We start from the raw sequence: 144,179 nt of genomic DNA, 5'->3' as shown, positions 1-144,179 counted from the left end.
TTGGTGAGAGTTCATCATAATTCCCTGAACCTTACCCTAAATATACTCTACTCCTGTGACCTTCTTTCTATGCTACCTCTACTCCATCCCACTCACACACTTTCTATTGCTGTTCTAGTATCAACAATCCAATTTATACTTCTAATCTATCTATTATCTTCTAACTCCATCAACCATTCTGGTGACTTCTAAACACATTATACACCATTCCTTTTCCCTCCATCACTCCTTTGTTGAGATATTTATATCCCAGTGCTCAAATCATTGTGCCTGACACATAGTAAGGATATAATGCTTTTTTAAAAAAATTAATCAATTCATTAATTAGTATCTACTCTGTCATCTATGTTCTTAGAGAACTGACTAATTAAACAGAAGGTAAAGTGATTTACTCATGGTTACATAGCCAATATATGTTAAATATACTTGAAACCATCTCTTTGACTAATAGGAAGGAAGGAAGGAAGGAAGGAAGGAAGGAAGGAAGGAAGGAAGGAAGGAAGGAAGCAAGGAAGAAAGGAAGAAAGGAAGGAAAGAAGGAAAGAAGGAAAAAAGGAAGGAAGGAAGGAAGGAAGGAAGGAAGGAAGAAAGGAACGAAGGAAAGAGGGAGGGAGGGAGAGAGGGAGGGAAGAATTAGAGATAAAACCATTGCATGTATCTCAAGTGCAAGTAAGGCTTATTTCAGCCAAAGTTGAGTTATAACAAGGGAATTTTTAATTCAATTAAAACTAGTTGGCAGTTAGGAGAATATATGAATAAGTTGCTAGAGGACCACAAGTTAAGAAGCCTGTGATAAAGACAAAAGATTCTAGTGAGGGGTTACTATGCCCATGAAAAAAAAAAAAAAAACCCTGGGGCAGCTTTGTGGTTCAGTGGATAGAGAACCAGGCAAGGAGACAAGAGAAGATGGTTTCAAATCTGACTTCAGACACTTCCTACCTGTGTGACCCTGGGTATGTCACTTAACCCAAATTGCCTAGCCCTTGCAACTCTTCTGTCTTGGAGATGATACTTAGTATTTAGTCTATGATGGACAGTAAGGGTTAAAATAAAGACAGGAAAAGCCCTGATTATTCCACTTTAGAGAACTTATAACTTAAATTTACTGTAGTAGAGCTAGAATAAATACACTAATTCATGCTGCCTTTCTCCTCACAAAACTGCTTTTTTGTTGGTTTTTTTTTAAGGTGCATATATAGTTCAAATTAGACTTACTTATTACTTTACTCTTCCCAATTTATAACATTGTCTCTTGGCAAGTTATTCAAGAGCCTCAGAAAATCTTGTGTCTCTACATATTTTATTTTATCTTCTCTTGCTTCTGTTAGAATAAAAAATGAAAAAGTAAAAATCTGGTTTGGTAAAAGGCATCTTATAATTGAAAACTTCTCCAAAGTGGCATAATATGAACTAGTAGGGCTTCCTTCCTCCTTCCTTCCCATCTTCCTTTCCTTCCTTCTTCCTTCTTTTTTTCCTTCTTTCTCCTTTCTTTTCTTTCTTTCTTTTTCAACTTATAACTGAAGTTTTAACTTTTTTGCAGTATTAAGAATGGCAGAGGATGAAAATTTTTGGGAAAGGTGTTATTAACCCTTCCTTTCATTTATCATAGAGAAGTTTGACTTGCCTGATCATGTATAGAGATCTGAATCTAATTAATTATCAAATTGAAATAAGTTTTACCCAAGATGAATTACAAAACCTTAAAAATGCTTGAGTGTGCACAAGAATTAGAAATAGGTAGAGAGATCAACAACTCTCTGGTTTAAGGGAAAAGAACTGAAAAATATGTATATAAACAACAAAGTTACAAAACTACTTTAGGTAAAAGGGAAAGTATGCTAAGCAGTAACTTGAATGAGAGGTGGTATGAGTTATAAGAAATATAAGAACAATTGGTAGTACAGAAAACCGAATGGAGGATCAAAGCTAGAAGATAAACATAAGAGTCAGAATGGGTTGAAAAGTGATTCTGAAATAGCATAAAATGGACTTGAAATTCAATTATAAGTGAAAAAGGGAAACCAAAAGGTGCAGGGGAGTAGAAAAGTGCTCCAGTAAACATGAGACAAAAAAAGAAATTTTAAGAGCCTACTTAGGTACACACCAAGTGGAAAAATAGCTAGAAGGTCTCCACTTACACAGTGACCAAGAAAACATTCTGCTTTTCACATCAGCTACAGAAGATTCCATCGAGAGCTGTCACACAGAAATTGGTAAGAAAGAAGAACAACTCAGTCTGCAGAAGTGGTGAGATGTGTTTAAATGAGCAAATAGATCTTCTTGTATTTAAAGAATAGCAAGGCACCCAAGTATTGGGATTGTCATCAACATGACCTAGAGAAGTACTCATTATAAATATGAAGTTGCCTAGATTAAAAAAGAAAGACAAACTCATCCAATGCTAAGAACCCTTATTGAATTCAGAATGAACCTGTATTAAATTGAGGCATCAAATGTCCTTGAACTTAATAAGTATTTAATATCTAAATGTGCTAAGTAGAGTTCAATAGAACTCAATTCAATAGCATTTATTAAGCAGTAAGAACTAAGCAGATACAAGGACAAATGAGAATAGTACCCTCCTCAGGGGAATTTATTTTCCAAAGCTAGTGTAGACAAAAGCAGAGCAAGCAAAAACAAAGTAATTTGAGTGGAAAGACAAAACATAGAAAGATCTGAAAATGTGGAACTTGAATAGAGCTTTATGAAATAAGTCCAGAAATATGCATTCATATTGTAAAGGACAATAAATGCCAAACAAAGGAATTTGGGTCTCATCCTAGAGGTAATGGGGAGTCACTGATACTTCTTGAGCAGAGGAGTGACAGGGTCTAACCTGTGCTTTAGAGACAAAAACTGAGTAAGTGTATAAATTAGAAGATAAACTAGAAAGAGGAGACACTGGATAGATACAGGGAAACAATTTAAGACATCATTGAAGTAGTCAAGACAACAGGTTATGAAAGACTGAACTAAGGTGGTGAGAAGTAGAATTGATAAGATTTGTCAACTAGTTAGAGGGCATGAGGAAGTCTGAGGAGTTTATGACAATTCTGAGAATAAGAACCTGGGTGGCTATAAATATGACATTACAATTAATGGTAATAGTAAGGTTAGGAAGAGCAGTATATTTTGAGCAAAAGAAAACAAGTTCTGCTTTAGACTAGAATAGTTTGAAATGACCATTTGACATCCAGCTGGTGATGTCTAGTGGGTAACTAAAGATGCTTAGGTAAGAAAAATGTATGAGTCATAGTAACCCATAAACAAACAATATGATTCTCCTTTCTCTTTTGCAAGTTCTACTTTTCATAGAGTCTTAAAGTCCTCCATACTTAAAACATCTGCAGTTTAGACTCCCTAAGAAGAAATCCAAACTTGGGGTAAGCCCCTTAACAAATAATAACTTGTGTTTTCCACAGAAATGGATGCAAATACAGGATTCACCACATCATCCCTTGGTTTGTATACCCCTAAGAAAAAAATAAATTTAGGAATACTAAGCAAGTAGCATGCAGTATTCCAATGAGTTCCTCTTTTGTGTCACAGAGAAAATGAAAAAAAAAACAACTCACAACAACCCATGAGCTATGCATTAAGACATATAAAGTAATCCTATTACCTCATTAAAAAAAAAAAAATAAGTCCTCCACAATGACTGAAACTGTGTTTTGAAGCACTATCCACCTCCTTGCTCTTTCCAAGGGAAAACAAATTGAAGTCTGTCTCCAAATTGTGTTAAGTTTCTATGAATTAGGAAGAAATTGGAGGGAAGGAAGTAATAGGAAGCTGGTTTCAGTATCTAATTGAAATAGGTGGATTATATGGATGGTAAGATATGCATAAGTGCTGTATCAGGTTTGGATACACCACTGAGAAGGTAGGCCTGAAAGGCAGCTTGTAGGCCCAACAGGCTATCTGACTAGTTGACAAATGGTAAAAACATTAAATTGAGGTTTGTTAATATTCACATAAAGAGGAAAGGAGGACCAGGAACAAAGGAATCCCTAAGCTTTAAATTCTGGATACTCCACCCACTTTTCTAAGGGCTTCCTGATAAGCCATCTTCAAAGATCTGGCTGACTGTCACTATACTATCTACAAACCACACACTATTTAGCTATTCTGACTTAACTAGTCCTCCAAATTAATGGTAGACAAGTTTAAAGTTCATCAAAATATACCTTGAACTCTTAGTGAATTCACCCTCTAAGGCCTAAGGCCAAGATGGCTTCAGGTCTTTCCCTACAGATAGACTTTACTCAGTATTGACAGTTCTCTCTCTGCAGTCAGGAAACACTCAGGACACAGGATCTCACACAGGAACTCAGGTAGATGGAAATGTGGAGACAGAGATTGACAGGACCACCCACCAGAATATCAGGATCTCAGGATAGCTGGATAGTAGGAAAGCAGGAACCTTCAGCTCCCAAGGAACAGGAAGGTCAACTCCCACTAGGCTAAGGACAGATCAATAAACAGGAAGTTATCTCTCTGATCTCCCTGAAAGAAGGAATCCACAGCCCTCAACTACCTCAGTGTGTCTGGCTAGAATAACCCTTTTAGTTCCTTGCATGTGGCCAGGTCCCTATTTCCTTCCTTCCTTCTTCTTTCTTCCTTCCTTCCTTCCTTCTTTCCTTCCTTCCTTCCTTCCTTCTTTCCTTCCTTCCTTCTTCCTCCCTTCCTCCTTTTCTCCCTTTCTCTCTTTCTTTCTCTCTTTATATTTAATATAATTGAACATGAGAGCTTCAGAGAAAAATCAGAGATTTCCTGTTAAGTATAGTGAAAGGCTAAAATTTCAAGCAGCCAAACTGACATTCACAATCCTATGTTTTTATTTTGGTTGTTTTTTGTAATTTCTGAAGGGTGCTGCATTTTTAACTAGAGGAGGCCTTAAAAACCTTCTAATACCACCTCTTAGTTTTCTCTGAGACCCAGAGAGGAGTATTACTTGATCAGGGTCACACTGGTAAAGAGCTTGACATTTGAACATAGGACTTTCAAGAATAAATCCATTGTTCTTTCCATTACCTTTGTGCTACCTCCACCACTTTCTTTGAATCTTATGGTTTGTCAAGCAAAACTAAAGAAAATAATTTTGTGCTTAATAGCTCGTTACATATTATTGTAGCATGACATATGAATGTAATTGTCTAAGCATGCAAGAAATCACCTTTATAGCATATAATTCAGAAACTAGCAAATGAATTAGCCAAACCAATATTCTAAAATTAGTTTGATCTCAATAAATAACTACTTAAGAGTCAAGTAACGTTATTGGCAGAAGGGAAAAAGGAGGTTTCCTGCAACATAGGACATTTGTTTCATTATCTAATTATTGAAAAAAATGATGGTGATCATTGAAACCTATTCTATCTTGTTTGTATTTCTCTCTCACTAAGCTGTCCCTCTCCTTTTTGGTCATACTTGTCCTTGAATAACAAAACGTCCTGACTCATAAATAGAACAACAAGTATTTACTATCAGTCTATTTTGACCCATATATTGTGCTAAATTCAGGAATTCTCAAATGGATCTGTGACACCATAGATATGTGTTCTGCATCCAAAGTTCAGACTACGTCATTCAAAACTGAGCATCTTTTGTGACTCATTCATATTCTCCAATGTATTTAAAATAGGGGCTTATGCCACCATGCAAAGGACTTCCTTTTATGCATTACCAATATTATGTAGTAAGAGAGCATCACCTTTGTGATCTTCTATCATCCTTTGTCTTTTGAATTAAAGACATTTTTGGATTGAAGTCACTTAGTGTGTTAGTGTAATAATACATTAATTTATTTGGAAGAGTTTTCTCAAGTTTTTCATAGAGTTTTTCTACCTCTTCACCCCAAGCAACCTACATGTTGATATCTGAGGTATAACTTTTTAATGGTTATTTTTCAAATATATATGATTGATATTGCAATATAAAATAACCAGAGTTCCTATGGAATGGTTTCTTGATGTTTTAAGTTATTATTTTATATTTTTCCATATCTTTCATCATTACAATTTTAATAATCCTTTTCTGATATTTTGTGATACATGTTCTCTCCTTTCCTACCTCTCCTCCTCCCTCCCTGACATAAGAGCTAATATGATATGTTATACATGTGCTATAATGTAATATATAATTCCATGTTCATCATATTGTGAAAGAAAATATTGCTTCTATAAGAAAAAAATCCATGAAGGCTATAAAGTGAAAAACAGCATTCCTAATCAGTATTCAGACTCCATCAGTTCTTTCTAGGGTGGATAAATTTTTTCATGATGAGTCTCTTGGAGTTCTCTTGAGTCCTTGTATTGATGACAATAGTTAAGCCATTAATAGTTGATCATTTAACATTATTGAAGTTATTGTGCATGATGTTCTCCTGTTTCTGTTCAATTCACTTTGCATCACTTCATAATAAAACTTTTTTCAGATTTTTTTCAGAATTTTTGTTAGTTATTTCTTATGACACAATAGTATTCCATTACAATCATATAAGATAACTTGTAGAGGCATTCCTCAATTAATGAACATCTCTATTTCCAATTCTTTGACACCACACAAAGAGCTGCTATAAATATTTTTGTACAAATAGGTCCTTTTTTCTTTTTTTTGGGGGGGGTGGGGGGTGATACAGACTCAGTAGTGTGTTGTTGGGTCAAAGGGTATGAACAGTTTTATAGCCCTTTGGGTATGGTTCCAAATTACTCTCCGTAATGGTTGTTTCAGTTCACAGATCCACTAATAATGTATTAGTATCTCAATGTTTCTATATCTCTTACAACTTTTATCATTTTCCTTTTTTCATATTAACCAATCTGGCAGGTATGAGATGGTATTTCAGAGTTGTTTTAATTCTCATTTCTTTAATTAATAGTGATTTGGGACATTTTTCATATGAACATAGATAGTTTTTTATCTAAGGACTGCATGTTCATTTTTTACCATTTACTTTTGGGGAAATTAATTTTCTTCAGAGTTCCTACTTTCAAGAAGACTATATTGTATTATACGAGTCATTATTATCTTGATTCATCCTACTTATTCTCACAAAATATTTTTCAAATGCCCCTGGGAGGTATTGTAATTTTGATTCTTCCAAGATTGTTGTTTTATTATTTGAAGCTTTTTTTTATTATTCTACTATATATTATTGAATCCATCTTTATTATTTAAATCATATATGATTCTCTTGATATATTGGAAATTTGAGACTAACTTTTTTTTTTAGATTAGAAAACCTCTGAAACATTCTACCAAATATATTTACCCATTCAATCAACATCTATTGAGACTGATATTCTCATTTAAATGAATAGAATTAATTTAATTTATTCCTCTCAAACCAATCCCTAGTGACAGGGAAGTAGAGATTATCATGTTCATCTTTGTATACTTAGCAGATTAACATTTTTAAATATACTGCTTTCAGGGGAAGTTAGGTGGCTCAGTGAATTGAGAGCAAGGTCTAGGGATGGGAGATCTGTAAGTCCCTTAACCCCCATTGTCTAGCTTCTACCACTCTTTTTCCTTGGAACATGTAGGATAAAGGTTTTTTTTTAATTATTATTATCTCTTTCATTATGTCATTTCTCTTCTCAAAATTCTTTGCTTTTTATTTTAAGGGTTTTAAAAACATTGCCATCCCTTGAAAGCTGGGTTTTATAAGGTGGCAACAAAAAAAAAAGGAAACTGGGTACATTATTATTTCCAACGGAGAAGGACAAATTGAAGAAGATGTGTTTTTAAAGAAATCAGAGGTCAATCAAGAAATCATAATCAAGAAATTGGGTAAATAAAGCAAATATACTTTCATAGACCATAGAAATTGTTAATGACTAAGAATGCAAAAAAAAAAGGGGGCTGAATTTAAGTTTTAATGACCATTATATAAAGAAGTTCTTAAGTTTTTCTGTTGTATGGACCTCTTTTTCAGAATAATATTTTAATGCATAAAATACATATGATTACAAAATAAACCAATTATGTTGAAACTCCGTTATTAAAATATTTTAAAACAAGTTCACAGAGCCCTAGTTTAAGTGCTCTTCCCACCTTGCTGAGAACCAATATGAATTGGCCTAGATATAAAAATGTGCTTCTAATCATAATTGCAAATTATAGTGGATAGTTGAGTAATTAATTCAGGTTTAGGGAATAGAAATAGAAAAAATTTACTCATATCAGGATCTATTCAATTAATATGCATACTCCTCTCAAGGCAGAACTGGTTGATCACCATGTTAATTCATGTACATTCTTTCTTCCTTGCCTCCATTCACCAGGTTATCCACCTCCTTTTCCTTTCCATACAAGACCTGCAGATGCTTCAAGGCACAGCTCAAGTCCCTTTTTTCATGATGCCTTCCCAGGATAGTCCATTTCTCAGTGATCATTTTTTCTTCAAAACTTTCACAGCATTTGTGCAACTAGTCTGCATAATTGGTTGTTATTCAGTCTTTTTCAGTATTGTCTGGCTCTTTGTAACCTTGTTTTGAGTTTTCTTGGCAAAGATACTGCAATTCTTTGCCATTTTCTTCTCCAGATCATTTTACAGATAAGAAAACTGAGGCAAGCAGGGATAAGTAACTTGTCACAGATCACATACAAACTGTCTGAGGCCAGACTTGAATTGAGGAAAATAAGTCTTCCTGACTTCAGGCCTGGGACTCTTTTTTTTTATTCACTGTGCCAGTCACCTGTCCGCACATAATTAGCACCATATCACTAAATTTAACAACTTAGTTGTGAGGAAAGTATGTTTATCCAGTTATATAATAAATTTTATTCAAACTCAATCTTTAGCAATATAATTCCAAACTGAGAAGAGAAAAACCACTGCTCTACAATCAAACCAAACCAGTTTACTTATTAACTTATTTAATATTCACATCTTATTAAGTTTAGTTATTTTGATTTCTCAAATCAAACTAGAAGTGAGTGGGTTAATTGTTGAATTGGACATGATGATAACAAAAATGTCAATTCATATCCCGACAGTGAGAAAGGAAAAAGAAAATTGAAAAAGCACACACCACCCTGTGTTAAATCATAGTACCATATAAGGGAAATCATAATGATGACTTTAATTCATCAAGAAAAAAGGTAATTATGTTCCAGTTTCTTTGTTTAAGAAATCAGGCTGTAATCTACTTAATAAAGGCTTCTGTTTAAAAAGTATTTAATTTGTAAAAGTTGGTGCTTAAAAGTTCAATTTACATTTCATCTTGCTCTAATACATGGGAACTTATAATTGTGTTAATATTGGTCTTTTTTCTATTAACAAAGATTCCAACATATATAGATTGATAGATATCTAGTCCTAGATACTAAGACAGAAAGACAGACACACAGACAGGGAAAGAGAGAGATACAGAGAGAGAGGGAAGGAGGGAGGGACAGAGAGAGAGAGACAGAAACAGAGACAGACAGATTCAGAGAGGAGAGAGAGAGAGAATGAGAGAGAGAGAGAGAGAGAGAGAGAGAGAGAGAGAGAGAGAGAGAGCGAGAGAGAGAGAGAGAGAGAGAGAGAGAGAGAGAGAGATGGAGAGGTAGAGATAGAGGGAGCGAGAGATACAGAGAGACAGAGACAGAGAGAGACAGAAACAGAGAGACAGAGAAAGAGAGAGATAGGGATAGAGATAGACAGACGGAGAGAAACAGGTAGAGACAAATAATTCATTTCTACCTTCATATTTCTCATTTATGACCTCATCTCTTTATTCACACAGCTATAAGGAATTAAATTTTATGGTTGGACTAAATATATGACAATTCTAAATTAATATTGTGGTTGCTGATTTTGAAATTAATATAGCCCAAGTAAAAAATGAGTTTTAGTGGCTTTTGTTTCCAGAAAGTGTGGAGAGAGTGAAAGTAGAGAAATAAAAAGAGGGTAGAGAAGATGTCTAGCCAATCAGGTCTTGTTAACCCTCCTTGGAAGGCCTGGTGTTCCATCTACATGGTTTCCTCCAAGAGGGGAAGGCCTCTCTCGAACTAATCTCTCCAGAAGCCAGGAAAGGAAGGTCAGCTACTCACTCACCCAAGAAACAATCTACAAGCCAAGATCCAAGTCCAGAGACACCTCCAAGAGGCAGGTCACCAGGCGAAATTCCAAGCTGAAGATTCAATCCAAAGATGACTTGAAGACTCAAGCTGAAGACAGCTATCTAGCCAAAGAAGGTCAGAACGTTTAGAGTCCTTTTTGTTCCTTCCCCTCTTCAAATGGGACAATCACAGCCTCCAAATTGCCTAGCACTACCCAGGGGGCAGTGTCTGTGAAATTCACACCTCTCATCCTCTGAAGGTGTCAATTCTTATGGAAAGGATTTACAATTTCCTGACTGATTGAGTTTCTGAGGGTGGAACTCTCTAAGTGGCTTGTGAACTCTCCCACCCCAAGTAGGGGTGTTCAAACTTTGGTTGATTAATTCAAAAATAGGCAAGGGGAAAGTCAATCCCATCTTCACACATTCAACATTCATATGTTTTCATACCATTTAGACTATTACAATTATCTTCTAAATGGCTTCCCTGTATAATTTCTCTCACATTCTAGTTTATCCTCCACCCTACTGCAAAAGTGATATTCCTAATATCCAGGTTTGACCATATAAATAGATTCCTTGAAGACAAAGAATATGAACATTTGAATTTTTTCTGTAGTAATTAAACAAGTTCATATTTCTATTACTGACCTTCTAAGTCATCTTCAAATGGAAAATTTTCAGTCATCCTTTTCTGGGTTGTGTCACTCCCGAATTCATTTTGAAGTTTAACTTCAAATTTGGAAGAGTTTAGATAAATCTCTGCCTTTTATCTACCATCTTGTCTCAATCTGTTCTATCTTCCATTTCATAAATTGGAAATCTACCTGAATTATAATATTTTTGTGGCACACATATGATCACATCATTCCTTTACTTAAAAATTTCTGTTGAAAATCCCTCAGCCAGGTATATATGGCCCTTGACCTTCTAACTCCTACCTACTTTGTTTAGGCTTATTTCATGCTATAACCCATCACAAATTCCAGATTCCAGACAAATTGACTATTGTTTGCCAAATTTAATACCTCATGTTCCTGTATTTTTATTATTTTCCTCCATGCCTGGCATATACAATCTCCTTATTTTTACTTCTTAAAATCTTTTACTTAAAGGCTTATCTCAGGAGGCAATTTCTCCATGAAGCCTTCCCCAATCCTAACAGTTAGCATTTTTCTCCATTCTTTCATTATACTTGTTTATGTATATCAAACTTCTCCACTTCCCATCTCACAATAAAATATAAGCTACTTGAGAATAAGGATTAATTTCATTTTATCTTTATATCCCCAATACTGGCACACAGACTATGCCTTGAGAATGGTAGTGGGTGCTTAATATATATATTTTTTTGAATTTGTTAAATAGTAGATGCAATACAACCATTGCATCACCTGTATTATATTCATTATTTGTTCTTGGGGGCCCTTCATATGTGCAAGTCATACCTGACCAATAATTATATCTAAATCTATACAATATATGGTTAATCTCTACTGGAAGATTTTTAATATCATATTAGAATTCTATAAATCTGTGATCTTCTTTTATTTCACTTACATATAAGTGAAAATATAGAGATAATCTCATAAGATGCATTTCAAAATGTAAAAGAATTTAATAAAGTAAATGACAGTTAGTTGATTGTGATTTGTAGTGCATTTATTTTATAAGTTCAAGTAATTCTCAATCCAGACAGGCTTTAAAATATGATAGGGGAGAATATGATAGGAGAAATGTTTTATTATTCTTTCTTCCAATCTTTTTACTTAATAAACTTTTAATTAAAATTGAGAGCAATAAAAAGATACATGGTGGGCATAAATATAAGCAAAATACAAAATATTTCCAATGATGACATGCACAAAAAATGGCATAATGTAAACTGGAAACATATAAACATATAAATGGAAAAAGAAAAAGGATGCTTGGATAGCAAGAGTGAGGGATTTCCAGTGGTTAGTCCAAGAACTGCACTGGTAGCCTTGCAAAATATCTAAAGATATGCCTTCAGAGTATCTTCTCTAATGAATTTATAGAATGGGGATGAGATTTCCCAGAATGAAAAGGTGTGAATGAATCTCTGTTTAAACTTATCTTCAGTTAAGTACATGAAAAAGTCTTTCAGCATGTACTATTACAAAAGATAAATGTGGACTTGATAGTAGTACAGGTAAATGGACACAGAGCTGGTTGAATGGTGATATAAGAAGAGTAGTCATTAATACATTTATGTCAATTTAGATGAAGATTTCCAATGATTTTTTTCCTTGACTCTGTGATGTTTTCTTATTGATTTAATGACTTGGAAGAATGCATAAATGATATACGTATATCGGATTTACAGAAGGCAGAGAAATAAGAGATGGCAGAGTCAATGTTCCAAAAAGTTCCCACAAGCTGAGACAATGAGGCAAAAGCAAGGGGCAATGTGTAATAAGGAACATGAAGTCTTAAATTTGTATTTTACATATTAGTGGTATAATGTATGTGAGGGAAGAAGTGCATAGGAAGGCAAAGCTATGGAAAATTTTATACTACTTAATAAAAGCACAGGGTCCAAGAGAATGATGGATTATACCATCTATCCTTATTCTTCCCTAATCATACCAAATCTCATGCCCTGTACTTCATTCTGGACACTAACTACATTTAGGGAAGTGCATTTTCAAAGCAGAACACCTGACCATAAAATGGAAGTCATGGTGGTAAAATTAGGGAACAAGAAGTGGTTTAAAGGACTTGATGTGTTTACCATGGAACAGGGAAGACATAGAGGGAATGATAGCTTATGATTATTTGATAGGTCATAATGGAGGAAAATATATATTCTAAATTTAATATTAGGGGGTAGAAACATAGGTGGAGGTTGTAGAGATGCATAATTGATTTTAATGTAAAGGACTGCTTTTTTTAAATGAGAGCTACTCCAAAATACAACAGGCTACCTTGATAGACAGAAGCTTCTTTCTCATTAAAAGATTTTGAGCAGAAGCTGAATGATTACTAGGTATGGGTTAAGTAGAAAAAAATATTCTCAGTCACTAGTTGGGGTAAATGGGCTTTCATATCTCTTCTAGGTCTCAGACTCTGTGATTCTAAGCCTGCATCTCAGAAAGTTTTTATTACTCCCTTGAAAAGTTACTTTTCTGTGTGTTGGTAAGTTACTTTCTCAATTATTGAAGCATAATAGCATTTGAGATAAAATGCTTCTCTGGATTAGTCTGACACCTGGTAATTTGAGGGGCTTTATCTATATTTATCTTTGACTAGAACATGTTGTCTTTCTGCCCTCATTTATAAAAAATGCTTTTATTTTTGTTCCATTCATTTGTATAATCTGTGGCTTAGTTTCATCTTAAATGCTGATAATTGGTACATAGAGGCAATCATTTAACTTGGCATTAAACTTGCATTTAAGAAAGCAAAATGATGTGATGGGGTGAAGGAGGAGTGGAAGGTTCTTTGTGGCCTTAAATGTCTTTGTGAAAGAAAATCCAAAGTTAATAAAAGTCATTTATATGGTAAAAAAAAAACGATCATTCACAAATTATTCTGGAAAGTGAAGGGACTGAAATTAGAATTCTTTTATACATTTATGTAGTCATATTTTTTTACTTTAAAATAGTAAAAATTATATGAATATACATTAACATATATTATATAATTCTATAGGATTATGCTTTATTTGTTGGTTGAATCCTGATCACTGTCCCTATTTCACAACAAAATGTGAATTCAGTCTATGTATCATAGCTATAGTCTATTTCACCCTAATGTTTTTGAGCAAGTAAACATTTGGTGCCTGCATTCTTCATTAGGGTATGTTAGCGCATATAAATTGATGATAAGAAATGATGATTAGTCTGAAGAACCAAAAAAGGAAACAAAAGTACAACTTTTATAAAGACAAAATTCTGTATTCTGTGCACAAGGACTTTTTTTCGTCCTTAGTTAAGCTTCTTTATAGTTTGACCACATTAGAATTTATTCTGTGAACTGTTTTTCAAACTCTGCTTTGCTCTATCAAATTCCTTTACTTCAGTCCTCTCTGGGTGCAATTTAGTTACATTCCACCATCAAATTGGATTTTGGATATAAGCCCCAAACTGCCCATATTTTATAAGGGTGCAATACAAAGTACAACAAAGGAAAATCTTGAAATTGACTTTCTTCAGCTTAATCATATATAAAGCTATGATATCACAGAATCTCAGGTTTTGAAAGGACCTCAAAAGCCAATAAAACCCATAAATGAGCAAAAATCCTCTATGCAACTTCCTCATAATGTGATCATTTAGTCTTAGTTTGAATACATCTAAAGATGGGGAGCTCACTAGCTTTCAAGGTAGTTCTTTAGGACAGTTCAAACTATTAAAGTAGTTCTTTCTTATTTTGAGCCCAAATGTGATTCTTTGCAATTTCTACCCTAAAGTTACTCAAAATAATAAAATGCTCAAAATCATAAAATCACAATACTTCAAAATTTAAAGACACTATAATGGCCATTTATTCCAAAACTTCTGAAAAATTGTTCTCACTGCTTTATATTTGAGAAGCAGTTATTTCTCCTTTGCTTGAAAACTATAAATGGGAGGTAACTAACTACCTCCAGAGTCCATTCCACCTTAGTATAGGTATACTTTTTAAACTATTTTCATTGAAACCCTTTGCTCAAAAGGCCAACAACCTGGGACTCTCTCATCATTGGTAAAGAATAATTACTCAATTCCCCATTCCTGTGTGAGAAAAAGGGATAGGAAAGAGATGAGGACTTCAAAAGAGGTGAGTAAATCAATGCAACCAAGATTAGAAGGGAAGAAACAAACTAGGGGGAAATTTATAATAAATTTCTCTGATAAATATCTATTTTCACAAATGTATAAAGAACTAAGTCAAATTTATAAGAAACAAGCCATTCCCTACTTGACAAATGGGTAAGATATATGAAGACAGTTTTTAGAGGAAGAGATCAAAGCTATCAATAAGCATATGAAAAAATGCTCTAAATCCTCCTGATTAGAGAAATGCAAATCAAAATAACTCTGAGATACCACCTTAGACCTAACAGACTGGCCAATATAACAATAAAGGAAAATTATAAATATTGGAGGGGATGTGGCAAAATTGGGTTGTGAGTTGATCAACCATTCTGGAAGGCAATTTGGAATTATATTCAAAGGGCTTTCAAAAAATGCATACCTCTTGATCCACTAATACCATGACTAGGTCTGTATCATGAAGAAATAAAAAAATGTGGATGGGCCTATTTATACAAAAATATTTATAGCTTCACTTTTTGTGGTGGCAAAAAAATGGAAACTGAAGATATGTCCCTCGACTGGGGAATGGCTGAATAAATTCTGGTATATAATAGTGATGGAATATTATTGTGTTATAAGGATTGATGAATTGGTTGATTTCTTTAAGAACTGGGAAGACCTATATGAACTGATGTGGAGTGAAATAAGCAGAACCAAAAGAACATTACACACAACAATGGGAACACTGTAGGATGATCAAATGTAATTTGCTTCTAACAGCAATATAATGATCCAGGACAATTCTGAGAGACTTATGAAAAGGAGTACCATGCACCTCCAGAGAAAGAATTGTTGGAGTAGAAATGCAGAAGAAAACATTTGATTTATCATCTGTTTATTTGAGTATATGATTTGGGGTTTGGTCTTATAAAATTACTCTCTTTCAAAAATGAATAATATGGAAACACGTCTTGAGTGATAATATGGGTATAAACCAGTAGAACTTCATGTCAACTCCAGGAGGTCGGGAAGAGGGGAGGGAGGGAGACAACATGAATTATATATAACCTTGGGAAACGTGTGTAAATTTGTCACTGGAATAAAATAATGGGAAAAAAAGAGATGAGTAAATCCAACCTCTCTTCAGGTTCATAAAGGGAGAAAAATTCTGGGAAGAGACAGACACATAAAACTAAAACGTCAATCATGTTCCTTTTTCCAGATTTCTACATTAGAGACTCAAAGATTATTGCTGGATTGCTGTCTGAGAATTGGTGTGGGAAAGAGGCTGGGTGATGGATTCTTATAATAGGAACCATCCTTGCCCTATAAAAATGAACCTTGGAAATGACTCCCCTTTGTTGTATAGGACCCTTCTTTTTCCTATACTTTCCTTTCTTTGGAATTTTAGCAAGGTAGAAGAAAAATAACACCCTCCTCCCATTCTAACACCACCATACACATACACACACCTTCATGGGCAGAAATGGGAGAAGCACATGGCAAATGTGATATTTAACAAAGGTAGAGGGATAATGTCCTTCTAACCTACTTTCCTCTGCTTTGTTTCCTTCTTTGAACACAGGTCAGAAAGTAGCAATCCTGAGGATGGATTTTTCTACCTTTGTCATTTACCTTGTGGTTAATACTGAGTGGTGATGTATTATATCAGTTTCTAAGCAACATAAGATTTCTATAATTATAGGACAAAGAGAAGACAACCATCAGAAATCAGTCTGCAACTTGGGGACTGTTAGGATAGGATTTTTGATAAGGGAAACACAATTGCAAATTGCAAACCTTTCCATCCTTTATCACAGGACTAAAATCACGCAATAAAAGAGTCAAAAGGTTTTGACTGTGTCAATTCTTAACAGTTGTTTGCAAAGAGCAACCCAAATGTAAATATAAAAAATAATTTCCTCAGTTTCCCAAAGGACCTTTACTTTTGAGATAGAGTACAATTAATGTAACAGATTATTTGAAAGCTTTATGTTTAATATTTGTTTATGCATGCCTGTGAGCACTTTGCATCTTATGTGGTTTCTGTAGTAGAAATAAAAAGTTATGCCATTCAATATATATTTTATACTGAATACCTTTGTGGCAAGGAAGGCTATTACCACATGTGGGGGAAACCCTAGACATAAATCATATGTAAGCTTTGATTTAGAAATTTACGCAGAATTTTACTCTCGGGACAGAAGAGAGGGAGGCAGACCCCATTGGGTTATGCAACCCCTAGTATGGCTCTTGATCAATGTGAACTCAGAGAACTCTTATTGGGGGAGAAGGGAAAGGCATTGGGTCATTCTATGACATTAGCAAATATATCTTCAGTATCTACTTTGTTCAGAACATTATTTTATGTTTCATTGAAATTAAAATTGGGAAGAACAGTTATACAAGGTTATTATAATAATACCATTGAGAGGCAATGGTAGTCTATATTTAGGCCATGAAAGTAGGATTAACAAGGTCCAGATAGATGAAAGAGGAATCAAAAGAATCAGTTGACACGTTTGAATACACAACCAAGAACAAAAAGTTGTCAAAAGTCTAAAATAATGGCAGTAATAAATTCACTTTTATATTTTAAAAAATCAGTGAATTAAGGCATTCTTATCATGAAATATTCCCTCCAGCATCCTTTTTCTCAGTGATAAATTCTTGGAAACTACATTTAATGAGGGATCCCAAGCCTGACTGCCTTCCCTTTTGGGACCTCTTGCTGATTTTTGGGGGTCTTTAAAATTATGTACTCAGAGTGGGTCTTTCCCTCAAATACTTTTCAACTCCCTTTTGCCTGCTGCCAATTATAATTTAAATTTCTCAAGAGCAAGGATTATCTTTGTCTTTATTCACATTTATAATCCCATCCTTCAGAACAATGCCATACTAGACACATGATTTTGAGACCAGAATTGAGTTTAGGAAGATGTCTTTCTGACTCCAAGACCAACACTCTATCCACTGGACCATCTAGCAGTCCACTTATTCAGTTTAGGAATTCCTTAAAGGAAGGACTGTTGCTGAAGAGTCCCAAAGGGGACTCACAATTTCCCAAAGAGAACTCAAAGGAGATTCACAAACTTGAGGTCTCTTACTTACCACTTACCTCCTTTTCTCTGCTCCTCATGCAGGGCAGGGCATTCATCACCCTCAGAAAGGAAAGAGTCCCAAATCAATGGACTATGGGACAAGGGTACACAAACTTTGAAGACAGAATTTGAATGTAGTTCCTCTGACTCCAGAACTAGCACACTTTACTCTGAATCAGTGCCTTCCTAATAATAATAAGGAAAATATTTTCAACCACTCACCAATTTGCTCCTATCATCTGAAAATCATGAATTTTGAGCTAGTTAGTGAAAAATGAAAAGGCTGGTGACTTTTGCCCTACTTACTTCCAGTAAAAAAATCACAGCTGGGCTTTTTTCTGATCTCTCTACAAAAGAAAGATTAGACTTAAAATAAAAACATAGAACATTAGAAGCAAAGAATTATAGTGATAGAGAGGCAAAATATGGCTTCATTTAAAAAAAGACCTTGTCAAGGCCTGAGCTGATTTGAGAGGGGAATGGAGAGCTTTCAAGGTGATGGACTATCTTTCATTAAAGTTATTTAAGAAGAGATGATACAAGTATATATTGTGCATATTATTGTACACTGGGCTTCTTCTTCTTACATAGAGTTGGGTTAGATGATGTCCAAGGTCTCTTCCCACTTGTGGTTCCATGACCTTGGGATTCTATAATTTATTTTAAGCCAACTCAAATTTCAAAATTTCATATCAAAGTAATATGAAAAGGTTGAGTTTTGATCTATTACTCCCTCGTTCTTGTTTTCCTGTATTCCCCCTGTCTTCTGAAACCATCTTAACCAGTTTGTACTTGTTTAAAACTGCCTTCTAGGTCATAGTTCTACTTTAACATCTACAGAAAAAAAAAAAAGTATGGATTAGCTGTCTATGATGGACAGAGCACAGGGCTAGGCACTTAATTAGGAACAGAGACAAAGCAAGACAGGCTCTTTGTCTTCAGTGCTCACCACAGCAGAGCTTTCATAATTGCTCAGGAAGTTAATAAGGGGTAACGGTAGCTCTCCAGCTGAAGGGAGTTCAATAGAAGCTTGAGCCCTGCTGTGCACAGTCTGGCTTTAAAACTCACTTGTATTAATAGAGTGGAAAGTGTAGCAAATTGGAGCCTTCTTTGGTTAGTTCAAACCCATGACATACCAGGTATTGAACCCTTGATTCTTATAACTTGTACTTTGCCTCGGACTTGGTGGTGCCCTTGGTTTTGACATAGCCTCCTCCTCTAGGAGCACCACTTTGCCTCAAGCCCATTCAAATCCGGAAACTGACAAAGTGAATCTTGACTATTGTGACTTACTGATGACACTGAGCTTGCAGTCCAGTGTCTCCAATGAGGAATCTATCTCATGCCATGAAACTAGATTCTGACCTCATTCACATAGACTCCAGCCCTAGGTCACATGTCTCTGACAACCCTGATTTCTTAGCTTCTTTAACTTCTTAAAATGGTCACCGGTGTGATTCTGAGGGTTTGAGGGCCCTGTGCAGAATCAGCACAATATCCTGGAAAAGAATGATTCTGCCTGCCGAAGCCTGTGTTTTCAAGGAAATCTTCCCTTTTTTCTTTGATTACATACACATACACACACACACACACACACACACACACACACACACATATATATATATATATATATATATATATATATATATATATATATATAGAGAGAGAGAGAGAGAGAGAGAGAGAGAGAGAGAGAGAGAGAGAGACAGGGAGAGAAAAAGAGAGACAGAGACAGAGAGACAGATAGACAGAGACAGAAAGAGACAGAGAGACAGAGACAGAAAAAGAGAGACAGAGACAGAGAGGGACAGGGAGAGATACATAGACAGAGAAACAGAGGGACAGAGAGACAGACAGACAAACAGACAGTCAGACAGACAGACCCAGAGGCACAGAGAGAGAGAGAGAGGGAGAGAAAGAGAGGGGGGAGAGAGAGAAACACACACAGACAGAGGGGGGTAGAAAGACAGACAGACAGACAGAGAGGGACAGAGACAGAGACGGAGAGACAGAGACACACAGAGAGAGAGAGAGAGAGAGAGAGAGAGAGAGAGAGAGAGAGAGAGAGAGAGAGAGAGAGAGAGAGACTATCACAGATATACTCAAACTAGGAAAAGTAAGTTTGTTACTTCTCTGCTTATTTCAACATATGCAGTAGGAACCTTTGCAAGAAAATCACATTTTAGTAAAGGACATCAATAAGCTGGAATGTATCTAAATAAGAATAACCACAGGACAGAATAAGGCTTATGAAACCATAATATCAATCACTGACATTTAAATAAGCAGCTAGATGAACCAGTGGTTAGACTGCTGGACTTGTCATGAAGTCTACTGTCTCTCCTGCCTCAGAAGTGTATTAGCTGTGAAACTAATAATTTTCCTTCTCTCAGCTTCAATTTCCTCACCTTTAAAACAGGATTAGTATTAATACCTACCTTAGATGCTTGTTGTGAGAATCAAAGGAAATAGTCATTAATAACCGTTAACATTTTTATAGTGCTTACTAAGTGCCAGGCATTGTGCTAAATCCTTTATAACTATCATCCCATTTAATCATCACAACCCTGAGAGGTAGGAATTATTATTCTCTCTATTTCACAAATTAGGAAACTGAGATAGAGGTTAGTGACTTGCTCAGGGTCAGACAATTAGAATGTCTGAGATATTATTTGAAGGTTTTTGCCGACCTTAGAAAGCTATTCACATCCTAGTCATTATTCTTATATAACATATAAGGTTTCCAAGTCACACAAAAGGTCTAATTTCCTAAGTAACCTTCCTAACAAGTAAGTACAATGAAAATGATTCCCAGCTTTTAGATGAAAAGAAAATTGATGTTCAGGGAGATTGTGATAACTCCTGGTCATGTAAGGAGTATATGTCAAAGTTGGAATTTCATTCTAGATCTCTCTTCATTTCAGATCTGGTGCTAGGTATGTTTTAATGTACTACCTCCCTGAAACATGATAAAATTGGTTAAAGGAAGTGGGGATGTTTATCCTGAAGAATACAGTATTTAGGGTGGACATCAAAGCTGTATTCTTATATTTAGAGGGACACCATATAGAATAAGAATTACATTTTTCTGACTGGACCCAAATAACAAGTCTGGGAGACATGGGTAGGAGTGAAGCAGTCTTAGAGTAAATATATGTCAAAAACTTCTTAATACTTCAAGATGCATAAATGTACACTGGCCTGCCCTGGGAAGTAGCACATTCCCAAGTTGTTAAGCAAAGGCTGGCTCAACATGTTTCAGAAATATGATAGATGTGTCTGGAAAATAATGGCAACATCATAGAATTTGGAGTAAGGGAATCTGTGTTCAAATTCTCCCCCTCACACTTACTAGTTAGCTATGAGACATCAGGAAAAAGAATTCACCTTAGTAAAGCCTTCATATTTTCATCTGTAAGTGGAGATAATATTGTATTCAGAGGCTCAAAGGGTTAATATGAAGATCAAAAGTAATAGTATACATAAAGCACTTTAAAAATCACAAAGTGCCTCATGTGTCAAGTATTATTAAATATGATGGTTATTATAATAACAGCTAGAATTTATAGAAGGTTTTATAGTTTGTGAAGTACTTTATGTGTTAGCTCTTTTGAGTTGATATTTAATAATAGCCCATCTTCTGATGTGAGTTGGTATAGGTAATTCTAATTCTGAAATTTAAGGATTGTAGCGTCCTATGCATTTTCATCCAACCTGCCATCCGTCTGATCCATGAGGTTAAGCTGGCTTTAGGAATTCAAACAACAAGAACCTCTGGATACTTGAGCAGTCTGAAAGGAAGTTTTTCTAGTTTCTCTAAAAATAATGTGATTCTTTATATCGGGACCTTTTTTTAAATATAGAACAGTCATTCTTGGAATTACATTCTCACCTCCCCTTCAAAATTTAACCTTCCTTTATAACAAATAAATAAATATTCCAGCAAACATTCAATCATCATTCTGATGATATACACAACATTCTGCTTTAGAAGTCCCATGCCTCCATATTGTGACAAAGATGCTATGCAAGGGGGTTAGGTTCAAGTAGGATAAGGAATGTAAAACACTATGAAAAACTTAAAGTGCCGGTAAAATCCAATTTGTTATTCTTATTCTTATTATTATTAGCATGTTAGTCTAGCAGTCTGGTAATAATTTCATTCCAGAAAATATCTATTATATATATAATATTTAATACATAAATGTGCATAATAAATAATTATATTTCTGGGAATTGTCATAACTATATATTTACTACCAATTTATATGTATATATAATTATATATAAATTTTACTTTGTTTTAGGTATTGTCTACATTATTATTTTGATTGGCTCATTGTACTTACCAGGTTATATGAACATTCCTGTGTTTATCTAAATTCTCTATATTAATCCTTCCTTACTGCACAGTTATATGAGGAACTAGCATCTAAGCATATCAGGCATTTATATTTTTAGATAGATAGCAATGATTTCATATATGTGTGTGTATACATAAATATACCCATATTATGTATATATATACATATAACTATATGTATATATGTATACATCTGTGTATATAGAGAGTCTGCTAAGTGGTATAATGAATAGAGTACTAGCCTGGAGTCAGAAAGATCTGAGTTCAAATCTGGTTTCAACACTTAGTTATGTGACCTTGGGTAGGTCACTTTACCCCTAATAGCTTCAGTTCTTCATCTGTAAAATGGGGACATACTGGAGAAGAAAAAGGCAAAGCCCTCCAGTATATTTCAGTATCTTTGCCAAGAAAACCCCATGGACTGGGTCATAAGGAATTGGACAGGACTAAATAACAACAAATACATACATACACACACATACTTTTAAGTTTATCTGCACTAGTAACACTTTCTTAAATCTAGACAATTAAGAAAATTATAAATCAACTTCTAATTTGTATAATTGTCAATTTTCAAGGTATAAATGGCTGTGCTGAAAATTAAACTATTCCAAGTAAGCCAGCTAGTCCTGATTCCAGCACACCCCTCATGGCATGTATATAAGGACCAATCCCATGCAAAGGAAGTAGGGCGAGTGGTCCCACCCTACGGGATTGGTCCTTTCAAGACCAATCCCATGCCAGGAAGTAGGGGGGTGAGGGACCCCTGGGGCATGCTGGGAGATGCAACCCCTCAACCACAATATGTTTTAAAACCCACATCTATTAATGGCTTTTAAAATTTGTTTTGTGTTAGTTATTGTCTATATTATTCTTTTGATTTGGCTTATTTTACTCACCAGTTTATATGAACATTTTTGTTTCTTTGAATTCTTCCCATTCATCCTTTCTTACTGAACAATTACATGAGGAACTAGCACTTAAGTACATCAGGCTTTTATGTTGCTACTCCAGCCAGACCTCAGCTGAGAACATTTCAAATTTGAATCATTGAGTGATTTTTTTTAACCCCCTGCAATCTTTCTACAGAGAAAGCACTTGAGAAAGTAATGCAGCACAGAGAATGGGTACTTAGCTTTAAGACTTGGTTAAAAGGGTACTTTGGACAGGACCAATTTTCAAGAGAACTGTTTCCCTAGAATAGCATTATAGATTTATCATTTTGCTTTACTCTGAGCAGGCTTGTAAGCTGAAAGAGAATTCTTGCCTTATTTTAGTATTTGTTAGCAGTTGGAAAATGTCACCATTAGGAAACAGAATCAATAAAGTTCCTGGTTACTGTCCTAAGTATTAATGGAGTTTTTATGGAAATAGTTGGCAGAAATGTATCCTTCTAGCTTGTTGAACAGAGTCGTGGTTCCTTTTGCTCTGATATCTGATATAGCATGGTTTAACTCTTCTCTACAAAACATCCTGGACTTTAGAGGTGGATGGGGCCTAAGATTTCATCTCAAATGAATTTTCCTAACCCAAAAAAAGATAGCATCTGGGGATTCACAGGATTCCTATAGAAGCATATGGCAGAAGCAGACATGTGCTCACATTCACCCTGGGGAATAAGGAGTAGGCTAATTCCTGCAGCTGAATCACCTCACCTATGAAAAGTTTGTGGGTTTTTTTTTAATTTTCCAGATAATGTGATTAAAAATATGGACCTTTTGACAGAAAAGAGAATTCTATTTCTTCATTCAGTGCCACTCTTAGAATTCAAGTTTGATAATCCTAGAATCTGCCTTTGTAGAAAGAGATTGAAAATGTCCTAGAGAGAGGTAGTTTTGGGGTGGCAGGGGAATGCCTCAATTTTAGGCATTTGCAGACACGTCCTTCTGTGAAAAGGAACATTACTGAAGTGTGGGGCTCCTTGGAATAAAAGAAAAGATTACAGTCTACATGGTTAGTATAACAGGATATCAGAATAATCATGCAAAGATTTTACAGATCTGGTATTTGCTACTCCATACTTTCCCACCTCAGCTTTTATGCTGTTATTCAGATAATGCTGATGTGAGCAAGAAAGATTCAAATGGTATTTCTCTTCCAACGTACCCAAGCCCTTAGGATAACATCTTAGGAGTGAAGACTTTTCTTTGGAAAGTAAAAATAGGGGCTCACCAGAACATAAGGATCTTTTGTTGCTATAGTTAAGCGATCCAGAATGTGCTTATTATCTGAGGGAATTCTCATGAAGAATGGCAGGAAAATTATGGAAATGGTCATAAAAGACCCCATGGCAGAGGCCAACTATCAACCAGAAAAAGCATTGCCCTACCGGGAGCACCACTTTTAATTTCTATCAGAGAGGTGTGTATTTTTCTGTTCACTTTTTTCTGAACCTGCTTAGGGGTTCCAAAATGCCCTTGGAACACTATATGCAGTTTTACTGTCTTGATGTATGTTGGAACCCTTCACATCTGCTCTTTTTGGGATATAAAATAAGGCTGTCTTCTTCGTATATTGCTACCTCTAGTGTTTATATGGGAACTAGAGACCCTCTTATTCATGTGCTGAAAAATAAACACAAAGCTAAAGCTAAACTATACTTGGATATGTTCTAAAGTAAAATTCAATTTGAGTCAATGAGCCAAAAAGAAAAAAAAAGATGTTCTTAGGCTTACTTCTCAGGGAATAGATCCAGTCCAAATGAACCCAAACTCTTGGGGAAGTCTGGATTATGGGTTACATTTAAGTTTGGCCATAAGACCCATGAATTATACCTGAAATAAATCCTAAAAGTAGGGGAAATTGATAAGAACCTCATTCTCTACATAAGGACATAAAGATTCTTTTTTCTGTTTCTATAACAATGATACTGTCTTCAGGGTACCTCTTTCATGCTGGGCTTGCATTCCAGATATTAGCACTTCTGGTTCAGCAATGTTCACAATTCCAAAGAAACTGTATACCCTACAGAACACACCCCAGCAAGATATGTGGTTGGCCTTGACCATTAGTTTATTTTACTGCCATTAGCTATGTTCCTTCATCTTGCTATGGATGCAAGCAATCTCTTGCATCAAAACATTTCCTCCCAATAAATTTGACTTCAGGTACATAAGTTTTGTGCATATATTCTCTATCTTAAACATCTTTTAGTATGGTCACTGAATTACCACACACACAAGAAAAATTAACCCACTTGGAGAAGCTGTGTTGCTATGTACAGGGGAAGAACAATAAGAGCACCAAATGTCAAATTTCTCCAGTGAAATTGATAAAAATACAGAGCAACCTCTTTTACGGGATGATATCCTTCCACCTGCACCTTGATTGTTGGAGTAATACAAAACAGTATGTTAAGGGTAAAGGATGAAGCTCCATCAAGCTCTGTCCTCCATATAACCATAGAAAACAAGGTATTGAAGGGTAGGAGTATGAGCCTTCCTCACCCATTTCGACTGATATAGATACAGAATCAACCAATCAATCAATTAATCAATTAAGGAGTTTTCTAATATCTCCATACCAAATTAAAAAAAAAAAACACATTTGTTCCTTAATATGTTTGAAAGGATTACAGGGAATTAGCCATCGGATGAAAGGCAAATGATAACACACAGGAAATATGACTATTTAAAACAACTTACTAGGTTCTTGGGCATATTTTTCTGTTGTTGTTCAGCCTTGTTATACTCTTTCATGGTCCCATTTGAGATGTTTCTCGACAAAGATATGTTAATGGCTTGCCATGTCCTTCACCAGTTCATTTTACAAAAGAACTAAGGCAAACGGGATGAAGTGACTTGCCCAGGGTCACGTGGCTAATAAGTGTCTTAGGCTGGATTTGAACTGAAGAATATGAGCCTTTTCTGATTCCAGCCCCATTTGCTCTATTCACACTGCTACCTGGATGGCTCCCTAGGGCATGCATATAAATCAGATCAGCACAAGAATTGACAGTGTGAAAAACTTATAATTCAGGATTTGTAAGTTTTGCACTTGGAGTTAAAAGTTGAAGAAGCATGGGAGTGAGAGGGAATCAGTCCTAAAGAGAAGGAGGAAGAAATCATCTTTTCTATCTACCTCTACAGACCATGGCATCAGAAATATTATATCCAAAAATTACGTGAGGAGGATTCCACAAAGGGGGTAAAAGTTTCTAGGCCAGTGATGGTGAACCTTTTAGAAATGGAGTGCCATGCCCCATCATCACCTCCCCAGATGAGAGTTGTGCTGTCCCCCAAATGAGATCACACACTGTGCTCCCCCTTACCCCACGCAGGGAGGGAGGAATTACTCCCATTGGCTTGCTGGTGGAGGGGATGGGGAGGGTGGTCAAGTGCCCACAGAGATTTTTCTGTATGCCATCTTTGGCTCCTGTACCATAGGTCAACCATCACTATTCTACGCCTTAATTATAGGAAAAATGAGTTACTCATTGGCACCTGTGTATCCTATACATATATCTTAAGTTAGAGTCCACTCTTTCCTTCTATCTTATGTGTATTTATGGGAGAGTATACCCTAAGCTTTAGGACAGAATATTTATACCAACTTTTATTCTGAGAAAAATTGTGCTGAAAGGTAATTAAGCATATTGTGGTATTGTAAATGGGAAGCACTTTGGTGATGGACAAGTACCTTCACCAATGATATTGGGGAAAGTTATCTAAGATTGCTAATAGAATTTGTAATTAATTAAAATTAAATTATCAGACTGCTAATAGGTTTAATAACTTTATTACCTCAAAGTAGTAATAGTAATGAGAGGGGAAGGTAGGAAAGAGGTAGAGAGTTACTTAGCTCACTATTCTTTTGGCCGCCATGATGGATTGAAGATCACTACCAACAAGACTCATTCATTTTCCTAGCTCCAGCCAGAAGACCCTAGAAGACCTCCTGGTCTCTGCTTATAAGCTGTTTTCTCCACCCACTCACTCTCACATGTCACATCTCAGGAACCAATCATAGTTTCTTAATTTGCCTGGACTGCCCCAGATGGGACAGTGCCTGTGGAATCAACTTCCTGTCTCCTTGGTTCTTTGGTTCTCTAACTTCCTTTCTCTGAGGGCATGTCTATATCTGAATTACTCAGTGGTTTTTTTACCTCCAGGTCACTGATTGATGACATCAATAAAGTGGCACAAGAAAGAGAAAATTCTCTTCCATGTGGAGATTGAATTTAGCTATCTCCTGATTCTAACAATGAAGGTACTTACCTCTTCCTTTATTGGGAAGATTGAATTGTAATCCACAATCCATTTTTAGATTTTAATCCCCAAAAGGTGGTAACTCAGTATTTGAAGTATATCTACCCATTTTAACTACAAAAAGGTGTTAAGTAACCCAAAAGGTATAATCTAACCAAAGAAGGTGTGAACTAAAGAGTGGGCAGTCCTGGAGAGGAGTATCTGCTGTTATTGGTAGACATGAAATTTAGGGGAGGTGACACAAGAGAAAAAGATCTTTAAAAAGAGGACAAAAGAAAACATATCCAAGGATGGCCATCAGCCCTTGGCTATAGCAAAATTAAGTTCACCTGGAAGTCTAGGCGAAGCCCCAGAGATGGTGTTACATTAGAGTATTCATTTTTAGGTTGTCTAGAAATATGAATCCACTGTTATGATTTAATATGTAACCTTTATCTAGGGACCTAGTTTATATACTCCCAGGGACACACTTGGGTCCCTTGAAGTGATAACAATAATAACAAAAAAAGTAGTATTCATATAGAACTTTAATGTTTGCAAAGCAGTTGACATATTATCATCTTACTGGAAACTTACAACAATCTCATGAGTAGGCACTATTGTAATCAGACAGTAAAGTGGGTGGAGTAGTTGACCTGGAATTGGGAAGACCTGAGTTCAGTCATTTCTTCACTGTGTCACTCTAAGTTAGTCTTTTAACCTTTCTCAGCCTTGATTTTTTCATCAATTAAATGGAGATAATATTATCTACCTTTCAAAACATGTAAAGCTCAAAATGAAATATGTGTATAGAGTTTCACAAACAAAATACACTATGTAAATGCTCTTATGATGATGTCCATTTTTACATATGAGGAAACTGAGGCATAGAGATGTTAAGTGACTCATCCAGGATCATACAATTCAATAAACAACTGAGGTAAGATTCAAACTCACATCTTCCTGACTTCAATTCCAGAGCTCAATCCACTTTGCCACCTGAGGGTAATTCTATTTTATGTTACAATATTTCCTACAGACTATGATGGAGAGTAATTATATAAGGAATTTAAAAATACTCTCCAAACAAAGTCAACTTATCCTATAGAATAATACAGCAAAGAAACGCAGATGAGTGAATCCAGACTGAGAGGAGAGTACTGACTTACTATTTGCATGTTTCCACAATGAAGCAGCATTAGTGACACAGATCATCTAATCAAGCATTTAATTTCTCTTTGCTGCTTGGAAAATGCTTTTCATTTAAATTCACCTCCTAGGTGTTCTATGTCAGGCAATTACTCTACGGAAAGGTTTTCAAAGTCTAAGAAAATTAAATAGGTGGTTCTTAAAGCAACACTGCCTCTAAAGCATAATTGCGGTTAAAAAGTAACAAACCTGAAAGTACAAATTGGGTTTTCTTCTTCCCTCAATACAGAGCTGCAACTTTCATTAATGCTAATATGAGTTCCGAGTGCATACTGAAAGAAAACCAGAGGCCCATGCCCACAGTAATTGCCCTCATGATCTAGAAAATGAATACACATGGCCAAGTAAATCATATTAGGTTTGCTGAAAATTAAACTCTCTTTTGCTTAGTTATGTATTTAGTTTATTGCGTTTTTATAGCCCGAAGCTCAATTACTTGAGCCTCTGATGTGAAAAATAGAGCTAGATTATACCTAGAAAATTGTAGGAAGGGAAATCTATGGGGCCATAGATAGTAGGGCCAGGAGTAATGATGATGGAATTAAGGCCATCCAAGGTCATCTCATTTGAATACCCTCCCTCCAAGATTCAACCTGAACAGGAAAGATCAGGGCCTGTGTTGGTCTTGAAGCCTAAACAGAAGAGATTTCATAACATCCTCTTCTCAGAATTGTAGAACACTTTGGCAAATTAATTTTTTTCAGCCCCATCTATTCACTTCCAGCTTCAGGCAAAACTAGGGCACTTCTAGCACCTAAGCACCTAACATGGTGCCTTGGACTTTGTATAGGCTTACTACCCAACTTGTTGGAGAAATTGCTCATTTTCTATAGAATTCAGCTTTCTTTAACATGGGAATCCCCACTGCCACCAACTAATGAAGAATAGATTCCTCCATGCTTTCCTGATGGACTTCATGAGATGATGTGGCTAAAAAACTTTTATCTGTTGGGTAATCTTTCTCAATCTGGTTCAATCTGATAAAGACTTCACTTTGTTAGTAACACCTCTGAGATCACAACATCTCTTGAGTACTCTTAGAAGGGTTTTGTCTTATATTGCATGATAGAGAGGGCATACAAATAATACATAAAAGAAACATAAGAGTTGACTGGTATCATTGCCAAACTGAGAATACAACTACAATTAAACAGAAGTCAAAGAAAATAATACCTAATACTCTGTCTTTAACCAGAATCTCTAGAACCATACTTCTATACAATGAAAAGACATCAAAGAATTTTAGACTATAGTGGAGGCTCCATATGCTTTTATTATTAAAATCTCCCAGATTTTTTTTATTACAAACAACCAATCAACATGAAATCTTTGAGTTCCTACTCTGTGCCAATGCTTTGTATAAAAAGACACTGAATGTATCAATCCTTACTCCCCATATTATCTCAAGGGAGATAACATATGCACGCTTTATTATTCACAAACTACATATAGATTGGAATCTGGATGAAAATCTATGAGAATAAGAGGGAATTTTCCCAAATTAGGTTTGGATCAGGTCTGATGTAGAAAAATAGAGAGAAGGTTCATGTCTCACACAGATAAAGACAGAGAAGGTACACACATGTCCCTGGAAAAGACTTTGGAATGTCAGGAAAGCCACTGATACTATTGTCAAGGTTCACAATATAGGAACCATTATAATTACTTCTTTTTTTTTTGAAGAAGTATAATTTAATTTTTTTATTTTTTATTGATTAATTAAGAAAATTTTTCCATGGTTACACAATTCATGTTCTTTCCCTCCCTTCTTCCTATCTCCCCATAGCCAACAAGCAATTCCACTGGGTTTTACATGTGTCATTGATTAAGAACTATTTCCATATTATTGATAATTGCACTAGGGTGATCTTTAAGCGTCTATATCCCCAATCATATCACTATTGAACCATGTAATCAAGCAGTTCTTTTTCTTCTGTGTTTCTACTACCACAGTTCTTCCTCTGGATGTGGATAGCATTCTTTCTCATAAGTCCCTCAGAATTGTCCTGGATCATTGCATTGCTGCTACTAGAGAAGTCATTACAATAGACTATGCTGCAGTGTATCCATCTCTGTGATTATAATTACTTCTCCACTGACCTCACCACTTCCAGATTGTGCCCTCTCTGATCTATCCTTCATCAAACTGATAAAATGGTCTTCATAAGGTTCAAAAATGAGATATCATATGCCCTTACTCAGAAAACTTCATTTATTCCCTATTACATTAAGGATAAAATAGAAATTCTTCAGCCTGGTATTTAAACACTCTATAATCTCAATGATAAACCATTTCTTTCTCCAGCTCATTTTAAATATGAAGAAACTGAGGCAAACAAGTTTAAGTGACCTGCCTGGGGTCTTCTAAGTGTTCAAGGCCAGATTTGAACTCAGAAAGATGCCACTACTGCCAAGAAGGCTTTTGGCAGCTAGGATAAAGTTTTAGAACTGGAATCAGAAAGATTCATTTTCCTCAGTTCAGACCTGGTTCAAATTCTCTCTAGCTGAGCAAACCACTTAACCCTATTTACCTCATTTTCCTCATCTGTACAATGAGCTAGAGAAGAAAATGGCAAACCACCCAAGTATCTTATCCAAGAAAACCCTAAATTGGGCCGTGCAGAGTCAGACATAACTGAAATGACTGAATAAACTACTACGGACCTTTCATTCAGAACATTTTTCATTCTATAGAAAAACACCAGACTGGATTTTTCAGAGGCAGTATTACACAGAAAAAGTCAGAAAAAAATTTCTCTTCATATATTCCATGTTCAAGCAAATTTTGACTCTCACAAACTCAGTGCTCTATTTACTGACTCAAAGTGTTTGCCTGTCATCCTTTTTATCTAATACCCATCATCATCTCTGCTTCTCAGAATATTCCCAGGCTCAGGAGGGCACTGACTCCTCTCTGAAGCCTTCCTTGACTTCTATGTTATCATTGCTTTTGTCCTCCTAAAGTAATCTGCCACTTATTTGCTTACACACATGTTATTCAGCAGAATGTAAGTCCCTCAAGAGTGAGAGTTCTTTTCTTTTTGATTTTGAATCTACCAACTGAGGTTTAAATTCCTTCATCTGTCACAATGTGTTGCTGTCATACCTTTTCACACTTATATTATTCCTTTCCACAAACACCGATTCAGCCAAACTAAGTAATTCTTCATTCTTCAGGACACCTGCTGCTTTCTCTGATGTTAGTACCTTAGAGTATGATATCCCTCACATCAGGAAGGTCTCTCCTCCTTTTGCCTTTGTGAAAATCTATCAATTTTTAAAATACGGCAAAAAAAAATCACCTCTTCCAGGAAGACTTCTCTAATTCCCTGTTGTCAAAATGATTTCCTACTTCTTGGGGTAGAACGGTAGAACATTGTAAACATTGTTTGTTCTCATATAATACCGAATATTATCCATTGAGACCTTCAGTGTCTTGAGGACAAGAATCATGCTATTTTTAGATCTCCTTTAGTGATGAACAAAGCATTTTATATACACTAAATGCTTAAATATATATTATGTCTGTTGTTTTCTATGATCCTGGATAAAGTGTTAGGAGAGAATAAGTATTTAAATGTTTTCTATTATGGCCCACGTACCCTGCTAAGCATTTCTACAAATATCATTTCATTGGATCTTCATAATAACCATGAGAAATATGGAGTATTATTATCTCCATTTTATAATTGAGGAAACTGAGATTAAGTGACTTGTCCAGAGTCACACAGACAAGAAGTGTGTTCGTTCCAATATGGATTCGATACTTTTTAACCCATTCCACTGTGGCAGCACATGCTCCTAATCAAGTATCTATTTCTAGAGGGGATATTATTTGCAACAGAAGCAGTATGATGTAGCACTATTGCCTCTGGGATAAAAACAAAACCAAACAAAATCTGGGTTTGAATCTCACTTCTGATATTTAGGGGATCTGAGATTATACACAGCTCAGTTAACCTCTTAAGTCTCAGTTTCCTCATTTGTAAGGTAAAGTCCAAAACTTTTATTACTTTCCCCAGGGGGATGTGAGGAAAAGATTTCATGCGCCTCCAAGCCCAAAGGAGGGAGTTAGTGTTATACTGTAAGGCAGACAGCAAGCTCTGATTGTAGAATAAAAACTGGATGAGTCAATTTTGTGAGGGATGGTGAGGGGCAAGAATCACTATGTAGGAATGGAAACTTTCAGGACAACTATTTGATAATTAAAACAAGTCAGTGAGTGATCTTGAAAAAAAGTGTTAAGGATCTTGATGAATCAATAAACTTCAGAAGGTGATGAATAATGAGAGATGCTCTGATTCCTTACTAATGTGTCAGGAGGTATCTCTCAGCATTTCTCCTATGTATTCCATGCCTTCATCAACTTATGTCAGAAATGGTGGGCATACAGGATGGAAAGGAGCTTAGGTCTGGAGTTCAATAGACTCAGGTCTTAAGTCTAGCTCTGCCACTGACGGCATGACCTCAGAAAAGTCACTTCCAAGAATATGAGACATTCCCCAAGGGATAAAGGGTCAGAAGATATAAACAGACATTATTTAGATGAAGAAATCAAAGCCACATATAATTATATAAACAAATGTTCTACATCATTATTAAGTAGAGAAATGCAAATTCAAACAACTCTGATATATTATCTCTTACTTATCAGATTGGCTAAAATTGGATAAAGAACAAAATGACAAGTGTTGGAGGGGATGTAGAAAAATGGAAACACTAATACATTGTTGGTGGAACTGTGAACTGATTTTGGAGAGTAATCTAGAATCATATGTAAAGAGTTATAAAATTGCATATACCTTTTGACCCAGCCATATCATTATTACATTTATTTCCTGAGTATATCAGGGGAAAAGGAAAATAATCTATATGATCTAATAATTATAGCAGCTTTCTTTTTGGTGACAAAGAACTAGAAATTAAAGGAATGCACATGAATTAGGGAGTGACTAAACAAATTGTGGCATACAATAATGATAGAATACTACTGGGCTGCAAGAAATTATGAGCAAATTAATTAAAAAAAACATGGAGGGGAAAGCTAGGTGGCTCAGTGGATGGAAAACCATCTCTGAAGACAGAATGTCCAGATTTCAAATCTGACCTCAAACACGTCCCAGCTGTGTGACCTTGAGCAATCCGCTTAACTTGCATTGCCTGGCCTATACTTCTCTTCTGCCTTGGAAGAAATACACAGTATTAATTCTAAGATGGAAGGTAGAGATTTAAAATAAAAACATGGAAAGGCCAACATAAAATTTGAAGAGTGAAATGAGATATACCATACATACAACATTACCTACAACAACAGAAATATTGGTTGAAGAATGACTTGTATACGTTCACCTGCAGAGAAAGAACTGATAAATAGAAATGAGTAAATTTTTCTATACAAATATCTTTTTGTTAAATGATATGTTGCCTAATGGGGAGGGGGAGGGAGGGAGAGAAAGAGGGGGTTACTGGGTATTTTAATGTAACAAACAAATAAATACATTTAAATTTATTTTTTAAAAGAAAAGTTACTTTCTATACCTTTTTATCCCTCTGCATTTTCAGATAACAGTTAAATTGGATATCTCTAAAGGTATAATGGTAAACAAAGGGATACAGGGATGAAAACTTCACATTAAGGTGTTTTAATTCTCCCATGGAAAAAAACACATGAACACAGATAAGGAAACAAGGGACGGGTGGGGGGGAAAAACAGGGGGGGGTTAAGGAATAAAAAGGAACAGAAGGGTAATTTTTAAAGTTAGTTTACTATTTATTTCTTAAATTTCTTAAGGCCTGAAGGGTCATTCTAAGTATATTATACTATTGCTTATACATAAAATGACAAGCTTTTTCTTTAGTCCTATGTGATCTTTCATTACCCTGAACTACCAAAGCCTCCTATGCTTTTCTGATTGTATGTTGGCATTTTCCCTCATGTCATGGTTATTAATATATACATCGCATCATCCCATTCATCTCTAAGTTCTTGAAGGACAAGCTTTGTGCCTTATTCTTTTTTCAGTGTCTTCCAGCATTTAGCCCAGGACCTTGTACATGGGAAATAAAAAATATTTATTGCCGTAAAAATGAAATAAATGTTTTTCTTAATCTGTTGCTCCTTTTTTCTCTATTTAAAGAACCCCATCTACTGGAGAATCAGCCAAATGTACACCCAAATTCTCAGTATAACTTTCTGTATCCACATGTCTGAAGCACGAACCTTAAAAACCTGCTTTTCCCTGGGATGACCTAAGGTATGCCACTGCCTGACCATACGGTTTGTTCAGGTAATTTCTTATACTTAGAATACCCTTATTATTTATTCTGGGAGCAATTTACTTTATTGACAATAGTCTTAGACCAGTGATGGCAAACCTTTGTGAGACCAGAGACTTGAGTGCCCAAACTGCAACTCTCCCACAGCATGTGAGCCTCCTGCCTTACCCAGACAGGGGAGGGAGGAAGAGCTCCTAATAGACTACTGGACAGAGGGGTGGGTGTTGTCAGAAATGTCCTCAGGTACTCATGGAGAGGGGGAGATGAGCAGTCCCCTTCTGGTAGGTCCCAGCACACATTCCATAGGTTCACCAACACAGTACTAGACTAACAGACATAGGGAATGTAATATATCTGGATTTCAGCAATGAACTTGGCAAAGCCTTTCATACTGTCACTGTGTGCACATTGGAGAGATTGTGATCTAGGTGATAATAGATTGAGTGAAGAACTGGTTGAATTAAACATTAAAATAATCATTAATGGGGAACTAGAATCTTGGAAAGAGTTCTGGGAAATAATGCCTTTAGTCCTTATGATGTACAAAATGATGTATAAGTTGCTTTAATGAGTAACGTGAATAAAAGCACAAGTATAAGCATGATTATGAAATATGCACATGATATGAAATGATGAGCAAAAGCTAATGCATTAGTTAAAAGAATCAGGATTCAAAAGGATTTTTTAACAATACTAAAAGTAAATTGGAAATAAAGGAGGAGAAAGTAGAAACAAAGGCAGAAAAGCACTTCCAGATTTCATAATTATATCATAAAGCAATAATCTAGAAATATTTAGCAATGGCTAAAAAAATAGAAAAGTAAATTAATGGAATTGAATAGAAAACTAATAATCAGGAACAATTGAACTCAATTATCCAGTGTTTGATAAATCCAAGAATGTAGACTACTTTGAGGAGAATTTCCTATATGACAAGAACTAGGGAAAAAAATTGGTAGAATGAAAGAGATAAACAGAGAGACAGAGACAGAGAGTCAGTGAGAGACAGAAACAGAGACAGAGATTTAAAATAGTTTCTTATCCCATATAAAAAAAATTTTCTAAATTCATATGAATATTAAAAGTAACATTTTTAATGGAGGACTATGGATCTTTCGTAACTATGAAAAACTATATCTATCTAAGCAAAATTCATATTTCAGAGACTAATGTCATATTTGTAAGTTATAGTCAGAGATTGAATATGATTACCATTCAAAAGACAGGTTTTGAGAATAGTTTCTTGGTCTTCTGTTAATTTCCCAATTTTTTTAGATTCATTCGATAATGTCCCATTCTCCATTACTTGAATTTATAATGTTTATGTAAATCTTTTAAATTTGTTTATTTAAAATTATCCATTTTGTCTTTTGTGATTACTTCTATTTTTCATTTTCTAACATATTCTTTACTTAGCTATATGGGAATATGTGTGTATATATTGCAATAGATGAATATAATTTTCCCACATATGAAAGCTACATAATTCTTCATTTAAAGAAAAATTATTTTTAATATTCATTTCAATTTGAAATGTGTTCAATATGTATTTTCATAATTATGTTTCAAAATAATTGGTTTCATTTAAAATCACTTGTATTTTATTTTATTCATTTAAAAACTCTTGCCCTTTTGGAATGCATACACCTTGACAGCAGAGATCCCACTTTTATCTTTTTATCTCTAAAATTTATCATATTGCTTGATACTTAGTAAGCACTTAAAATATATTTTATTCATTCATTCACTTACTAATTAGAATAAAGAACAAAAGATATGAACAATTTACCAAAGAAATTTGAATTATTAAAATTGCATAAAATTACATATGTATATATATCACCAATAAAATTCTGCAAGAAGATAGTAAGAAATAACCCATTTAAATAACCATAGATAGAAAAACACATAATAGTATATCTGCCACATCAAATCCAGAAATTACATGGATATAATTATAAAAACATAAATATAAACATAAAAATAATTATAATACATAAATATGAAACAAAACATAATTCAGATTTTAATACTTGGGAAAGTATTACACATAAGTGGGCAAATCCAATGTAATTAAAATTATAATCCTATGTAAATTAACACTTATTCAAAGACCTCCCAATTAATGTAACTATTCATTTGAAAACAAAAGGTCAAGAATATGAAAGCAACTAATAAAAAATATAAAGGAAGTCTAGTGTTATGAGATTTTAACTTATTTTAAAAGGTAATTATCATAACTATCTGGTCCTGGCTAAGAAAAATAGATTAGTGAGACAGAACAGACATACAAAAACATTAGTAAAATATCCTAGTAACCTTGTGTTTGACAAAAGTAAGGATCCAAATTTTGGGTATAAAATTCATTATCTGGTATAAACAATTGTTGGGAAAACTGGAAAGAAGTCTGGTAGAAACTAGATATAGACCAATATTTCATATGATTTACCAAGATAAGGTCAAAATGGATACATAACCCAATCATAAAGTGCGATATCATAAGAAAATTACATCAGGGAACATTTTACCTATCAAATTTACTGACAAAAGATTTTATGATTTAATAAGAAACAGAAATCTTTGTAAGATGTAAGATGGCTAATTTTAAATGCATTCAATTTTAAAGGTTTTGCACAAACAAAACTAATGGTAGCCAAGAATAGAAGGAAAGCAGTAAGCTGGGAAAAAATTAGACAGTTTCTTGAAAAGTCTCATATTTAAAATATATAAAGAACTTTGTCAAATTTTAAGAATATGAACCATTCTCTACATAGAATATATGCAGTTATATAAATGCATATATTTAAGTATGCATTTATCTTGGACTTGCAAACAATTTTCATTCCTACATTGATCTCTGTTTTTAATATGAAAGCTAGCAAATGGTTATTATGTTTTACCTCCAATATACCTGACTAGGAAACACCTTTCAAAGATGTCAGATTATCAAAAAAAAATTTAAAAGACTAATAATCTTTTGGTTTTGTGGCATAGGCCATTAATTGGGTGTGGTTTTTTTATGAGCATAGATTCTAGGAAGTGTTTTGTATTAGTCAGGAAATATCATCTTTGATAAAATACATTTTTGAGTCTTCACTGTTTTCATCTTACTGAAGATAAAGACACATAGAAACTATCTTTTCAGGAATGAAAAATAAATCTTTTCTATCTTTTCTGAGAAAAAAAAACATAGATGGCAAAATTATCCAATAGGTTGAACTACTACTTTAGGGGAGGAAAGGTTTAGGTTTGGATTCGTAAATTAATATGAATTTGGTTGTTTGTTTTTGGTTGATTTTAAGATTAACATATCTCTTACCTAAATGTCACAGTTGGAAAGCATGATATACCAAGCTAGAAATAGAGAGATTTGAAATAGGTAAAAAACTATGTATTTATTTCAGTCTTGTTAGTAGTGAGCATCTTTTCACCTGGTTTATAGAAGACTTCTTTATTCTTTATAAAGTTTTATTTTTTATGAGTTGCTGAAAAGAGTAAAGAAACTAAAATCGTGGGTCCCTCTTTCTGAATCTGTCCTTGTGTCAAGTTGTTCCTAGTAACATTCATATTTTTTATGGTCATCATTCAGAAATAGATAGTGGGAAACAATTTGTTTCCTTAGATTTTATAAAAACTGTAAGAGGTTTACTAATTTCATGAGAATTTTCAAAACAGATAACTCAATAAAGAAGTATTTGAATTTTGAACCATGATTCAAATAACAGTAAAGTAGAAACTAAACTTTCTTAAAATAGCACAGATTATAAATTCCATGTACATCATCTATTGAAGAAATGCTGTTCTGAAAGAATATATTAGCATGCAAAGACTCACATATTGCCAACAGAAAAACCAACAACTCAAAGTTACCTTCCCAGAAATTGGCTATTTTTATTTTTAATTTAAAAAAAAGTAAAATTTGTTTCCTTAGACCTTAGTAAAGATTTATGTACATAAAATAGATCCCCCCCTTAAAATTGCTTGGCAATTATCTTCTTTTTTATTTTGATTTGGTGAAATTGTTGTCCAAATAGTTTTGATTTTATTTTTTTATTTGAATTGATTTATTCAGTCAATTTAGAACATTATGCCTTGTTTACAACAATCATATTATTTCCTTCCCTCCCCTCCACCCACCCTTCCTGCAGCCAATGTGCAATTTCATTGGGTATTACTTGTGTCCTTATCAGAACCTATTTCCATGTTGTTGTTCGCACTAGGATGTTCATTTAGAGTATACCTCCCTAGCCTAGGATTCTTTAAGTAGACCATCATGTCATCTGCAAAGAGTGATAGCTTGGTCTCCTCATTGCCAATTTTAATAACTTCAATTTCTTTTTCTTCTCTAATCGCTACAGCTAGTGTTTCTAGTACAATGTTAAATAATAGAGGTGATAATGGGCATACTTGTTTCACTCCTGATCTTATTGGGAAGGCTTCTAATTTATTCCCATTGCAGATGATGTTTGCTGATCATAATTGTGACTCTTGCTTTCTTGTAATCAGTTGATGCCCAATAGATTTGGCTCCGTCATCTTACTTTCACCCTATGTGTCTCCATCTTCCCCATGTGTGTTTCTTGTAGATAGCATACGTTAGGGTTTGGTATTCTAATCCACTCTGCTATTCACTTGTTTTTAATGGGTGAGGTCATTCCATTTACATCCAAAGTTATGATTACCAGCTGTGTATTTCCCAGCATTTTTATTTCTACTCCTAGTTCTGCCTTTTCTTCCTTCACTATTTCCTTCTAAACCAATGTTTATTTTTAATCAGTCCCCCTAGTTCCCACCCTTATTTTACTTCCTTTTCTATCCCCTCCCTTCTTACCCCCCCATTATTTTCTTTGCAGTCTTTTTAAAACATCCTATACAGTTGTCACTGTTCCCTCTAAGTGTAATTCTTCTAGCTGCCCAGCTGATAATAACAATTTTTAAGAGTTACCAATGACCTCTTTTCTTATAGGGATACATACCATTTTAACTTATTGATTCTCTTAATTTTTTTTGTTTTTCTTTTTCCATCTTTTTTAATTACCTTTTGATGATTCTCTTGAGTTCTGTGCTTGGGCATCAAATTTTCTGTTCAGGTCTGGTCTTTTCTTTACAAATGCTTGGAATTCTTCTATTTTGTTGAATGACCACACTTTCCCCTGCAAGAATATAGTCAGTTTTGCTGGGTAGTTGATTCTTGGTTGTAGACTTAGTTCCCTTGCTTTCCAGAATATCATATCCCATGCCTTTAGGTCCTTCAGGGTAGATGCAGTCAAATCCTTTGTTATCCCCACTGTAGCTCCATGGTATCTGAATGACTTCTTCTTAGCTGCTTGTAATATTTTTTCCTTGGTCTGATAGTTCTTGAACTTGGCTATAACATTCCTGAGTGTTGTCAGTTGAGACTGAGTACAGGAGGTAATCTGTGGATTCTTTCAATCTCTACTTTTGCCTCATGTTTTACAATATCTGGGTAGTTTTCTTGGATAATTTCCTATAGTTTATTGTACAGGCTTTTTTTTTCTTTTGTAATGGTCTTCTAGTAGACCAATGATTCTTAAGTTGCCTCTCCTGGAACGATTTTCTAAATCTTCTGTTTTGTGAATGAGATGTTCATATTTTCCTCAATTTTTTCATTCTTTTGGTTTTGTTTTATAGTGTCCTGCTGCCTTGTGAGGTCACTTAATTCTAGTTGTTTTATTCTGGTTCTTAAAGACTGGGTTTCATCCCTGGCTTTTTGGTCATCCTTCTCCTTCTGGTCTGATTTTCTTTGGAGGTCATTTTTCATTCTCTTTACTTCATCTCTCATCGCCTTTGCTTTGTTTTCAAGCTGGTTGATTTTGGCTTTCAAGACACTATTTTCTGTTTTCAGATGACTTATCTGAGTTTTTATGTTATTTTCCCAATTGTCTTCAGCTTCCCTTAATTGTGTTTTGAATTGCATTTTGAGTTCTTCCAAAGCCTGTATCAATTTCACTGAAATTTCTGTTTTATTGCTTAATGTTCCCTCCTCCTCTGTTCCATTTGCTCATTGTTCATTGCCTGGATAGAAGTTATTGGTTGTAATTTCTTTTTTTCTTTTTCTGTTGTTTGCTCGTATTTTTCCCTTCTTTGCTCTCTGCAGTTATCTGTGCTCTTGCTCCTCTCATTATTTTTTGTTTTGTGGTTTTCTGTCAGTCTCCCCTTTTGAAGCTTTGTTAGGAGATCTCTCAGTGCAGTTTGTGGGGGAGGGTTGTTGGAGCTTGAGCTTCCTTGTCTTCTGAAGACTTTTGATGGGATTAAGTTCAGCTCCTTTGGGCTGGATGTGCCCTGAGGCCAAAAACTGCTGGAAGGCTGGAGCAATATAGAGGGTTTCTGCCGCTGTGACCAGGCTGCCTGCTCTGTGTTCCTTCTCCAGCTCCTTCCCCACTGCCCGTGTTTGACACTCTGAGTCTGGCACAATCTGCCTGCAAGGTACTCCCCTCCAGACTAGGGCCTTGCCCATCCAGACACCCAGAGGTTCCTGATGCTGCTGGAGGCTTAGTGTTATAGGTGGGGGAGGGATCCTGGAACCTCCCTTCTTCCTTCCCCTTAAACCCAAGTGTTCACAAATTCTGGCTTTGGGGGGGGGGGGCGTACCTTTTGAATTGAGTCCAGCAGGAGGGTTCCTTGGCTCTCTCTTTTTGTTAGGTTTGATTTTCAGTCCTCTAGGTGCATTTAGCTTGTAATTGGTAAGGAAGGGTTTTCAGAGGTCTGAACTTTTGCTGTCTCTATGCCTCCATCTTAACTCCACCTCCTAATTTTGTTTTTATTACAACTAAATTAAGGAAAGAAAACAAAATGCTCTAATTAGATTTAGTATGTGGTAATCTTGAGGCAACTATTATTTTTATATAGATGGATAAGTATTTTTATAAATAAAATTGTGATTTAATTTCTTTTGAACATCATAGGCATACTTTTTTTTTAGATCTAATTTTAGAGTTTAAGGAGTTAATTTGGTATAGTAAATTTTACTCATGTGCCTATTATTTTTATAATATATAGAAGGTGAAAGTATGTATTTGGAATGTGTACTTTATAATAATTTGATCAATGAAGATGATTTACTCATTGATATATAGTCAAAAGATAAACAGGGAGGTTTTTTATTTTAATTAAAAAAACTTACCTTCCATCTTGGAATCAATACTATGTATTGGTTCCAAGGCAGAAGAGTGGTAAGTGCTAGGCAACGGGGAGGTGGGGTTAAGTGATTTGTCCAAGGTGACATAGCTAGGAAGTGTCTGAGGCCAGATTTGAACCTAGGTCCTCCCATCTCTAGGCCTGGCTCTCAATCCACTGAGCTACCCAGCTGAGGGAGGTTTCTTTTTTGTTATGAAGAAATTAAAGCTACTTATGACTTTATGATAAAAATGATCTAAATCATTATTGATTAGTAAAATACAATTCAACACAACTCATGGATGTCATTTCATACCTATCAAATTGACTTAAATGATAAAAGGACGAAAAGAGAAATGTTGGAGGGGATGTGAAAAATGAGGGCTCTAATAACCTGTCAGTTAAATTGTAAACTGATCAGCCATTTGGGAGGGCAATTTGGAATTATATCCAAAGAGTTATAAAACCAGGCAAATCTTTTACTAACAAACCCTTATCATCCATCTTTAATCAATACTGTGTATTGATTCCAAGGCAGAAGACCAGTAAGAGCTGGACAATTGGGGTTGTGATTTGCCCAGGGTCATGCAGCAAGGGAAGTCAGATGTCAGATTTGAACCCAGAACCTCCCATCTCTAAGACAGGCTCTCAATCCATAGAGCCACCTAGCTGTCCTCTTTGTATATCTTTTGCCCCAGTGATAACACAATTAGTTCTTTTTTTCTAAGACAATCAGGAGAAAAGGAAAATAATCTATATGTTCTAAAATATTTATAGAAGCTCTCTTTGTGGTGGCAAAGAAAATGAATTGAAGAGATATTCATTAGTTGGAGAATGACTAAACAAATTGTGGCATAGGATTTTGATGGAATACTACTGTGCTATAAGAAATGACAAACAGCTTAATCTTTTCAAAACATGGAAAGTTTACATGAAGTTATAAAGAGTGAAAAAAAGCAACAAGAAAAACCAAGAACATGATCTCCAGCAACAGAAACATCGTTTGAAGAATGACTTCTGTAATGTCCAACTTCAGAGAAATGATCAACAGTAAGAAGAAAGATACCCATACATGTACATATACATATACATTTTTTCAAATGATACCTTTTTTGATGGGAGTAGAGGAGAAAGGGAGCTACCTGGATATTTTTAAACATTATTTTATTTGGTCATTTTCATACGTTGTTCATTGGAAACAGATCATTTTCTTTCCCCATCCCCACCCCACCACCACCCTTTCCCTAGCTGTCAGGCAATTCGTCTGGGTATCACTTGTCCTTGCTCTGAACCCATTTCCTTGTTGTTGGTATTTGCATTAGGGTGCTCATTTAGCTTCTCTCCTCCATCATGTACCCTCAACCTCTGTAGTCAAGCAGTTGGTTTTCCTAGGTGTTTTTACTTCCTCAGTTTGTCCTCTGCATGAGGAGAGTTTTGTTTTGTTTTGTTTTTTCTCGTAGATCGCTGCAGGTTGTTCAGGGACATTACAAAGCCATTACTGGAGAAGTCCATTACGTTCCCTTGTACCATAATGTGTCAGTCTCTGTGTACAATGTTCTGCTGGTTCTGCTCCTCTTGCTCTGCATCACTTCCTGGAGGTTGTTCCAGTCTCCATGGAATTCCTCCACTTTATTATTCCTTTTAGCACAATAGTATTCCATCACCAACATATACCACAATTTGTTCAGCCATTCTCCATTTGATGGACATCCCCTCGTTTTCCAGTTTTTGGCCACCACAAAGAGTGCAGCTATGAATATTCTTGTACAAGTCTTTTTTTCCTTATTATCTCTTTGGGGTACAAACCCAGCAGTGCTATGGCTAGATCAAAGGGCAGACAGTCTTTTATCACCCTTTGCGCATAGTTCGAAATTGCCCTCCAGAATGGTTGGATCAATTCACAACTTCATGTGTGGGATGAGCTAACATAATAAAAATGACTATCCTACCCAAACATATCTATCTATTTAGTGCCATACCCATTGAACTACCAAAAAAACTATTTTACTGAATTAGAGAAAACCATAACAAAGTTCATTTGGAAGAATAAAGGATCAAGGATATCTAGGGAAATAATGAAAAAAAAATACAAAGGAAGGTGGCCTTGCAGACCCAGATCTCAAACTATATTACAAAGCAGCAGTCATCAAAACAACTTGGTACTGGCTAAGAGACAGAAAGGAGGATCAGTGGAATAGACTTGGGGTAAATGACCTCAGTAAGACAGTCTTTGACAAAACCAAAGACCCCAGCTTTTCATACAAAAATCCAGTATTTGATAAAAACTGCTGGGAAAATTGGAAGACAGTGTGGGAGAGATTAGGTTTGGATCAACACCTCACACCCTACACCAAGATAAACTCAGAATGGGCAAATGACTTGAATATAAAGAAGGAAACTATAAGTAAATTAGGTGAACACAGAATAGTATACATGTCAGACCTTTGGGAAGGGAAAGATTGTAAAACCAAGCAAGACTTAGAAAGAGTCACAAAATGCAAAATAAATAATTTTGACTACATCAAATTAAAAAGGTTTTGTACAAACAAAACCAATGTAACTAAAATTAGAAGGAAAGCAACAAATTGGGAAACAATCTTCATAACAAAAACCTCTGACAAATTCTAATTACTCAAATCTATAAAGAGCTAAACCAGTTGTACAAAAAATCAAGCCATTCTCCAATTGAAAAATGGGCAAGGGACATGAATAGGCAGTTTTCAGTTAAAGAAATCGAGACTATTAATAAGCACATGAAAAAGTGTTCTAAATCTCTTATAATCAGAGAGATGTAAATCAAAACAACTCTGAGGTATCACCTAACACCTAGCAGATTGTTCAACATGACAGCAAAGGAAAATGATGAATGCTGGAGGGGATGTGGCAAAGTAGGGACATTAATACCTGGATATTTTAATGTAACATGTAGATAAATAAATATATTTGAATTTTAAAAGACATGTAAATAAAAACATCTGGAACTTTACTTTACAATAGATGAAAACAGTCAAAGATAAAGGAAGTGTGAAAACACAGGCACACTAGTCTATTGTGCTGTATTGCTTACTAAAATGTCGAAAGCTCTTGGCAGAATGAGAGAGAGAGAGAAAGACAGAGAGACAAAGACAGAGAGACAAAGAGAAGAGACAGAAAGACAGAGACAGACAGAGAGAAATAAACAGACATGCTAGACATGAACTACAAGAAGATAACAAGAAAAATAAATATTTTACATGCACCAAAATCATCATATCAATAGTTTCAAATAATTTAAATCAAAGTAAGTACCCACTGATTGGAAAATGGATAAGTAAAGTGCAATACGTGAATACAATGAAATATTACTATTTTTTGAGAAAATGAATATGAATAATTCAGAAAAACAGAAGTAGAACTGATGCAGAGTAAAGTAAGTAAAAACAGGAAAATAATATAAGCAATAATTCTTGCAATGTAAACAGAAAGGACAACAAAAAAATACAAACTGAAAACTGCATGTTGTGTAATGAAAATGACCAAGTTTGACTAGAGAGAAATGCTGAAAAAATATATCTCCTTCCCTTCATTTCAGGGTAAGTGGCTATGCAGGTGCGATATCATACATTTTCATATATCATCTGACATCCATTAGTATTTCTGAACTGCTTTTTAAAAAAATCCTTTTGAGTATTTGTTATTAGAGATAGTTTGCTGGATAGAAGAATAGGTATATATTCAGAAATGATTGTGATATATAAAAATGTCTTCCATAAAATGAGAAATACTTAAACAGATTTGATGTATTAATATAACAAATTCTGTGTAAATACAATGTCCAAGAAGGCTTGCCTTAGAGAAGAGCTGAGAAAATATACTTCTGTGGATCATAGGTAATGAAAATGGCTTAAATAGCAAATTCAAATGATGTGCTGGTTGGTGTTATTGAACTACTTTTTAAATGTTATTTACTCTTTGTTATAAAACCTCACTTTCTGAATCAGAGGAGAAAGATGTAATCAGCAATGGAAATGATATAAAACAAAAGATAACAGTTAAAAAACAAGTTTTTTTTAAAAAAGATAATCTGTGAATAGAGATTCTTCTTAATAATCAGCCACTAGACTCAATTAATTCTTAAGAAAAGCATCTTCTCAAGCATAGCAAAAACAGCAATTAAAAAGTATTTCCCTTGAACCTAAGAGACAATGTTCCCAACAATACACCAGAGAGTCTCAGTAGGGATGGGAGAGAAGACGAAGAGAAAAATGGACACAAAATTCAGTAATGGGAAGACAGAGGGATGTGGAACAAAATATGTCCAAGGAAATTCAAACTTCAAGAGACAGCTCAGTGCTTAGAGGGCAGAGCATCTCAACTGCATTGGCCAAGCTAGTTCTTTCAAGGACACAGTTTCTCAGCCTAATGAGTCTTAACTGAATTGACACTTCACTGGACTTAGCTACTATATTTTTTCCATTTTATTTTCCTCATTAGCATGTGGGATCCTGAGGATAGAGATGTTTCTATACATCTCTTTATATGCCTAGCACTTACCACAATGTCTGGCACAAAGTAACTTCTTAATAATAAATATTTGTTGAGTTTCTCACAGAATGACAAATGTTGAAATATAGATTATATGATAATATATAGAGAAGGAAAGAGAATATGGATTGCAAAATATTAAATGAACAATAAGAAATTGTATTCGTATATAATCTGGAAAAAATAAATATTTGTTGATGGCAAACTTTGCATCTGAAAAGATACCCCTAAGCATCACAGTGTCTCTGAAATTTTGTTTCTCTTCTCCTTAGCTTTGCAATATAAAAATACACTCGAACTCTGGACTTCAATCCCCAGAAGCCCTTGCTACACTTCACCAGAATGCTTTGAATTCTCACATGGGCCAAGATCGAGAAGGGATTTAAGCTGATTGCAAAGGCTTTTAGGTCTCTCTTTTGGACTTCTGTTTTGGAGCAGACATGGATCTTTCCATAATGTAGGTGAGGTCTTTTCTAGGCCTCTCTGGCCTAGGCAGGTGTTTCTTATTCTGTGTTTTCTTTAATCCTTAATCTTCAATAAACTTCTAAAAATATAATACTCCTTGCAGAGAGAAACTAATTTCTACCTGCCTCAGTCTCCCCTAAATTTTAGTCTTTACAGTTGGCGACCTAATGGGAGAAAAAACTCTCAATCTTCTGATTTCTTTTCTTATCTTTAGTTCAGCTTTAATAGCTAGTGCCTAGAATTTTTTTTTAAGCCACATTTCTCTGGTCAAGGTTTTTTTTTTTTTTTAATTAACCCTTACAAAGCTGCTGCTCATTCCAGCCACTAGATAGCTCACAGGCTCTGGACCTGTTGTGTTTGCTGCCCATCCCACCTGGCTCGGCCAGTTGCTTCCTGCCTGCAGCCCTGGTCGTCCTCACCTGGTACTCTGGCTCCCAGCCCTGCCCACCCTGGCGACCCAATTGGGCTCTGGCTCCTGCTCCTGGCCTCTCACCTGGTGACCTCTCTCCCAGCCCTGCCTGCCTGTTTCTGTGCCCCAGACCCACGAGCGCGACCCCAGCTGGCTCATCACCCAGATCCTAGGAGCAGATCAACCAGCTGGTAACAAACAAACTAGGATATTGACCACATGGAGTATCAGAGCAGGGGAGAGAGAGAAAAGGGAGGAAAAGAAACAGACTTTTCAAACAGAAACTTAAAAAGCAATGGACTATTTAAAAAGATACCTTTTGACTGTTCTGGCAATTTCACTGATTTCACTTGCGTGCCAGAAGAAAGATTCAGCCCAAAGATTCAACTTTGAAGGGGAAAATGGGTGGCTCAGGGAACTGATAGCCAGGCCTAAAGACATGTGGTCCTGGGTTAAAATCTGGCCTCAGATACTTCATGGCCATGTGGCCCTGGATGAGTCCCGTCAACCCCATTACCTAGCCCTTACCACTCTGCCTTCAGACAATAGACATTTAAATGGATAATTAAAAACAAACAAACAAACAAACAAAACCCAAGGAACTTTAAAGACTGTAGGTTATATATTCTAAGACATTTCAGACTCCAATGGTTACACAAATCTTTGTATTCTATTGCATTTTTCCTGATTTTTTTGTTTAAGGTTTAACTTTGTGATTTTAAGTTCATATATTCTGTTATACTGTTCATTTAATGTACTGAGTTTTAAAAATTCTGTTGTTTTTCCCCTATAACTGTGCTGAACAAATATTATTGGAATTAAGCCCATATGAAAAAAAAAACAACCTTTCTATTTTGACTTTGTAAATTGACACATAGAGGATTGATGGACTTCAGGACTCATTATAATTGTATAACAACCTTGGAAAATTTAATGTGCTAAATATCTCAAATGATTTTAAGGGTTTTTTAAATATGCTTTTTGTAATTTTTTTTAACAATCTCTACTTATTTTTGCCTGCATCCTACCGCGAGGAAAGGCCCATAGCTGAAGTGAAATACAATTATAACCCCCAACCTTTCCGCATTTTGAAATATGTAAATGGAAGTTGGGGCAGTTAATCTCAGGGCATTTGTACCCCTAAAAGGCCTCCAAAAAGGAGCATCCCTTTATTTATTCTCTTCATCTCACTATTTTACTTCAACCAGAATGATATATAGATTTCTTGATTATGTTCTTAACCCAAGATGAGTTTTACTTTGTTTTAAAAATATGTTTGTTTACCAAGGTTGAAAGATTGCTACGTTTGTAAAAACTTGTGACAAATATCCATCAATTCATAGGTTTTAAAAATGTCATACAACAACTTATGTGAAATATGAAAGTGTGTTTGTTTGTTATTGCAATTAACTGGCCTATTGAGAATTTTGGGGACTTTGATACTACATATTTGTACTACTATTCTTTAAAAATGAAAAATATACCTTGCTCAATTCATTTGCCTTGTACTTACAGTGGAGCATGGCCAGATATTAAGAGGAAATGGATCTCATTTTTGGTGAGAAAGCCTTGTATTCTATATTTTCTTAGCTGACACAGAGTGCCAATGATTATAAGCTACATTTTTGAATTTTTTAAAGCTCTTTTATTATCATATTTTTCTTGCATGTGCAGTATACTATTTGTTTTTTTTTTATTTTTTCTCTCTTTTTATATTTGAAGCACATCACTAGCATTAAGATTTTCTTTAACTTTTTCACTTTTCAGTACTATAAGTTTAAGATACATTTGCCAATGCATGCCCTAAAAAGCTTGTGACTATAAAAATGATGCCACTGATTATTTAAAAAATTATGGGACTTTGCTTAATGAATCTATCTGATTCCAGGACAAGATATACACACAAGAGCCCTTGCACAGAGCCAAAGAAAAGCCAATCAAGGATGGATTGATGCACTTCCAGGCCAATACAAAGGTCATGAACCTAGTGTGAAGATTCTAGGTTACTGTGTTTAACATGTTGTTAAGACATAGGCTTTCCTTGTGTCCACACTCACTCTGAAAATACTCACAGACGAGTATCCCCAAAACCTTGGCTCATATAATCTGGTCCCTTCCTTTTCTGCCTCTCATAGTGTGGTACCTTTCTGTAGTCCTGGCTACTGACTGGGTAAATGCATCATTGCTTAGATCATTTTGATTGGGCCCGGATTCAAGGACCTGTTATAGATTTATTTTTCTTTTACTTGGAATTTTTACACATAAGACTTTGCTAGTCTATATTTTCATCCAGAAATTTTTTCTTTTTATTTGGATTTTTCTGATATCTTTTTAACTTCTCTTACCACTTGATTCATATACCTCACTCAGCCATGCATCCCTAAGTGATCCTGTATTTGTCAATCACCCTCTTAACGGGGGAATGTAAAAAATATTATTATTTTAATTTGCAAAGTTTAAATTCCTTTTGAGAAGAATTTTAGGTAAAGAAGATGCTACCTCTCTGAATCCAGAAACTGAACTGTTGGAGAAGCCACCATGAAAAAGCCTCCAAACCAGACAGCTGCACAAAAATTGAACTTTGGGTGTGGTTGATTGAACATTTATTTGTATGTATACTTTCATGCCAAAGGGGACTGCCCCCTAACTGGCTTTTTGTCAATGCATCTAGCAGTTATTGGGTTTTTTTTCTCTTATCCTCAAATTACTGTAATGTTTAAGTTGATTATGTGTTCATGATCCTTTTTGGGGAAACTTGTCTCCCCAATAACAATCACACGGAGGAATATAAAAATAACCTCGAACTCTGGAATTCAATCCCCAGAAGCCCTTGCTCCACTTCTCCAGAATGCTTTGAATTCTCACGTGGGCCGAAATCGAGAAGGGATTTAAGCTGATTGCAAAGGCGTTTGGGTCTCTCTTTTGGACTTCCATTTTGGAGCAGACGTGGCTATTTCCATAATGTAGGTGAGGTCTTGTCTAGGCCTCTCTGGCCTAGGCATGTGTTTCTTATTCTGTATTTTCTTTAATCCTTAATCTTCAATAAACCTCTAAAAATATAATACTCCTTGCAGAGAGAAACTAATTTCTACCTGCCTCAGTCTCCCCTAAATTTTAATCTTTACAGCAGAAAGCTCTCTAAGGCATACTATTAGAAAATCAGTAAAATTAAATCAATTTCATTGAAAAAATAAAATATTTCTTAGAGATTTCAGTAACCAGAATCCTTAAAAATTCCCCTTTTCTATCCAATTTTGCCCAGAATTTGTAAGGTGATATGTTTCCATAAGGTATGCTTCATAGGTAGCAAGACAGCACAGCAGAAGGAGTGCCAGTCCTGAAATATGAAAGACATTTTCCTGAGTTCAAATCTGGCATCAAACACTTACTGGCTATATGAACTTAGGTAAACATTTAACCTGTTTATCTCAATTTATTGATCCATAAAATGAGTTGGAGAAGGAAAAAGCAAGCCACTCAATTATCTTTGTCAATAAAATCCCAAAAATGAGGTCAAGAAGAGTTTACATAACTGAAAAAAAAAACCTGAACAGAAGTACCCTTTGCTGTATTTTTTTCTGAATATGGAAAGACAAAATAACTAGAGTTCATTAGAGTATGATAAATACAAGTTATATGTCTTAAAATGTGTAATAAAATTTACTTCTATTGGGAAAAATATTTTTTCTGAAACTTGATAGGACAAGTAAATGCTACTTACATTCATCCAGTATCCTCTCCCCTATAAAAATGCATCACATAGAAATATGTATACAAATAATGATATAATTGATGATGCTGTAGTCTCAATACATTAGACTTGCCTTGGGGAATTAATAGTCTTCCCCAGAAAAAACTATTTAAACAGTAATAATCCTAAAAAAAGCAGGCAACTAAGTGGCTCACTGAGCCTGGAGTCACAAAAACCTGAGTTCAAATCCAGCCTCAGATACTTAACTTGTTATGTGACAATAACCAATCATTTATCTTCTATTTGCTTTAATGAACTGAAGAAGTAAATAGAAAACCACTCCAGTTTTGGCTTTTTCCTGACAGTAAGATCAAAGACAAGAAATGAATTATGTGCCAATTGTAGGGTTCTGACTCATAAATTTACATGGGAGAAGATTCTAAAATAAGATATAGGATCTAGACAGGACCAGTTTCCAAAAAGGGTGAGGGTAGATATGCCAATCAGGCAGATGATTCATACAAAGTTAATATTTCAAGAAAAGCTGGATTAAATGAAAAGGATTTTTGGACTACCAGAAGGTGAGTGACCACCATTCATGTGAGTCATCTGTTTTTGATAAGCCATTTCAGAATATCCTTTTCCATGTTTTGTCTAGCCTTCCTCCAAAATCCTGAATCACGGATTTGATTGTGTGTATACAAGTAACTTTTGAACCCCTGCAATAATGCTATTCTATAGTCCTTTAGTTGTGCAAATAAGAAAGAACACCAGAAAAAAAGGTTAAAGATATCTTGACATATATCATCTTTATTATTAATTAAAAAATCTCTCACTATGACTAAACTAAAATGTTTATGCTATTGATAGTTTATTTAAGCCAGATTAAAATAAATCAAGAATCACAGAATCTCAGAATTTCAGATAAAAGTGGCTTTAGTAGCCACTTAATTCAAACAATAACTAAATGAGAATATCATCTAAAAGATGACCATTAGAGTAATTTAGCCTTTATTTGAAAAACTCTAAGGAGTCCATGGTTTTTCAAAGCAGCTCAGTCTCTTTTTGGATTGCTCTAAGTCAAGGGTTCTTAACTCAGGTTTTTGTTTTTGAATATTGTTAAAAACTGCATTTCTATAGAATTTGATTCCTTTATAATATGATACATTTTATTTTATGCACCTAAAATATTATTCTTAGAAGGGATCCATAGACTTCATCAGACTGCCAAAGTAGTTCGTGACACATCAAATTCTCTAAGGACCCCACATGCACACTTAGCTCAAGTCTAAATCTACCTCTGCAACTTTAACTCTTCAACTCATTATTCTGAATTCTGCCCTCAGAGTCCAAGGAAAACAGCTATTATCCCTCATATGCCCAAATACTTTTAAATTATTATTAAAAAACACTTACCATGTTCCAACATGGATTTAACTTCTCTAGATGAAAGATCTCCAATTCTTGCCATCAATTTTTTTAATAGGGTGTTACCAATGGCCTCCATCAGGCAACATGATAAAGCAATGATGTAGGAGTCAAATGCATCCTCTGTTACTTACATAGCCAAGAAACCATGCTGAAATAAATTAATATACCAAGACTTCAATTTCTTCTATAACATAAGAATAGCTAATATTTACATAGCACTTTGAGATTTACAAAGTACTTTAACAAATATCTCATTTGATCATTACAACAAACCAGGGAAGTAGGTATTATCCCCATTTTTCATATAGGGAAATTCAGGCAGGCAGAGGCTAAATAACTTGTTCAGAATCACATTACTAGTAAAGTATATGAGACTGGATTTGAACACAGGTCCTCCTGATTACAAATCCAAAACCTGGAGTGGGATAGGGGGCAGGATCATTGATCCAGATAACTGTTAAAGTCTCTTTCAGCTCTAATTCAACTAAATGGCACAATAGATTGATAGATCTCTGAACTTCAAATCAGGAAGTTCTACTTTCAAATCTAACCTCAGATACTTATTAGCTGTGTTGTTCAAATAAATATGAGCACCAAGGAAAAGGTTGAAGATAACAACATAAATCATCGATATTACTTAAGGGGGGGGGGGACCTTGCTTTGACAACTAAAATGTTCATGCACAAATGACTTATTTTCTGTCTGCTTCAGTTCCCTCATATGTAAGATGGGGACAATTAATAGTACCTGCCTCTTAGGGCTGTTGTAAGGATAGAACGTTATATTTGTAAAGGATTTTGCAAACAAAAAATCTCTATATGAATTCTAGCTCTTATTAAATCTATAATACAGTGGTTCTAGGATTATCTTAACTCTACTACTCTGGATGCTCTCCTGCTTGCCAATAGCTTTCTAACAATGTAGTAGTAAGTTGATACTGTAGATTTGTGGGTAATCAGGGACAGAACACAGTGGTAGTCTGCATTCTCCCTGACTCTATGTTCTGAGCTACACCTAATGCAGTCTAACAAGGCATAGATTTTATTGGCAAATATGAGGTTCAGAACTCTATCCACTAAGCCACCTACCTTCTGTGAAGATATGATTAACTCTCTCTTGCCCATTTTGCTATTTAATTATCAGAAGCAAATACACCCCACTTATTCTTAATTATGGGGAGGTCTGTGACCCATGTGTGCTATAGTGAGTGATGAATCAGAATTGACTCACTGCCCCCTGGGCAGTCCTAAGCAAAGTTATAGTTGCAATTGTTCCACATAAAGTGGAAGAAGGCACAGGAAGTGACACAAAGGAAGGGTCTTTAAAAGTGGCAAGAACTTCCTGTGACCACCTCTTTCACCTTGGAACTTGACCTTGAAGGAGCTCTGACATGGCGCCTCAGACTGTTCTTTGATTTTCCATTAGAATTACCATGTGAGTTGGTGAAAAAGACTGACTCCTTTTCCTGGCTTTCATGGAGGTACTAGCCTCTGGAGAGGTCGTTCCTCTTGGAGGAGCCCTCATGGCTAAAATCCTTGTTTAATTTACCTGTGGGCCCTCTTTGCTGGGGCCTCTGGAACTCTGCCTGGTTCAGACCCAGCCAGAGTATTTATCTACCATCTCTCATTTATTTACTTTCACTCTTTCCCTCTATTTTATAAATAAATTTCTAAAATGTCATTCTGACTTGAGATATATTAATTTTGGCGACCACATACATATATTTAGTCCAACCATAATTTTAACCCTTATACTTCCTGACATATATGGAAATGTCCCAGGAGGACCAGCACCTCTGCTGTGAGGGCTTCCAAAGCCCTATTCAGGGCTGCTCATCCACCTTTAGTGTCTACTTTCACCCAACTTTCACCTATGACTCTATGAAGCTAGAGCATGTGCAATAGCCTCACCCCAATAAAAACCATCTTGGCAAGGGTGCTAAAACAGGTTGAGGAAAACCAATGAGCCTCAAAACCATTGGTGACAAAGATATCTACCCAAAACATGGGAAGATTTCCACCAGAGGAATGGACAGATGATAAGAGTTGGTTCAACTGGTCATGACGGCATATAAAACAGACACTGTGGAGTACTCAGAGCTTGGTCATATATCAAAGATGCCACTGTACCATGGACCATCCTTAATCATTCCCACACTTGTCTTGCACTGGGATTTGAAGACTCTGGAAATGAGAGTGAGGCTGACAACTTTGTGTGACTCTGCCTTGCTTAAATCCAATTCACATGTAAATCATGGTCCCCCCAAATGAGGGATAAAAACATTGGTTGATAGAAAGAACTGTTGGTTTACACTAATCTTGTAATCCACAAGACTCCCATGTCTTTTTCATAGTAATTACCATTGGGTGACACTTCTCTCATGACCTTATACTTCATCATTTTTATATGTATCTACCATATTTTTTCCTGAAATACTTTCTGGTTCCTATTTAAACCCAATCAGAGGATTCACTCACCACAATTTCCCATTTGTGTGCTGAATTTTCACATGGAAACAAATGGCTAGTTACTTTTGATTTATTCCAATACTCTTTTTCTTTATCCTTAAAAACACATTTAAATATATCAACTGCCTAATATTACTTTAGAAACATCTTGCTTCTGATAAATTATTTTTTAAATGCCATAACAAATCTTATGCTGGATGATTATTCTGATCTGTCTTCCTATTTTCATGCTCTTGTCATGAGTGCCATTGATGACTGCCTAAAGAAACTAGATGTAGATAGGAACAAGGGAAGGAACATATGCCTACAGGCAAAGGTAGAAATTAGTATGCGCAGCCAACAATGATGACTCCTTGAATATTTAAAGTCAATTTTCCCTTTCTCTCTTTTCTTCCATCACAGAACAATTGAATTATTCACTGTTAAAATAATGATCATTGATTTTCTGAAGAATCCAAGTGGAAAAAAGGTAACAATATCAACTAGTATGCTCTTTGCATAACCAGCTTCTTATTAATGAACTTAATTGTTTTTTCACACTTTTTTAAATAACATGAAGAGCATAAAAACATTATTATTAAGTTGATTTGCAATCAGCTCCCTATAAATCTGGGTCATAAAATAATTATTCACATAAATCAAGGAAGAAATGCATAATCCATATCTGTATTAAATTGCTATTTTAAGACAATTTCTTATTTTAATACAAACTGAATAACTAGTAAGCATTGTAGAAAAAGCCTTATTTGTTTCTTTTGTAAAATTTCCTTTTTTATGCACATATAGATCTGTTCTTGGCAAATGTGCCACTTCAGGGAAAGTATTTTAACCTTTCTAGGTATCTGTTCCTCATTTTTAAAATGAGGGTATTAGATTACATGATTTTTAAGGTCATTCAAATTCTAACTCTGATCTTATAACCCTAATTCTGTACTCAGATTCTGAAATGTGGTAGAGAAAAGCCAGACCATAATGAAAGAGCCAATTATTAAATTATCACTGTAAGCACATACTCATTGGAAATTAACAAATGCTACAACTCAGGATTTGATTTACTATTTTGTTGATTTTTAGACAAATAAATGAAGAGAAAACATCAATAATTCAGATTAAAATTAAAAATGTGCCATTCACAACCCCAATTGAATGAGCTGATTATTAAACCTTTACCAGCACATCAATAAATACATATGTAAAAGAGCAAATAAAATGATAAATTATATAGGTTGCTTTACAAAGGATATATCCAAGGAGAAATAGTATAGAAATAAAAATGTACTTGGTACCTCAAAGCTCCCTACTTTTATTTATTTTTTTTATTTCTAACTCTTCCCTTTTAGTAATATCTAATTACCATCATATTTCCTGAAGTTAGCATTTGTAATGTTTCATAATGTCCATTTTCCATTTATTTTTGTCTTATCTAGGCTTGTCTCATATTCTTAACATTGAACCATAGTATCATATTATTTAGAGATGAGAGAAATGTTAGAAATTATCTATTAATTTGACAAAGAATAAGACTGTAGCCCATAAGGGGGAAATGACTTATGTAAAGTCATAAAGTTGGAAGCAAAATTAGAGTTCAGATCACCTCATAAAGTGCTTCAGAAAAAATGTAGAAAAATGTACTTGCTTAAATTCATTGCAGAGGAATGGGAATACAAATGTGACATATATTGTTAAACATGCTTAAATGAATCTGTTATAAAAATAAAGCCTGAAAAAATAAAGTTTAATTTTTAAAGAACCCTTAAATAAGGAGGTAGTAGATTATTTTGCATTATTGTCTCCTCTTCCTTTCTTCCCTTAACATAGAATCTCAGAGTTGGATCTGTTTGTTGTTTAGTCCAAACTTTACCCAAATTAGAATCATACCTAACACAACCTCAATAAATGATCATATAATTTCTGCTGGAAAATCACCTGAGGTGAAGTGATTTTCCTTAAACTCATATCTGATCCATGTGACTTTTCTCTTTAGTGGATTCTAATATTTCCATATTGCCTTTGATATAAAGTATACACTCCTTAACTTTTAAAATTCTCAACAACCTGGTCTTCCCCAGTCTAACCAGCTTCATTATAGTTTGCAACCCCTTTTTCCTTCTTTAATCAAACCACTGTCCTCCACTCCATTCTTCATGTACAGCACAGAACAGCACTTTATCTCTTACTTCTATTCCTTTGTACTGCCCAAAAACTGTAGCAGAGATACCCTCTCTCAATTCTAATTCATAGATCCTTTTGTTTTCTCTAAGAAAAAACAGTTCCAGTCCCTTCAACTGATCCATAAGTAGCATAATCTCATAGTTTTCTACTTTCCTTGTCTTCCTGCTCTGAATACTCCCAAATTTAGCATTATCTTTTCTGAAAGAACTTTCAAAACTAAATAGTTCATATTTTTGTCAGCCAGCACAGAATATGAGAGCTAAATTCTCTCCCATCACATTAATTATTTGAATGCTTAATGAGCTTGCAGTCCATTAAAACTGCCATAGAATTTTCAGATAAACTGCTTTCTAGTCAGCCCCTCTCCACCTTCTACTTAGGAAGTTAATATTTGAGGTGCAGATATGACTGCCTTATAAAATATAATCTTAAATTGGAAAACGAGGGGATGCTCTTCAATTAGGGAGTGGCTGAACAAATTGTGGTATCTGTTGGTGATGGAATAATATTGTACTGAAAGGAATAATGAACTGGAAGAATTTCATGTGAACTGGAATGACCTCCAGGAATTAATGCAGTGAGAGGAGCAGAACCAGGAGAACATCATACACAGCACCTGATATACTGTGGTATAATTAAATGTAATGGACTTCTCTACTAGCAGCAATGCAATGATCTAGGACAATTCTGAAGGATCTATGTGAAAGAACACTATCCACACCCAGAGAAATAACTGTGGGAGTAAAAACACAGAAGAAAAACAACTGCTTGATCACATAGTTCAATGGGGATATGATTAGCGATATAGACTCTAAACAATCACCCTAGTGCAAATATCAATATTATAGAAATATGTCTTGATCAATAACACAATTAAAACCCAGTGGAATTGCGCATTAACTACAGGGAGGGGGGAAGGGGAGAAAAAGAACATGAATCATGAAACCATGGGAAAATATTCAAAATTAATTAATTAAATAAAGATTTTCAATTAAAAAATAAAGGATAATCTTTTTAAATTCAATTGAATGTTTAGACCTGTTGAAATCTTTTATATTTGAACTCTCAATCTATATATTAATGTATCTCCTTGGTTTCACATCAGCTGAAACTTCCACTAAAAATACCATCTCTGACTATATATGTTCATGCTATTCCTAAATAATAATAAAATGATTTAACATTGATAAAAATGGTTAAGCACCAAAAGTCTATAGACACTTCAATACAGAAGAGACACCTCTTTCCAAGTTGATATGAAACTAGTAATAATGATTCCACTGAACTATCCTTTCAACCACTTCCAAATCTACATGATCATACTACTATGCTTGTTTATCTCTACCTGGTCAACAAGAATCACAGGGGAGAGTGTCAAATCTACTGTGAAAATTAATTAGACTTTGACTAGACCCAACTCGTGATTTCACTGATATTAGGTACTCCCTTTATCAATGCATCTTGGCACATACTATGGAATTCATGGTCTTAGAGAATTACTTAGGGATGTTGAAATGTGAAGCTATTTTTCTAGTCAGTATATGCCAGAGGAACTCATTCTTCCTGATTCTGAGATGGATCCCCTCTATATTTTAAGCAATTTTGTTAAGACCATAAATTCCACAGTAGGTAGCAGGACTTCCTGATATCAGTGAAATCACAATTTGGGTATAGATAGACAAACAGAGAGAAAAATAATTGTAGAAATACTCATAAGCATTGAAGGTATAGATGCAGATGTAGATGTAGTATCAGATGTAAATATAGGGAAGAAATAAAGATATAGACATGGAGACTGAAATATGTATATGTAGAGATGGTTACACACATATATGTGTATAACTATAGTAATGATTTTTTATATTTTTCTCCTTTAGCATGTATTTCATTTAAAAAAGATGTCCTGTTCTCTTCTGAATTTGATTTTAGATATTCTTCAGATGTTCTTTTAGGTACAGGACATGATTGAAGCTGTTACTCATTGATTAAAGAATACTGAAAGCATCATAAACATTTATTAAGTATTTACCATGTGCAGACCCTGTGAAATTCTCACTAACCATCCCTTAGATGGTTAGATGCTAGAATATTGCCAGAAACTTAAGTCAAGTTCCTTGACCTTTACTTTACAAACTTCATTCTCCCTTTTTAAAAACAAAATAGGAGCATTTATACTAACTTGATCCTACAGCAACTTTTCCTTGCTCTATGATCTTTCAAAGATCATTGACAGGACTTTAGCTACATTAACAATTTTGTTTACCAACCTTTGATGTTGCTTTTCTGGCTGAATGATTTAACTCTTTATGGACAACTAGGAAGTTTCTTTCTATTTCCCTATTTTAGATTTTAGATATTCTTCAGATGTTCCCTATTCATCTTCAGTTTAAAATTAATATTAGCCATTTTTGCTTTTTTTTTTAAAGTGAAGACCATTTACTTTGACAGAGAAAACTGAGGGAGCAAATTCAGTCTTTTCTCCATCACCCATTAACACTGTCCAAACTACCCCAAGAAGTTAAACTATCCTTCCTTTTGTTTTTCTTTTCCCTAATATAGAGATAAGGGACTAGAGCTGTCATATCATTGGTAGAGTAAACTCTGGAATAGGAACTCCCTCTACAAATGCAGATTGGTACCCCTCTAAAACTTAAAAAATTTTTTTAAACATTGACTAAGGCACTCAAAATTTTAGTGATTTTTCACCTGATATGTGTCAGAGGGAATACACAAAGATTGGTCTTCTGATAAAAGTCTAGCTCTTTATTCACTAGGCCATTAAAACTCTCAATCTAACAGATCTATGAAATTCCATATTTATTGTACATAGCTTTTTTCTCTAACTTATTCTTAGCTTTAATGACTTTAATGTTATTCTTCTGGTAATATGCTCTGCTTTTCTCTTAAGCTTGTTCCTACTCTTTAGATACATCTTCTGGTTATGACTCTTTAAAATCTAAAATCACTTCATTTCCCTTCCATCTCCTTTGGTCCTTTGGGATATATCTGCATGATTACCTTTTAAAACATAAGCCCATACCAGTTCTTTCTTCAATTCCTTAATGACACTTGGGCTAGTTGAGACTAGAGAACTATAATCATCTCCTCACAGTATGCAAATACTGAGTTATCATTAGGCCTTTACATGTTGTATGGACTTATTGAATCGTCTTTAAATTTCTAGTTTACATTTCAAAGAGTCTATTCATCTCTAATTTCTTCATGAAGAATATTTGAAAATTCTACTTTTTGAAAGATTATCTTTTTTTCATACAAACAAAGTCAGATTCAAATAATCAGAAATATATTAATTGTTCATGGGAAGGCCAATAAAGATGAATAGTCCTCACAAGGTTCAGGAAGGAAGGAGGTTTACATCCACTCATGCTGTCCACCAGTGTGAAAGGGAACACTCATTCAACCTCTCCTTAAAGATGATCCAAGGCTCTGGCAGTTCCAAAGTTGGTTTCCTTCATGGGGACACTTCCACACAGCCTCTCTGTCTGCATCCCAGATTGAGAGTGCCTGTTGTCAGTTCCCCAACTGCCTTAAAATGCTAACCCAGCCAGCTCTGTGGAATCTTGGTTTTGCAGCATCCCATGATGCTAGCTTGCCCTGCAAAATGCCTTTGTTACATATTCCTTTCATTGTTTCCATTACAAAGATCACATAAACCTTATCAATCTGCATAATGTTTATCCAAATTTGTCCTCAAATTTTCCACAGAAGACCCATCCAACACATGATTGGTCTCTCCTTTAAAAAAAAATCATTCATCACTTGGGTTAATTGTATATTGTATAATTAGAATTTGCTCCCCAGAAATTCTCTTTCCCAGCTTTCCATGTTCCTTCTCACATTATGTGCTAATGTAGGGAAGATATAAATTTTGTGTAGTTCTGCCATCTCTCTCTCTTTTCCCCTGATTATGGCTGGGAAAGTGGGTTTTACTCAGGCTCGTACTTTTGTTCTTTTATTTCTTCTACTTCAAGTAATTGTTAATAAATCTTATAAAATAGAATACTTTGAGTTATTGGATATTAATTTTAATTTTACAATATTGTTCCTTATTCTTAGTATATGATAGGCCTGCCTGTGACATTACGAGTGTTAAGTGCTTAATAAATATTTATTGACTGAATGATTAATACTTTCCAATTAAACATACTGCTATGAGACAGTGGCATCTTCTATGTCACTTTATATGCACAAGTCAGCATTGGTAATGCCAATTAGTCTACTTATATTCAACATGTATAAATTATAATACAAGAAATGGAAAAGGATTTTAAAACTAACATTTAAAATGTGATAAATTATCCCATTAAAGTAAGGCATTGTGCTGTAAAGTTTTAATCAAAAACTAAGAAATACCATTCTAAGTCAGATGTATGGTCTACATAATGATAAATTATTCCTCATTTAGGGAAGAACAGGGACCATAAAATATTCCTTTAATATAATCTATAGAAACCAGATGAATCTACCTTCACCAATTTATCTAATTTTTTTATCTAAATAATTTCTGTAATAACCCCCCAGAACCTCTTTAAGCAATGAATTCCACATATATGCTAGTGCTATATCAAGTAGGACTTCCTAGGAGCAGCTGGGTGGCTCAGTGAATTGAGAGCCAGGTCCACAGATAGGAGGTCCTGGGTTCAACTTTGGCCTCAGACACTTCCTTGCTATGTAACCCTGGGCAAGTTACTTGACGCCCATTACTAGCCCTTATCACCCTTCTGCCTTGGAACCAATACATAGTACTGATTCTAAGACAGAAGTTACGGGTTTAAAAAAATAAAGTAGGGCTTCCCTTTTGATTCCCTAACATGTTTCTTAACCATTGGAGTGTGAGGGGGAGAGGTCACCTTAATTCTATTAACTAGCAGTTAAAGAAGACAATGTTATTCTTTAAAATTTATAACTTTATAGACTATAGTCATACCCACTCATACCCTTCATATTTCTGGAACAGAATTTTAACTTGTTCATTTCAATTTGTTAATTCTCTTTTCCAGGCCCACTTAATTGACCTTTTCCCAGACTTTGTTTATAATTCAGCACAGTGCAACAGTAAGATTGATGACTACGAAATCAGAATGTTTTAGTTTTGATTCTATTATCTACCATCTGAGTCATCTTGGATAAGACATCCACAACACTTTGGATCTCAGTTCTCTCATCTGTAAAATGTGAAGATTAGAGTAGATGACCTATAAACTAGGTTATAATCTTAAATCTTTGATTTTATATCATTTTGCAGAACTAAACACTAACATATTTATGCCCATTTAAAATGCTAGAGAATGAAAATGAATCTCATCAGAAAAATATTAAAAGTAAATATTAAAAACTTATAAAGAAAGTAGAAAAAGTAGGGCAAAGCAAAGATGGTGGAGTAAAGCAGAGAAGCTACAGTCACCATGAGAATCCTCTCCAACTAATCTTAAAATAACCCCACAAAATGAATATAGGAGTGAAAGGACCAACAAGGAGGACAAAATGAAAAAACTTTCAAGAAATGAAAAACCTAAAAGGTGGGTAGAGAACCTCTGGAGCACTGAGGGAAGAGGGGAACACAGACAGATAGAGGCTATAGCAAACAATGAAGAACAAGGCAATAGTAAGCCACATACCCACATATGTTTTTCCAGGTTCAGAATCTAAGCCAAGCCAATATCCAGACCCTGAGACCAGACCAGGACAAATAGAGTTCCTACCAACCCACACTCCTTAAAATTCCAAATCTGTGGTGAAATATGGAATTCCAGCCCAAGGAAGTCTGTACTGAAGTAGTCTGATCAGTGTGAGCTCAGAGAAAAGCCAGGAGTCCCAGACAGAGCCTGTGGTGAGGACATAAGTCATAATTTAAGATAGATGGTAGACTCAAAGTGGAGATGGGGATGGGGGGAAGGGACGGGAAGGCTCCTTATCCTCTTGCCAAATGTTCAAGTCAGAGGCCCAGGAGAGTGCAATCTACTATGTGCCTGACAAGATCAATCCCACAGTGAGAACAAAAGCTTACATCTAAGCCTGAGCCTAGAATTTGAGTAGTCACTTACCTGATCAAGCACAGAGTGAGACAAAAAGCTTACACCCAAGCCTGAAGTGAGCATTTCAATGTTCAGGATCTCAGTGGTTAATTGAATAAGCAGTGGGAGGTGGCTGTCAGAGCTTCCAGACTCAGTCCATCACTCCATCTTCAAAGAGCTGAAACTAGCAGAAAAGCAGAAATAAACTTAAGGGTAGTATCAAGGAAGGACTGAAGTTTAAGAGGCTACTCTAACCTCCCAGGGAACAGAGCCTATCTATAAAAAGTTAGGAACAAAGAGCAGACAACAAAAACAAAACCAAAAAACAAAAAACACCTAACTAAAACGAAATTTGTATGGCAACAAAGAGCCGAAGGGGATGATGAAAGCAAAACAAACACATGCAAAATCCAAAGGAAAAATATGAATTGGACACAGATTTTGGAAAATCCCAAAAAGGACTTCAAAAACCAATTAAAGGAAGTAGAGGAAAAGTGGGGAAGGGAAATGAAAGCTATGCAAGAAGAAATGGGCCAAATGAAAAAGAAGACCCAAAAACAGATAGAGGAAAATCATGCCTTAAAAATTAGAATTAAACAACTAGACACTAGTGATTTCATAAGATATGAAGAAACAATAAAACAAAACAACAACAAAAAAGAAAACATGAAGAATCTCAGTGAAAAGGAAAAAAATGAACTGACCTGGAAAATGGATCCAAGATAGACACTTTAAGAATTATTGGACTACCTAAAAGCCATGATCAAAAAAAATAATTAATTAAATTTAAAAATTAAAAAATAATACAAGAAATTATCAAAGAAACTGCCCAGATATCCTCAAACAAGAAAATAAAATTGAAATAGAAAGAATTCACAGATCACCTCAGGAGTGAAGCAAAGATGTCCATTTACAACTATTATTATTTAATATTGTGCTAGAAATGCTAGCAGTAGTAATTGGTAAAGAAAAAATAATTGAAGGAATTAAAATAGACAACATGGAAACTAAATTATCACTCTGTAGATGGTATGATGCTATACTTCAAAAATCCTAGAAAATCAACTAAAGGGGGAACAGAGTCAAGATGGCAGTATAGAGGCAATGAAAGTTCAGACATCTGAAAATCCTTCCTCACTGATTATAAACCAAATGCTCCTATGGAATTGAAAACCAAACCTACCAATTGGACAGAGCCAAGGAACCCTCTTGCTGGACTCAACTTAAAAGATATGCCCTCAAAAAGTCTGAATTCAAGAACACTAGGTTTTAAGGGGAAGGAAGAAGGAAGGTACCAGGACCCCTCCCCCACCCATAGTCCTGAGCCTCCAGCAGTGCCTAGAGTCTCTGAGCCAGCAAGGGTGTTAGCTTAGAGGGTGTACCTTTCCAGCAAAGCTGTGACAGGCTCAGGGCTCTGATACAGGTGGCTGGGAGGCAGCTCAAGGAGAAGCACAGAAGAGGCAGACTAGTCACAGCAGCAGGGACAATCCATACTGCCACCCCCCTTCCTGAGGTTTTGATCTCAGGGAAATCCAGCTCTACAAGTTTAACTCAACTGGTTTTAATCTCATCAAGTCTTCAGAGGGCAGGGAAGTTCAAGCTCCAACACCCCTCCCCCACAGACTGCTCTGAATGCCTTGCTAAGCTCCAAGGTTGAAGGCTGACAGAAAAGCCCAAACCCACAGATCCAGCACACAATGAGAGGAGCAAGAGTATAGGCAATTTCAGGGGGAAAAGAAGGGGCAAATATCAGCAAACAACAGAAAAAGAAGAAAAATTACAATTGACAGCTTCTATCCAGGCAATGAACAAAGAGCAAATGGAACAGAGGAGGATCAAGGATCACTAAGCAAAAACACAGAAACTCCAGCAAATTGGTCCCAGGCTTTGGAAGAACTCAAAATATAATTCAAAACACAATTAAGTTAAAGACAACTGCAAAAAGAACTTAAAAAGCAAGATCAGTCATCTGGAAACAGAGGCACTTGAACTAAAACAAGAAAATAGTGATTTGAAAACCAAAATTAATAAGCTTGAAAACGAGGCAAAGGAGATGAAATATGAGGAAAAGAAAATGAAAGATGAGGCAAAGAAGACGAAAGATGACCTCCAAAGAAAATCAGACCAGAAGGAGGATGACTAAAAAGCTAGGGGTGAAATTCAGTCTTTAAAAACCAGAGTACAACAATTAGAAACAAACAGTTTCACAAGGTAGCAGGAAACTATAAAACAAAATCAAAAGAATTAAAAAATTGAGGAAAATATGAAACATCTCATTTACAAAATAGAAGATTTAGAAAATCATCCCAGGAGAGATAACTAAAGAATTATTGGTCTACCAGAAGACCATGACAAAAGAGAAAGTCTGCACGTCATACTACAGGAAATTATCCAAGAAAACTGCCTCAACATTCTAGAATAAGAGGGGAAAAGTAGAGATTGAAAGAATCCACAGATCTCCGCCTGTACTTAATCCCCAACTGTCAACACCCAGGAATGTTATAGCCAGATTCAAGAACTACCAGACCAAGGAAAAAATATTACAAGCTGCTAAAAAGCAGTCTTTCAGATTCTATGGAACTATAGTGAGGATAATACAGGATCTGGCTGCATCTACACTGAAGGACCAAAAGGCATGGAATATGATATTCCAGAAAGCAATGGAACTAGGTCTACAACCAAGAATCAAGTACCCAGCAAAACTGACTAAATTCTTACAGGGGAAAGTATGATCATTTAAGAAGAATTCCAATCATTTGTAAAGTAAATACCAGACCTAAACAGAAAATTTGATGCCCAAACACAGAACTCAAGAGAATTATCAAAAGGTAATTAAGAAAGGGGGAAAAACAAAAAAACAAAAACAAAAAGCAAACTTTTCTTAAGGGACCCAATAAGTTAAAATGATCTGTATCCCTACAAGAAAAGAGGATATTGGTAACTCTTAAACATTGTTATCACCTGGGTAGAAAATCAACTAAAAAGCTAATGGAAATATTTATTAACTTTAGCAGTTGCATAATGAAAATAAGTCCATATAAATCATCAGTATTTCTATATATTTCCAACAAAACTCAGTAGCAAGAACAAAGAAAGAGAAAACCCATTTAAAATAATTTAAGACAATATAAAATATTTGGGAATTTATCTGCTATGACAAACTCAGGGATTATATGAACACAACAACAAAACACTTTTTACCCACAAAAAATTAAATATAAATAATTGTAAATACATTAGTTGTTCATGGATAGGATGAACTAATGTAATAAAATAATGTAATAAAAATGACAATCCTACCTACATTAACTTACATAGTCAGTATCATATCTATCAAACTATCAAAAACTTTTTTTTTATAGAATTAGAAAAAATATATAACAAAGTTCATCTGGAAGAACAAAAGATCAAGAATAACAAGGGAACGGATGAATAGAAAAATGTGAAGGAAGATGGCCTACCAGTACCAGATCTCAAATTGTTCTACAAAGCAGTGATCATCAAAACAATATGGTACTGCCTAGGATACAGAAGGGTAGATCAATGCAATCAATTACAGGTAAATGACTTCAGCATGCTAGCATTCAATAAACCCCAGGATCACAGCTTTTGGAACAAGAACTCACTATTTGACAGAAGCTGATGGGAAAATTGGAAATCAGTATGGGAGAAAATTAGGTTTAGATCAACATCTCACACCCTGTACCAAGATAAATTTAAAATGAGTAACTGACTTAAATATAAAGAGTGAAATCATAAATAAGTTAGGTGAACATAGAATAATATATCTCATATCTAAGGGAAAGGAAGAAATTTAAGACTAAGCAAGACATAGAGAACATTATAAGATGCAAAATGAATAATTTTGATCATATTAAATTTAAAAAGTTTTTTACAAACAAAATCAATGCAACCAAAATTGGTAGTGAAACAATAAACTGTATGTGTGTGAGGGGTGTTGGGGGGCATTATAACAAAATTCTCTGACAAAGGCTTAATTTCCCACATACATAAGAAACTAAGTCAAATGTACAAGAAATCAATCCACTTCCCAATTGACGAATGGTCAAGGGGTATGAATAGGTTGTTTAGAGATAAGTATAACAAAACTATCAATAATCACATGAAAAGGTGTACTAAATCCCTCCTGGTTAGAGAAATGCAAATCAAAACAACTCTGAGGTACCACCTCTCACCTAGCAGATTGACCAATATGACCGGAAAGGAAAATAATAAATGTTGGAGGGAATGTGGCAAATTTGGGACATTAATACACTGCTGGTGGAATTGTGAATTGATCCAATCATTCTGGAAAGTAATTTGGAATTATGCCCAAAGGCCCTTAAAATATTTCATGCCCTTTGATCCAGCTATATACCACTACTGGGTTTGTACTCTAAAGAGATAAAAAATGTTTGTATAAAAACACTTATAGCTGTGCTTTTTGTGGTGGCAAAAAAACCTGGAAAATGGTGCCCATCAATTGAGAAATGGCTGAACAAATTGTGGTATATAATAGTAATGGAATATAAGTGTGCTATAAGAAATGATGAGCTGCTTGATTTCTATATTAACTGAAAAGAGCTCCATGACCTGATGCAGAGTGAAAGGAACAGAGCCAGGAGAACATTGTACACAGTAAATGAAACATTGTGGGACAATTGAATGTAATAGTCTCTGCTACTAATAACAATGTAATCGTCAAGTACAATCCTGTGGAACTTAAGAAAAAGAATGCTATCCACCTCTAGAGAAAGAACTATGGGAGTAGAAATGCAAAAGAACAACATGATTCATCACTTGATTATATCGGTATATGATTTGGGGTTGTGGTTTTTAAATATTACTCTATTACAAATATGAACAATATGGAAATGGGTTTTGAATAATGACATGTATAAACCAGTGGAATTACTTGGAAGATTCATGAGGGGGAAGGAAGAAGAGAGGGAGAGAAGATGAATCATGTAACCATGGAAAATATTCTTTAAAAAGAAAAAATAGACTTCCGGTTAAGATGGCGGCTTAGAGAAAGCTGAAGTTCAGATCTCCGGAAAACCCTTCCCGACCGATCTCAAACTAGAAGCTCCTAAGGCGCCGAAATTCAAAACGATCAACAGCACAGACCCTGGGAACCCTCCTCCTGGACCTGGACCCGGTTCAAAAGGTACGGCTCCCCTTAAAAGCCAGAACCCGAGATCACTCGGACCTCAGGGGTAGGAGCGCAGAGTCCAAGGCTCCCGGAAGCGGCAGCCGTGCCGGGCTCAGAGAGCAGGGTCTGAGGAACAACAACCCTCAGGGTCTTCTACCCAAGTCCCAGTCCGGGTGAAAGTTACTGCCTGGGGCTTCCGCTGCAGAGAGCCCGTTGGTCCGGGGGAAAGTTACTGCCTGGGGCCTCCGCTGCAGAGACCTGGTCAAAACAACAGCAACCCTCAGGGCGGGCAAGACAGCCTCACGGGCTGGATCCTGCTATCCAAGTCTCAGTGAAAGTCTGTGCTCTCGGAGCTTGGGGAAGCTGCAGCCCATCCCCCCGCAGGCCGACGAAACAGCCTCACGGCCAGCGATTCTGAAGGCAACTTCCGGAAATCGAGCCAGGGGGAGAGTGTGGCCTCGTGGTCCGACCCTTCCATTCCAGTTCCAGTGAGGCATATTCAGTTTAACCCAGGGAAAGCTCATAGAACTATCTGCCCAGGACTAAAGCCCCTGAACACCAGAAAGAGACAAGAAAAACTAATCCTCCACATTCAGAAATGGCAAACTCCACAGAACCACAGAAGCCCCAAAATACCAAGAAAAATAAGAAGAAAGGGGCGACTTTGGACACATTCTATGGAGCCAAAATACAAAATACAGAGCAGACAGAAGATAATATAAAAGAAAATGCTCCAAAACCTTCCAAAGGAAATGGAAACTCTCCACAAACCTATGAAGAATTTGAATCAGAAATGACCAAAAAGATGGAAGCCTTCTGGGAGGAAAAGTTGGAAATAATGCAAAAGAAATTCACGCATCTACAAAACCAGTTTGACCAAACTGTAAAAGAAAACCAGGCTTTAAAGGCCAGAATCAGGCAGCTGGAAGACAATGATCGTGTAAAAGAGCAAGAATCAATAAAGCAAAGCCAAAATACCAAGAAATTAGAAGAGAACATAAAATATCTCACCGACAAGGTGATAGATCTGGAAAATAGGGGGAGAAGGGATAATTTAAGAATAATTGGACTCCCAGATAAGCCAGAAATAAACACCAAACTGGACATGGTGATACAAGATATAATCAAAGAAAATTGCCCAGAGATTCTAGAACAAGGGGGCAATACAGCCACTGACAGAGCTCACAGAACACCTTCTACACTAAACCCCCAAAAGACAACTCCCAGGAATGTAATTGCCAAATTCCAAAGCTATCAAACAAAAGAAAAAATCCTACAGGAAGCCAGAAAAAGACAATTTAGATATAAAGGAATGCCAATCAGGGTCACCCAAGACCTTGCAAGTTCTACTCTGAATGATCGTAAGGCATGGAACATGATCTTCAGAAAGGCCAGAGAGCTGGGTCTCCAACCAAGAATCAGCTACCCAGCAAAACTGACTATATACTTCCAAGGGAAAGTATGGGCATTCAACAAAATAGAAGACTTCCAACTTTTTGCAAAGAAAAGACCAGAGCTCTGTGGAAAGTTTGATACCGAAAATCAAAGAGCAAGGAATACCTGAAAAGGTAAATATTAAGGAAAGGGGAAAAATGTTATCTTCTTTTACTCAAACTCTCTTCTATAAGGACTACATTTATATCAACCTATGTATACTAATATGTGGGGAAAATGTAATGTATAAATAGGGGGTAAAGAAAGACCAAATAGAATAATGGTTCTCACACAAAGATTCACAGGGGAAGGGGAGGGGAAGAATACTCCTATAAGAAGGAGAGGAAGAGAGGGGGGGGGTTTACTTAAACCTCAATCTCAGGGAAATCAACTCTGAGAGGGAAAAACATCCAGATCCATTGGGATCTTGAATTCTATCTTACCCAACAAGGGTAAGGAGAAGGGAAAACCAAGGGGGGGAGGGGGAGAGGGAGAACAAAAAGGGAGGGAAAGAGAGGGGGGAAGGGGAGGGTACAAAAAGGGAGGGACTAAAAAGGGAAACATCAAGGGATGGGACAAGGGGGACTGATTCAAAGTAAATCACTGGACTAAAAGGTAGAGCTGAAGAAGAAAAGGTTAGAATTAGGGAAGGCAATCAAAATGCCAGGGAGTCCACAAATGACAATCATAACTTTGAACGTGAATGGGATGAACTCACCCATAAAACGTAGACGAATAGCAGAATGGATTAGAATCCAAAACCCTACCATATGTTGTCTTCAAGAAACACACATGAGGCGGGTTGACACCCACAAGGTCAGAATTAAAGGATGGAGTAAGACCTTCTGGGCCTCAACTGATAGAAAGAAGGCAGGAGTGGTAATCATGATATCTGATAAAGCCAATGCAAAAATAGACCTGATCAAAAGGGATAGGGAAGGTAATTATATTTTGTTAAAAGGGACTCTAGACAATGAGGAAATATCATTAATCAACATGTATGCACCAAATAATATAGCACCCAAATTTCTAATGGAGAAACTAGGAGAATTGAAGGAAGAAATAGACAATAAAACCATACTAGTGGGAGACTTAAACCAACCATTATCAAATTTAGATAAATCAAATCAAAAAATAAATAAGAAAGAGGTAAAAGAAGTGAGATTTTTGCTCTTAAAAAAAAAAAGACTCTGAACACTAGAATCTTGGAATCTTGCTATTGGATAGTCTCATTTATTGGTCACCTGGTTCATCCTACTGGAATTTCCTCTATGAAATGCCCAATAATCACATTCATTGAGTTGGGCAAAGACAAGGGGGAATGAGGCACCAAAGGTGAACCTCACCTGGTTTCTTCTATTGCCTAGCAAATGAGAGCTAATAATGTTCAACAACATTGGTCAATATGATAATGATGAGAGGCAGATGGGTGGTATGGTGGATAGAGTACAGGGCTTAGTGTAGGGAGGACTTAGGTTCAAATCTGGCTTCAGAAATTTCCTATATGTGTGAATGTGGGCAAGTCACTAAATCCTGATTTTCTAACACTCCCCCTTCTGCCTTAGAATTGATAGATTCTCAAAACAACTCTGAGGTATCACCTCACACCTAGCAGATTGGCTAACACAACAGCAAAGGAAAGTAATGAATGCTGGAGGGGATGTGGCAAAGTAGGGACATTAATTCATTGCTGGTGGAGTTGTGAACTGATCCAGCCATTCTGGAGGGCAATTTGGAACTATGCACAAAGGGCGATAAAAGGATGTCTACCCTTTGATCCAGCCATAGCACTGCTGGGTCTGTACCCCAAAGAGATAATGGACAAAAAGACTTGTACAAAAATATTCATGGCTGCGCTCTTTGTGGTGGCCAAAAATTGGAAAACGAGGGGATGCCCATCAATTGGGGAATGGCTGAACAAATTGTGGTATATGTTGGTGATGGAATATTATTGTGCAAAAAGGAATAATAAAGTGGAGGAGTTCCATGGAGACTGGAACGACCTCCAGGAAGTGATGCAGAGCGAGAGGAGCAGAACCAGTAGAACATTGTACACAGAGACAAACACACTGTGGTATAATCGAACGTAATGGACTTCTCCATTAGTGGCAGTGTAATGTCCCTGCACAATCTGCAGGGATCAAGGAGAAAAAATACTATCCATAAGCAGAGGACAAACTGAGGGAGTAGAAACACCGAGGAAAAGCAACTGCCTGACTACAATGGCTGAGGGGACATGACAGAGGAAAGACTCTGAGTGAACACTCTGATGCAAATACTAACATGGCAATGGGTTCGAGTCAAGAACACATATGATACCAGTGGAATCACGCGTTGGCCACGGGGGGGGGGTGGGAGGGAGGAAAAGAAAATGATCTTTGTCTTTAATGAAAAATGCATGGAAATGATCAAATAAAATACTATAAAATTAAAAAAAAAAAAAAAATAATGTGAAAAAAATAATTATAAAGAATAAGCATGAGTTGTTAATCATTTCAATTAGTTTTCCTTTATTTGATTCCCTAAAGTTCTTTTGGTGTACCATCATATCATTTGCAAAGAGTGATAGCTGTGTTTGCTCACTGCCTATTCCTAATTTCTATCATTTCTTTTTCTATTACTTCTATTGCTATAATTAGAATTTCTCTTACAATATTAATAGTGGTGGGGACAATGGACATTTTTGGCTTCACCCCTGGTCTTATTGGAAGGCTTCTAGGTTATCCCTATTACAGATAATGCTTACTGATGATTGTAAATAAATGTCATTTATCATTTTAAGGAAAAATTCAATTATTTCAATGTTCTCTTGTGTTTTTATGTGAAAAAAAGTTTTTAGTCAAATGCTTTTTCTGCATCTATGGAGATAATCACATTGCTTCTGTTGGTTTTGTTACTGATATGGTCAAGTATGCTGATAATTTCCCAATATTGAAACAAACTTTCATTGCTGATATAAAATCCATCTAGCCAAATTATATGAGACTTCAGATATATGCTGCTATCTCCTTCTTAGTGTTTTTATTTTAATTCTGGTATCAAAATTCATTTTGGGAAATTGGTCTATAATTTTCTTTTTCTATTTTTTTTTACTTTTCCCGATTTAGGTATCAACATCATATTTGTATCATTAAAGAAGTATGGAAAAATTCCTCCTTCACATATTTTTCCAAATAATTTATATAGTATTGGAGTTAATTTTTCTCCAGATATTTAGCATAATTCATTTGTGAATCTATCTGGCCATAGGGATATTTTCTTAGGAAATTCACTAATGGCTTGTTCAAATTCTTTTTCTGAGATGACATGTTAAATATTTTATTTACTCTTCTGTTAATCTGAGCAATTTATATTTCTTTATATATCCATCAATTTATGTTTCTGTAGTACTATTGTTCAATAATGAATGATGAACAGGATGATTTTGAAAAGAACTGGAGAGACCTACATGATCTCAGGCAGAGTGAAATGAGCAGAACCAGGAGAACATTATACAAAGTAACTGAAATATTGTGGAAAAATCAACTGTGATAGACTTTGCCACTAACAGCAATACAATAATCCAGGACAATTGTGAGGGATTTATGAAAAAGAATGCCATCCACCTCCAAAGAAAGAAGTGTTGGGATATAAATGCAGATGACAACATCATTTATCACTTTATTACTTGGGTATGATAATTAGGGTTTTGGTTTTATAATATTATACACTTGTAAAAATGAACAATATATAAAATATGTTTTGCTTGATAATACACATATAACCCAGATTGAATTGTTTGACAACTATGGGAGGAAGGAGGGAAAAAGAGAGGGAGATAACATGAATCATATAACTTTGTGAAAGTTATGTGAAAAGTTTTCATTAAAATAAAATAAAGAAAAATAAATTTATAACTATTCATCAATTTCAATTAGATTATAAGATTTATTGGCATATACTTGGGAAAATAGCTCCTTATAATTACTTTAATTTCTTCTTCATTGGTTACAAATTCTCCTTTTTTCATTTTTTATTTTGGTTATTTCATTTTGTTCTTTCTTTTTTAAAATTCAGATCAATCTATTTTATTGGCTTCATTGTAAAATCAGATTCTTGCCTTACTTATTGGTTCAATTATTGGTTCAACTGGTTTTTGTACTTTCCATTTTATTTATCTCTTCCTTGATTTTCAGGTTTTCCAATTTGGTATTAATATTTCATTGAGGATATTTAATTTGCCTTTTTTCTAGTTTTTTTTTTTAGTTGTATGCCCACTTTGTTTTATTTTTTTAAAACCTTTACTTTCCGTCTTGGAATTAATACTGTGTATTGGTTCCAAGGCAGAAGAGTGGTAAGGGCTAGGCAATGGGGCTTAACTGACTTGCCCAGGGTCACACAGCTGGGAAGTGTCTGAGGCCAGATTTGAACCTCGGACCTCCCATCTTTAAGCCTGGTTCTCAATCCACTAGCTACCCAGCTGCGCACACCCCCCCCCCCTCCACTTTGTTAATCTTCTCTTTATTTTATTAATTAAGCACCACATAAGTATATAAATTTTCACCTAAGTTCTCTTTTGCTGCATCTTATCAATTGTTATATGTTAACTCTTTGTTGTTATTCACTTTAATGGAATTACTGATTGTTTCTATGATTTATTCTTTGACTCATGCATTCTTTAAGATAGGATTATTTAGTTTCAAATTAATTTAAGTCTTTCAGCAGTCCTTTGCTCAATGTAATTTTTGTTACAGTATAGTCTCAAAAGGACATACTTAATATTTATGCTTTCTGCATTGGGTTCTGAGGTTGTTATATCCCATCACATTGCCAATTTTTGTGAAGTTGCCATGTAATTATGAGAAAAGGTTACATTCTTTTTTATTCCTATTCACTTTTCTCCAAAGTTCTATTATATCAAATTGGGAGTATGGGGAGTAAGAATATCAATTTATTAATTAAACTAGAATAGAACCAAAAATTAATAGGTTTGTAATCTTCTGAGTGACTAAAAAATTTAATTATCAAATTAAACACTTGAGGGAAACATAAAAATATAAACAGAGAAGTGATCTATCACAGTCATGGCAAACGTTTAAGAGATGGAGTGCCAGGTCCCACCCCTACCCCATGTCATAGACTGGCACTGTGCTGGACTCATACCAGAGACTGAGTGTCACATATGCCCAGAGACCAAATGTCATGCCCCAATGCCTGCCTAACCCCAATTAGGGGAGGGAGGAAGTGTTCCCATTGGGTTGCTGGGTAGAGGGGTGGGTGATAAGAGGCATGTGTGGAGATGGGGAGGGGAGTAGCCTAAGTGCTCTGCTCCACTCTAGCTCTGCTACCTGTGAGCCTACCACCTTATCCTGTGCACTGCCATTGGGCTGTTAGGTAGTGGGGTGGGTGATATAAAAAATGTCATCAAACATGGAGAGGGGGAAGGAAGAAGTGCAGAGCCCTCTTCCTTTCTAGGAATGCACTCTGGGAGTGGCCATAGAGAGAGTTCTGCAAGCCATCTTTGGCACTTGTGACATAGTTTTGCCATCACTGATTTATCATATCAAAATTTTCTAAAATTCTGTTTACCTCATTAATTTCTTTCATCTTTATTTTTATCTGGATTATCTAGTTCTGAGAGGACATGGTTGAGGTTCTCCACTAATATAGTTGTTTTTTAACTTACCTTTTGCCTTAGAACCAATGCTATATATTGGTTTCAAGGCAGAAAATTTATAAGGGATAGATAGGGAATGGTGTTTAAGTGTCTTGCCCAGAGTCATACAGATAAGAAGTGACTAAGGCCTGATTTGAAATCATGATTTTCCACTTCCAGGCTTGGCTATCAATCCAAACCTAACTTCTATTCCATATAGTTTTAATGTCTATTTTCTCCTATAACTTATATAACTTCTCCTTTAGGAATTTGGATACCATGCTATTTAGTGCGTATATATTTAATATTGATATTGTTTCACTGTCATGGTTCTCTTTCATTATATTTTCCTTCCTTATCTGTTTTAATTAGTTCTATTTTTCCTTTTGCTTTGTCTGAGATCATGATTGTTTCTACTGCTTTTTTTTAACTTCAAAAGCAACATAATAAATTCTTCTACAGCCCCTTATCTTGTGTATTTTGTTGCTTTAAATGTATTTCTTGTAGATAATGTATTGTGGGATTCTGTTTTTTAATACAATTGGCTCTCTTCCACTATTTTGATCTCTTTGTATTTCTCTCCATCTTATGCCCCATCCCATTTATCTTCTTTCTCCCTCTCTCTCTCCTTTGAACTTTTGCCTGTGCACAAATGTTTTGCTTCTGACTAGCATTTTTTCCAATTTTCCTTCCATTTTTTACATTCCCAATCCCTTTTCTCAATTTATTTCCCTTCCTACTTCTTTATATGGTAAGGTAGGTTTCTATAGCAAATTGAGTATTGATGTTCCCACTTTGAGCTAATTCTGATGTGAGTAAATTTTAAGCATTGTCCACAAACCCTCCATCTTCTCCACTGTATTGACTCTTTTATATATTTTCATATGAGATAATTTTCTCCTATCTCTCTTTTTTCTTCTCTAGTTTTTTTCCTCTTTATCTTCTCTTGATTTTGGAGGAGCTATCATCCTATCCTATTCAGATTACTCTTTTCCTTCTGTCCACATATACTTCTTATGGTCCCAAGAGTGATAAAGTTCTTAAGTGTTTATAAACTTAACTATCTTAAGTACCTTAACTATTATAGATATCTTAAATATCCATATTATTATCTTCCCATATAGGAATGTAATCAATTTAAACTCATTTCAAATTGTATATTTTCACTTCTCTGTTTATATTTTTATGTTTCCCTCAAGGGCTTAATTTGATAATTAAATTTTCTTTTCAGCTAAGTCTTTTTTTTCAGAATGTCCAGAAGTTCTCTCTTTCATTTTCATTTTCCCCTTGAGAATTACGATGTTTCACTGGGTTTATGACTCTTGGTTGGAGCTCTAAATTCTTTGCATTTCAGAATATCCTATTCCACACCCTCTAATTCTTTTATATAAAAGCTTTTAGGTTGTCTGTAATCCTGACTGTAGTTTCATGATATTTGAATTGTTTCCTTCTGGCTGCTAACAGTATGTTTTCCTTGGTTTGGGAGTTCTGGAACTTCACGAGGTAATTTGTGGAATATATGATTTTCCTTTTTTATTTGAGAATATCAAGGCATATTTCTCTGATGATTTCATGTAATACAGAATATAGTGGGTTTTTTTAAATCATGGCTTTCTGATATTCCAATGATCTTGGATTATCTCTCCTGTATCTAATTTTTTTAAAAACCTATCTTTTGTCTTAGGATCAATAGTGTGTATTGGTTCGAGAGCATAAAAATAGTAATGTCTGGGTAATGGAGGTTAAGTGACTTGTCCAGAGCTACATAAATAGGAAGTATCTGATACTACTGGATCTATATTCTATGTCATTTATTTATGCAGTGAGAAATTTCAGATTTTCTTCCATTTTTTCATTCTTTTGATTTTGTTTTATTTCCTGATTTTTTATGGAGTTATTACATTCTATTTGCCCAATTCTAATTTTTGGAGAATTCTTTTCTTCTTTCAGCCTTTATACTTCCTTTTTTCATTTCTCCAATTGTATTCTTTAAGGAATTATTTTCTTCTGTGAATGTTTCTCATGATGTTGGCTTTTTTCTATAATTCTCTTATTATTTGATTTTTAAATCCTATTTTCAAGTTCCTCAAGCTCTTTTGGGGCTTGAGACACTTTTACAATTTCCTCTGAGGTTTCCATGTTTCTTTTTTTGGATTTTTTATCTCCAAGTTTGTATTTTGAACTTCTCTATCATTAAAGTAACTTTCCAAGGTCATATTTTGCCTTGTTTCTATTGCTTATTTCTTTTACATTACCTTATCTTTCTGCTGAAGCTCTGCTCTGGTCCTAGAATAGAGTTTCCCCTATTCCAAGCTTTCATTGTATTATACTATGGTGTTTGGAGGACCCAGGTGCCTTTGGGTCCTACCATGTTCACTTTAAGGGGCTGGCTTGACTAACTTGCTGTAGGGAGGCTTTCACTTATTTTGTCCAGCTGCTTTTTACTTCCTCTACTATCAGTTTCCCTAAGTATTGCATGTACTTGGTGGGATCCTACACTTCTAGTTTCCCTGAGTGATACATGTACTGGGATGCTCTTTTTTCTTACTCTAATTAGATGGATCCCTATTTCTGTCCTTTGTTTTGAGGCTTTTTGTTTTTTTTTCTATTTTTGTGGTTGTTTGAAGGTGTAAGAGTTTAAATTTAGGGACTTCCGGTTAAGATGGCGGCTTAGAGAAAGCTAAAGCTCAGATCTCCGGAAAACCCTTCCCGACCGATCTCAAACTAGAAGCTCCTAAGGCGCCGAAATTCAAAACGATCAACAGCACAGACCCTGGGAACCCTCCTCCTGGACCTGGACCCGGTTCAAAAGGTACGGCTCCCCTCAAAAGCCAGAACCCGAGATTACTTGGACCTAAGGGGTAGGAGCGCAGAGTCCAAGGCTCCCGGAAGCCGCAGCCCGGCCGGCTCAGAGAGCAGGGTCCTCGGAAACAACAACCCTCAGGGCCTTCTACAGTCCCGGTGAAAGTTACTGCCTGGGGCTTCCGCTGCAGAGAGCTGGTCAAAACAACAGCAACCCTCAGGGCGGGCAAGACAGCCTCACGGGCTGGATCCTGCTATCCAAGTCTCAGTGAAAGTCTGTGCTCTCGGAGCTTGGGGAAGTGGCAGCCCATCCCCCCGCAGGCCTGCGAAACAGCCTCACGGCCAGCGATTCTGAAGGCAACTTCCGGAAAGCGAGCCGGGGGGAGAGTGTGGCCTCGTGGTCCGACCCTTCCATTCCAGTTCCAGTGAGGCATATTCAGTTTAACCCAGGGAAAGCCCATAGAACTATCTGCCCAGGACTGCCTCTGAACACCAGAAAGAGACAAGAAAAACTAATCCTCCACATTCAGAGATGACAAACTCCACAGAACCACAGAAGCCCCAAAATACCAAGAAAAATAAGAAGAAAGGGGCGACTCTGGACACATTCTATGGAGCCAAAATACAAAATACAGAGCAGACAGAAGATAATATAAAAGAAAATGCTCCAAAACCTTCCAAAGGAAATGGAAACTCTCCACAAACCTATGAAGAATTTGAATCAGAAATGACCAAAAAGATGGAAGCCTTCTGGGAGGAAAAGTTGGAAATAATGCAAAAGAAATTCACGCATCTACAAAACCAGTTTGACCAAACTGTAAAAGAAAACCAGGCTTTAAAGGCCAGAATCAGGCAGCTGGAAGACAACGATCGTGTAAAAGAGCAAGAATCAATAAAGCAAAGCCAAAATACCAAGAAATTAGAAGAGAACATAAAATATCTCACCGACAAGGTGATAGATCTGGAAAATAGGGGGAGAAGGGATAATTTAAGAATAATTGGACTCCCAGATAAGCCAGAAATAAACACCAAACTGGACATGGTGATACAAGATATAATCAAAGAAAATTGCCCAGAGATTCTAGAACAAGGGGGCAATACAGCCACTGACAGAGCTCACAGAACACCTTCTACACTAAACCCCCAAAAGACAACTCCCAGGAATGTAATTGCCAAATTCCAAAGCTATCAAACAAAAGAAAAAATCCTACAGGAAGCCAGAAAAAGACAATTTAGATATAAAGGAATGCCAATCAGGGTCACCCAAGACCTTGCAAGTTCTACTCTGAATGATCGTAAGGCATGGAACATGATCTTCAGAAAGGCAAGAGAGCTGGGTCTCCAACCAAGAATCAGCTACCCAGCAAAACTGACTATATACTTCCAAGGGAAAGTATGGGCATTCAACAAAATAGAAGACTTCCAACTTTTTGCAAAGAAAAGACCAGAGCTCTGTGGAAAGTTTGATACCGAAAATCAAAGAGCAAGGAATACCTGAAAAGGTAAATATTAAGGAAAGGGGAAAATGTTATCTTCTTCTTTTACTCAAACTCTCTTCTATAAGGACCACATTTATATCAATCTATGTATACTAACATGTGGGGAAAATGTAATGTATAAATAGGGGGTAAAGAAAGACCAAATAGAATAATCATTCTCACACAAAGATTCACATGGGAAGGGGAGGGGAAGAAAACTCCTATAAGAAGGAGAGGAAGAGAGGGGGGGGGGGTTACTTAAACCTCAATCTCAGGGAAATCAGCTCTGAGAGGGAAAAACCTCCAGATCCATTGGGATCTTGAATTCTATCTTACCCAACAAGGGTAAGGAGAAGGGAAAACCAAGGGGGGGAGGGGGAGAGGGAGAACAAAAAGGGAGGGTAAGAGAGGGGGGAGGGGGAGGGAACAAAAAGGGAGGGACTAAAAAGGGAAACATCAAGGGAGGGGACAAGGGGGACTGTTTCAAAGTAAATCACTGGACTAAAAGGTAGAGCCGAAGAAGAAAAGGTTAGAATTAGGGAAGGCAATCAAAATGCCAGGGAGTCCACAAATGACAATCATAACTTTGAACGTGAATGGGATGAACTCACCCATAAAACGTAGACGAATAGCAGAATGGATTAGAATCCAAAACCCTACCATATGTTGTCTTCAAGAAACACACATGAGGCGGGTTGACACCCACAAGGTCAGAATTAAAGGATGGAGTAAGACCTTCTGGGCTTCAACTGATAGAAAGAAGGCAGGAGTGGTAATCATGATATCTGATAAAGCCAATGCAAAAATAGACCTGATCAAAAGGGATAGGGAAGGTAATTATATTTTGTTAAAAGGGACTATAGACAATGAGGAAATATCATTAATCAATATGTATGCACCAAATAATATAGCACCCAAATTTCTAATGGAGAAACTAGGAGAATTGAAGGAAGAAATAGACAATAAAACCATACTAGTGGGAGACTTAAACCAACCATTATCAAATTTAGATAAATCAAATCAAAAAATAAATAAGAAAGAGGTAAAAGAAGTGAATGAAATCTTAGAAAAATTAGAATTAATAGACATATGGAGAAAAATAAATAGGGATAAAAAGGAATACACCTTCTTCTCAGCACCACATGGCACATTCACAAAAATTGACCATACATTAGGTCACAGAAACATAGCACACAAATGCAGAAAAGCAGAAATAATGAATGCAGCCTTCTCAGATCACAAGGCAATAAAAAAAATGATTAGTAATGGTACATGGAAAACCAAATCTAAAACCAATTGGAAATTAAACAATATGATACTCCAAAACCGTTTAGTTAAAGAAGAAATCATAGAAACAATTAATAATTTCATCGAGGAAAATGACAATGGCGAAACATCCTTCCAAACCTTTTGGGATGCAGCCAAAGTGGTAATCAGAGGTAAATTCATATCCCTGAATGCTTATATTAACAAACAAGGGAGAGCAGAGATCAATCAATTGGAAATGCAAATGAAAAAACTGGAAAGCGATCAAATTAAAAACCCCCAGCAGAAAACCAAATTAGAAATCCTAAAAATTAAGGGAGAAATTAATAAAATCGAAAGTGATAGAACTATTGATTTAATAAATGAGACAAGAAGCTGGTACTTTGAAAAAACAAACAAAATAGACAAGGTACTGGTCAATCTAGTTAAAAAAAGGAAGGAAGAAAAGCAAATTCACAGCATTAAAGATGAAAAGGGGGACAGCACCTCCAATGAGGAGGAAATTAAGGCAATCATTAGAAATTACTTTGCCCAATTATATGGCAATAAATACACCAATTTAGGAGAAATGGATGAATATATACAAAAATACAAACTGCCTAGACTAACAGAAGAGGAAATAGAATTCCTAAATAATCCCATATCAGAAATTGAAATCCAACAAGCCATCAAAGAACTTCCTAAGAAAAAGTCCCCAGGGCCTGATGGATTCACCTGTGAATTCTATCAAACATTCAGAGAACAGTTAATCCCAATACTATACAAACTATTTGACATAATAAGCAAAGAGGGAGTTCTACCAAACTCCTTTTACGACACAAACATGGTACTGATTCCAAAATCAGGCAGGTCAAAAACAGAGAAAGAAAACTATAGGCCAATCTCCCTAATGAATATAGATGCAAAAATCTTAAATAGGATACTAGCAAAAAGACTCCAGCAAGTGATCAGAAGGATCATTCACCATGATCAAGTAGGATTCATACCAGGGATGCAGGGCTGGTTCAACATTAGGAAAACCATCCACATAATTGACCACATCAACAAGCAAACTAGCAAGAATCACATGATTATTTCAATAGATGCAGAAAAAGCCTTTGATAAAATACAACACCCATTCCTATTAAAAACACTAGAAAGCATAGGAATAGAAGGGTCATTCCTAAAAATAATAAACAGTATATATCTAAAACCAACAGCTAATATCATCTGCAATGGGGATAAACTAGATGCATTCCCAATAAGATCAGGAGTGAAACAAGGATGCCCATTATCACCTCTACTATTTGACATTGTACTAGAAACACTAGCAGTAGCAATTAGAGAAGATAAAGGAATTGAAGGCATCAAAATAGGCAAGGAGGAGACCAAGTTATCACTCTTTGCGGATGACATGATGGTCTACTTAAAGAATCCTAGAGATTCAACCAAAAAGCTAATTGAAATAATCAACAACTTTAGCAAAGTTGCAGGATACAAAATAAACCCACATAAATCATCAGCTTTTCTATATATCTCCAACACAGCTCAGCAGCAAGAACTAGAAAGAGAAATCCCATTCAAAATCACCTTAGACAAAATAAAATACCTAGGAATCTACCTCCCAAGACAAACACAGGAACTATATGAACACAACTACAAAACACTCGCCACACAACTAAAACTAGACTTGAACAAATGGAAAAACATTAACTGCTCATGGATAGGACGAGCCAATATAATAAAAATGACCATCCTACCCAAACTTATTTATCTATTTAGTGCCATACCCATTGAACTACCAAAATACTTCTTCACTGATTTAGAAAAAACCATAACAAAGTTCATTTGGAAGAACAAAAGATCAAGGATATCCAGGGAAATAATGAAAAAAAACACATATGATGGGGGCCTTGCAGTCCCTGACCTAAAACTATATTACAAAGCAGCAGTCATCAAAACAATTTGGTACTGGCTAAGAAATAGAAAGGAAGATCAGTGGAATAGACTGGGGGAAAGCGACCTCAGCAAGACAGTATACGATAAACCCAAAGATCCCAGCTTTTGGGACAAAAATCCACTATTTCATAAAAACTGCTGGGAAAATTGGAAGACAGTGTGGGAGAGACTAGGAATAGATCAACACCTCACACCCTACACCAAGATAAATTCAAAATGGGTGAGTGACTTAAACATAAAGAAGGAAACCATAAGTAAATTGGGTAAACACAGAATAGTATACATGTCAGACCTTTGGGAGGGGAAAGGCTTTAAAACCAAGCAAGATATAGAAAGAATCACAAAATGTAAAATAAATAATTTTGACTACATCAAACTAAAAAGCTTTTGTACAAACAAAACCAATATAACTAAAATCAGAAGGGAAACAACAAATTGGGAAAAAATCTTCATAGAAACCTCTGACAAAGGTTTAATTACTCATATTTATAATGAGCTAAATCAATTGTACAAAAAATCAAGCCATTCTCCAATTGATAAATGGGCAAGGGAAATGGATAGGCAGTTCTCAGATAAAGAAATCAAAACTATTAACAAGCACATGAAGAAGTGTTCTACATCTCTTATAATCAGAGAGATGCAAATCAAAACAACTCTGAGGTATCACCTCACACCTAGCAGATTGGCTAACATAACAGCAAAGGAAAGTAATGAATGCTGGAGGGGATGTGGCAAAGTAGGGACATTAATTCATTGCTGGTGGAGTTGTGAACTGATCCAACCATTCTGGAGGGCAATTTGGAACTATGCCCAAAGGGCGACAAAAGAATATCTACCCTTTGACCCAGCCATAGCACTGCTGGGTCTGTACCCCAAAGAGATAATGGACACAAAGACTTGTACAAAAATATTCATAGCTGCGCTCTTTGTGGTGGCCCAAAACTGGAAAACGAGGGGATGCCCATCAATTGGGGAATGGCTGAACAAACTGTGGTATATGTTGGTGATGGAATACTATTGTGCTCAAAGGAATAATAAAGTGGAGGAGTTCCATGGAGACTGGAACAACCTCCAGGAAGTGATGCAGAGCGAGAGGAGCAGAACCAGGAGAACATTGTACACAGAGACTAATACACTGTGGTATAATCGAACGTAATGGACTTCTCCATTAGGGACGGTGTAATGTCCCTGAACAACTTTCAGGGATCCAGGAGAAAAAAAACACCATTCATAAGCAAAGGATAAACTATGGGAGTGGAAACACCGAGAAAAAGCAACTGCCTGAATACAGAGGTTGAGGGGACATGACAGAGGATAGACCTTAAATGAACACTCTAATGCAAATACTATCAACAAAGCAATGGGTTCAAATCAAGAAAACATCTAATGCCCAGTGGACTTACGCGTCGGCTATGGGGGGTGGGGGGGGGAGGAAAAGAAAATGATCTATGTCTTTAACGAATAATGCTTGGAAATGATCAAATAAAATATATTTAAAAAAAAATAAATAAATAATTTTGACTACATCAAACTAAAAAGCTTTTGTACAAACAAAACCAATATAACTAAAATCAGAAGGGAAACAACAAATTGGGAAAAAATCTTCATAGAAACCTCTGACAAAGGTTTAATTACTCATATTTATAAAGAGCTAAATCAATTGTACACAAAATCAAGCCATTCTCCAATTGATAAATGGGCAAGGGAAATGGATAGGCAGTTCTCAGATAAAGAAATCAAAACTATTAACAAGCACATGAAGAAGTGTTCTACATCTCTTATAATCAGAGAGATGCAAATCAAAACAACTCTGAGGTATCACCTCACACCTAGCAGATTGGCTAACATAACAGCAAAGGAAAGTAATGAATGCTGGAGGGGATGTGGCAAAGTAGGGACATTAATCCATTGCTGGTGGAGCTGTGAACTGATCCAACCATTCTGGAGGGCAATTTGGAACTATGCCCAAAGGGCGACAAAAGAATATCTACCCTTTGACCCAGCCATAGCACTGCTGGGTCTATACCCCAAAGAGATAATGGACACAAAGACTTGTACAAAAATATTCATAGCTGCGCTCTTTGTGGTGGCCCAAAACTGGAAAATGAGGGGATGCCCATCAATTGGGGAATGGCTGAACAAACTGTGGTATATGTTGGTGATGGAGTACTATTGTGCTAAAAGGAATAATAAAGTGGAGAAGTTCCATGGAGACTGGAACAACCTCCAGGAAGTGATGCAGAGCGAGAGGAGCAGAACCAGGAGAACATTGTACACAGAGACTAATACACTGTGGTATCATCGAACGTAATGGACTTCTCCATTAGTGGTGGTGTAATGTCCCTGAACAACTTGCAGGGACCCAGGAGAAAAAAACACCATTCATAAGCAAAGGACAAACTATGGGAGTGGAAACACCGAGAAAAAGCAACTGCCTGAATACAAAGATTGAGGGGACATGACAGAGGATAGACTCTAAATGAACACTCTAATGCAAATACTATCAACAAAGCAATGGGTTCAAATCAAGAAAACATCTAATGCCCAGTGGACTTACGCGTCGGCTATGGGGGGTTGGGGGGGGGAGGAAAAGAAAATGATCTATGTCTTTAACGAATAATGCTTGGAAATGACCAAATAAAATATATTTTAAAAAAAAAAAAAGAGTTTAAATTTAGGTTTTATGCTACATATGAGAGTTGTAAAGTAACATTGTGGTCACTGATTTTAAAATATTATGGTTAGGTCAAAATGACTTTTAGAAGCTTTTATTTACATTGAAGTAAGAAATAGTGAAAGTGGGAAATGTAAGAAAGAGACAGAATATAGTCCCTAGCTACAAATACCCTAACTTTAATCCTAATAGCTCCAGACCACAAATGCAAATCTGAAAGCAAATTTCACCAGACTCCAAAGATCTAATTAGGAAGCCAAAATCTGAAGAGCCAGGTGACACTGAAAAATCCCCCAAGAACCTTCAGTGCACATATGAGGCTAAGACAGCCAAGAATATCACCAGAACTCACACTGATTGAAGTGTCCCACCAAAGAGTCAATAAGTAGAAAGGGTCTCCTCATGGAAGAACTAAGGAAGGAATCACTTTACTCACTACCTCAGGATCCAGGTGAAGCATCTCTTCAAGCACCAAGGCAGGAATGATCCCAAGCCAGAAGATCCAAAGAGAAAAGTCCTAAATCCAGGAAACCATGAACTTTTTATAGTCCTTTTTCCATGTCACTTCCTGTCTTTTCTCCTCTTCACAGAAATCGATCACAGTTTCCAAACTGCTTAGCCTACCCATGATTGGGCAATCCCCTTTGGAGATGAGATTTTTTGATTTGTGAACTCTCCTACCTAGTGACTAGTCAAGTGTTAAGTAGGGTAATTTTCAGTTTTTGATTGATTAAATTAAAGGTTGATGATTGATGACATTTGAAATAACAAAGAGAGATAATTCTAACTTCACAAAAATGAATGTGGACAAGTTCATAGCATTCCTTGCACTTACATCTTAGCTCCCAGAAAAAGAAGACAACTTTTATTTTTTACCATTTCTTTATTGGATTTTAATGCCTCATATCATTTGGATAATCTTTTTGAGTTTTTTCTTCATTTTTGTTCCTCTTTTACCAAGTTGTTTTTCTTATCATAATTTCCTTACATCCCTCTCATTTTATTTTTCCAATTTGCTCTACATGTTTATTTCTGAAGTATTTTTTGAACTTAGCAATTTGGGGGGGGGGCAGAGGCTTGTGTCCAATTTACATTTTTCTTTGAACTTTTGTATATATTTATCTTGATTTCATTGTCTTCTGAGTTATGTACTGATTATTCCTTGTCACCACATTGATTTTCTATGGTTAGGTTTTATCTGCTACTGTTTGCTCATTTTTCCAGTGCATTTCTTTACTTTTAACTTCGTATTAAAGATGAACTCTATTTGGGTTTTTCTTGCTACTATTTTCAGATCAAGCTTTGAATTTCTGTAAGTTTTCAATGTTTCCAAGCTAATATGTTCTAAAGAGAAGTAAATCACTTCTCTTCTTGCCTGTGTTCTCTTTTTACCAAGTAGGGGAATTTGTTCCCCTGTAGCCCCAGTGCTAGCCTTCCTCCTAGACCTCAGATTATAAATCTGCAATTACTAGTGCTTACCTCTGTCTTGGAATGGAATCCAGAGTCCTAATTACAATGACCATAAGCACTCTTCCAAATCTGCAACCACGACCCAGGCTATGGTTTTACTGATCCACCTGGTTTGCCACACAGAACTATGTATGAATACCACAACAGAGTCCTGACTTGAATATCAGCAAAGAATGCCTCGTTATCTCCTTCTCACTCCTTGTATGGCCTCCCCACCATCTATAGGCTGAGTATTCCTAGAGCTACTACTGCTATGCCTATGTTGAACTCCCAAAGCCATCAACACATTGGTGAGACAGACCTTTCTTGCCAATTTCTTAATTGTCTACGGTTAGAAAATTGTTTCTCCTGACCTTTTATTGGTTCTCCCACTCCAGAATTAAGTTTAAAATATTATTCTAGAATTCTTTAAAGGGTAATTTGGCAAGGTTTGCCAGTGTTTCTCTGCTTTGCCATTCTAGCTATGTTCCATGTGATACTATGAGTGTTTTTTAAAGGAAAAATGTAAACTCTTAATAAAAACATGAAATATTGTTTTAAGTCAGATCAAATAAGTATTCAATTCATGATTATTATATACCAAGCGCTGTGTTATGTTTCCAATTATTAATAAGAAGAAAATTTCACATAAAATGTTTCTGGAGTTTTACTTCACATTCAGAAAAAAGATAAATATGATAAAAGAAGACTAATTTTAGAGTCATTTTGAAAAGAAAAGCAATAAACTACTGGCAGGAATTTTGAATTTGTGAAAACAATAAAATTTCAATTATTTGAAGAATATGATTAAAATGTCCATATATTCCATATTTTACTTATATGTATGTTTGTTATGCACACATAAATGTATGCATGCATGTATATTCATCTATGTATATATGTATGTGTGTGTATATTCTAAATAGTCAATAAATAAAAGGACTCATATATACCATAGTATTCATAGTAACACTTTTGTGTACTAACAAAGAAGTAGAAACATAATAGATATCCACTAAATGGAGAAAGACTATATAAGTGGGGTTACATAAGTAGGAATGACGGTCAGTTGAGTCAATCAACCAATTATGTCAACACAATTTAAAATACTTAGTAAGATGACTATGGCCTGATACCTTTGTGAAGTGACTATAAAGATTTGAACTAAGTGTAAACAATATCTATCAAATCAATCAATCATAGGCTTTATATTAAGTATGAAAAATCTTCAATCCACTTAAAAGTCCTTAAAAATCAGTGGATGAAGTCAAATGATGCCACATAGGAAATGTATTCAAATTGACTGGAGGACTTGGTCATGACCTGTGGGGAGTCTGTATAAAACTAAATTAGTTTAGAATTACAATTTCAGGTGTCTAATGGCAAAGAAAAAAGAGTCTACTTTCTAAAGAAGGAATCACTAGGGAGAGGAGAACCCTGACCTCAGTGTCAGTCTTTTTTGATGGGGTCCTACATTTCCTCAACCTTGGGCTAGAGGAAGACCTAGCTTGTGAATTTCAGGAATTGAAGGACTTAGAATTTTCACTGGAGTCACCAGAATAGTTGTCAAAATAGAAAGTTAAGGATAAAAAATACATATTGAGAAAAACAGATTCAAGAAGTTACGAAGAGCTATAATATATATACATGGAATGTCATGAGGCTCTCCTGAATGGCATTAGTACTCTTAACTAGGTCCATGAGTTACATCTTTTACATGTGGACTTTAAGCTTCATCATACTTTCTTTTGACTTTATATTTACTAATGGGAGAGAGCTAGGGATATTTTGTGCTAATTTTTCTTACTATATTACTTAATACCCTCCTTTAAAAAAAAACGAATCATCTGTCTGACTAATTGATAGTAATAGATAATCCCAGAATGAAGCACAATAATAGTGCAAAAAGTGTCAAAAGAACAACCTTCTAATAACTCAAGGTTACTCCTAGACTCTGAGGGAACATAACACCATTACTTTGAAGACTCAAGTCACCTGTACATATGGTGGTTGGAAGAGTAGCTTATAAGTTATTCACTCAACAGCAATATGATGGAATATTACTGTGCTGTAAGAAACAAAATATATAATGAATACAGACTAGCTGAAGAAGAGATATATCAACTGATCCAAAGAGAAATTAGTTGAACCAGGAAAATAGTATACTCAATGACTATAACACTATAAATATGAAAGGTAACAAGAATCAAAAAGTACTACCTTCCACCATGTTTGGTCCCAGTGAGGAATTCTGAGAGGTAAACAAACTTATTTGCAGAGGTAGGGAATTATGGATTTGGAATAATGAAGTAATTACAGACCCCTTAAAATTTCAGTATTGCTGAGCTGGCTTTCTCCCTCTTTATTCTTTAATTAAAGGATTAGTCTTTGGGAGAGAAAGAAGGGAAAAATTAATTAGGAGCTATAAGTGATAAAATTAATATAGCAATAAATTGTATTTTGTTAATCTGCTTTCACAAAATCTATAGAATATGATTAAATATGGTTCCTTTCTTTTTCTTCATGTGTTCTTGGATGCCAGACTCTATTTCCTAATATTTTTTTCCTTTCACTTCACCAATCAACTTCTTTTCAGAAGATAATCTGTGGGAATAGAAACACAGAAGAAAAACTGCTTGATCACATGTGTCAATGGGGATACAATTGGCATTATAAACCCTAAATGATCACCTTAGTACAAATATCAATAATATGGAAATAGGACTTAACCAAAGACACATGTAAAACCAAGTGGAATTGTGCATCAGATATGGGAGGGGGTTGGGGTGAGGGGAGGGAAGGGAAAGAGGATGATTTTGTAATCCTTGGAAAATGCTCTAAATTAATCAATTAAATAAAATTAAAATTAAAATCAAGTCCAATGGAAAAATTTAATTGGCATCTTCCTCAATTTTCTCTGTTGTAGGGATTCAAACCATGACTTTGTCCCTCTTGATATTATTCTCTGGGCAACCATATTTAAGCCACTGTGAATGACATTTCACAGTAGGGCCTACTTTCAGGGGATTATATGACAAAGCTCTAGGATTGTGACCTGTGATTCATTCTCAGATGGCACACACACACACACACACAAAACTTTTGTGAAGTGAACAAAACAAAATTTTTACAATCCCACATGTTACACCAACAGGTCACTAGACTAGACATCTTTAAAGATTCATGGTGAAGTTATTTCCCAGACCCTATATTTGAGAGTCAAGGAAAAGGCATGTCTACTTTGCAATTAGATCTTTATCTCAGAATGGCTTCCATTTGTGACAACAATGAACAGATCAATTTTCTTATCTCTGCCTTTTGGTATCCAAAATCCATCATAATTGATCTGCTTGGCCTGGGTTCTCCACAGTCATGCTTTCTTATCTGAAACACATTCTTTAGCATTGAAAAATCCCATCCCTATCTTTGCAGAGGTAGTGAGAACTTGCATTTTTAATGAATTTCTAATTCACTCTCTCAAGCATATAAGGAACTTAGAACCATGGAACATTACATCCCAGACATTAATCATAATTACTTAGTAATATTGAACAAAGATTTTTATGGAAAATGTGAACTTATTATTTAACTTCAGAAACAGAATAATTGTTATATTAGTACATGCTCCAAATAATGGCACATCATTCTGAATTTGAACATTAAACAGTTTAATAATAATAATAATGTTTTGTCAGCTAATTTAATTTAATTGCAAAGCTTAATTTAATAAATTTCTCAAAAAATACCAGATGTTTTAATACGTGTAAATGGCATGGAGGTTATAAAAAATTCACTTTATTTCTCAATTGCCAGGCAAAATATCTGCTGAAAGTTAACAGACAATTATAGCTTCTTAGGACTCCTATAGCTCTCCAATGTGTTTGTTATATACCATTAGTCACCAGGTGAAGCCCTTTACTAATAGCAATACCCTTCAGCAATAGCTCCAGAGAATTTAACACTGATTGATGGCAGGTCACCTGGAATTGGTTGGCAGAATTTCCAATTTTCTGTTGGGAAATTGCTTATTTCTCGAAGTCTATTCCCATTTTTACAAGTGGACAGCAAGCTGAGATTATACATTATTATGTGTCTAACTATAAAATTGTGATGGATGGTGTCACGCATTTAAAGAGAGTTAAGCATTTCATTTAAGATTTTTAAAAAAGTTTAAAGAGCTTTAAAATATAATTCTTACCTTGCCTAAAGCTCGATGGGTTTATTCACATTTATAGAAATATTGCAAGCTCATTAAAAGATAAGTATTTAGGTGCATGAATATTTTCTTTATAATTGTTCTTTCAGAAACTCATAATTATTTTAATTACTTTCTTATTAATATCTCTGTGTTTTCTTGTCTTATCAAAACACTAAAGGTGCTAAGGAGGAATTTGCTATACAAAAGACCTATATATTTACTTTTTTCTGGAGGTGGGGTATGTGAGAAAATTTACCCTGAACAATAATCAAAAATAGTTTGGCAAATCTCCCATATTAATTTGGAATAAAATAAAAATATGTATTTGAAAAGGAAATCAGCATGTATTCTATTATAACAAAATACATTTCTTTTCTCCAAATGGTTTTATATAGATATTTCCTTACCATTTCTTGAATTAAGCCCTGAATTTCAGACTGCCTACATAATCAGAGTAGTCAGTTCAGGAGGAAATATATTGGCCAATTTTGAGTAATTCAGATAAAAAAAAAAAAGCTCCTAACTTCTCAAATCAAGAGAGGAAATATTTGTTGTTTTTTACTATGTGCCAGCATTGTTTTTCTCCAATGTTTTCTTTTACATCAGTCATCTAAAAAAATTAAAACTGACCTTTACACTAGTTATGATACATTTGTTTGTTGGTTCTAGACCTTTAATTTCATCTGTGTTGAAAGTCTACTTGTGGAAGTTATTTAAATTATACAAGTCCGATTATTGTCTATACTTTGTAGTCAGAATTTTGCCAAAGGTACAGAGAAATTCAATGACATACTAAAAATCATATAATTATCGTGTTTCAGAGAGGGAACTTGAACACAGATCTTAATTCTAAAACGAGGTCACTCTCATCACTACTAAAGAAGTCTTTCTTGCCGATATTATGTACAAATTTCCTTTTATATGTTCCTTACAATTAAGTGTGAGCAGAAAAATTATTATAATTTTATGACTAAAGGAAACAAATGCTCACAGAAGGCCAGTGAGTTCCCCATGGTTACAGTTAGTAATTAACAGAACCAGAATTTCAACTTAGGTCACTTTAATCTATGTTTTATTATGTGCATAATTACTGGTCAATCAACTAGTATTTATTAAAGACCCATTATATGTCAGGCACTAGGCTAAGTGCTGGGGAGACAAAGAAAGGGAAAACAAAAGAAAAGTTCTTGTGGATTTCACAGTCTAATGGAGGAGATATTTCACAAATGATTACATTCATCTCTTTTCCTCCAAATGACAAATCAATCAGAACTTGATATTCCCCTAGATGAACAATATTTAAGAGAACAAATAGATAGATATCCTTCTAGCCCAGTATTCCTCTCTCTCAGGAGAAGAGAGTGGTGGCTTCCTCCTTCTCCTCTTGGAAAGAGTAAAAGTCACTGATGAAGAAAGTCTCTGATGGGTTCATGAAGAAGAGGCTAGAAATGTCTATTCTACCTCATTTTGAGATACATACAAACACACAGAGAGAAAAATATAAGTGGGCCTCTCTAAACCTGGTGTCTATTCTTACTTTCATAGTGTCAAATCCTTGGCTTGGCTTTTAAATTCCTTCATAATCCATTTCCTTCTTATTTTTCCAGACTTCTTCAACTTACTATCCTCCAAGAACTGTTCTATCCAGTGACACTGGCTTGCTTGCTCAAATTTACTCAAATACTCAAAACTATTTTCTGACTTCTGAAGTTTTCTCTGGCTCTCCTCCTTGCCTATGATATTTTCCCTTCTCATCTCTGCCACCTGGCTTCCTTCAAATATCAACTAAACTTCTACCTTCTGCAGAAAGTCTTTTCTAATCCTCTTTAATTTAGTGTCTAAACTTTGATACTAATCCAATTTCATCTGTAGATATCTTTTTTTTAAACCCTTACCTTCCATCTTGGAGTCAATATTGGGTATTGGCTCCAAGGCAGAAGAGTGGTAAGGGCTAGGCAATGGGGGTCAAGTGACTTGCCCAAGGTCACATAGCTGAGAAGTGTCTGAGGCCAGATCCAAACCAAGGACCTCCCATCTCTAGGCCTGGCTTTCAATCCACTGAGTTACCCAGCTGCCCCCTTACCTGTATATATCTTGTTTAATGTTATTGCCTCCATTAGACTGAGCTCCTTAAGACCTGAGATGATTTTTTTTGTCTTTGTTATTTGTTAGTTTTTTTGCCTTTGTATTCCCAGATCTTAGTACAGATGCTTAATAAATACTGGTTGACTAATAATTATGCACATGATAAAATTTACTTAAAGAAGACAATGAAATAATGCAAAAGAAATAATTTTTACCTTATAGTCAATGAATATTGAGCCACTGATGTTTGTCGAATGAGGGAATAATGTGTCTAGACCTGAGCTTTAGGGAAATCACTTTGGCAGCTAAGTGGAAGATGGAGAGGAAAGAGATTTAAGGCAAAGAAATAATTAGGAGGTTATTGTAATAATACATGTACCTAGTGTGGAGGTCCTGAATTACTATTGTTTTTAACTCATTTCAGTCTTGTCCAACTCTTCATGAGGTGATGTGTAGTTTCCTTAGCAAAGATACTAGAGTGGTTTGCCATTTTCTTCTCCAACTCATTTTACAAATGATAAACTGAGACAAAAATAGCTGAAGTGATTTGGTCAGGTATTAAGTGATTTGCCCAGGTTGTGTGATTTGACTTAGGTTGTTAGTTTCTGTAGCTCCAATTGAATTCTGAAAGACAAATATACCTGACTTAAGGGACAACATTCTATCCACTGATCCATGCAGCTTTGCTCTGAATTACTATTTGTAGTTACATAAGCAAATAGATGAAAACAGATGGGAAAAAGTGTGGTAGGTGATGTGGTAAGACTTAGTAGGTAATTGAATATGTGGGGTCTAAAAGTGAGAGAAGGAACTAAGATGATACCAAAGTCATGAACTTTGGAAGGATGGTGACACATTCAATGATAATAGGGAAGAATGATGGACTTGGAGTAAAAAGTAATTTAATAAGAACTTCAGTCTATCTCAGCATGCCCATGCCTCACCCTGTGTGCCCTCTCTCCTAAATAAAAGAGAAAGTGGACAGTAGAGCTTTTACCAGTACAGAAAACAGAAGGCATCACTGAGAGCCATCCATTATAGCCATTAAATGATCTAGGGAGAGAGGGGAGGACAAGAACTATGAATACTTGGAGGTGGGGAGTGAAATTTCCCTAATAGTATTAGCAGAGATGCTACTAGGGGTACCTAATTTAGACTGCAATTATTTTTAATCCAACTATAGGACATTACATTCATCACCATGAAATCTTAATGGATTTAGACCATTGTTTTAATCTGATAAAAAATCATCTGAGTCCCTAATTTCATCACCTAACATATCAGTTATGCCTCTCAGCTTTTTAGACTCTGCAAATATGATTCAAAAGGTATTATCACCTATTCATGTCACTGACAAAAAAAAACAAAAACAATACAGTCAATAGCAGAGCCTTATGACTATTCACTAGGTACTTCTTCCAGATTGACAGTGATCACAGTGTTTGGCTTTGGTCATTCAGCAATTTCTAAATTTATTTAGTTGTACAATCATACAACCTATATCTCCTCATCTTGTTCATCAGGATATTATAAGAAATATTGTCAAATATCTTGTTGGAATTTAATGGAGGCAAGATGGTAGAGTAATGGCAGTATTTATGCCAAATTCTTTCAATATTTCCTTCCTCATCAACTTAAAAGTCATAATAGAATTTGGAGTGGGGATGCAATTAATCATAGTACATCATTTTCATGGCCTGGAGAAACTTAGGAACACAGAAAGAGAGGTGTAGCTTCAGGGGTCAGGGAGTCTGTCAAGAAGTATGCTTCAAGAGTCATCAGCTGTGGGATATGGCTGCAGCAGTGGCAAGAAATAGTTCAGGATCTAGGGATAATAAGGGTTCTGACCATTGGTTCAGAAAGAAATCCCAGGAGACACCCATACTAACACTAATTGTAGGAAGATGATTTGGCAACTTTGTAACCTATTGTCTATTTTGGGTCTTACATCCAGAGTAGAAAGGAATGGTCAAAATCATAAGGGATGCACAAGGACTATACTACAGACCAGGAAAGAAGTGACCAGATCTCTCCCCAGATCAAACAACAATGGAAGCACCAAAAAAACTTACAAACTTCTACTAATCATTGTAAAAGAAAAAAAAAACAGAAACACAAAAAGATAGGTTGAGGTCAGACATCATTTCACCTCACCCCAAGAGATGAGCACAGCCCAGTTCTAACACATAGTCCAAAGTCAAGAAAAAGGATGGAAAATGAATAGCATAAAAAACTAATAAGAAAGAGCTCTATAATGACAAGGAAGCTCAAATCACAAACTCAGAGGAAGACAATGGCTTGAAAATATCTATATGAAAAGCCTCAAAGAAAAACAAAGATTGAACACAAGCCTAAAAAGAATTTCGAAAAAATTTACTTAAGAGACATGAAAAGGAAAATGAAGATTTAAAAATCAAATGAGTAAAAAAAAGATGCATAAAAAGTACTGAAGAAACTAACTTACACTTTCTAGCAGTGTGACCATGGGAAAGTCACCTAATACCCATTGCCTTGCCCTTATTACTCTTCTGTTCTGGAATCAATACACAGCAGTGATTCCAAGATAGAAGGTATAGGATTTTTTTTCTTTTTAAAAAGAATATGTAAAAGAAGAGTTCTATAAAACACCTTTCATGAAACAAATGTGGGGCTGATACCTAAATCAGGAAGAGAAAAACAGAGGAATAAAAATATAGACCTATTTCGTTGATGAATATGGATTCAAAAATCCTAAATAAAATAGTAGCTAGAGACTCCAATAATATTCATAAACATTATACATTCCCATCAGACAGTACTTATGACAACAATGCAGAGATATTTTAATAAAATTAAAGTCATCATCATATTTGATCATATTTGATATCAATAAAAAATAATAAAAATCATCTGATTCCATCAACAACTGCAGAAAAAGCTTTTTTAACAAAATACAACCTGTATTCCTATTAAAAACATTGGAAAGAAGGAGTATAAATGGATTTTTTCATAAAATAATTAGAAGTATCTACCTAAAACCATCAGCAAGTATTTTTGTAACAGATAAACTACATGCCATCCCAATAAAATCAAGCAAGAAACAAGGATGCTTATCATCACCAATATTATTTAACATTGTGTTAGAAATGATAGCAATAGCAACAAAAGAAGAAGAAGAAATTAAAGGAGACCAATTCGGTAGAAAGGTAATAACACTATGACTTTTTGAAAATTAAAAAAGTTATATATGAAAAATCCTAGAGATACAACCAAGATAGGGAAGAAGCAGGTGATTCTTGAACGTTACTTCATTAGAACTGGCTCAAAGAGGGATTTACATACAAAGTCAGATAGATATAGAAATCTATCTTACTTTACAGGGAAGAAGGAGGGGAAGTGAATAAAAGAACAGGTCTGATAGAAGACAGAGGGAGCATTGGAGGAGGTATTGGTGAGAAGCAAACCACTTTTGAAGAGGAATAGGATGAAAGGAGAGAGAAAGAAAGAAAAAGGGAGGGAAATACACAGTAATCATAACTGAAAATATTTACATCATTTCTCTAATAAATACTTTATTTCTCAAACATATACATTACTAAGTTAAATTTTTAAGAATATGTCATTCCACAATTCATAATGAACAGAGTATATAAGCAGGCATTTTTCAAATAAAGAAATCAAATCAATCTTCAGTCATATAATCTCTAAATCAATATTAATTAGAGAAATTAAAACTAGAAAAATTCTGACATAACTCACATCTAGTAGGTTGGTTAATATGACAGAAAATAAAAATAACAAGAGTTAGAGTGGAGGTGAAAAAATGGAGACAATCGTGCACTATTGGTAGAGTTGTGAACTGATCCAACCATTGGGGAAAGCAATTTGTAACTAAGCTCAAGGGTATCTAAAGCCATATATACTCTTTGACTGAGCAATACCACTAAATTGGTCCATATTTTTAAGAGCTCAAAAGGGAAATTATATATATATATACATATACAAAAAGTATGTAGCATCTATTTTGGGGTAGCAAAGAATCAGAAATTGAGGGGATATTTACCAATTGGGGAAAAGCTGAACAAACCATGTTATAGGACTATAATAGAATGTTATTTTGTTGTAAGAAATAATGAAAAAGGTGCTTTAAAAAACCTAGGAAGGTTTATATGAATAATAAAGTGAAATAAGTAGAAAACCATTAGAATGACAATATTACACGCTGATATATTGTACATAACAGCTCACCATTGCAATGATCCAAGAAATTTCCAAATGATTTTTTATTAAAAATGCTATATACATCTCCAGAGAAGGAACTGGTGGAGTTTGAATGCAGATAAAAGCACACCTTTTAAGCCTTTCTTTATCTTTCTTGACTTTTCTTTTTTGGTCTGTATTTTCTTTTGAAACATGACTAATAGCATAAATATATTTTGCATGACTCCACATGTATGACCTGTATAAAACTGCTTGCTTTCTCAATGAAAGGGAGGAAGGAGAGAAAGAATTTGAAATGCAATTTTTAAAATGAATGTTTAAAATTGTTTATGCATGTAATTACAAAAAATAAAATACTTATAAAAGAGAAAAAAAAACACAGAATACCACATTCATTCCTCTTTGAAAAACCACTATAATGAGCTGGAATAAATGAAGGTGTTCTTAAAATGACAAGTAGTATCTCTCTAAACCAAGAGTCAGTATTATGTATGACTAGAAAAAAATTGGAAACCCTTCCAACATGATCTGGGGTGAAGCAAAAATGCCCATTATTGCCATTATTGTTCAATATTGTACTAGAAATGTTATCTATAGAGAAAAGACAATAACAGTAATTGAGAGAATAAGCATAAGTTCAGAGTTTAAAAAATTAACACTTTTTGCAGATGTTATGCTAGAATTAAAGAACCCTAGAGAATAAACTAAAAACTAGTAAAAATAATTAATGACTTTTTGGGACTAGTAGGACATGTAACAAATAAGTCCACACAAATTATCAATATTTCTAGATAGCACCAGAAAAGACCACCAGAAAAAATATAGAAAGAAATTCCACTTAATTGCTTATGAGACACTTGGGAATCTACCTACCAAGACACACATAGGAACCACATGAATATAACTAGAAAACACTCTTCATACAAATAAAAACAAATCTAAATAAAGAAAAAAAATTAACAAGGGAAGACTGAATAAATATAATAAAATCTGTACCATCTAATATTATCTAAATGAATTAACTTTTTCATTGCCACCATAATCAAGTTACCAAAGACCTAGAAAGGAAATGTGTCTGGAGAAATAAAAATCCAAGAATATGAAGGAAATCAATAAGGGAAATGTAAAGAAGGCAACTCAGCAGAACCAAAACTGAAAACATTTTAAAAAGTGGTAATCAAAATATTTTGGTACCTGATACAGAATGGAGTGGTTATCCAAATAGAATAGTCTAGGTACTCAATATGCAGAGGCATATGACTACAGTCATCTAGTGTTTGGAACCCAAAGATCTTAGCTACAAAATTTTTTTAAAAAATTATTATTTCACAAAAAAAGTGCTGGAAAAATTGGAAAATAATCTTTCAGAATATAATCATAGATTGAAATTTCATTTTGCATATCAAAGTAAACTCAAAATCGCCACATGATTTAGATATGATAACATAAGCAAATTGGAGGAGAATAGAAGTAATTACCTGTCTTTTGATAGAAAAATAATTCAATTCAAAACTAAAAGTAGAGGTTTACTGAAGGTAAAATGGATAATATTGATTACAAAAATTTAAAAAGGTTTTGTATAAACAAAACCAATGTAGTCAAAATTAGAAGAAAAGCAAGAAAATGTGGGGAAATTTTAAAGCAAATTTCTCTGATAAATGTCTTCTTTCTCAAATATACAACCATGCCAAACTTACAAAATAATAGCCATTCAAAAACTGAAAAATAGAGACATGAACTGAGAGTATTAAGAGAAAGAAAAACAAAGTTATCAGTAATCACATAAAGAGTCTATTTTAATAACTAGTAATTAGAGAAAAGCAAATTAAAATAACTGAGGTATCACCAAAATTTCATCAGTTTAGCTGAGATTATAGAAAGGACAAATGACAAATGCTAGAGGGCATGTGAGAAAATAGATACATTAACATCCTACTGGTGAAGTTATTTGAATGTGTATCCCAAAATATATTAACTTATGCATATATTTTGACTAAGTAATAATACTATTAGTTCTATATTCCCATTAAATAAAGGAAAAACCATAAAGACACATATGTGCAAAAATATTTATATTAGTTTCCCCCATCAGAACTAGACAAATTGAACCCCAAAATAAATAAATAAGAAACAATTAAGGGAAGTAAACAAATCTATAGAAAACTTAGATTTAATAGATATCTGGAGAAGACTGAACAGGGATAAAAAGGAATATACTTTCTTTTCAGCACCACATCATACATAAACAGAAATTGGCCATGTACCAGTACAGTGATGTCTAACCTATGGCATGGGTGCCAGAGATGGCATGCAGAGAACTCTTTGTGGACATGTGGCATGGGGGCACCTTCTCCCTTCCCCAGAGTTCATTGCTAGAAAGGCAAAGAGACTGGAGGTGGAGCTGGGTGAAGCTGCTTCCTTCCCCCTCTTCACCACACCATTTTCACATCCCTCTGCCCAGCACCCAATGGGAGCTCACAGGGGGTAAGGTGGGCAGCTCACAGGCAGCAGAAATGGAGGGGAGTAGTGTGCTCAGGCCACTCCCCACCTCTTTTCTCCATTCACTGAGGACATTGCTCACTTTACCTACCTTCTGCCCAGCAGCCCAATAAGGCTACTGCTTTCTCCCTCACCTGAATAGGGTAAGGTGGGGGAAGTGTGCTTCTGGGACTTTGTTGGGGGACAGGCATGGCACACAGCCTCTGGGGTGGGGGGTGGGCATGGCACTCAGTCTGGGGGGTTGGGGAGGACTGGCACTCCATCTATAAAAGGTTTGCCATCTCTGTATTAGGGAATAAAAACATGATAAATACAGAAAAAACATAAATAACTTTTTCAGATCAGAATGCAATAAAAAATCATAAGGGTTCATGGAGATGGAAACAACATTAATTGAAAGATAAATAATTTAGTTCTTCAAAACAGGTGAGTCAAAGAACAAATCAAGGAAACAGTTACTGATTTTATTGAAGAGAATGACAATAAGGAGACAACATATCAAAAAACTATGGGATAGTGCCAAAGCAGTATTCACAGGAAAATTTATATCTCTTAGTGCCTATATCAACAAAATAGAGGAGGAGGAGAAGAATTTAAAAAAAAAAACCTAGAAAACAAATTTAAAGACCCCAGATAAAAACTAATTTGGAAATCTTAAAAATCAAAGGAGAAATTAATAGAAGTAAAAGTAAAAGAACTATTGAACTAATAAATAGGATAAGGAGTTGGTTCTTTGGAAAAATCAAATGAAATAATGTATTGGTTAATCTAATTTAAAAAAATAAAGAAGACAATCAAATTAGTATCAAAAATTAAAAGGATGATTTCATCTCTAATGAACAGGAAATTAAGACAATTATTAAGAACTATTTTGCCCAATTTTATGACAATAAATATGACAATCTAGGTGAAATGTATGAATATTTACAAGAGAATATTTAAATAATCCCGTATCAGAAAAAATTAAACAAGCTATTAAGAAACTCCCTAAGAAAAAATTACCAGGACCAGATGGATTCACAAATGAATTGTATAAAACATCTAATGGACTTCCGGTCAAGATGGCGGCTTAGAGAAAGCTAAAGTCCAGATCTCTGGAAACCCTTCCCTACCAAACTCAAACTATATGTTCCTAGGGCACAGAAATTCAAAACGATCAACAGCATAGACCCTGGGAATCCTCCTACTGGACCTGGATCAAAAGGTATGCCCTGCCCCCAAAAGCCAGAACCCGAGATCACTCGGACCTAAGGGGTAGGCAGAAGGAAGGTCCCAGGACCCATCCCCCCAACCCAGAGCCCTGAGTCCGAAGCAGCAGTGTGAATTTAAGAGCCAGCAAAAGGACCCCAGGGCCAGCTATTCTGAAGGCAACTTCCTGAAAACAATATGACCCAGTTGAGGGGGCACCCAGACAGCAGGGAAAAAGAGAGATGGGGGGAGCTTGTAACCCCCTGGCTGGATCCCTCCATCCAAGTCTCAGTTCCCTGCCTCAGGGCATACTCAATTCAACCCAGGGAAAGCTAATCTTCTTATCAGGAGCCCTTGCCCTGAGCTCCCGGAAGCCATGGCCCCTCCCCCTCAGAGAGCAGGGTCTTTGGAAACAACAGTAACCCTCAGTGCTGGCAAAAGGAACCCAGGGCCTGCTATTCTGAAGGTCTCACCCTGAAAACAACCTGACCCAGTTGCGGGAGCACCCAGACAGCAGGGGAACAAAGAGAGACAGGGGAGCTTCTAACATCCTGGCTGGATCCTTCCATCCGAGTCTCAGGGACATCCCTGCCTCAAGGCAAACTCAGTTCAACCCAGGGAAAGTTAATTTTAATTAGGAGCCCTCGGAGCTCCTGGAAGCCACGGTCCCTTCCCCTCAGAGAGCAGGCTCATTTGTGTGGCTAAGGCACAGAAACAAGGGCCAAGCCATCCTTAGAGCATGGAAGTAAGGCAAAGGAGAAACATCAGGAGGGATCCGAGGAGAGCAGTAACAGGAACACACCAGCAATTCCTGGCTTCCCCGGGAAGACAGAACAATAACTTCATACAATGGACAATCTGTCTGGGGCTAAAACCTCTGAGCACCAGACAGAGATAAGAAAAACTAATCCTCCCGACTCAGATAGAGATGGCAAACTACACTGAAGGACAAAAGCCCCCAAATTACAAAAAAAAAAAAAAAACAAGTAGAAGGGGGCAAATTTAGACACATTTTATGGAGGAAAAATACAAAACACAGAAGAGATAGAAGAGGAAACACAAGCAAATGCTCCAAAACCTTCCAAAGGAAATGGAAACTCTCCACAAACCCATGAAGAATTTGAATCAGAAATGATCAAAAGGATGGAAGCCTTCTGAGAGGAAAAGTGGGAAATAATGCAAAAGAAATTCACACATCTACAAAACCAGTTTGACCAAACTGAAAAGGAAAACCAGGCCTTAAAACAAGAACTAATGAAGGAAAACCAAAAGACCAAGAAATTAGAAGAGAACATAAAATATCTCACTGACAAGGTGACAGATTTGGAAAATAGAGGGAGAAGAGATAATTTAAGAATAATTGGACTTCCAGAAAATCCAGAAATAAACAGCAAACTCAACATCATAATACAAGATATAATTAAAGAAAATTTCCCAGAGATTCTAGAACAAGGGGGCAATACAGCCACTGACAGAGCTCACAGAACACCCTCTACACTAAACCCCCAAAAGACAACTCCCAGGAATGTAATTGCCAAATTCCAAAGCTCTCAAACAAAAGAAAAAATCCTACAAGAAGCCAGAAAAAGACAACTAAGATATAAAGGAATGGCAATCAGGGTCACACAAGACCTTGCAAGTTCTACTCTGAATGACCGTAAGGCATGGAACATGATCTTCAGAAAAGCAAGAGAGCTGGGTCTTCAACCAAGAATCATCTATCCAGCAAAACTGACTATATACTTCCAAGGGAAAGTATGGGTATTCAACAAAAAAGAAGATTTCCAAGTTTTAAAGAAAAGACCAGAGCTCTGTGGAAAGTTCGATATCGAAAATCAAAGAGCATGGAATACCTGAAAAGGTAAATATGAAGGAAAGGGAAAAGGAGAAAAATGTTATCTTCTTCTTTTACTCAAACTCTCTTCTATAAGGACTACATTTATATCAATCTATGTATACTAACATGTGGGGAAAATGTAATGTGTAAATGGAGGGGGGGAAGAACAAATAGAATAATCTTTCTCACACAAAGATTCACACGGGAAGGGGAGGGGAAGAAAACTCCTATAAGAAGGAGAGGAAAAGAGTTTTTACTTAAACCTTACTCTCAGGGAAATCAACTCTGAGAGGAAAAAACACCCAGATCCATTGGGATCGTGAATTCTATCTTACCCAGCAAGGGTAGAGAGAAGGGAAAACCAAGGGGGAGAGGGGGAGAGGGAAAACAAAAAGTGAGGGAAAGAGAGGGGGAGGGGGAGGGAACAAAAAGGGAGGGACTAAAAAGGGAAACATCAAGGGAGGGGACAAGGGGGACTGATTCAAAGTAAATCACTGGACTAAAAGGTAGAGCCAAAGAAAAAAAGTTAGAATTAGGGAAGGTTATCAAAATGCCAGGGAGTCCACAAATGACAGTCATAACTTTGAATGTGAATGGGATGAACTCACCCATAAAACCTAGACAAATAGCAGAATGCAATAGAATCCAAAACCCTACCATATGTTGTCTTCAAGAAACACACATGAGGCGGATTGATACCCACAAGGTCAGAATTAAAGGATAGAGTAAGACCTTCTGGGCCTCAACTGACAGAAAGAAGGCAGGAGTGGTAATCATGATATCTGATAAAGCCAAAGCAAAAATAGTCCTGATCAAAAGGGATAGGGAAGGTAATTATATTTTGTTAAAAGGGACTTTAGATAATGAGGAAATATCACTAATCAACATGTATGCACCAAATAATATAGCACACAAATTTCTAATGGAGAAACTAGGAGAAATGAAGGAAGAAATAGACAGTAAAAACATATTAGTGGGAGACTTAAACCAACCATTATCAAATTTAGATAAATCAAATCAAAAAATAAATAAGAAAGAGGTAAAACAAGTGAATGAAATCTTAGAAAAATTAGAATTAATAGACATATGGAGAAAAATAAATAGGGATAAAAAGGAATACACCTTCTTCTCAGCACCACATGGCACATTCACAAAAATTGACCATACATTAGGTCACAGAAACATAGCACACAAATGCAGAAAAGCAGAAATAATAAATGCAGCCTTCTCAGATCACAAGGCAATAAAAATAATGATCAGTAATGGTACATGGAAAACCAAATCAAAAACTAACTGGAAATTAAACAATATGATACTCCAAAATCGTTTAGATAGAGAAGAAATCATAGAAACAATTAATAATTTCATTGAGGAAAATGACAATGGCAAGACATCCTTTCAAACCTTTTGGGATGCAGCCAAAGTGGTAATGAGAGGTAAATTCATATCCCTGAGTACATATATTAACAAACTAGGGAGAGCAGAGATCAATCAATTGGAAATGCAAATAAAAAAAGTAGAAAGCGATCAAATTAAAAACCCCCAGCAGAAAATCAAACTAGAAATCCTAAAAATTAAGGGAGAAATTAATAAAATTGAAAGTGATAGAACTATTGATTTAATAAATAAGACAAGAAGCTGGTACTTTGAAAAAACAAACAAAATAGACAAAGTACTGGTCAATCTAATTAAAAAAGGAAGGAAGAAAAGCAAATTAACAGCATCAAAAATGAAAAGGGGGACAGCTCCTCCAATGAAGAGGAAATTAAGGCAATAATTAAAAATTACTTTGCCCAATTATATGGCAATAAATACAGAAATTTAGGTGATATGGATGAATATATACAAAAATACAAACTGCCTAGACTAACAGAAGAAAAAATAGAATTCTTAAATAATCCCATATCAGAAAATGAAATCCAACAAGCCATCAAATAACTTCCTAAGAAAAAATCCCCAGGGCCTGATGGATTCACCAGTGAATTCTATCAAACATTCAGAGAACAGTTAATCCCAATACTATACAAACTATTTGAAATAATAAGCAAAGAGGGAGTTCTACCAAACTCCTTTTATGACACAAACATGGTACTGATTCCAAAACCAGGCAGGTCAAAAACAGAGGAAGAAAATTATAGACCAATATATAATAATGAATATAGATGCAAAAATCTTAACTAGGATACTAGCAAAAAGACGTCAGCAAGTGATCAGAAGGATCATCCACCATGATCAAGTAGGATTTATCACAGGGATGCAGGGCTGGTTCAATATTAGGAAAACCATCCACATATTTAACCACATCAACAAGCAAACCAACAAGAACCACATGATTATCTCAATAGATGCAGAAAAAGCCTTTGATAAAATACAACACCCATTTCTATTAAAACACTAGAAAGCATTGGAATAGAAGGGTCGTTCCTAAAAATAATAAACAGTATATATCTAAGACCATCAGCTAATATCATCTGCAATGGGGATAAACTAGATGCATTCCCAATAAGATCAGGAGTGAAACAAGGATGCCCATTATCATCTCTACTATTTGACATTGTACTAGAAACACTAGCAGTAGCAATTAGAGAAGAAAAAGAAATTGAAGGCATCAAACTAGGCAAGGAGAAGACCTAGTTATCACTCTTTGCAGATGACATGATTGTCTACTTAAAGAATCCTAGAAATTCAACCAAAAAGCTAATTGAAATAATCAACAACTTTAGCAAAGTTGCAGGATACAAAATAAACCCACATAAGTCATCAGCTTTTCTATATATCTCCAACACAGCTCAGCAGCAAGAACTAGAAAGAGAAATCCCATTCAAAATCACCTTACCTTAGACAAAATAAAATACATAGGAATCTATCTCCCGAGACAAACACAGGAACTATATGAACACAACTACAAAACACTCTCCACACAACTAAAACTAGACTTGAGCAATTGGAAAAACATTAACTGCTCATGGATAGGACGAGCCAATATAATAAAAATGACCATCCTACCCAAACTTATTTGTCTATTTAGTGCCATACCCATTGAACTACCAAAATATTTCTTTACTGATTTAGAAAAAAACATAACAAAATTCATCTGGAATAACAAAAGATCAAGGATATCCAGGGAAATAATGAAAAAAAAAACACATTTGATGGGGGCCTTTCAGTCACAGACCTTAAACTACATTACAAAGCAGTAGTTTTCAAAACAATTTGGTACTGGCTAAGAGACAGAAAGGAAGATCAGTGGAATAGACTGGGGGAAAGCAACCTCAGCAAGATAGTATACGATAAACCCAAAGATCCCAGCTTTTGGGACAAAAATCCACTATTCGATAAAAAACTGCTGGGAAAATTGGAAGACATTGTGGGAGAGACTAGGAATAGATCAACACCTCACACCCTACACCAAGATAAATTCAAAATGGGTGAATGACTTAAATATAAAGAAGGAAACCATAAGTAAATTGGGTAATCACAGAATAGTATACATATCAGAACTTTGGGAGGGGAAAGACTTTAAAACCAAGCAAGACATAGAAAGAATTACAAAATGTAAAATAAATAATTTTTACTACATCAAATTAAAAAGCTTTTGTACAAACAAAACCAATGTAACTAAAATCAGAAGGGAAACAACAAATTGGGAAAAAATCTTCATAGAAACCTCTGACAAAGGTTTAATTACCCAGATTTATAAAGAGCTAAATCAATGGTACAAAAAATCAAGCCATTCTCCAATTGATAAATGGGCAAGGGACATGGATAGGCAGTTCTCAGATAAAGAAATCAAAACTATCAATAAGCACATGAAGAAGTGTTCTAAATCTCTTATAATCAGAGAGATGCAAATAAAAACAACTCTGAGGTATCACCTCACACCTAGCAGATTGGCCAGCATGATAGCAAAGGAAAGTAATGAATGCTGGAGGGGATGTGGCAAAGTAGGGACATTAATGCATTGCTGGTGGAGTTGTGAATTGATCCAGCCATTCTGGAGGGCAATTTGGAACTATGCCCAAAGGGCAACAAAAGAATGTCTACCCTTTGTTCCAGCCATAGCACTGCTGGGTCTGTACCCCAAAGAGATAATGGATACAAAGACTTGTACAAAAATATTCATAGCTGCGCTCTTTGTAGTGGCCAAAAATTGGAAAATGAGGGGATGCCCATCAATTGGGGAATGACTGAGCAAACTCTGGTATATGTTGGTGATGGAATACTAGTGTGCTAAAAGGAATAATAAAGTGGAGGAATTCCATGGAGATTGGAACTACCTCCAGGAAGAGCGAGAGGAGCAGAACCAGGAGAACATTTTACACAGAAACTAATACACTGCGGTATAATCGAATGTAATGGACTTCTCCATTAGTGGCGGTGTAATTTCCCGGAACAATCCGCAGGGATCCAGGAGAAAAAAACACTATTCATAAGCAGAGGATAAACTGTGGGAGTGGAAACACCAATGAAAAGAAACTACCTGACTACAGCGGTTGTGGGGACATGACCGAGGAGAGATTCTAATTGAAACTCTAATGCAAATATTAACAACATGGTAATAGGTTCAAATCAAGAACACGTGATACCCAGTGGAATCACGCGTTGGCTATGGGGGGTGGGGGGCGGAAAAGAAATGATCTTTGTCTTTAACGAATAATGCTTGGAAATGATCAAATAAAATATTATTTAAAAAAACATTTAATGAATAGCTAATCCCAATATTATATAAAGTATTTGATAAAATAAGCAAAGAAAGAGTCTTACCATATTCTTTTTATGACACAAATATGATACTACAGGCAGGAAACATAAAAAGAAAGAAAGAAAACTACAGGCCAATCTCCTTCATGAACATAGGTACAAAAATCTTAAATACTAGTAAAGAGAGTACAGCAAGTTATTAAAAAGATTACTCAGTATAACCAGGTGGGATTTATACCAGGAATGCAATCCTGATTTAATATTAGGAAAAACTATCCACATAATTGACCACATAACAACAAAACCAACAGAAATCACATGATTATCTCAAAAGATGAAGAAAAAACTTTTGACAAAATACCATATCCATTCCTATTTAAAACACTAGAAAGTACAGGAATAAATGGCACTTTCCACAAAATAAGAAGCAGTATTTATATAAAACCATTGTCAAATATCACCTGTAATAGAGATAAATAAAAGCCTTCCCAGTAAAATCAGGAGTGATGCAAAGATGCCCATTAACACCACTATTATTTAATAATGTACTAGAAATGCTAGCAAAGACAATCAGAGAAAAAGAAGAGATGAAAATTAAATAGGGATTTAAGTAGGCAGTAAGGAAATTAAACTATCACTTTTTGCAGATGCTATGATGACATACCTAGAGAAGGAACCAAGTCAAATGTACAAGAAATCAAGCCATTCCCCAAATGACAAGTGGTCAAAGAATATGATCATGCAATTTTCAGATGAAGAAATCAAAACTATCAATAATCATGTGAAAAAATGTTCTAAATCCCTCCTAATTAGAGAAATGCAAATCAAAACAACTCTGAAGTACCACCTCACACATCTCAGTTTGGCCAATATGAAAGTAAAGGAAAATAATGAATGTTGGAGGGGATATGGCAAAATCAGGACACTAATACACTGTTGGTGTAGTTGTGAATTGATCCAACCCTTCTGAAAGACAATTTGGAATTATATCCAAAGGGCTTTAAAATAATCCAAACCCTTTGATCTAGCAATACCACTAATAAGTTTGTACCCCAAAGAGTTAAGAATGAAAAATATATGTACAAAAATATACATAGCTATACTTTTGGGTGGAAAAAATTGGAAAAGTATGTGGTCCTTGATTGGAAAATGGCTGAACAAATTATGGTATATGATGGTGATAGAAGACTACTGTGCAATAAGGAATATTACTTGATTTCCATACAAGTTGGAAAGACCTCCATGAACTGATATAAAGTGAAATCAATAGAATAAAGAAAGCATTCTAAACAGAGAATAAAACATAATGGGAAGATCATATGTAATCAACTTTTCTATTGATAGCAATGCAGTGATCCAGGACCATCCTGAGGGACTTATAAGAAAGATTGCTATCCACATTGAGAGAAATAACTGTGGGAGTGGAAACCCAGAAAGAAAACATTTTATTTTTCACTAGTATTGAATGTGGGGTTTGTGTTTTTAAAAGATTATTACAAAATGAATAATAATGGAAATAAATATTGAGTTATAATACATGTGGAATTCCTTACCAGCTCTGGAAGGAGGGAGCGAAAAAAGAGGAGGGAAAAAACATGAATCATATGGAAAAATATTTAAATAAAAATTTTTTAAAGTCTATGGGGGACTTCGCACCATGCGCAATTCTTTCCTTATCTATCATGATATATAAGATGGCATCGTTTCTTTCTCCCAAGGCTGCACATGTCATTTCCAGCATCCATTCTCCCTATTAAAATTAGAGCCAGAATAATAGATTGTCTGGTTGCTACCTCAATCTTTCTGGATTTCAGAATAATGGATTTATTGCAGTTTAAAGCAAAGATTTTATAGTTGCTTTAATTTTGTTGAGCAAGACCTCTGGATGTCTAGATATTTGAGTTCCCCATCACCTTTATATACTTAATTTGCTTTTTTTCAATCTTCATTTCATACTTCAGGACTGAAATCCTACAAAGAGTACAGGAGAGGTTTAATTATATATTATATATAGTGTTATATTTAAAATAGTTGTCTGCCATAAACTGTAACATTTAAAATAGTTAAAACCATAAACTGTGGCAGTTAAAAGAGTTGGGGTCATAAACTATAAGAGGTAAAATGGTTGAAAGCTATAAACTGTAGTGATTAAAATAGTGGAAGATATAAATTATAGTAGATATAAGAGTGGGTGAGTAAATTGTGACTGCAGAAATTGTTTTCACTACAGTGTCTTGTTTTAAATCAAATATAAGGTGGTCACCAGGGAAATATTCCCAATTATGAATATGCCCAAGTCAACTGGGTTTATAGAGACTTTAATTAATAATACAATGAGGAATTAAAGAAAAGAGAGAAAGCGAGAAAAAGGAAATAAGTATGAAGGGCCTTAAGCCAACATGGCCTAGACCTGAGTCTTAAGAGAGAGAGATCAGTCAGTCAGTCTTTTATCACTCACCACAAGGTCTGTCTAAGCAAGGACTCTAGTGACAGAGTCTCATCAGAGAGAGTTCCAGCCAGAGTCCTCCTCAAAGAGCCTTCCAGCCAGAGACTGTTTCAAAGGGCCTCTCTCCAGAGCCTCCAGAGGGACAGAGTCCCCTCAGAGGAGCTCCAGCAAGACCTCCTTAGAGATTGTCCTCCAAGAGCTTCCCTTCTCTAGAGCCTGTCTCAAGAGATCTTCCAAAAGGATTCCCCCTCAAGCGATCCTCATAAGAGATTCTGCTTTTTCTTATATAGGGTGTTTTCTCCTATGTCACCTCCCCTAAGTTCTTCCATCTACCAATCACAGTAGACGTTTTCCAAAGGACAACCCATTCTAAAAACACTGCTGCATCGACTAATCCCTTTAGTAAGTTTGTACCAGAAAAAACTTCTGAATAAGTTTTCACCTCTTTGCTCCTGGCAAGTTTACAAGTTGCCTGACCTTTAATAGGTACTTAGCACCCCATTGTATTAATTCTAAAAATAGGCATGGCTTAAAGAACTTTTTGCCACATTATAAGTATGGGTTTAAGTACTTTCATTGTTTAACAAGGAGTTTTCTCTCCTAAAGCAGTCTTAAGTACGGGTGGAGTAGAGGTCCTCCCATTTCTGATCCAAGGAGAGTTCTCACAGTAAAAATGGGGAATGTTCCCAGTAGGGAATTGTTCCAATGGAGAATTCCCCAATGTGGAAATTTTTAACATTCACAAGTCTGAGAAATTTCAAGATTTACTATATATATATATATATATATATATATGTATATATATATATATGTATATATATATATATATTATAAAAGTTAAAATAGTTAAAAAACAGCAGGTACAATACAAGAAAAGAGTTAGAAATGGAAATAATTTTCCCAAAAATGTTCTTCTAGGCTATAAGAAGAAAGGTGTGTTATCCAAATCATTAGACATTAACATTTACCTAGTATTTTGTGTGCTCCAGACATCTGAAATATTTGTGTTCCACTCTATGAATATCACAATTTAGGAAAGATATGACCAGATAGAGAGAGAAAAAAAAATAAGGATGAGATGTAACCTCAAGAGGAAATACATGCAATACAAAAATCAGTTGAAGGAATAAAGAATTTTTAGTCTGAAGAAATGTTATCTAAGGACAATATGATAGATTTTTTTGGTATTTGAGGACTGCTCATGGGAAAGTTGGATTAAGTTTGTTCTGTTTAACCCAGAGGGAAAAACTCAGAATACTTGGTAAAAATTGTAAACAACTAACCTAAGCCACCATTACTTAGAAACTGTGGTGTGCTAGAGCAAGTTGAAACCAGCTCTCATGAAATGATTATTACATTATTACATTATGAACAATTAAACATCAGATATTGGCAAATGCTAAAATCCGGGTCTGATTTATTGTTTTATTTAGTGTATAGATTTAAGAATATGAAGTAAAAATTGTTAATTATGCAGACTGAACTTTTTTCCAGAGTGATGGTTAAATATTTAAAAGCACATCCATGCAAATAACTTCTTTTTCTTTGACATTCACTGGATCCCTTTATAATACTCCATCCAGACACTTGTAAATATCACTTAACAAGTAGCTTCCCTTCCTTTCTTGTAGCATCCAGTAATCATATTTCAAACATTATTTCTCCTTCAATCTCTCACTTACTCCTTGGTAACTTCAATGTTTGAACTGATCTTTAAGTTATCCTTGAACTCCCAATTCACCAGCTTCTTCAGCTTCATCAACTCCTTTCCCTCTTCTACATAAGAAACACAAGAATGACTCTTTTTTAAGCCATTGTTTTTGTTCACTTCATGACTCCATGGACCATAACATACCAGTATTGTCCATGGGGTTTTTTGGGCTAATATATTAGAGTGGTCAGCCATTTCCTTCTCCAAGAGAATAAGGCAAACAAAGGTTAAGTGATTTGCCAGATTTGAACTCAGGCGTTCCTGACTCCAGGCCCAACACTTTATTTGTTGAGTCAATTAAGACCTTATCATCACTCAAAGTTTTCCAAATCCATAATATTGAATTGTAAAATTCCTCTTTTTTATCCATCTAGTATGTGAAAGAACTTGGAGAAGGTAATCAATTAAATGCTTGGATATATGCAAATCTATAAATCTTTTCATAAATTAACAAAACCATGCAAAAATTATCCTTTGTCTATAAATACCTGTTTTATATAATTTGGCATTGAATTCATATGATGTTGATATATAATGAAACTAGACTTTGATCATATCAGGTATCAATTTTTCCAAGTCTAGTCGTTATTATAAGCTATTTGCTTGTATTCCAATGATTAGTTAGTCTATTTCCCAAGTATAATTTATCTGTTCTTGGTATTTTCTTTCATTTATGATTGTATTTTCCTTTGCCATTCACAGTAACTAATCCTGTTTTATTGTCATCGTACTGATCATTGAAATTCTAGATTATTCTTCACAAAAGTATCATAATAGCTGTCATTTAAGTAGTTTCTTTAAGAGGTACATTTTTTTCTGAATTCCTCTGACTAATATATTCTTTAAAAAGCAGAGAATTTTAAAAAATTAAAATTGAATAATAAATGGTATAGAATGTAAAATATAGACCCCAGATGACAGAAAATTAACTACAGGTGGGGAATCCAGTATAAAGCACTGTTATCCGGAATGCAGACCCTGAGCCTGGGAGACCTAAATTTAAATCCAGCTTCCATCACTTACGAGCTTTGAGACTCTGGACAAATCACTTAACGTCAGATTGCCTCATTTTTCTCAGCTGAAAAATGAGTTGCTTTGAGGATGACCCAAGATAATAATTATAAAGTGTTTAGCACAGTGTACTTTGTTATTTTCAGATTACATTTGGAACATTGAATAATATTAAACTAAGAAGAGCCTAAATGAAGCTATTGGTAGTAAAGGTATTTGGAGTTTTAATCATTTGAAAAGTCTACAGATATTTAGTCTGAAGAAGAAAAGACAGGATTTGGGGAAAGTGTAATAGTTGTAGTTAAATCTCTGAGAACTTGTTATATGAAATAGAGACTGGACTTGTTTTGCCTGATGACAGAAGGCAAAAATATATGGAAATTACAGAATAAGTTATTTTTGGCTCATTTAAGAAAAAAAACTTGCTGATAAATGGAGCTATTGAATAGGAGAACGTGCTATCTTAGGAGATAGAAAGTTTCACCTTATCACATGTTTTCAAGCAAAAAGTGGTTGGACCGTCATCTTGGGGTGTTGTTATGGAGAGGAACCATCTTTATGTATTCATTGGACTAGAATATAACTTTTGAAAATTCTTACAATTTTGAGGTTCCATGGTTCCATGAATTTCTCCCTATTTAGGCTTCCCAGAACATTACCATACATCCCACTCTCTGCATACAGCCTCACTTCTTTGAAGCCATGCCATGACGTCCTCACTTTCCATATGTCTATATGACTTATAAATATTTTCTTTACTTTTATATCCTGCCCAAGGAAGGTCATGATTGGATAAAATCTTATCTTCTGACAAGACTGAATCAACCCTGGTACTCATGGCTCATCACTATCTTCTCTCATTAGAGGATAGAACCATGAACTATAAAACCACCATTTAAAAAAAAAGAGGTTAACAAAGACAAATTTTAATTTCCCATCAGTTTGCACCACATTTTGATTAATGACTTCTCTTTAATGCCCAATCCTTAGGTGTCTTCTGCATCTTCTCCCAATAGCTTTTAGCTTCTTTTTGTACTTTGTCTTCACCCAATAGATTATAATCTCCTCAAGAGTAGGAACCTTTTGTTTTAAATAAATGAATCCCCAGAATTTAGCACAGTGCCTGGCACATAATGGGCACTTGATAAAGGTTTATTGACAACTGACACTGTGTTCTTCCATCTCCCCTGATAAAAAAGCTTAAAGCCTCCTTCCATCTTCATTCATTTTTCCTTTGCTCCTAAAACATAGGATTAGGTACTTCTGCTTTTCAAAGGTAATCTTTCTTATATTACCATTAATCTCATTCTTTCCATTTTCTTTTAGGAATTTGCTCTCTTACATCTTTTCAAACCTCCCTTTTAATTTTCTCCAACTTTTAAATCTCTTATTCCAGTAATATAGCCTTTCCCTTCAAAAATACTTATGATACTCTTTTTCTTTCCATTGGAGAATGCTCCTTAAAACAGCAATGTACATTCATTTCCCTCATCCCCCACCCACTCTTCAATCACTTGAAAATTGACTCCAAACCCTTCTATTCTTCTGGATCTACTCTCCAATATGCTGCCAAAGAACATTAAACTGATAAATTCAGTGACTTTTTCTCAGCTCTGATCCTTTTTCCATGAATTTGATATACTATCTTTTACCTCAATGATTTCATCTGGTCTACTCCCATGCCTTGTATCCACAGGTTCTTCATCTCTGACTTTCAGAAATCTTATCTCCCTCAGGAGGTCAGGTGCCACCTCTTCTATGCATATGTAACCTTTCCTGATTACCAAGATGTTAGTTCTTTCTCTCTCTTCCAAAATCCTCCTCAGTGTATTTTCTAGATCTCTCAGTTGTTTCCATCATTTCCTACTTTGTATTGTACCTACTGTTGTACATATTATATGCACTCCATCACGATGCAATAGAACTAATTTCCTGAAAAGAAAGAATTGTATTTATAAAATGTGTACCTATCCCCAGAACCTGCTACATTTATTGACTTTCAGAAAGTCACAATCTTAACTGTTGTTTATTCAGTTTGTTTCTTTTGCCCAAGGTCAACACAGCTAAAAAAAATGACAAAATGAGTGTCTGAATATCATGTTCTAAGTCTTATGCAATTTTCACTGAACTTGCTGCTTCCTGTGTAGAGATAATAGGAAGTCACCTTCTGTTCAAAACAAAATAATTCAAAATTTAAATCAGAAGAACCATTTAAGAATCCTTGCATAGTACATTTTACCTTTTATCTCTATCTCTTCTGTACTGCTATACAAACTTAAAAAATATATGAATAATATTTTTATCTATAGTAAGACAATACATATTCTTTTCTAAATTTTAGAAATAAAGATATAACTTTGACTCATGATTAAGAAATATTATTTTTATTAATTCTATCAGGATCAGGTATTTTCCAGGTATAGTTGTAAAGTATCATTGCTATCCTATCAAAATTTAAAACATCATCATAATTTCTCTCATGTTGTTCACAGGCTTTGAAATTTAAACTTTTATGTCACCATCATAAGCATGTAATACGAATCCCTTCTAGCCTAGACAATCTGTAACCTTGAGTCTCTTAGTGAGAGGCAGTGTAATTATGCATTTAAAAAAGCCCAGCACTAGAAAGGAGGACTGTGTTCTAGTCTAATTTTTGCCATTAACTTTTATTTAATCAATAACAAGTCACTTTCCTTCTCTGAAGGCACCATCTTGTCATCTACAAAATGAGATACAGTGGATAATTAATATGGTGCTTTTCAATTAACACATGATTGTAAGGGGATGATACACTTTAACTGTAACCTAACTCCTTCCTGGGTTACATTGGTTCAACAACTGATTCTCCAAAAGATGATGAAATTTTATATTTAATCTATATTCTTCATTACATATGAAAACAATTTTTTTCTGAAATTTTGGGATTCAGATTCTCTCTCCCTCCCTCCCTGTCTCCTTGAGGCAGTAAATTGCCTGTCAAAGGCTATACCAGTGTTTTCATGCAATACATATTTCCATATTCTCCATACCATAACAGAAAGCACATCACGCATGATAAAAATATCATGAAAAAATGAATTAAAAGATTACAAGTTTGATCAGCAATCATATTACAACAACAGTTCTTTCTTTGACTTAGGATAGTATTTTTTATGATGAGTCCCTTGAGGTGATATTAGGACCTTGTTCTGCCTATAATAGTTTAGTCCTTCATAGTTGATTGTAATATATAATTTCTATTACTTTATGCACTATTCTCCTGGTTCTGCTCACTTCCCATTGCTTCACTTCATAGAAGACTTTCCAGGTTTTTTTTTAACTCATTTTATTCACTATTTCTTATGGCACAATAGTCATATTCTCCCTATATAATCATAGTTTGTATTATTTTCTTTTCTTCTCTTTTCATCTTTTCATATATTTCCCTTATTTTCTTTTTATTTCTAATATTTGTCATTTATAGTAACAAAATACAATCTATTACATTCAAATATGTCCATATCATTTTATGTGTTATTTCCAGTTATTTTGTTATTACAAATACAGCTCCCATGAATATATTCATTCATACATAACTTTTTACCTACCCAATAATGACCTTAGAGTCTAATTGTAATAACACACTCTGTCATTGGACATGAACAGCTTTATAGCATTTAATATATACTTCCAACTTGTTTTCTAAAAAAAAATTCATAACTACTCTAGCTATGTAATTAGGCCTGTTTCTTAATGTTCCTATCAGAATTTAATATGATCAACTTAACCAGTCTGGTTCTCATTTAACATACATTGTCAGTGCCATATTTAACTTGCTTGGTCCATAGGCACTAGACAAAATCTGTTGCCATTGTTATCCCACCAGAAATTTTGTTTGGATTTTGTGTATATTTAAGTTTAGTTCTACTACTAGTATCATTTTAGTGGGTGGGGGCTCTCCAGATAGTTATCATGTTTAAATTATCTAAGGTTCTATGTCTTTCCTTAACTTCTTTCTTATTTAACTTTTGGTTAGATTCATCTGCTTCTGAGTGGGGGAAATTAAAGTCCTCTACTGTTATTATTTTATTAGCAATTTCCAACTGTCTCTCATTAGTTTTTCCTTTAAAAGTTTGGTTGCTATAACTCTTAATGAATATATTGATAATAATGAATAATTGATAATGTTTCATTATTCATAGTTCGCCACCCCCATTAAAATAGTTACTGTGTTCATCACTTCCAATTATATCCATTTTAGCCCTGACTCTGTCAGAGACCATGATTACTACCCAAAGCTGAGACATTATGTATTCTGCTCTAGTACCTCATCTTTACTCTATGGGTGTCCCTCATTTTCAGTGTGTTTCTTATAGACAACAACTTTCTGGTTTTTCATCCTTTCTGCTATCCATTTTCTTCCAATAGGTAAATGTATGCTATTTACACTCATTGTTATGGCTATTAGCTGTGCATTTCCATATACTTGGTTCTTCCTCACTGTCTCCTCTTCCTTTCTTTCTGCCAGATTCGTCCTCAGATGTTCAAATTCCTATACTTCTCCAACTCATAACTCCTTATCAAAAATCCTCCCTTATGCTCTCTTCTTGCCTTCTAAGTTCCAAACTGGCCTACCTTTCTAAAAATCCCTCCCTTGTCCCTTCCCCCTTACCTTTTAATTCTTATTCTATCCACCTTTCTAAAAATAAGTAAAATATTTTTCTGATCCCCCAACAGTGCTCTCCATCTTCTTGATATAAATTCAATTCTAAAAATTCATCCTAATTTTTTTCCTAAGAATTCCTCCCTCATCCCCTCACCTTATCCTCCTACTTCTTGATATGTATGCTCCCTAGGTATCCCTCCCTACCCTCTCTTTACATATCCCCTCGTCCTCCTCTCCCATGACCCATCCTTCCTTCTCTTATTTTCTCTGTCCTATAAGGGGACTCCTAGATGCTACCTTATCCCAAATCCCTTACTTCTGTACACTAATATTTTCCTTCTTCTGATTATATAAGCTCTTTTCTCTTTATCCCAGGTCTATGAGAGTAGAGTTCTAGTACTAACAGCTCTCTACCATATCCTCCCCTTCTCTATGACCAGTTCTTCAATTCATTCATGCTCCACAGGAGATAGTCATTCCACCCTAGTCTACTCTGCTACCATTTTGGCTCATTCTATTTAACTCACATTTACTTTGAGTTTTCCATTTATACACACCCCTTCAAAATATCTAGGCAAGGATACCATTCCAACAGGTCTTTGATGACATTTCCCCATACAGGAATCAAACACTTTGATTCACCTTCTGGGTGAATTTTTTTTTCCTTTCCTTTCCTTATGATTAGTCTCTCATTACCTTGGTATGTTTCTCATAGATCAAATTTTCTGCTAAGTTCTAAGATTTTCCCACAAAAAGTGGGGAGCGAGGGTTAAAACTCCTTAGGCTCATTAAATATATTTTTAATCTTTTATAATCATGCTTAACTTTGCTGAATATGTTTATTAGTAGTTGCATATCCAGTACTTTTGCTCTACAAAATGCTGTGTTCTAAATCATTCATTTATTTAATGTTGTAGCTATGTTTTTCTTATACTTTTCTAATTATAGCACCACAATATTAACTTGTGTGTTTTTTTTTCTCTTATAGCTTGTAGTATTTTCTCTTTAACCTGGGTGCTATGAAACATAGCAATGGTGTTCAAGTGCATTTTCATTGTTATGTGTCTTTGAGGTGGTGATTGGTATATTCCTTCAATTTCTATTTTACCATCTGATTTTAGAATTTCTGTGAAGTTTTCCTTAATGATTTCTTGAAGTATAAAGTTCTAAACTTTTTTGATCCTAACTTTCTGGAGATCCAACTATTTTTTTTAAAATATATTTTATTTGATCATTTCCAAGCATTATTCGTTAAAGACATAGATCATTTTCTTTTCCTCCCCCCCCACCCCCCATAGCCGACGCGTAAATCCACTGGGCATTAGATGTTTTCTTGATTTGAACCCATTGCTTTGTTGATAATATTTGCATTAGAGTGTTCATTTAGATTCTCTCCTCTGTCATGTCCCCTCAACGGCTGTATTCAGGCCGTTGCTTTTCCTCGGTGTTTCCACTCCCATAGTTTATCCTTTGCTTATGAATAGTGTTTTTTTCTCCTGGATCCCTGCAAATTGTTCAGGGACATTACACAGCCATTAATGGAGAAGTCCATTACGTTTGATTATACCACAATGTATTAGTCTCTGTGCACCCAAATTTCTAATGGAGAAACTAGGAGAATTGAAGGAAGAAATAGACAATAAAACCATACTAGTGGGAGACTTAAACCAACCATTATCAAATTTAGATAAATCAAATCAAAAAATAAATAAGAAAGAGGTAAAAGAAGTGAATGAAATCTTAGAAAAATTAGAATTAATAGACATATGGAGAAAAATAAATAGGGATAAAAAGGAATACACCTTCTTCTCAGAACCACATGGCACATTCACAAAAATTGACCATACATTAGGTCACAGAAACATAGCACACAAATGCAGAAAAGCAGAAATAATGAATGCAGCCTTCTCAGATCACAAGGCAATAAAAATAATGATTAGTAATGGTACATGGAAAACCAAATCTAAAACCAATTGGAAATTAAACAATATGATACTCCAAAACCGTTTAGTTAAAGAAGAAATCATAGAAACAATTAATAATTTCATCGAGGAAAATGACAATGGCGAAACATCCTTTCAAACTTTTTGGGATGCAGCCAAAGTGGTAATCAGAGGAGATCCAACTATTTTTATATTGTCTATCCTTGATCTATTTTCTAGGTCACTTGCTTTTGTGATAAGATGTTTCATATTTTCTTCTATTATCTCATTCTTTTGATTTTGCTTTATTTCTTGTTGTCTAGCAACTCTTTGTCCAATTATAGTACTTAACGTATTTTTTTCTTCCATGGGTTTGTGCATCTCTTTTTCCATTTGGGTGACTTTTAGTTCTTAATTTTCTTGATTTTCTTAAAGTGCTCTTTTTTTTTCCTAAAAATTTCCTCTACTTTTCTCATTTGGTGTTTGGGTTCTTCTTTTTCTTTTTTCTTTTTTTTTAGCTTTTCCAAAAACACTTTTTGAACTATAGACCATTATTGTATTTCTTTCCTATTTTCAATTTTTTTAAAATTTCACTTTCTTCTGAGTGTGATCTGAGGTCTTCTCTGTCATTATAAAAATAACAGTAGTTGAATTCTTTTTCCTTTGTTTTCACATTTTTATTTATTTATTATTTTAAAATTTATTGACCAGGTCCATGGACTTAATTATTAACTTTTTGCTAGAGTCCCAGGGCTCCTAGTGTATTGAGATATGTTACCTCAGGTTTCAGAATTTTTTGAGTGTTTATTTTACCTGCTCTTCTTTAGTTATTTCAGTTTCTATATTTGAGGGTCAGGTGTATTCCTGGTCCCCCACTCGAGCTCAAGCTCTTGATTTACCTAAGGTGCTCTAACCAGAGCTCCTTGGTATTTCTGCCACTGCTACTGCAAGTATACAGTCCACCTCCTCCTTTGGCAGCAGCCAAAGACACCACTCCCCTGAGAATGAGTATAGCTGACTGGGACCCCAATCTCTCAACAACAACACCCACTACTGAGCTTTCTTTCCTCACCTAACCTTTCCTAGTGCCATAGTCCTACACACACACACACACACACATATATATATATATATATATATATATATATTAATATATATATATATATATGGGAGGAATATAGTGTGAGTTCCTCTGGCCTCTGAAGTTCCTCATCTCTTAGCAGGAGGTTTTTCAGCTCCTGCCTGTAGGGCCTGGTTCCCATATACTCTAAGGTATTTACTACTTTAAAACCCAGCTGTGGGCCAGTGGAGTTCTCTTGAAACTGAGGCAGACACAGCTGTTCCCAGGGCTTTCTTGTTGTGGATTCCACAAACTCCAGGGTTCAGCAAACAAGATGAGGTTGCCAGGTGCTGATTCTATTCTGTTTATTCTGTTTTTGCTCACAGTCCTTGTAGTAGTGATACTGAGGCCAAGGAAGTAAGAAACCTTCCTCCCTTGTTGTCCTTTGCTGTTCAGCTTCACTCCTAATTCCTTTCTGATTCTGCCACTTTTAGCATTGATTTTGTAGATTCATTTTTGGTTAATTGTAGAGCAGGGGATATTTAGAGAATGAGGAAGCTTCAGGTCCTACTTCATCATCTTCCCACAATGTATCCTTTTTCTAAATGTATGGTTTCATTCTGAATTTTCCTTTCTTTGCTTTTGTTTAAATAAAAATGTAATCAAAATTTTCTCTTTCATTTCTTATTTTCTCTATTTTTTGTTTGGTCATACATTCTTCCCTTATCTATGAGTCCCACAGGTAAACTTTTCTGTGTTCCCTTAATTTGTTTATTGTATTTCTAGATCAAGTGTCCATTTTTACTTTATCTTGGTGTGTGATGTGAATGTTGGTCCATATCCAGTTTTGAGCACACCATTTTTTAATTTTACCACCCATTTCTGTCAAATAGTGAGTTTTTCCCCTAATAGCTTAGGTCTTTGGGATTATCAAATATTAAATTAGTATGGTCATTAATTACTGTGTACTAATTTCCCAACTATAGTATTCAGCCACTAATCTATTTTTTATCCAGTACCATATTGTTTTGATGATTATTGCTTTGTAGTATTGTTTGAAATCTGGCACATCTAGGCTTCCTTATGTAACAGTTAAAATTTAGGGGAGATGGGGAGACTGAGGCAGGTAGAAATTAGTTTCTCTCTGCAAGAAGTATTATATTTTTAGAGGTTTATTAAAGGTTAAAGATTAAAGAATATACAAGTAAGAAACATGTGCCTAGGCCTGAGGCCTAGACAAAATAACCTCACATCACGCAAGAGACACACCTGCTCCAAAACAGAAGTCCAAAAGAGCCAAGAGCTCCTCAAAAGCCTTTGAATCAGCTTAAATACCTTCTTGATCTCGGCCCAGGTGAGATTACAAGGCATTCTGGGGAAGTGGAGCAAAGGCTCATGGGGATTGTAGTCCTGTATTCGAGTCTATTTTTTTACACTTACTTTATTTTTTTCAATGGCTCCTTTAATATTCTTGACTTTTTCTTCTCCCACATGAATTTTCTTATTTTTTCTAGTTCTTGGACATTATTCTTGGGTAGGTTAATTAGTACAGCACTAAATATAGATAAATTTCAATATACCTTCTTAACATTTTATCACCTTCATAAGCCTCAAAAGTGAAAAATAATAGACATTCTAATCTGTGGAATTTGCAAATTTCTAATGTGTATAATGAATTCATAATGAAAATTTGAAAGTTGGCTCTCAAAAGTTGGTTTAAGCACACCCTTGCCTTTATGTCTTAATTTGTGCTAAGGTCCTCTTCTTAGACTTTTTGTGGCATGGAGGAAACTCTCTTATGCTAGCAGTAAGCAAAATCTGGAATGACTTAATGAAGACTTTTTGGAAAGTCTATATAGCTGTCATTTGAAGATTGATTAGCCTAACTTCAGAGAGCTCTATCACCCATTCAATAGTATAATTATTTTTAGGACCTACAACTCACAAAAGCCTCATTTAGGCTTGTATAGATTGCAATCTGCATTAGTGAAGATACCCACAGCCCTGATATTACAGATCCAAAAATTGATTCTTAAAAATATTTTCTTGTAACCATACCAGGATCCAAAAGATAACTTTGGAGGGAGATATGGTGGATGGAGAAGAAAGAGTAATTATTAAATAATATTCATTATGGAACAATACTAGAAAAGGTAATTTACTATCATAACTGGATAGATAGATAGATAGATAGATAGATAGATAGATAGATAGATAGATAGATAGATAGATGTAGATTTATGATTATCATTAGCTGAGCCTCATCAAAAATCCAAACTAAACAAATTTCATCTTATATACCTAAAACAAGATGAAATATGAATGCTTTAATCTGTCCTTTTGTAAAAAAGGACTCAAACATTACTCATTTTATGCTTGAGAATTCATTGTAATACTTTAGCCTTTTTTTCTTTATGATCCATTTAAAAGATCATTTCTCATGGCCTTTGGCCAAAAGCAATACATTTATGACATGACTTGACTTTAGTGTGCCCCTGAAGAATGAAAAGTGATTGCAATTTAATTTAGTGAAATCATATCCTACAATTTCATTTAAAGAAGTCAGAAAAGTAAAGTCAACAAATACATGCTTGTTCTGTTATTCTTTGGCTTTTGATCGTTAAAAAATGTAGTTGAAGCATGACTATGACAGGAATGAATCTTAAAAACTGTGACAAATAAAAGGTGGTGTGGAGGGTCAATACCAGATTCATAAGCATTTATTGAGAGAGGGAGAGGGGAAAAGAGAGAGAAAGAGAGAGAGAGAGAGAGAGAGAGAGAGAGAGAGAGAGAGAGAGAGAGAGAGAGAGAGAGAGAGAGAGAGAGAGAGAGAGAGAGAGAGAGAGAGATTTCAGCCTTACTAATTTAAGGTAAAATCAAGTTCCAGATTTCAACCCAGCTTCACCTCCATGCTGAGTTGCTCCTGGCCAAACAGTAGCCCAGTGGGTCAGTCTATTCAAGAGCAAAACTAAAAAAAAAAAAGAGAGCTTTCTCCTTCCTGTGCTTGCCTTTTAAACCCCACTAGTTCCTCCCTTCATGGCAACATTACACATTGGAACTGATGCTGTCATGCTAGGGCTATAGACTCTATACTCAGGATCAACATCTTCTAAATAATTTCCTTCACCCAAAACTAACAAAAGCCAGAAAAAAAATTGTTGCAGAGAGATGTACATTATTGTTGAATGAAATAATTATCTCTTAAAAACTCACATAATAATTCTCTCTTTAAAAACTCACAATTAAGGACTTCCGGGTAATCATGGCTGCAATCTAGACGCCACACGCTTCCTCTCCCCGGCACCGAACGAAATAGACTACATCAAAGGAGCATAAAATCACCTTTGGAGGAACAGAAGGACTCCCCAGTACCCCACAGAGGCAAAGGTACGTGGGGCTTGAACATTTCCACACTAAAATAAGAAGGAAAAGCTTGCACAGAAAAGTGAACTGAGCCACCCTTCCCCCACCCCACCTCCCCCACTAAACCAGAGTGAGCTACCTGAGCGCTCACCGGGACAGCGAGTGAGTGGGGAGCGTCTCTGTCTGGGGGGGCACTCCAGGGTCCTTGGGATCTGGGGACTGCCAGGAAAAAACATCTCAGGGCGCTTTCACTGGAGAATCCAGAGGAGCTGTACTTGGGGCGGGCTGCGCTGAACAAGGCGGACCACGCGCTGATTATCTGGGCGGAGCTGAATACCTGGGCTTGGGAGGCTGGGAAGAACTAGTCTGAAGCAACCTAAATTCACAGAAAAACCGCTCATATAACCCAGACCCCAGACCAAAAAGGAAAGGGAAATAAAACTACCAAAGGGATGGCTCACATGGCCCAAAATCAAGCCTCCAGGAAGAAAGGGAAAAAAGTGACTATTGAAAACTTTTATGGTGGAAGTACCCAAGGAAAAGAGGAGAATGAGGAGGAAATCCAAAAAAATTCAGAACACGCCTCCCAAAATGGAAACTATCAACAAGCTCTGGAAGATCTCAAACTGGAACTTATCCAAAAGATGGAAACCTGGAAAGAAAAATGGGAGAAAGAGATCAGCTGTCTGACAGATAAGAATGCTCAATTGGAAAAAGAACTCGAAGCATCCAATAGAAGGGCAGACAAGGCTGAAAAGCAAAACCAGTCCCTAATGACCAGAATTAAGCACCTCGAAGAAAGTGAGATGATAAAACAGCAAGAATCAATAAAGCAAACCCAAATAATAATGAATTGGAAGAAAACATAAAATATCTCACTGAGAAGGTCACAGACCTGGAGAACAGAGGAAGACGAGAAAATCTCCATATTATCAGTCTCCCAGAAAAACCAGAGGTAAACAACAAATTGGATATTATTCTACAGGAGATTATAAAAGAAAATTGCCCCCACATTCTGGAGCAAGGGGGCAAAATAGAAATAGAAAGGATTCATAGAACACCTTCTATACTAAATCCCCAAAAGACAACGCCTAGGAATGTAATTGCCAAATTCAAGAGCTTCCATGTAAAGGAGAAAATCCTACAAGAAGCCAAGAAGAAGAGCTTCAGATATAAGGGGGCTCCCATAAGGATCACACACGACTTAGCGGCTAACACACTAAGAGACCGCAAAGCATGGAACACGATATTTAGAAAGGCAAGAGAGCTGGGTCTCCAACCAAGAATCAACTACCCAGCAAAACTGACTATATACTTCCAGGGTAAAGTATGGGCATTCAACAAAATAGAAGATTTCCAAGCATTTGCTAAGAAAAGACCAGAGCTCTGTGGAAAGTTCGATATCCAAGCACAGAAAGCAAGAGAAACATGAAAAGGTAAATATGAAAGAAAGGGAAAAGGAGATAAATCTTATCTTTTTCTTTAAGTCAAACTCTCTTCTATAAGGACTACATTTACATCAAACTATATATATTAATATGTGGGGAAAATGTTTTGTGTAACTCTCATAAATTATATCATCATAAGAGTAGTTAGAAGAAACATGCATAGGGAAAGATTGGGGCATTAAGAAGATTTGGGGAAAGTTGGGGCAAAGAAAGGAAAAGGGAGGGGGGAACCGCGATAATACTAAGATTAACTTCAAGAAATAGGGGGGGAATCAATAGAATAAACTTTCCCATATAAAGATACACATGGGAAGGGGAGGGGAAGAACTCTCATATGAGAAGGAGAGGAAGAGAACGTGAAGTGGAATTACTTAAACCTTACTCTCAGTGAAATCAAATCTGAGAGGGAAGAACATCTAGATCCAGTGGGATCCTGAATTCTATCTTATCCATTAGGGCAAGAAAGAAAGGAAAATCAAGGAGGGGGAGGGAGGAGGGAGTACAAAAAGGGAGGGAAGGAGAGGGGGGAGGGGAAGGGAGCATAAAAAGGGAGGGGCTAGAAAGGGAAGCATCTCAAGGGAGGGGATTAGGGGGACTGACACTTTCTCACTGGTTCAAAAGAAGAAAGCTAAAGAAGAAAGGTCAGAACAAGGGGAAGATATCAAAATGCCAGCGAATCCACAAATAACAATCATAACTTTGAACGTGAATGGGATGAACTCACCCATAAAACGCAGACAAATAGCAGATTGGATTAGAACCCAAAACCCTACCATATGTTGTCTTCAAGAAACACATATGAGACGGGTTGACACTCACAAGGTTAGAATTAAAAGTTGGAGTAAGACCTTTTGGGCCTCAACCGATAGAAAGAAGGCAGGAGTTGCAATCATGATTATCTGACAAAGCCAAAGTACAAATAGAACTGATCAAAAGGGATAGGGAAGGTAAATATATTCTGCTAAAAGGAAGTATAGACAATGAGGAAATATCACTAATCAACATGTATGCACCAAATGGTATAGCATCCAAATTTTTAATAGAGAAACTAGGAGAATTGAAGGAGGAAATAGACAGTAAAACCATATTAGTGGGAGACTTGAACCAACCACTATCAAATTTAGATAAATCAAACCAAAAAATAAATAAGAAAGAGGTAAAAGAGGTGAATGAAATCTTAGAAAAATTAGAATTAATAGACATATGGAGAAAAATAAATAGGGACAAAAAAGAATACACCTTCTTTTCAGCACCACATGGCACATTCACAAAAATAGATCATACACTAGGTCATAGAAACATGGCACTCAAATGCAGAAAAGCAGAAATATTAACTGCAGCCTTTTCAGATCACAAGGCAATTAAAATATTGATCGGCAAGGGTACATGGAGACCCAAATCAAAAATTAATTGGAAATTAAATAACATGATACTCCAAAATCGGATAGTTAAAGAAGAAATCATAGAAACAATTAACAATTTTGTTGAAGAAAATGACAACGGCGAAACATTCTTTCAAACCTTATGGGATGCAGCCAAGGCAGTACTTAGAGGAAAATTCATATCCCTGAGTGCATATATTAACAAATTAGGGAGGACAGAGACCAAGGAATTGGAAATGCAAATCAAAAAACTTGAGAATGAACAAATTAAAAACCCCCAGAAGAAAACCATACTAGAGATCCTAAAAATTAAGGGAGAAATTAATAAAATAGAAAGTGACAGAACTATTGAGCTAATAAACAAGACTAGAAGCTGGTACTTTGAAAAAAAAGACAAAATAGACAAAGTACTGGTTAATTTAATTAAAAAAAGGAAAGAAGAAAGGCAAATTAATAGCATCAAGGATGAAAAGGGGGGTCTCACCTCCAATTAAGAGGAAATTAAGGCAATCATTAAAAACTACTTTGCCCAACTATATGGCAATAAATATACCAACCTAGGTGATATGGATGAATATTTACAAAAATATAAATTGCCTAGACTAACAGAAGAAGAAATAGTTTTCTTAAATAATCCCATATCAGAAAAAGAAATCCAACAGGCCATCACAGAACTTCCTAAGAAAAAATCCCCAGGGCCTGATGGATTCACCAGCAAATTCTATCAAACATTCAGAGAACAGTTAATCCCAATACTATACAAACTATTTGACATAATAAGCAAAGAGGGAGTCCTACCAAACTCCTTTTACAAACATGCTTTTACAAGCATGGTACTGATTCCAAAACCAGGCAGGCCAAAAACAGAGAAAGAAAACTATAGACCAATCTCCCTAATGAATATAGATGCAAAAATCTTAAATAGGATACTAGCAAAAAGACTCCAGCAAGTGATTAGAAGGGTCATCCACCATGATCAAGTAGGATTTATACCAGGGATGCAGGCCTGGTTCAACATTAGGAAAACTATCCACATAATTGACCACATCAACAAGCAAACCAACAAGAACCACATGATTATCTCAATAGATGCAGAAAAAGCATTTGATAAAATACAACACCCATTCCTACTAAAAACACTAGAAAGCATAGGAATAGAAGGGTCATTCCTAAAAATAATAAACAGTATATATCTAAAACCATCAGCTAATATCATCTGCAATGGGGATAAACTAAATCCATTCCCATTAAGATCAGGAGTGAAACAAGGATGCCCATTATCACCTCTATTATTTGACATTGTATTAGAAACACTAGCAGTAGCAATTAGAGAAGAAAAAGAAATTGAAGGCATCAAAATAGGCAAGGAGGAGACCAAATTATCGCTCTTTGCAGATGACATGATGGTCTACTTAAAGAATCCTAGAGACTCAACCAAAAAGCTAATTGAAATAATCAACAACTTTAGCAAAGTTGCAGGATACAAAATAAACCCACATAAGTGATCAGCATTTCTATATGATTCCAACACAGCTCAGCAGCAAGAACTAGAAAGAGAAATCCCATTCAAAATTACCCAAGACAAAATAAAATACATAGGAATCTATCTCCCGAGACAAACACAGGATCTATATGAACACAACTACAAAACACTTTCCACACAACTAAAACTAGACTTGAACAATTGGAAGAACATTAACTGCTCAATGGTAGGACGAGCCAATATAATAAAAATGACCATCCTACCCAAACTCATCTATCTATTTAGTGCCATACCCATGGAACTTCCAAAATTTTTTTTTACTGATTTAGAAAAAAACATAACAAAGTTCATTTGGAAGAACAAAAGATCAAGGATATCCAGGGAATTAATGAAAAAAAATACAAAGGAAGGGGGTCTTGCAGTCCCAGATCTCAGACTATATTACAAAGCAGCGGTCATCAAAACAATTTGGTACTGGCTAAGAGACAGAAAGGAGGATCAGTGGAATAGACTGGGGGCAAGCAACCTCAGCAAGACAGTATATGACAAACCCAAAGATCCCAGCTTTTGGGACAAAAATCCACTATTTCATAAAAACTTTTGGGAAAATTGGAGGACAGTATGGGAAAGATTAGGCTTAGATCAACACCTCACACCCTACACCAAGATAAATTCAAAATGGGTGAATGACTTGAACATAAAGAAGGAAACTATAAGAAAATTAGGAGAACACAGAATAGTATACATGTCAGACCTTTGGGAAGGGAAATACTTCAAAACCAAGCAAGAATTAGAAAGAGTTACAAAATGCAAAATAAATAATCTGGATTACATCAAATTAAAAAGTTTTTGTACAAACAAAACCAATGTAACCAAAATCAGAAGGGTAGCAACAAATTGGGAAACAATCTTCATAAAAACCTCTGACAAAGGTTTAATTACTAAAATTTATAAAGAACTAAATCAATTGTACAAAAAATCAAGCCATTCTCCAATTGACAAATGGGCAAGGGACATGAACAGGCAATTCTCAGCCAAAGAAATCAAAACTATTAATAAGCACATGAAAAAGTGCTCTACATCTCTTATAATCAGAGAGATGCAAATAAAAACAACTCTGAGGTATCATCTCACACCTAGCAGATTGGCTAACATGACAGCTATGCAAAGTAATGAATGCTGGAGGGGATGTGGCAAAGTGGGGACATTAATTCATTGCTGGTGGAGTTGTGAATTGATCCAACCATTCTGGAGGGCAATTTGGAACTATGTCCAAAGGGCGATAAAAGACTGTCTGCCCTTTGATCCAGCCATAGCACTGCTGGGCTTGTACCCCAAAGAGATAATGGACAAAAAGACTTGTACAAAAATATTCATAGCTGCACTCTTTGTGGTGGCCAAAAATTGGAAAATGAGGGGATGCCCTTCAATTGGGGAATGGCTGAACAAATTGTGGTATATGTTGGTGATGGAATACTATTGTGCTAAAAGGAATAATAAAGTGGAGGAATTCCATGGAGACTGGAACAACCTCCAGGAAGTGATGCAGAGCGAAAGGAGCAGAACCAGGAAAATATTATACACAGAGACTGATACATTGTGGTACAATCGAAGGTGATGGACTTCTCCATTAGTATCAATGCAATTTCCCTGAACAATCTGCAGGGATCTAAAAAAAAATACTACCCACAAGCAGAGGATAAACTGTGGGAGTAAAAACACTGCTGCTTGACTACAGGGTTGGAGGAGATAAGACTGAGGAGAGACTCTAAATGAACACTATAATGCAAACTCCAACAACAGGGAAATGGGTTCGAGTCAAGAACACATGTGATAACCAGTGGAATCATGCGTCGGCTATGGGAGAGGGAAAGGCGGGGGGGGGGGGGAGAAGGGGAGGGGAGGGAAAGAAAATGATCTTTGTTTCCAGTGAATAATGTATGAAAACGACCAAATAAAATAATATTTAAAAAAAAATAAAAAAAAAACTCACAATTAGGTATACTAAGAACAGTGTCTGGGTTTCATTTTCTTTAAAATAATTGGTTGACATTGATGTCCTCTAAGATCCTATTTGATAATTAAAAAAAAGTACAGCTATACAATTCTTACTAGTTACAAAGAACATTCTCCATTCACTATTTCCCTTTTGGAATGTGTGGTAATTAGGGTTATATTTCCACATTCTTAATTTATATGTTATGTCCTCAACCACATGGTAATATAGTACATATTAAGTAACTAATATGTATCAGGCACTGTGTTAAGCCATAAAGATAAAAAAAATCAGTTCCTACACTAAAAGAGTTCACAATTTAACAAGAAAGTTTTAAGGGATCTTTCTGAGAAAGGACATATTTTCATCTTCCCTAAATTGGTGGAAGAACTACTGGGCTGAGAAAAGGGATGAAATCCTCAAGTAGGTATGAGATCAGAATTTGTGATGATACTGCATTGAGAAGATAATAAATGAAGGAGTTAAAGAATAAGGAATTTCAAATGGAAGTGACCTGTTTGTGGAGTAACTTGCAAAATGAAGATAGTTTATGAATGGTCCTGAGAATGGAAAAAAGATATTTCCTCCAAAGCAATAATGGGAGAGGAAAACTAATATCAATAATCTTAGCACTATAGTTGGGAAAGAGGATGAAAAAAAATGGTTAAGTACCTAAAATGGAAGTATAGATCACATAGTTCTATAATGTATTCAAAGTATATTTGTAGCTTTTAGCACAGAAAAGACCCCAGTGTACAAAGGCCCAGAGTTCTGTGATTATATCCACAAATGATATTCAACTCAGATTCTTTTTAACTAAAGACCATTGAACATTATTTAATGAGTTTCTTTTCTATACAGTGTCTTCAAAAAATTCCATTTTAATATGTTGTACAACATGGTCAAGCTCTGAGTTAGAGATAATATTTTGTACTGTTCAATGTAGAAATTTTTCTGAATTTCTGAATAGGGGTTCAAACTAAGGAAAATTGAAAACCCTTTAAATTTTAATCGAGTTCCAAAGTCTGGATATAGTAAGTAACCAAGGATATAGTAAGGATGAAGTTTGTCACTATGGCACAAACTATTTGTTTACTGTAGCAAACCACAGTTGAAAAGAATTTAATGATACCTGAGAAGCATGAAAAATCTATTTCAACATTAAAATAGAATGGAAAAGAAAAGCATTTACTATGCATGAACCAATGTGTTGAGCATATCGATTGAAAATTGAGACAGATTGTTCACAAGGAATTCACATTCTAATTACAGGAGTGAACATATTAATTTGAAGCATTAATCAAAACATGTGATCCAAACTGTCTCATGAAGATTTAAAGACATGCAAAAGACACAGAAGTCCTTTTCTCCAACATTTGAGAGTGTATGAGCTTAAAGTTATTACTTCAGTCCCCAGAGTCACTGCTTGCCTAACTATTTGATATCCTTTTTATCAGAAACATTGGCACACATCAGTGAGGACTTTCAACCACCTTGAAAATGACTTTTAGAATATTTCATTAGCAGACCGCCTTTCAGAGCCAGAGTTGACATTCATGTTTCTTCATACCAGCCTTTCATCCATAAAACTCTTTGTTCGGATGAACAGTTTCCAGACAATGTGGGCAGTGAAAAAAAAAAATAGGGAAGCCTATGACCTAACTGCATCTTCCATTTCAATACTAGATCTGTCTTATTCAAATCTCATCTTTTAATACTCTTTTGACAACTTTCTGAGAATTTTATTACCTTTCTTTCATTATGATCATATCATTTCAAAACTCCAAATTCGATGAAATGGAATCTCAACATTTTCTAGGAAATAGACACAATCAGTGCTTTCACTTTCTGCATTTTTATCTTTTTCAATGAGTTTTATAGAAAGAAAATTAGGACTGTGTTTGAGAAGTGGTTTTTTTTCCCCTTAAAATAAATGTTAACATCCAAAGAATTAATGAGTCAGCTATGTTTGTATCAGCTAGCTTATCCAGGTAAGCACAAGAGATAAAATTGAAACGAGTAGAAAGTTTTATTCTTTACTTCAGTGTCTTTAACCAAAGGCATCTAGAATCCTTAAGGGACCTGGAGCTCTAATAGAATGAGTTTCTTTGATACTTGGGGCTGATTCCCAATAGCTTCAATTTCTCTCATTAGCTTATTGGCTTTATCCTAAAGGAAAATTATAGGAAATTATGTAGAAAACACTACCCCACTATTTTACTTATTCAATGCCATCTCAATTAAATTATTAAAAACTATTTTGTTACACTACAAAAAATTTAAAAAAATTCATTTGAATATATAAAAGACCAAGAATATCAAAAGAAATAATGAAAAAATGTTAGGGAAGGAGGTCGAACAGTATCAAATTTCAAAATATATTATAGAGCATTAATTATGAAAACTATCTGCTAGTGGCCAAGGAATGCAAAAGTAAATTAGTGGAACAGAATAGACATACCAAAAAAAAGTAGTAAAAGATTATAGAGTAACATTGCTTTTTTACAAAGTTAAAGTTTCAAGTTTTTGAAATTAGAATTCATTATTTGGTAAAAATTGTTGGGGAAACTAGAAAGCAGTTTGGCAACATAGGCCAATATCTTATACCATTTACCAAGAGAAGATCAAAATGGATATCTGACCTAGGTAAAAAGGAAAAGTTATAAACAAATTAGAATGATAGGAAATATAATACCTATAATATTTATGGATAGAAGAAGAATTTGCATACAAACAAGAAATAGAAACCATTGTAAAATGTGAAGTGTAATTTTGAATACATTGAAATGAAGAGTTTTCTACAGATGAAACCAATGCAGTCAAGAATAGGAGGAAAGCAATAAGGGGGGGGGGAGGGATTTTGTACACAGTTTCTCAGCTAGTGGTCTCATATCTAAAATATATAGAAAACTTTTGTCAAATCTATAAGAATATGAGGCATTTCCCAATTGAACAATAATGAAAAGGTAAGAACAGCCAGTTTATGAAGGAAGAAATCAAAGCTATCAATAACTATATGAAAAATGTTCTAAATCATTATTGATTAGAGAAGTACAGATGAAAACAATTCCAGATATCATTTCACAACTATTAGATTGACTAAAATTATAAAAACGCAAAATGGCAAATGTTGGAGGGGATGTGGAAAAATAGGAACACTAATATATTGCTGGTGAAATTGAACTGATCCAACAATTTTTGAGAGCAATCCAGAATTATACTCAGAGTAATAAAACTGTGTATACCTATTGATCCAGTAACACCACTTTTAGGTTTATTTCCTCAGGTTGTCAAGGAAAAAAGAAAAGAAACTATATGTTCTAAAATATGCATACCAGCTTTTTTGTGGAGGTAAAGGACTGGGAACTAAAGGTAAATCTGTCAATTGGGGAATGACTGACTTGTGGTATAGTCTTATAATGGAATACTATTGTACCATAAGAAAAGATAAGATGATCTCAAAAAGACCTGAAGATATTTATATAAGGTGTTGCAAAATGAAGTGAGTAGAACTAGAAAGGCAGTGTACACAGTAATACCAATCATATATGATGACCAACTGTGAATGATTGAATGTTTATAAAGAAGCAAAGAATTCTGGACCATTCCAAGGGACTCAGGATGAAAAAGGATATCTACCACCATAGATGGAACAGTTGGAGTAGATTAAAGTATACCATTCCTCATTTTATTTCCTCCATGAATTTTTATTTAGTATTAAGTAATATGTGGTGTCTTTCCCAAAAAAATATGTATAAGTTATATCATATTATTTGCTTTCTTGGGAAGTGGGGAATAGTGAGTAGAAAGGAGAAAAGAATGTTTTTTTCCTGGATGAACATTTATTATAATTATTATATATAACATATGTATACAATTATGTATATTATATTATTGCTATGTAATATATTATATCATGTTATAGAAAAGTAAAAATAAATGGTTACTCAAAAAAAAAAGAAAATATGCAGAAAGATTAGAATGGCTTATATAAGCTTTCCAAAAAGTATAAAAGGAGGTCTCTGCTCCTACTTAAGCACTAAATGTATAAGTGTTTGATGTATTTCCTACACCAAAAAAAATGAATAAGATACAACAAATACATCATGAATAAATTAAGAAACATAAAGTACCCAAATAGTCTATTAGGCTTCTTTTGGAAAGTAGAAACTTTGGAGACCTGCTTATCAAAAATTGTTCTTTCACTTCAGAACTGCACCTTCTAAGCTACTCATAGCAATATCACAGAAAGTCAGCCAAGTAGAAGCACACTATTAAGGAAATCTTCCTAATGAATGGTATTTCCTTAGTTTTAAATGAAGGAACTCTCAGATTACTTGTTTCTAACCTCCTGGGCTACAAAATCAAATCTCTACTATTCTTTTATCTTGGAACTTCCATCAGGTCTCCTCACCATGAATTTTGCTATCATTCCTGTGGAAAGTTCACCATGGAGTATCCCTTTTATGAGTTTCTCTCTCCTTTTCTTAATGGGAGGCATGCCTTTGTACCACTCTTGGCCCTATTCCTGGCATTCTGGACTTCAAAATCATGCTTCTATGCCAGATACTTTCCACCCGCAACCTGTCACAAAGACACAGTTGATGGAAACTCACTAGCTTCCCATCTTACATTCTAGTGGGGAAAGACAAAACATAAAAAGGGAGCTGGGTGGAATTGAGTTAGGTTAGGTGAGGAGAAGAGAAAAGGCAGAAGATACTCATGCCAGGACATGATGGCAATGTTCTTGGATTTATGAGACAAATGAAGTATGGCTGACCTTTGCACTTCTCTAAAATGGAGACCTTTGAAGAAGCTTCTCACTGGAGAAAGGGGGTAGGCATGGCAAAGGGATATTCTAGAGGAAGAAGACTAAAGGCACTGAGGGAAGTTCAAGGATACTGGAAGTTCCAGGTATATGATTCAAGATAGCAAAGGAAGGTGTTTTACAAATGAGGTTCCATAGAAATGCAGATAACTTGTTGTTATTGGTAACCTGATGCAGAAAAGGCTTTAATATTTGGGATAAAAGACTAAGGTTCAAATCCTGGCTCCAATTTTTACAGATTGTGCCCATCTGAATAGATGACATCCTTTTTGAGATTCATTTAACTCCAATGTAAATTGGAAATAACATCAGTACTATCTAACTCACTATATTTATTTAAAGAAAAGTGTTCTACAAAACTTAATGTTAGTAATTCTCATATGTTTTGCTCATATCACATTATTATTCTTTACTGTGAATACACCAGAGGAGATTGTGTGGCTCAGCCCTACACATGAGATTATAAGTATAAAGTCCATACAATTCTTAATACACTTTGTCAAAACTTGTGGCATACCATTAAAACACTGTGTAAACGAGATTATTAATTTTAAGAACTACATAAGAACAATTCATTATAATATAGGGAGAAATAATTATAGAATGTTAGAGGGATTTCAAGTTCATCTATTCCATATTTCTACCCAGTAGAATACTTTAAACATCAATAACTAAAACAGAATCAAATTTGACCACCTCAATAATAGACCTCCTTTACAATATCAAGCCCTGATCTATTGTAGTTTTAAAATTTATTCATTCGAAGTTGTGCAGTGGAGTAGTGTGAGAGTTAAATTAATGTCCAACATCTCAGGTACTGTATTTTTAAACTTTATTATGTGTCAAAATAGAACCACATAACTAAGGTTTTTTTTTTTTTTCTACCTGCTCAAAAAGCCCCTCCACCAAAGTCACAACAGGAAGACTGGAGAATGAGAGAGAGAACTCCACACAATTTATATCCTGTCTATGTCAGCACATAAAGACAGGAAGTGAGTGGAGTTCTGGGAATTATAGTTTTGCTGGGGATCATATTTTTAGGGTAACACATTCTAATTATACAATAGGGAGTACCTGTACCTGATTTATTCAATGCACTCCACAGTACACCAGATCACTCCACCACTGTACACCTTTCTCTGTGTTCTAGTTCTTTCCTGGATTTCTCATATAGCTGCTCTGTCACAGATAGCATTATTGTATCTCTCTACTGCCTCTCCAGTCCGTAAACTCCTCCCTAAATCTATCCTTTCTAGGCAAAACATGATAAGATTGTATAGAGTTCATGTGTGCATCAATCCTATTTTATCTGGGTCTCTGCTTCCCACTAATTCTTCTCAATGTCTGAGTGTTTGGTAATTTTCTTAAAATTCCTTTCCCTTCATTTCATATTTGGTGTCACTGGACTCATCAGCTATAGGTTATGATAATCAGAAATCCATCCTAGGAGTTGTATCTAGTATCTACTGCACAAACTTGGATGATGAAGTGGGAGAGATATTCTCATTATTTTGCTTTTTCCACCAAGTGGATAATTATGTACTTGAATCTAATCCAAGTCTTGTATTGCCTTTTTTTGCTCATTTAGCCCTTCAGTGAATTCAAGTCATTGGCTGTCACCAAAAAACTTCATAGAGATGTTTTAGTTAATGAGATATTTTTAAGCAAAAAATGTCATGAAAACCTGGAAATGTTATGGTATCTTGACACCTTTTCTACCACTTCATGCCTTAAAATTTGGCTTTTGCTGCATGACCAGGAATACAATTTTGAAGCACAATTTATAGGATTCATTTTGAAAGATTGTTCTTAAAGGTTAAACACAAATCAATAAAAAATTGGGAAATCCTGAGCTCAGATTGATTTAATGTCTTTTTTTTTCATGCTTTTGCACATGGTATGAGGACCATCAAAAGCAAAGATATAGAGTTTGTCATGTACATTTTCACAAAAGATTTATTATTCTAATTGCTCAGTTCTGGACATTGGTGTTTTACCCTAGTATAGTTTCAGTACTGTGATTATATTGGATATTAATAGTCAATAGCTCAGTTCAGGCTGTCACTCAAGTGTTTCAAAATATTTATTATGACATAAAACAATGTGAGAATTTAGGATGTAATAGTTTTCATTTCCATTGTGAAAATGTGAGAGAATAAATTTGCTCTAAGATCTTGGTATATCTAGGGAATATTTCCTCAATGGTGGAATAAATCATTAGCAAGATTGTTCAGTAGAAAGAGTGTGGACACAATAGTCTAAATTTTATATCCTGTTTGACAATACCTCTGTGATGTTAGGCAAATCACATAACCTTTCTGAACTTTCAGTAAAAGGAAGGTATTAGAATAAATTATCTCTAAAGTTTCCTCTTGCTCTAAATTTTTAATCTTGTTAACAACTGCTCCTATAGATGGAATAATAACAACTCACATTTATACAGTCCAATGTTTATCAAGTTATCTATTTATGTTTAACTTAATTTTTTTAATTTTGAGTTCCAATTTTATATGTATATCTGTATATATACATGTGTGTATGAACATATTCTCTTTTACTATATTCACTGACTGCACTTCCTTAAAACCCATTCACTTCTCAAACCTTTTCAATTTGACTTTCAAACTCTATCACTTTACTGAAAGTAATTACTAAAAATTCATTAAAGCTATTAGATTTTCATAATCCAATGAGCTTTTCTCGTTCATTATATTTTATCATTATTCATCTTTTGATCAAGTTACTATTCATTCTTCCTGGCTAGTCTCAATTCCTTTGCTTCGGTGACATTGTAGCCTTTGTTTTCTTCCTCATTGCTACTTCTTAGTGTCCCTTTCTTAATGCCCACCCATCTCCCTTATGATAATTATGATTAATATCCTAAGCTATATCTTAGACTCTCTTATCACTTCTTTATCTACTTCCATGAGTTCAATTATCACCTCTCCAAAAATAGTGTTCAGATTTATAGATCAAGTCCCAAACACCTCTCTGAGCCTCAGTCTTGAATCTCTAGATGTCTCCTAGATATTTTCACTTGCCAGTCCTGTCAGAACCTCAAATGCAAATAGTCCAAACTGAATTTATCATCTCTCTTCCCTAACCCAACCCTTCTCCAAGGTCCATATTCATGGTATCACCATTATTTCAGTGACTCAAACTCAGTCATTATCCTAAGATCATTTTTCTCCCTCATATACCAATATTCAATCACTTGGAAAGTTGTGTAAATTCTATTTTCGTAATATCTTTCATATTCATCCTCTTCTCTCCAATTTTCTTGCCACAATCTTAATTATGATGTTCATTAGCTCTCTCCTTTTGTTCTTCCATTGGACTTCAATGATTCTAACTTGATTGATTTCATTAAAATTCTTTCCCCTGATAACCCAATCAGAATGTATTCTCTCCCCCTTTCATTCTCTTGATCACTTTATCTAGATCTTTCCTTTGCTCTTATTGCACTCTAACTTCAAAAAACATTCTAGAATGTTAAGGGTAAATTTTTAGGGTTAAGACTTGTTATAATAGGATTTTGGTGAGGAATAAACAAGAGGGAAACATATAAAAATTCAGATTTATTGATTGGGAAGGGGAAGAAGGAAAAGAGGTTAGGAGAATTATTATAAGTTATCTTACACTCAAATTTCTATAAACCTATCTTATTCTAAGCTGAACAATAAGTTCCCCAATAACCAAATATGACAAGTGGAGTCCAATCAAATGGGCCAGGATCTCCAGGAGATAACTGTCCAAACAGGTCCAATGGAGAAGTGTGTCCTCAATCTTCTGTTCAAGCTGCCAGGAGCCACACTCCAGCCCCCCAAGTCAATATCCACCACAAAAAGCTGCCAAAGTCCCTCTCACAGGAAGTGATGCAAAATATAAAGTCAGTTCTTTACATAACTTCCTGTGTCTCACATGTACTAATGGTGGCTTAAACTGGGCTTAGGACAGCCCAGGGGGGTCAATTAGTTGTTTCTGATTTGTTGCTTGCTAACACACACGAGTCATAGACCATCCTCCCTAACAGTTAATCTTTAAGTGGGGGTGTATACATTTCTGGTTTCTAGAATTCTAAAGACTAAGCAGGGTGGAGTAAATCTAAAATTCACAGTACCCATATATCCTTCTTAAAAGAATACAAACTCCTTAGGCTCCTCTGATTTAGATTTAAAGGAGTCCTTTATTATTATCTACACCATGTTTCTCATTTTACAGATAAGAAGTTGAAGTCAAGAGAACATAAGTGACTTTTCAAAGATCACATGTGTAATAAGCATAGTTGGAATAAGAATGCATGGTTTGATACCAGATTCACTGAGCTTTCTACTACATCACAGAAGTAGCATGATTTTTATGTTTGTATTAACCTTTATTAAACCCATGGTAGGTCCTTAGCAATTGTTTTTTTGTAATTATTTTATTCTATAAATATACTAATGTTTTCTCCAATTAAAGAGGCAACATAATGAAATCAATAGGATGTTGGATTTTGTATCATTAATGCTTGGTTCCAGTTCTTTTTCCTGTAATACAATATGTGATCCTGTGAAACTACCTTAATTTTTCTGGGAATTAGTTTTCTCATGTATAAAATGGAGGCAAAACTATCTCACAAAATTGTTGCAAGCCCAAATAAGAAAAGTATTGAAAGCATTTTGTAAACCATAAAGCATTGTATAAAATTGAATTAATATTATTATAGCTAGAAGACTCTAGATTGTATTAAAATATGATCATTTTATAAATGTACAAAAGTTAATTACACAAATTATACTATCCATAATAATCTATTCAAATTTCTCATTCTGGATATTCAAATATCAATGATAAAAGCTATGTTAATTAGCAATCCATTATCTTCCACTACTCTGGCTCTTTAACAACTGAATTGGACCTTTTGATCTTTCTGAAATATTTTTATTTTAAAAAGTAATTCTCAGTTCTCTAACATAATGAGAAAAAGTATGTTGTTTCAAGTCATTATTTCTCAAGTTTATAGGTGAATAATTTACTTAATTGGTTTTTTAAGTTACATTTATAATATATCTTTGTTGAATGAAGAATTTGTTAAATGCTTTTCTGATTATTAATATCAAGAAAATTGTAAAATATGGAGAAAAGATTTGTGTGCACAAAAATGATTAGCCATTGTGTAAAGATTAAAATTTAGGGGAGACTGAGGCCGGTAGAAATTAGTTCTCTCTGCAAGGAGTATTACATTTTTTAGAGGTTTATTAAAGATTAAGGATTAAAGAAAATACAGGATAAGGAAAATGTGCCTAGGCCAGAGGCCTAGACAAGACCTCACCTACATTATGGAAAGAGCCACGTCTGCTCCAAATGGAAGTCCAAAAAAAGAGAAGAGACCTCAAAAGCCTTTGCAATCAGCTTAAGTACCTTCTTGATCTTGCCCACCTCAGAATTCCATGGGATTACAAAGCATTTTGGGGAAGTGGAGCAAGGGCTTGTGGGGATTGAAGTCCAGAGTTCAAATCTCAATTTTACATGCCCCCGTTTGATCCTCTGGGAAGAAGTCCTTCCCCAAAGGATCATGAGAACATAATCAATTTAAAGATTACAATAATTTGAGGATAATAGAAAAAGAAAGAACAAAACCAATAATTACTGGATGCATTGACAGAAAGCCAGTTAGGGGGCAGTCCCCTTTGGCATGAAAGTATACATACAAATAAATGTTCAATCAACTACATCCAAAGTTCATTTTTGTGCAACTTGTGGTCTGGAGGCTTCTTCATGGTGACTTCTCCAACAGTTCGGTTCTGGATTCAGAGAGGTAGCATCTTCTTTACCTAAAATTCTTCTCAAAAGGAATTTAAACTTTGCAATTTAAATAATGATATTTTTACATTCCCCCCCCCCATTAAGAGGGTGATTGACAAATACAGAATCAGTTAGGGATGCATGGCTGAGGTATGAGGTATATGAATCAATTGGTAAGAGATATTAAAAAGATATCAGAAAAATCCAAATAAAAAAGAAAAAACTCTGGAAGAAAATATAGACTATCAAAGTCTTATGTGTAAAAATTCCAAGTAAATAGAAAAATAAATCTATAACAGGTCCTTGAATCAGGGTCCAATTAAAATGATCTAAGCAATGATGCATTTACCCAGTCAGTAGCCAGGACTACAGAAAGGCACCACACTATGAGGCAGAAAAGAAAGGGACCAGGTCATAGAAGCCAACTAGGAGCCAAGTTTGGGGATACTCATCTGTGAGTATCTTCAGAGTGAGTGTGGACTCAAGGAAAGCCTATGTCTAGCAATGATAAACACAGTAACCTCAAGTCTTCACACTAGGTTCAAGACCTTTGTATTGGCCTAGAAGTGCATCAATCCATCCTGGATTGGCTTTTCCTTGGCTCTGTGCAAGGGCTCTTGTGTGTATATCTTGTCCTGGAATTAGACAGAATCATTAAGCAAAGTCCCATAATTTTTTAAATAATTAGTGGCATCGTTTTTATAGTCACAAGCTTTTGGGCATGCATTGACAAATGTATTTCAAACTTATAGTACTAAAAAGTCAAAAAGTTAAAGAAAATCTTAATGCTGGTGACATGTGCTTCAAATATAAAAAGGAGAGAAAAATAAAAAAAAATATACTGAAATAGTATATTGCACATGCAAGAAAATATAATAATAAAAGAGCTTTAAAAATTCAAAACTATAGCTTATAATCATTGACACACTGTGTCAGCTGAGAAAATATAGAATACAAGACTTTCTCACCAAAAATGAGATCCATTTCCTCTTAATGTCTGGCCATGATCACTCTAAGTATGAGGCAAATGAATTGAACAAGGTTAACAATTTTTTTCATTTTTAAAAATAAAGTAGTACAAATATGTAGATATCAAAATCCCCAAAATTCTCAATAGCCCAATTAATTACAATAGCAAAAAAACACACTTTCATATTTCACATAAGTTGTTGTATGACATTTTTTATAAAATCTATGAATTGATGGATATTTGTCACAATTTTTACAAATGTAGCAAATCTTTCAACCTTGGTATTTAAACATATTTTTAAACAAAGTAAAACTCATCTTGGGTTAAGAACATAATCAAGAAATCTATATATCATTCTGGTGTAAGTAAAGTAGTGAGCTGAAGAGTATAAATAAAGGGGTGCTCCTTTTTCTTGGAGGCTTTTTAGGGGTACAAATGCCCTGGGATTAACTGCCCAACTTCCATTCACATGTGGGAAGGTTAGGGTTAATAAAATGTATTTCACTTCAGCTACTAGAATGGGCCTTACCCTCGTGGTAGGGGCAGGCAAAATAACCAGAGCTTGTTTAAAAAATTACAAAAATCATATTTAAAAAACCCTTAAAATCATTTGAGATATTTAGCACATTAAATCTTCCAAAGGTTGTTATACAATTATAACCAGTTCTGAAGTCCATTTATGTGATAATTTACAAAGTCAAAATAGAAAGGCTGTTTATTTTTTCATATGGGTTTAATTACAATAATATTTGTTCAATAGTTATAGGGGAAAAGCAACAGAATTTTAAAACAGTACATTCGAAATAAATTCAATCAACCTTCAGTGTAACAGGATAATATTCAATCCAGTAATATATGAATTTAACATCACAAAGTTAAACCTTAAACAAAAAATGCAATAGAATACAGAGATTTTTATAAACCATTGGAGTCTGAAATGCCTCAAAATATAGCCTTTAAGTTTCTTGGGTTCTTATCCATTTAAATGTCTATTGTCCAAAGGCAGAGTAGTAAGGGCTAAGCAATGAGGCCTGAGCCATCTGAGGCCAGATTTTAACCCAGGACCACATGTCTATAGGCCTGGTTCTTAGTTTGCTGAGCCACCCATTTGCAAATTCAAAGTTGAATCTTTGGGCTGAATCTTTCTTCTGGCACACAGGTGAAATCAATGAAATTACCAGAACAGTCAAAAGATATCCTTTTAAATAGCCATTGTTATTAAGGTTCCTGCTTGAAAAATCTGTTTCTTCTCCTCTCCCTTTCTCTGAACCCCCTGTGGTCAATACCCCCATCCACGTGGAGGCTTAGCCTAAGGGAAAATTACCTGTTCTCCTTTCCCTCTCGTCTCTTCCCTCTGGCCAATACTGTTACCAGCTGGTTGAAATGAGTCCTGAGTGATCTGCTCCAAATATCTGGGTGATGAGCCGGCTGGGGTCATGCTCGTGGGTCTGGGGCTGCAGAAACAGGCAGGTGGGGACGGGAGATCGGGCACCAGGTGAGAGGCCAGGAGCAGAAACAGGAGCCGGAGAGGGCCGAAGGCAGGAGCTGATCAAGATGGTTTTCTAAAAAGCATCTTGGAGAACCGTGGCTTAAAAAAAAATCATTATCTAGGCTAAAAAATTTGAGAAGTTTTCATCCAATTTAGTGGTCGCCAACTGTAAATATTAAAATTTTAGGGGAGACTGAGGCAGGTAGAAATTAGTTTCTCTCTGCAAGGAGTATTATATTTCATGACGTTTATTAAAGGTTGAGAATTTAAGAATATACAAGTAAGAAAAAACACATGCCTAGGCCAGAGGCCTAGACAAGACCTCATCTACATTATGGGAAGAGGCACATCTGCCCCAAAACGGAAGTCCAAGAGAGCCAAAAAGCCTTTGTAATCAGCTTAAATACCTTCTCGATCTCGCCCACCTCAGAATTCCATGGGATTACAAAGCATTTTGGGGAAGTGGAGCAAGGGCTTATGGGGATTGAAGTCCAGAGTTCAAATCTCAATTTTACAATTGCCAAGAAGAATGTCCAGCATATCCCAAAGATTCCTTACAGATTATGAAGTTCTTCATATGCTTTTCTTTAGTGATAACACTATGCTGATTGCATTGAGCCCTAGAAAATTATAGCACCTTCTAAAAGAGATCTATAATATTCAAAATAGCTTCTCCCAACTATCCATGTAGAAAAAAAATCTCATATGCATGATGAAAGTATATTTGTAAAGCAAAATTCTATTGTCTATAGATTGTTGAACAGAAAATATAGAGTGTTGGTCATCATTACCTATAGCTAGCATAACACTGCAGGGGAACAATGGAC

The sequence above is a fragment of the Monodelphis domestica genome, chromosome 1 (genome assembly GCF_027887165.1).
Source record: "Monodelphis domestica isolate mMonDom1 chromosome 1, mMonDom1.pri, whole genome shotgun sequence".
Classification (NCBI taxonomy): Eukaryota; Metazoa; Chordata; class Mammalia; order Didelphimorphia; family Didelphidae; genus Monodelphis; species Monodelphis domestica.
The sequence above is the reverse complement of the archived record's forward strand: the minus strand, read 5'-3'. Positions refer to the sequence as shown.